Source organism: Equus przewalskii, chromosome 25 (assembly GCF_037783145.1).
Source record: "Equus przewalskii isolate Varuska chromosome 25, EquPr2, whole genome shotgun sequence".
In the NCBI taxonomy this organism is placed as follows: Eukaryota; Metazoa; Chordata; class Mammalia; order Perissodactyla; family Equidae; genus Equus; species Equus przewalskii.
Genome location: NC_091855.1, coordinates 33,864,854 through 33,982,775, shown reverse-complemented (window position 1 = coordinate 33,982,775; position 117,922 = coordinate 33,864,854). Strand labels below are relative to the sequence as shown.

At 48.5% G+C, this 117,922-nt stretch overlaps 2 protein-coding genes across 7 annotated transcripts; one reads left to right on the top strand and one right to left on the bottom strand.

Annotated features, from left to right (window-relative positions):
* The first annotated feature begins 1,732 nt into the window (after positions 1–1,732).
* GPR68 (G protein-coupled receptor 68) lies at positions 1,733–30,198 on the top strand. Of its 6 annotated transcripts, none has more exons than XM_008507431.2 (2): positions 1,733–1,869; positions 26,814–30,198. In XM_008507431.2, the coding sequence occupies exon 2, from the start codon at positions 26,944–26,946 to the stop codon at positions 28,027–28,029; it is 1,086 nt and encodes a 361-aa protein (XP_008505653.1). In that variant the 5' UTR covers positions 1,733–1,869; positions 26,814–26,943; the 3' UTR covers positions 28,030–30,198. The 6 variants fall into 6 exon arrangements, with proteins under 6 accessions (XP_008505653.1, XP_070450527.1, XP_008505650.1 ...); XM_070594426.1 differs by lacking the exon at positions 1,733–1,869 and adding an exon at positions 4,421–4,536; XM_008507428.2 differs by lacking the exon at positions 1,733–1,869 and adding an exon at positions 10,305–11,052.
* A 294-nt stretch (positions 30,199–30,492) lies between these two features.
* Positions 30,493–116,981, bottom strand: DGLUCY (D-glutamate cyclase). Its single transcript, XM_070594427.1, is given in 18 exon segments — positions 30,493–33,028; positions 35,283–35,553; positions 41,629–41,780; positions 56,771–56,890; positions 59,614–59,724; positions 59,727–59,761; positions 62,299–62,398; positions 67,541–67,801; positions 72,289–72,305; positions 72,842–72,971; positions 72,974–73,021; positions 74,747–74,869; positions 76,018–76,168; positions 78,594–78,818; positions 80,454–80,524; positions 80,527–80,580; positions 84,438–84,555; positions 116,772–116,981. Coding segments are annotated over 16 exon segments (1,767 nt in total). The 5' UTR covers positions 84,457–84,555; positions 116,772–116,981; the 3' UTR covers positions 30,493–33,028; positions 35,283–35,403.
* Between the last annotated feature and the right edge of the window lie 941 nt (positions 116,982–117,922).

Here is a 117,922-nt window from a genome sequence, read left to right as displayed (position 1 = left end):
CGTGAAAGGAGCTGATGATGGATGTCAGAACGTCACTCGTTCGTTGATGATGTGAGTGGCTGCTCAGTCAGGTGGTAGTTTCTGAATGCTGGACAAATTTCCTCAATTTCTTGTGCTGTTTGCATTGTAATGTTTACAGACACAGCACTTTTTTTTTATATAATTTAATTTTTTTTATTAAGGTTATAAAAGTTAACATCCTTGTGAAATTACAGTTGTACATTATTATTAGTCATGTTGTAGGTACACCACTTCACCCCTAGTGCCCTCCCCCCACACCCCTTTCCCCTGGCAACCACCGATCAGTTCTCTTTGTCCATACGTTCACTGCCACCTATGAGTGGAGTCATGCCGAGTTCGTCTTTCTCTGTCTGGCTTATTTCACTCAACATAATACTCTCAAGGTCCATCCATGTTGTTGTGAATGGGACAACTTTGTCCTTTTTTATGGCTGAGTAGTATTCCATCGTATAAATATACCACAACTTCTTTATCCAATCATCAGTTCAGACACAGCACTTTTTTTAAAAAAAAATTGAGATATAGTTTACATAATATTCACCTGAGACACATTTAAGTTTAATCTGCACCATTAACATTTTCTACATCACTTTCTTAATTAAGTCTGGAGACACTAGATGCTGAAGAAAAATCAAGCCCAGGTTGGTAAGGTTTGCCAGTTTCTGTGGTGTAAATACCCTGGTCGATTTCAGGCCGCCAGCGTGGTGTCACTAACCCCAGAGGTGGGAAGAGAGATGCAGTTGCACCCTATTATATAACATCACTGCCACACAGATACAATAGGTGTAAATAAACCTCAAGGGCAAAGGTAACTAAAATAATTAGAAAGAGGCAAGTTTTGAGTATTTATCACCTTTGTTTTTAATATAAATTATTCACAGGTTTACGTAAACTAATTTTTAATGATGGCTGTGTTTAACGACTAGCTTGCAAAACTCCTAGAAATTCACCCATCTGCTCTCACAAGCCAGTGCCCGCTGGCACCAGCACACCAGTGGGAGCACCACCTTTTAGGGATGGGCTGAAAAGGAAGAGAGAACAATTGAGAAGAAGTGGCCAAAGAAGAAGGAAGAACCGGTGCAGAGAAGAGCTTTATAGAGCTGAGGTCCCAGCCGATGTTGGTATATGTAGACCCAGGGTTCTTCCCACACAGGCCACTTGGGCTGTGTCCTCTCTCTCCTTGCATCCTCCCTCCTTGCCCTTCTCCAGGGGCTAGAACAGAAAGAGTGGCCCTGGGGGGGCTGACAGACCAAAGGGAGGGCCCGAGGAAACCCCATCACCTTTCCATGTGTAGGGTGGGGCAGTGGTCTCCTATGGGCAGAGTGGACAACGTGAAGTCAGGCGGGGGTGGGGGTGGGGGTGGGGAGGCGGCCGGCTCCTGGCAGGCCTGGCAAGTGCCTGGGGAGGGGTGGGGGTCCTGGCAGGGATCAGAAATCTCCGCCTCTTCCCAAGCTCTGGCTTTTGGGCCCAGCCCACTGAGGTGAATTCACCGAATCACACGCGCACGCAGTCTGAGAACTAGCAGACGCAAAACCAGCCACCTGCTCCTCATCTCCCTTCCCCCAAAAACGGTGGGGAGGAAACCTCTGGGCCCCTCCGTGTCCCCACGGCAGAGCCATGGCCCGACCGGGCCGTCTGGAAGCCGCACCTCCCCAGGGCCCTGGGGCGGCTCTGCGGCCCGCGCCCGGGAGCCTCCGCCCCCTCCCCCCTCCCCGCGGCGCAGGGCCCGCACCGCGCCCGCCCGGGCCCCGCCGCCGCCGCGCGCCTCCCTCCCCCCGCGGGCGGCCGGGCTCAGCCGGAGGGGGCGCCGAGCCGCGGCCCGGCTTCCTGCGCCCGGACCTGAGAGAGGTGAGTGCGCCCGGGACAGCGGGCAGGCGGCGCTGGGATGACAGCGGCCGGGGACCGGACCGAGGGGACCACCGACCTTCGGCAAGGCCGGCTCCCCGGCATCTCCTGGGGCGGAAAATTCAAAATCCAGTCTCCCGATAAAGGCCTTTGAGGGGAGCGGAGGAGGAGGAGGTCTGGGAAGTAGCTCCCTGGCATTCCGTGGTCCAGATTGATCGTGCTTTGGGGGCCCAGGGACCTACTACCCAGAGGGTGTGTCAGCAGGGTGGCGTTTGAAAGCACAGAAGGCCAGAGGGAACTGCCCTGCCCAGGGTCCCTGGGGTGGGGCAGATGTCAAAAGTCCAACACCGTCCCGGTGCCCTGAGGACCTGCCCTGACCCTGCATAACCGCAGCTGCGGCCCAGGGAAGAACACGGGGGAGGCGTCCAAGGACCAGTCCCCGGCTGCACGCTTTCCTGGGAGGGGCGGGGCAAACCAGTAGCTACTGGATGCCCGCTGGTGCCTGGTGCTTCGCAGGCGCCATTCCTTCAACTGTCTCAGCTGATCCCTGCATCCATTCCCGGTCATTCGTTCAGCAAATGGGCCCTCTGCTGGGCTGTAGCGGGAGGTGGAGGGAGCAGGTCCCTGCCGGTGTAACTCTAGTTGGGAGACAGACTCCAATTTGAGGAGTAACTGGTGGGAGGGCCTCCTTGCTCCTCCTTCCTGCTCCAAAAGATCAGAATCTAACTAAGGGGGCACCTGCCCATACCAATAACCCCTGGACTAAGGAGAACTCCCTATGCCCCCATCATTAATACTCAAAGGGCCCCTTCTGTATCCACAGCACCATACACATGGGTCCCTGGGAGGGTTGATTCCCACAATACCTCCTAGACCCCTTGTGGGTTTTGCTTTAGAAGTCACCTCTTCCAGGAAGGCTACCTGGACTGCCCTCCTCTTGCTCAGGTGCTTTTGTGCTTTGCGCTCCCATGGTGTGGCCCCTCCCTGCCCACCATCCTCCAATCATAGCTGTCAGAGTATTGTCAATGCTGTGTTAATCCTAGTGTCGCTTCTAAAGCAGAGTTTCAAAAACTCAGCCATTCAAATTCCACTTTATTAGATGCATTATGGTTTTATGCATTGTGGTTTGTTGTGGGAATTTTTAAAAATATTTTACTTTGGAAAATGGATTATTGCAGAACCTCTATTCAGGGAATAGAAACGTCTCTTGCTGTCACTATTTTCAGATCTCCCCTGTGCTCCTCAGCATCTTCCTGGGCAAAGTCCATCACTTTTTTTGTCACTTGGGTACAAACCACAATACCTGAGAATCACCCCTAGGGCCCTTGATTGAGGATAAAGAGGATCTAAGAACCCACATTCTAAAGAGAGGACCAGGGCCCAGGGCCCCTCCTTCCTCTCCACTCCTCCAGGGCCTGGCTCCCTCAGTGCACTGGGGGCAGGAAGGAAAGAGACAAGGAGCCATGTCTCATTATGCAGCCACCACTATTGGGGTCCTCTCTCTGTTGATCATCTTTTCTCTCTGGCCAGGCTGCACTGGCCCTGATGCTCCCTGTTTGGCTCCTCAGGGCCACAATGCAAAGACTTCCCCAGAGGTCCCCGGAGCCTCCCTGCTGTCCAGATCCCTGACCTGGGAGCCTTGGCCCCAGCACTGTCTCCTCCTCACCCCCTCGGCTCCTGTGCCCACCGGTCAGCCCTCCTGGGAGCTCAGCTCATTTCCCCCTTATCCATTAGCCACACGAACCTGCATGACAAATGGAGGGCGTGCGGGCCACTCACTGTCCCCTCGCTGTCTCCTTCCTCTCTCCAGGTTTCTTTGCTTCCTGTCCCAAAAAGGCACAGATTAGCGTGTCCCCTGCCTAAGCAGACGTCCACCCAGTGATGGGCCCCTGGGCTCCTCTCCTTGCAGCGGCCCCACCCCCAGCTCGGTGAGAATTCTCGTGGAGCATCCTATAGCCTCTCAGCAGCTTGCCCAAATCCCGCTCCGCCCTCCCCAGGACTGAGCATGCGTGATGGGGCTGGGGAGTAGAAAGTGAAGTCCCGAAGGAGTGGTCAGGCCCATCACTGAGGGCACTTAAGGCCTCTCTGTCCTTAGCTGGACCCCAGCGGTCAGCTCCCCAGCGAGAGGAAGAGCCCCCTCCTCACTTGTGACTCTATTACACTTCAATACACTTATTTTTAAATGGAAATTGTGTTCCACTCCCAGAAGTGGAAAATCAGTATCCTGCCACAAGAGGCAGGGGATTAAACAAATAAAAACAAAGATAACCAAGCAGTGTTATTAAATTTTCATTAGTACCTGTTGCCTGCAGAACACGCCTGCAGCTGGCTCTCTAGGTCACAAAGGGAGATTAGTGAGAATTAAAGTGGTGCTCGAGACATACTGGCACCCAACGGAGACTTTCTCCTTAGTGTAAGAAGATGGATTACGAAAGAAATGGACAGGGAATAACAAAATAGGTGGCTAGATTCCTACCAGTCCGCACCTGCTGAGTGCAGGGTACCACACAGAGCCCCAAGTGATACAGAACAACCTTCCTCTCATCCTCAACAGAGGGGTCACTTCCTCCAGGAAGCCCATCCTGATGTGCCCCCTGAGCAAGCTGTACTTCTCCTGCTGTAACACTTGTCCTGTTTTATGGTGGAGGCATAGTGGCTTCACTCCAGAGGGTAAGTCCCATAAGAACAAGCAGCAGCTTACCTCCCACACTTCCCTATCCAGGTGCCCCCCACAGGGCCTAGAGCGCCAGTGGTGAATGAATAATGAAGGAATAACTCGGCTGACCTCTTTGACTTTGATCCCGCTGGGCCCCTTCCAGCAATGCCTTTCCTCCCCCTCCTCCTCCCTGTCCAGACCCCACACCCTCCAGCCTTCAAGGCCCTGCTGAGGGTCCAGCTTCCCCAGGAGGCCTTTTTCAACCGACTGAGCCCAGCCCGAGCTCTGCTGCCCTGAATATTCCATCCCTGGCAGGGCCCGTACCCAGGGACACGCCATTCCCCGATCTGGTGTGTCTCCCACACCCCCACAGGGTAAGCAGTATGGGCCGCAGCACAGGCGCTCAGGAACCTCTGCGGAGTCCCTCGCCGAGGGTCCTCCTTCAAGGATGCAGCTCGTTGGGTCTCGGCAGCTGTATGAGTTCCCCAGGGCTGCTGTAACAAATTGCCACAAACCTGGAGGCTTAAAACAACACAGATTTATTCTCTTACAACCCTGGAGTCAGAAATGGGTCTCAAGGTGTCGGCATGACCGAGTTCCCTTATGGAGGTGCTAGGACAGAGCCAAGTTCATTGCTTTTTTCAGCTTCCAGAGGCTGCCTGCATGTCTCGGCTCATGGCCAACTCCCATCTTCAAAGCCAACAATGGCACGTCCAGTGTTTGCCACTCCGCATCACTCTGATACTCTTCCTCTTCTCCCTGTGATTACGCTGGGCCGTCGTGGATAATCCAGGGTATTCTCCCATCTCAAGATCCTTAACTAAGTCACAGCTGCACATGCACGTCTTGCACACAAGGCGACACGTTCTGGGGATTAGGATGTGGGCATCTTTGGGAGGGGGCATTATTCTGGTTACCACATTGCTGCCCCTGGTAGTCAGAGGGCACTGGGGCTGGTGGGTAATAATTAACAATAGCTGACATTTACTGAGCACTTACTCTGGGCCAGGAGCCATTCCGAGCACATTACACAACTCTCTGAGGCGGGTGCCATTGTTCTCATCCTCGCTTCACAGATGGGGCACAGAGAGGTTAAATAGCTCGGTGGGTGGCAGAGCAAGGATTTGAACCCAGGCAGTCTGGCTCCAGGGCGCACCCCCCTAACCTCAGGCTACACTGCCTCTCTAGCACCATTAGCACCCCCAAGACACCAGCTGACAGCCCGGGAGCGAGCCAGGCAAGTTGTGAAGCCCAACACAGAGGGGGACTTTTCACCAGGATTTTCTTGGTGAGGGCCTGGTGGGGGTTATAAATTCTTTGCCAGGCCTCTCCCAGTTCAGCCCGTTCTCATCATCCCACGACCCACACCCCATTAGCGGCACCTACGCTTCTCCAGGGGCGCTGCAGGGAGCATCCAATGATTCTCTTTAGGGGTTCCCTGCAGGTAAGTCTGGAAGAGGTCCTGGGTGCTGAGTACCACTCACATTCACCTCTGTCCTCCGCCAGCATCCAGACACCAAAGTTAGATGAGACCCGGAGAAGGCAAATCTTATACAACAAATCAAAGAAGGTAAACCACGTTTCCCCAGCTCACCACCACAAAGAAGCCTGCACGCCTGAGCCAGAGGGGACACACATGCCTTCCATATGTGCTGGATGCCCCAGCAGTCACTGAGCACTCTCCAGGGGCAGGTGTGGCTCTAAGAGTTTTCTACTTATTAATTCATTCAATATGCACACCAACGCTATGAGGTACTGTTATTATCCCTATTTCACAGATGAGGAAACTGAGGCACAGAGAGGTCGTGTAACTTCCCAAGGTCACACAGCCAGTGTGAACAGCTGAGATTCGATCCATTCTCCATAAACAAGGTAGAGGCTGGTCAAGGCTGGCTGAACAGCCCCAGCCTAGGCCACTCTACTTCACTCAGCAAAGCCCCCTTTTGTGCCTTCCCAGTATAACATGCTCTCTTTGCACCTGCTAGGCTGGACTCCTGGTTTCTATGTCAACCAGATTTCTTGAGAGCGCCTTTGTATTTGATTCTTACATGAATCTTCATTATTAACCCCATTTTAAAGAAGCAGAAACTGAGGCTCAGGGAGGCTGCATAACTTGCCAGAGCTCTCACAACCAGAAAGCAATAGAATTGGGATTTGAACCCAGATGTTCAGATGCTACCCCTACTCCCATCTGCCTCATCCTGAGCAAGCCCAGCCTGAAGGCCTCCTCTAGGAGTCTACAGTCCAGCCAGGGATGTGACATGGGTTCCCCAGCTCTCCAGATGTGTGTGCTCATGCTTCACCTGGACTTCAGCTCACTCTCCACCAGACTCAGAATTTCCTGCCTTCTGGCATCCTCATTAGTCACACTCTGTCTGAGAGCCCACGGATTATCTGAGTGGGAGCGGAAACAACACTGGTGTTAATCAGGTCAGTCGTCTGATTAATCAGCTCAAGCCCAAGCCTGCTGGAGTGTGGTTGATGCCAGAAAAGATAATGCTCAGAAAAACCAGCTTCTTGCTACTTGAAGCTGCCTTGGGAGGTCCTGGACTCCGCAATGGCGAGTATTTCTCCAAAGGAAAGTTGTCCACCTGAATGAGTGGCTAGGAAGCTCACGGTGATGGGAAGCACAGGGCAGGGGACTCTGCAAGGGGAGGCCTGGGGCCGAGCAGGGACACAAGATGAGCTGGCGCTGGAGTCGAGTGAGGAAGTAGGGACTCATTCTGCTGTTTGGGGGATAAAAAGAGATTTCCTCTGAGGCTGACCAGCTGTGCTAATTGGAAAAATGAACTGGAAAAAGGGTAATTTTTTAAAGTAGATAATCTGTGTGCATTCTAAAATATGTGCACGTTCTCCCTGGAGAGTGAGTTTGCAGTGAAGACACATCTGGTAAACTGCTTCTGTGTCATCAGGGTCTTGGCAGGACACAGAGGTGCACTCACGCAGGGTCGCTGAGGGGACTTTAACACAGGCACAGTTTTTAAAGATGTGGAAAGGGTTCAGGGAACCAACGCAGGCGGTGCGGCACCCTGGGACAAGCATCTCTGGGGAGCTGTTACCATCCCCAGGCCTGGAGGAAGAAGGAGAGACAGCAATGCCTGCAGGAGAGAGACTCCGATGGGAGCTGACGACTTCAGTAAAGGGAGGCAGCCAACCTGGAGCGAGCCTGGCAGGGGGATAAATACTGCACCGCTCCCCGCCCCCGACCCCACTCTCCTGCCATCCTCTGATCCCAGTTAGTGCTTCCCAGTGGCCAAACCAAACAGAAGCCAGAGTCAAGGGAGCCCGGCAATACAATCCATAGAGTAGGATGGAGAAGATTCTGGCCTGGTGCCTCCTCTTTCATCCATTCCATTGGTTGTCATTTCTGAGCCCCTGCAGGGGGCCCCCATGGGCCTGACACCAGGACAATGCAAATACCAAGAACAGCCACCCACGGGAGACTGGAAAAGAAGAAATGGACGTAAACGTCACTTGCACTGAGTATGGAGAATTTCTGTTTCTGACCACAGCTCTGGAGCCCTGCCCACTGTGGGAGATGATTTCTGTGGGCAAGAAAGATGGTTATTAGTGCAGTGTCTCAAATGAGCATTCTAGGAGGATGGGCCCTAATTTACCATTCTTGAGGTCCAGGAAGATTCTGGAAAACAATGCATGCTTCATTTTAACTGAGTGAGCTGTTTGTTGTTTCTAATGCCAATGCCAGGTTTTGTTTACAAACAAGTTCTGCGGCCCCTGCCGAGGACTGGACATCTTGACACCGAGAAACACAGCCAAGTCTAGCCAAAAGGCGACTTTGCAGGGAGAGTGACGAATCTGTTTGCTTCTCCAAATATGGCATTTTTCTTAGGGAGAGCCTGGCCAACCCTGCATTCCACCGGCCAATTCTAGATCTCTAAGTAACTGGTACAGGTGCCATGCTGTCTGTCTCTGAAAAGTAGATGTGAATCAAAACGCAGCTTGTTTTACTTGAAGGGTGTTTAGACTGTGAATGGTTCTAGATCTGTTTGGACATCTGTAAACAGAGACCGTGAGCCAGAAAAGGAGAGGCAGGGAGACAGGGCCACCCTGTACTGCCACACTGCCCCAACTCCAGAGGCCACCATCTGATAGGTTACAATCTGTACACCCGCCACCCACCCCCACCCCCCACCCCCAGTTGTGCAATGAGGTGGCCCTGGCAGGATTCACTTTGTAATAAACTTTCTGCATGGCATGTACCCCTGAGAGTCAGAATCCCAGATCTAGCAACTGACGGTGGGCTTTGATACACCCCACTTTTTTCCTGGGGGCACAGGATGAGGCAGAACATAATCGCTGCAAGAAGCAGCTTCGCAGTCAGGACTCCGGTCAAGTCCTGGCTCAGACCCTCAGCACTGAGTGGCCATAGGCAAGTCACTGAACCTCAGTTCCCTGATCTGTGAAAGGGAGAGAATAAAACTACTTCTTGGGGTGAAAAGAGATCATTCCTAAACACTCAGGACACAGTAAACATTCAAAAGATAAGAACCCTATATGAGGGTACCTGGAGTGGGCAATAAAAGTAATAACAGCCAACATCTACGGAACCCATGTAATCATCTCAGCCCCTTTAGAAGCCACGTCGCCACTTCACACACGAGGAACCCGGCACAGAGACATTAAGGGACTTGGCCAAGGTCACCCCACTAGTAGGTAGCAGAGCTGGGATTCAGACTCAGGCATTCTGGCTTTCGAAGCAAAACTCTTAACAACCACTTCCAGTTTGGCAATTTTTAAACAGCATATGTGCATTTTGATGGCATGAATAGTTCATCCAGAAAACTCCATTTGTGAAGAGTTTGCAAGAAGGGGGGATTTCAAAGTGAGGACCAGCAGAAGGGGCTGATCCAGCCTCAAGAAGAGCCTGCTGGGAGGTTGCTGGGCATGTGCCCAGCGGGAACAGTGAAATTCCCTGCCCCCTCCGCCTCCCTGCCTCCCCTGCCAGGGTATCTTCCGCCCCTTGCCCACGTCCATTTCTCACCTTGGGGCCAAGGCACTAAGCGTGGAGCTTTGAGCCGCCCAGAGGAGCCAGCAGAAGGTGAGCTGATGTCTCTCCTCCCCTCCCCCGCCTGCACTCCGCTGCCCTTAACCCGCAACTGTGTGTCCTGATGGCCCACCGCACAAGCTTCTGCAGACCCCTGCGGCGACAGTCCCAGACTCTCCCTCACGAACAGGGATGGGGCACCCCCCTCTGAGCCAGGCACTGGGCTGGGAAGGAGGACCCTGCGGAGAGACAGCTGTGGGCCAAGGACCCCAGTGGGCAGTGCAAAGAATGCTGGGAAGGGCTCCAAGGGCAGGTGGAAGGGGCTCAGCACAAATTGCCTGGGCAACCAAGAAGGCTCCACAGGGGAGGTGCCTTTCAGGTCTTAAAACTTGGACAGGAGTTCAAGAGATGGGTGCACAGGAGGTCTTTTGAGTGGAGAGGGACATAGGAGTTAAGGTATGCAGATGTGAGAGAGCAGAAGGTGCTGAGAGTACAGCTAAGGGCAGCTTGGGAGAGGATGCAGGTGGCGATGAGGGCTCTGGACTCACCTGCCTGGGTTTGAATCTCAGTGTCTCTGCTTATTACCTGTGTGACCTTGGGCAAGCTACCTGAGCTCTCTGTGCCTCATTCCACCATGTGTAAAATGGGGATAATAATAGTATCCACCTCACAGAGCGGTACAGCTCAAACGAGTTCGTGCATTTACAGTGCTTAGAACGGTGTCTGGCACGCAGGAAGTGCTCAAAAACTGAGCTGTGACTACTGTTACTGCTGTTCTCTGTGGGGCAGAGGGCCCTAAGGCCTCCTTGAATTCTCAACAAAAGCAGCGGCAGGTCCTCTGTGGTGTCCCTGGCCACCACTGCCGCAGGCACACTCAGGCCCTGGGAAGGACAGAGCAGGGATCCAGGAGGAAGCGAACCCAAGTGGGGACCCCTGGGCTGAGCTGCTTGCGCCGGGGTTAGGGGAGGTGGAGCGAGGCCCTGAGCAACAACAGGACACTGCATTTACTGAGTAGACTGATGGGCTGGCGCTGGGGACACCGAGGGGAACAGAACAGAGAGGTCACTTCATGGACCCTCCTCATAGCTTCTCACCTAGGGGTTCTGGATGTGGCTGGAGAAGGACCCTGGTCTGAGCCCACGCAGGCAGCTCCAGAGCCCGTCCGGGGACAGGCTGGTAGTGGGGGCCGGGAGCGCTGTACCTCCAGGACAGGTCTGCGCGACCGCGGCTCTTCCTGGCAGGCGCCTAGCCGGTGGCCTGTGGTCAGAGTGAAGGCAGGGTGTGGACGGGCAGGGCTGGGTGTGCCCGACGGGGGAGCGGGGGTGATGAGGGGAATCGGAGCATAACGTGGCCCCGTGGTCCCAGAAAGAGGAAGGCCTGGCCGGGACACGGACTCGCCGGCGTGCCCAGGCCACCTCCGCCAGCAACCCAAGGACGCAGTGCCCACCCGCTTGCTATGCACCGGCCGTAGGATGGGGCGCAGGCAAGGCGCGGGGTGACGGCGGTCCCGCCCCTGGCCGCGCAGGTACGTGTCCCTCTCTCCCCTGCCCGGGGCCAGCCCTGCTCCCCGCCACAGTCGTGGGGTCCCGCTCGCGCCAGGTCCGGGAAACGGCGTGCGCTCAGCAGCGGGGTCCGGGGCACCGGAGTCTAGCCCGGCGCCTTCCCCGGCGCGGCCACGCGGGTGCGGGTGCTGGTGCGGGTGCGGACGGCGACGAGGCCCGCCCGCTGTCTGCCCCCAGCGCCGGCGCGTCCCGGGCCCTCCCCCGGGGGAGGTGTCTCCGCCCGTCCCCCCGCGGCCGCCGCCCGCCTTAGCAGCCCCCTCGGCTGGCTCCGCGGCCACCTCGTAATTACTTCCAAACCAAAGGAAGGCAGCTAACCCTTCCTGTCCCAGAGCTCGGCGGCACAGGTGCCCCAGAGATGCCGCGTGGGCCAGGCTTTCCTTGACCGGCCCCACATCGGCGAAGGGCGGCTCGTTGTCGGGCACCGGGCGGATCACCGAGACCCGACCATGCCCCTCTGCCACCGAGGGAGGGCAAAACTGGCCTGGGATTGGCCGAAGAAGCTCCAGGTGGGGTCGCTGGTCGGCAGGGCCCCCTGCCTGGCAATCAAGTGGGCCCAGGTAATCGCCCGGCTGGGGATCAGTGATGCGGCGCCGAAGGGCAGGGTAAGGCTCTTGGGGATTTAGCGGTGGGCAGAGGAGAAGGCGCTGACTTGGAGCCAGAGGCTGTGTGGCTTTGGGCAGGTCACTTGCTGTGGCTGGGCCTTTGTAAGGCGGAGATAAGTACTAGCCACCGCCACCACACAGAGGGATTGCGAAGACAAAACAGATGTGAGAATGGTTTGAAACTATACACATCTGAGATGATATGGATATGTTTTCCTTCAACCCCTTCCTCCCCCCAGGTAGGCTTCCAAAGAAAGGAAGGCAGGAAAAGAATTCCTGAGCTTAGCAGAGGAAGCAGGGCTGGAGCAATGTGGATGCTTTAGACTATATAGACTAGAGTATCTGCCCCTGAGAGCCGGGTTCCTGGACCAGGTGGCCTGGGTCCACCTCTCAGCCTTTCCACCTATTAGCGCTATTACCTAGGGCAGATCACCTGTCCTCTTTTTAAGCCTCAGTGTCACTTTCTGTGAAATGGGCATGATAGTAAAACCTACTTCCTAGGGTGGTTATGAGATCAGGCAGGGAGACATCTTGTCTTGAAAATGTTGTAGCGCCCCCTAAACGTTAGCTCTGAGTATTCTTGCTGTTACTATTATGTTACACCCTTCTGGGTCCAGTGCACACTGTAGGGGGAGAAGACTCATCCAACAGGAAACAAAGAGTGGAAAAGAGATTTCGTGCTTTAGCTGGCTGGTCTCAAACAAGATGCCTTACCTCTCTGAGCCTTAGTATCTTATAGGACAAATGGAGGTTATTATATCCACCTCACAAAGTTGTTATAAAAATTAAAGTCAAATAACCAGATGCGTGAATCCAGTACATGTTAAGCCCTTAAATGATTTTGGAGAAAAACAATTCTTATGTTCTAGTTATCGATTGCTGCATAACAAACTGCTTCAAAAGATAGTGCCTTAACATAACGGTGCTCGTCTGTTTTGCTCGTGAGTCTGTGGTTTGGGCAGGGCTTGGTGGGGATGGCTTCTCTCTGCTCCTTGCAGCATCAGCTGAGATGGCCCAGCTGGGGCTGGAGGATCTTCTTCCAAGGTCACACCCTTGTGGGGCGTGCCAGTGGATCCTGGCTGTCAGCTGGGAGCTCAGCTGGGGCTGTCGACCGGGATCTTGGTTCCTCCCAACGTGAGCCTCTCTTTGAGGCTCCTTGGGCTTCCTCACAGCATGGCACCTAGGTTTCAAGGGCACCTATCCCAAGGGACAGGGAGTGGGAGCTGCTGATCTCTTTGGGCCTGGGCTCTGAAACTGGCACAGTGTGGCTTCCGCTTTATTTTTTGGTGAAGTAGTCAGAGAGCCCACCTAGACTCCAGCGGAGGGGCCTTAGACCCCATCTCTCAGTGAGAGGGTCTCAACTGCCAGCCATCTTGAACCTACCACAACTTGAAAGTCTTCTCTTTTGCTTTTTTTTCCCCCTCTGGGTGCCATGGTGACGAATTAATTCATCTTTGCAAAGGATGTAGGGTTTCTCCCAGGAGAACACCAGCAGAGATACGAATACTCAAGACGGGGGTCTCTCACAGAGCCTGTTTTGGGTCAGGATCATTTTCTCTGGGCCTGATTCGGGGCTGAGGGAGCAGGCATCATCCTACATGGTGGCTTCTCTAGCATCTGTTTCCCTGGGACCTCTGAGGCTTCAGTCTCCAGCTCTGCCAACCCCGTGTCTTTAAAACAAGAGGGAGAAGCCAGGGAGAGAGTAATTTGGATCCAGAAAGCTAGATTTTAGCAGGTGGCCTGGGCTGGGTGTAATGAGCATTGTTGTGGCTCTCAATTCTCTGGAGAAGTCTGTTTTTCAAGACGGCTGCTGCCTGGGTGTTTGGAGTGACTGTTGTCATACATTATTAAGTTATTAATTGATGGGTTGGAGCACTCTGGGGGGGAGGGAGAAGCAGGCGGCTCGTGGGGGAGGCAGGCCTGGGGGTCACCATGGCAACCTAAGGCATGTGGTTGGTGCTCCGAGCAGGAAGGATGCCCCGGGCAGGTCAGACCTTCTCAGACAGACAACAGACTTTCCAAAGAGAAACTAAAGCCTCTCTCTCAGCAGCAGGCTGCTGCTGTAATGCATCTTCACACATGGCCACCCAACTGTGCCTTCGGAGCCAAAACCAACCCACTTCCTGTTGCCTCATCCTGTATCCTGACTGTCTCCCCCAGTTCATTAGCTCCTAACTTCAATTTCAGCCACACTTGGCCTTCTAGGCGGGCTGCAGAAAGAAATGGAGTTTAGATTCATTTATTCCTTGAAACATTCAACACATTTTTGTTGTGGAATTATTTTGGACCAAACCACCGTTTTCCCTGGCAGAGAACAGAACAGACTCAGCTCCTTACTGTTTAGAGGGGGAGAGGGGCATTACTAAGTAATAATACTCCTCCCTCCCTTCACATCTCAGCTGTCTTCAGCCCACCCTGTCCACCCTCCGTTCTCAAGGTGTCGCTCAAAGTCCACCCGGACCGCTATCACAACTCACCCTCACCACACATCGCCCATGGCTCTCTTGATGGGTCCATAAGGCTCTGGTTTCATTGCTCTCTCTTATCTCTCCTTGTCACATTTTGTCCCAGGTTCAGGGTGGGGGGCAACGTCCAGATATTTATCTCCTTCCTTTCTCCCTCCCCTCCCATATCAACTTCTCTCTCTCCCTCCTTGCTTCCCTCCCTCCCTCCCTCTCTCTTTTCTCCCTCTCTTTCTTTCAGTTCTCAAATATTTACCAAGTGCCAAGCCCTTGGGCAGCATTGTACTAATCACTGTGGGGCTGCAAAAGAGAGAAAGTGGGCCTGGGCTCACAGGCCTGGGAGCTTGTTAGAAGTGCAGAAACTCGGGCCCCACCCCAGACCTAGTGAACCAGAACCTGCTCTTAAACAAGATTCCTGGGCAATTCGTGTGCATGCTGACATTTGAGAGGTCCTGCTCCACAGGGTTTTAAATAGTACAACATGGTGGCATGGTAGGCAGCATAATGGCCCCCCAAAAGATGTCCAGTTCCTAGTCCCTGAAACCTGTGAATACGTTACCTTACATGACAAAGGGAAATTAAGGTAGCAGGTGGATTTAAGATGTCAATCAGCTGACCTTAAAATAGGGAGATTGTCCTGGATTATCTGGGTGGGCCCAGTGGGATCAAGGCTCCTTGAGAGTGGAAGAGGGAGGCAAGAGGGTTAGAGAAGGAGATGTGACGATGGGAGCAGAGGTCAGAGAGATGCAATGTGAGCCGGACTCAATCCGCCACTGCTGGTTTTGAAGATGAGGAAGGGGCCATGGCCACAAGCCAAGGAATGCCAGAAGCCTCTAGAAACTGGAAAAGGCAAGGAAACAGATTTTCCCCAAGACCCTCTCGAGGGAATGCAGCCCTGCCAGCACTTTGATTTTAGCCCAGCGAGACCCACGTCAGACTTTTGACTACCAGGCTGTAAGATAAGAAATTTGTATTGTCTTAAGCCACTAAGTTCGTGGTACTTCGTTCCAGCAGCCACAGGAGACTCATACAGTGGTCAAGAGCCCTGTCTTTGGATTCCAGTGCCTCTACTGTTTCCCAGCTCTGTGACCCTGGGCAGGTTGCTGGCACTAAGTCGCAGTTGCCTTGCCTGTAAGACAGGGATAACGCTGCCTCCCAGGGCTGATGTGAGGGTTGAAACAGAAAACATTTAGAAGGTGCTCAGCAGGGTACCTGGGACAAAGCCTGTGCTCCAGAATGGCGCTGACTGTTCTTCCTGATCCTCAGCTGCTCCCGCCTCTTCTCTGACCCCACCAGCGCTGTGATGCCGGGCACGTGAGAGGTTCTCCACTGCTCATCCTCTTGTCCTTGGAGCCATCCTTAGTTCACACCTGGCCTCTTTTGAACCTGCAACAATGCTGCACCTTGCATGGGCTCCTCTGATGTAAGCGTGTGCTGAAATGGAAGGCTACTGCCTGGGGAAGGCCAAGGCCAGCCTTCAAGACACAAGTCAGTGAAGGTCCCTACAGTCAAACAGCAGTGGCTCATAACAGGTGCTTCTTGTGCTTGTCAGAGCCCTTGGGGAGCCTCCAAGGCCTTTACCCCGACGGGCCCCAAATCAGTAGAGTAGCCATGGGGAATAAGGTGGTGCACCATAGCGAACATCTTAGCAAGTTGGCCTGCCCGTCCTTCACCCTCTCTAGGGTGCGTCAGATGATGGGGCAGGACCTTTGAGCGTGAGGCACTGTGCCACCACCACCACCATCCTCAACACTGCACCCTTGCCAACACTTACCAAGAACCTACTAAGTGCCAGCACTTGCTGGACCTCATCTCCTTTGACTCTCACAGAGGCCACTGGTCATCCAGGTTTGTGATTTCTCAGGGTCACATAGCCAGACAGTGGCAGCACGGGGACTTACCCTCAGTGGTCTAGCCCAGAGCCTCCGCTCTTAACCTCCATCCTGTAGCCACAGGGTTGCTGCCGTGTGCTGGAGGCCTTGCACGGTGCCACCAGTTCAGGGCAGACTCCAAAGCCCTCCCTATGATGACTCTCAGGCTTCCTGGATCTCTGGGAGGCAAGTGGGTGCCCGAGGGCCTTAGGGCCTGGGGCCCTGTTGCCCTCAAAATGGCCTCTAGAGCAGCTCACAAAAGTCCACCAGCCCTTCAGAGCCCATGTTCCTGGAGCAGATGTTTATACCAGGGGCACAAGAGGGATGTCCGGGGCTCACTCCAACCTTCTGGGACTGCCATCCCAGGGGGTCTACAGTGCTTCATGACCGCTGTCACTGGGGGCTTAAAGAGAGAATGCGAAAATTAATTCAGGTGGCAGGCCTGGCCCGGTTGAGGTCCTTTTGTCTTTCCAGGATGGAAGTTAGCCGTGGAGGCGGGTCTGAGCAGCCCCTGTCGGGTCACCTCACCCCACGGGCCCAGGCGTTCTCACCCTTCACTAAATGCCCCGCTCTGCTCAGCAGCAGCCCCAAGATGCTGCCACTTTGGGCTTAGGGACAGAAGTCTGAATGGGGGGAGTCAGGCCAGGGCTTCTCTTGAGGCTGTTATTACTACCAACTCACTACTTTTACTGAGTTGTGAGTTTACTTGGTGAGATTTGGGGGAGTCGAGGTTATGGGTTGTCTAGGACCCTCAGGCTACTGCTTGATGCTTGGTGTCTCCACGGTTTCTAGTCCTTCCTTCCTGTTTTAGGTTAAAGACAAAAACCCTAGCACGAACGTGGAAGACACCATGGGCGCTTTTTTCTCCTACTGAGTGGGCATCTCACAGAGGGCATGGGCTCAGCTGATTTGAATAAAACTGAAGCAAGCTTCATCCTCTGTCTACAGTGCTAAAGGCCCAGTGGGGAGGGGATGGCGGTCCCGGCGAGAGGAAGGCTCCCCATGCCAGGTGAGGTATGGTGCATACTGCTGGCAGGGGGAGCTGGGCAGCTCGGGGGTGCTGGGGGGAGGAGGGGGCACAGTGCCATGAGTGGTTCCTGCAGGTATAGACAGTGACGGTATAGATGGGCTGTCTGTGTGTGTCCTGTTGGGCTGGGCTGCCCTATGGAGAGAGCCAGAGGTGCTGTCTTTGGCCGGTGTGTCATGGGGGTAGCCAGGTCTTCACCACTAAGGTGGTGAGTAAGTCAGTCCTGCTCTCCTAACCCACCTGTCCTTTCATATGACATCAGGGAAAGACAACCACACTTCTGTGACTCAGAAACAGCATCTGTGTCTACACGCTCACCACTGTGCTATGACAAGGCGCAGGCTTTTGCAGCAACTGATATAGGGGACCACTGAAGAGGGCCTGTGTGTGGTAGCATTTGCTTGGAGGGCCCAGGCCCCACAGAGGGGGATTTTTCCTGGGACCCCTACCCATACAGTCCTTGGACAAGACTATAGTAGTTTGCTGTCTGGAGAAGACGAGTCCCACAGATCACCTAACAGAGCAGGGAGAATGCACATCCTCAGTGACTGCCACTCATGGTGGATGTTGGCTCCCTGGCTCCAGCAACATAACCCACGAGCAGCTTCCAAGGAGACTCCCCTGGAAGGAGGAGGTCATGCCAAAATAGCATGGCGCCGGAAGTCGGCAGCAGGGTCAAGAATCACAGCTCTTGCTCAGCTGCAAGGCCCGGGTCTAGGGCCTTTGTGTCTCTGGGCCTGAGCTTCCCCATCTGTAAAATGAAGAGGCTGGGCTGGTGACCTCGGGGTTCCCTTCAGCCCTGCTGTGCTGAGGGAGGTCAGCACACGCTCCTGAGAGCCAGAAGACCCCGTGAGGCCAAAGCCCTGTGCCTGCTCCACGCTGTGTAGAAACACTGCTGCTTGCCTTATCCATGGCCCAGAACCTTACTGTGTTGCCCTCTCTCTGTTCATCTGCAGAACAGGATCCAACCTGCCTCCACCCCATCAGGGCTTCTCCACCCGGCTGCCCGTTGCACCTGTCCAGAGAGCTTTTAAAAACATTGGTGCTGGCATCTCACTCCCAGAAAGTATGATTTAATTTGTCTAGAGTGGGGTCTGGACATTGGTATTATGTTTCATAAGCTCCCCAGATATTTTCTAAGGTATGTTGCAAAACACCAACCCAGATAGTGGTTTCTAGCGGCTGACAGGTGACAGCCTCGGGGAAGGAGCGTAACAGTCAGCTTCCCCCTGTCCTTGCCTGTTGTCTCATTGTTCTTGCCTGTGTCCACGGTATATTCTAGTTACCTGAGCGTCGGCCTGTCTGAGTGGCTCAAGCGAGGACCCCCGGGCCAGGGTTCCTATGTCTCCTCTCCTGGTGTCCTGTAGGTGTTCAAAGGTGGTTTGATGGGTGGAATTAGCACACCCTGTTCCTCCTGCATCCCCCTGAATCCCTGAGGCCCCCCACCCCTAGTTCAGGCTTTAACATTCCCATCAAGGTTGCTTCCTGCGTCTGGCGTGTGTAGAAAGCAGACCGAGGATGCGTGGAGGGAGCAGTCCCTCATCCTTTGGCTGGCCAGTGTTTCTCAGCAACCGGCAGCCTGACACCAGATCGGAGTTCACATGATTCTGCCTCAGCTCAGGAATGGGCAGCCTCCAGCTGGGATTTTCTAGACTGAGCTGGGAGGCGTGGTCTGTGGGAAATCACCAGAGGGGGAGCACGGGTCCTGGCTGCAGGGTTGTCTGCATGGGGTGTCTGCCAGGCCAGGCAAGGTGGTCCAGTCTCCTCCCCCAGGCCTCTGCGGAGCTGCTGGAGGAAGTGGGCAGTTTGAGGTTTGAGGGTAGAGCTCAGCCAGGCAGAGTCAGAGAGGACCGGGATTCCCCTTCGTGCCGCTCCCTTACGGCTCCTCACCTGGCTGCAGAGACTGTCGCCTTCTTAGGGTCCGGAGGCTGAGCAGGAGGGGGTCAGTCCAGCTGTTTCCAAACTGAGGATTGTACCCATTAGTGGGTCAGGAGATCAATTTAATAGCTCATGACCTGCATTTAGAAAAACAAAATAGAATGGAAATGGTCAGAATGCATCGCAAGCGTTAGGGTGAGTATCGCTCTGGGGAAGTCAGTTTCTGTGTGTGCATGCACATGTGTGTATAATGTCTGTGTGAAATACATCGTGTATTTCGTGCTGTGGTTTGAGATCAAAAGAATATAAAGGCAGTGAGTTGGTACCTTGACACCTGGGTTCTGGATTCAGATCCACCCAGCTTAGTGTGTGAACTTGAGCAACTGGGTTCGCCTCTCTGGGTTCAGGCTGTGAAAAGGGTTAGCAGTGCCAGCCCCCCCTGACTCACAGCGACTTCGTGAGCCCCGATGAGACTGAACTTCGCAGCAGTTATGGGGGCTTCAGAAATGAGATTCTGTCCCGTTGTTGTTGCTGGAGGGAGGCTATCTGGGGGAAGATGGGGACTAAGGAAAAGCACAGCCTGATTCTCCTCCCGCCCCAGAGGGAGATATCAAACAGCTTGTGAAACTTTCAGGAAATGAAACAGCCCGGTTTCAAGCGTGTGGAGGTTTGACCCGCTAAAGGGAAGGGGAGCTAGGCTGGCTGGAGCCTCCCACTCTGTGGGCTCGGGCTCTGCGAGCAGGGCCGTGGGCAGGCACCGTGAGTAACTGTCTGTGTGCGTGCCGAGTGCACCACACGGGAGACGGGGACTGATTAGATCACTGTTTATACGCCAGCCGGCCGGCCAAGTTCCGGCATCAGGCACCTCCACCTCCTGCCTGGGAACATGCAGGAGGCTCTCCATGGGCGTCAAAGGGACGCTTCCTTCCCTTCAGGGCAGAATTTCTCTTGGTCGTTAAAGTCCTCAGAGACCTCTACGCTCATGATCATCTGTCTAAAGATTTGCTTTTAGGTGTTGGGTTGCTTCGTGGGTACTCTCTCTGTTTCTTAGCTGGGTGATCAAGTGTTGGAGGTACATGCAGCAGCTCCTTGTGTGGATTCTTCACCCCAAGCCTCTCCGCCTTGGGGAACCATGGGCTGGGCGCATAGTGGGTTTTCCTCAGTGGGTGTTGAGGAGATGGTTGACCTGGCAGAGCGTCTTCCAGGTGCAGGGGCTGGCCTGAGACTAAGCCTGGTGGCCCTTGTGGTGGCATCTGTGAGGACTGGAGCCTGGAGAAGCATGGAGGTGGAGGGTGGTGGCTCAGTGACAGTCGTGACAAACAGGAGAACAAGGTATAAAGGAAAGCGTGGGCCAGTCTGAGTTCACAACCTGACCTATCACACTGTAACTGTGGAGTCTTAAGCAGGTTGGTTCGTCTCTTTAAACCTCAGTTTTTTCATCCTTAAAATGGGCACTGATGAGGGTGGGGTTCGAAGAGAGAATGAATGTACTGGAATGTGCCTGGCCTGCACTGAGAGGGCTCTCAACGGGTGTGACTTGGTTCTTCCATCCCATTTATGTTTTTCCACTTACAAAACACTTTTGTCTCCACTATGTCCTTTGGTTTTTGAGAAGCAAGCTGTCCGTGGAGACCAGGGGGAGAAGGGACACCCTTGACGAGGTACAGTTTCCAGCTGAGGGTGCCTGTCCTCAGGGACTGGTAGAAGGGAGGGCTGGCTGTAATAAGGCCCGGGTGAAAAAAGCAGGACTCTCTGACCAGCTCAGGCAGCTTGAGCAGATGCCAGGCTCCTGGAGTGATTTCTCCTCCTCACTTTTCTGTTTCTATTAATGATATCTCCACTGTCCTAGCATCCAACCTCAAACCCCCCCCACCACCTACCTATCCGTCAACCCATTCATCCATCTATCTACCCATTAAAGCATCCATCTATCCATCTATCCCGCACCCATCAAGCTATTCACACATCCACCCACCCACCCATCTACCCACCCACCCATTCATCCATCTAGCCACCCATTCACTCCTCCATCTATCCATCTACCCCCTCATCCATCCATTGACTCATCCATCTACACCTCCATCTGTCCACCCATTTACCCATCCACGCACCCACCCGCCTCTCCACCCATCCATCCATATAACAAATAATTTTTGAGAGCTTATAAGGACCAAGCATGGAGGAACATCTCAGATTTGTCCCTGACTGTTCCCCACTCCCTTCTAAATAGTTGTCAGTTTCTACAGCTTCATGTTGGCCATGCCTGCTCACACCCAGACCCAGTCATGCCAAGCTACTTTCAGTTCCGCAAAGGTGCTCATTTTCTCTCTCTCACATTTGACCTGATTTACACGTTGTTTCCACAGGAAAAAACTCCCATCTGCTCAGGCAGCCCTTCCCCCTTCTCCTGGTCTTTGCATAACTTGCTGCTGGGGAAGACTTTTCTGGCTGGGTTAGGTCAACTTCTATGAACTCCCTTAAAATTTTATGCTCTCCTTAGGAGCTGGTTTCACTTATCTTCTCCCCTCTCCCATGAGACTAAAAGCAACTTGAGTTACTCTAGGGGCCAGTGTCTAGTGCAGTGCCTTCCATTTAATAGATACTCAATAAGTATTTGTTGTGTGAATGAATAAGTGAATGAGTGGATGGATGGCTGGTTGGATGGACAGACGGATGAATGGAGAACCATTGAAGGGTTTGAAGCAGGAGTTTGAGAGTGGTAAGATGGAGGCAGGACATCTGATTGGAGGCCATTGCATTCTGGGGAGGAAATCTTGACCAAGCCAATCTAGGGCACTGGTGAGAGAGCTGAAGAGGAGGTGATGGATGTGGGAAATATTTAGGAGTTAAAAATAGTAGAACTGGGTAATTAACTGGGTGCTCTGAATGAAGATGAGGAAGGGAGCTGAAGGCTAGCCATTCAACGTGAGTGACTGGGCAGGTCGAGATGCCCCTTCCAAGAACAGACTGGTGGAGAAAATGATGGAAGCAGGGTGAGCCTCACTGAGCATGTCCTGTGAGGTGGCAGGAAGCTGGTTATGTCAACCTTCCACCTGGTGGGAGGTCTGGGAATCGCCAGACTACAGAGGAGATGCCGTGTCACAGTTTGTGCGGAGTAAAAAGAATGAACCAACACTAAATGTGAGTGTGAGGGATGCCCACAGCACCCACTGTACACTGCCTCGAGTCGTGATTTGTGCATGTGACGTTCCTGTCTTGCAAGATGGGAGGCTCCCTGAGGTTGGGAGCCATTTCTTCTTCATCGCTAAGGCCCCCATGTCCAGCCTTGTGCTGTGAACAGAGTAGACGCTCCACAAATACTTGTCAAATGAAATCCAGAGGTCCTGGACTGTTGGGCAAGCCAGTCCATCTCTCTGGGCCTCAGTTTCCTCGTCCCTAAAATAGGTAAAATAACAGGGCTGTTGTGACGGTCGGACGAAAGGGCAGATGTGAAGTGCTCTGTAAACTATAAAAGATTTTGTAAATACAAAGTGTAAGTACTCTCCCAGATTCAGTCACTATTTCTTGAGAGGCTGAATCAGGCTGTTGATCTCCCAAGGGATCCTGGTTCTGCCCACAGGTTCATCTGGGTCTCAAGTTCCCCTTCCAGCCACCTCTGTTCTCCAGCCCGGGAACTCATGTAGGATACTTGACAGACCTTCTAACCTTTGATTGCCTTGCTACTCAAAGCGGGGTCTGTGGCAGCACCAGAATCACCAGGGAGCTTGTTGCAAATTCTTGAGCCCCACCTTAGACTCACTGAGTCAGAAATTCTGGAGGTGGGGCTCAGTAATGTTTTCACAGATCCTTCAGGTGACTCAGATGCACTTAAGTTTGAGAACCACTGCGCTAGAATACCAAAACCCTCTTTTTGTTCCAAAGTGAACGTAGGAGATGCTTAAATCTAAACATTGTCAATGTTTCTTCTTTGCCCTGCAGGCTTGAATATTTCCAGCTTTGGTTGCCAGAATTTGCTTATTGTTGGCCTAGGAAAGAGGAAGCTACAAGCCGTAGCCCCAGCCCACCCCACACATGCATACACTCACCACTAGTAAACAACGGGCTTCAGGCCAGGTGACTCTCATTGAATTCCTAAGACCTGACAGGACGTGTTCTCATTATGTCTTCATTTGCCCTGTTTTCTTGGCTCCTGGGGGCCTGTGCTTATGAATGAATTTTATCTTCCTGCGGGTGGATTTTATCTGAACTTCGGAGAGGTAAATTCAGAGACACAGAGGGTCTGGGTGGGTGCCCCTAGGCACCGTTCAGGGACCTCCGTTGCTGTGGACTTCACGTGTAAGCCAGGTGGACCCTTTGGCCCCACAGGTGTGGCCTTGGGATTCAAGGACAGGGCAGCTGGGGAGAGGAGGGAGAGTGGGGTCAAACTCTGACTTACTGGGCTGTGGGCAAAGCTTTGGGGTCTCAGGCCTCAACTTCTCCTTCTCCCTTCCTCTCACTGTCAAAACATAAGCGAAAACAAAAAACCGAAAACACAAAAAGCAAAAAACTAGAAAACTTGTGTTATGCTGGTGGGAATGCAAAATGGTACAGCCGCTGTGGAAAACAATGGTGGTTCCTCAAAAAATTAAAAATAGAACTACCATATGATCCAGCAATTCCACTTCTGGGTATACACTCAGAGAATTGAAAGCAGGGAGTCAAACAGATATCTGTATACCCATGTTCATAGCAGCATTATTCACAATAGCTGAAAGGCAGAAAAACCCAAATGTCCATCAACAAATAAATGGATTAACAAAATGTGGTCTCTGCATACGATGGGATATTATCCAGCCTTAAAAGGAAGAAAATCCCGTCACATGCTGTAACATGGATGACCCTTGAGGACATTTCGCTAAGTGAAAAAGCCAGTCACAAAAGGACAACTACTATAGGATTCCACCTACATCAGGTGCCTACAACAGTCAAATTCATAGCGACGGAAAGTAGAGTGGTGGTTGCCAGGGGCTGGGGAGGGGGCAGAATGGGGAGTTAGTGTTTAATGGGGACAGAGTTTTTCAGTTTGGGGAGATGAAAAGTTCTGGAGATGGATGCTGGTAATGGCTGCACAACCATGTGAATGTAGTTTGTGCCACTGAACTGTACACTTGAACATGATGAAAATGGTGAATTTTACCTTATATATATTTAACCACAATTATAAACAACTAGAAGAAGCACCCCTCCCCCACCACCATCACTGAAGTTCCAGGCCTGTGTGCTGGAGAGGACAGGGAGGTGAGCCCAACTGGGGAGTCCTCATCTTCCGGGACTGAGAGATTGGGGGTGAGTCCCAGGTGGGGACTGGATGTGGCAGCGAGGTGGAGCATGGAGCAAGGAGACTTGGCTTCTCATGCCAGTGTTTCCTTCCTCAGGCTGGCTTTGGGCAAGTCACTTTCCCTTTGGAACCTCTGCTTCCTCACCTGTAGGATGGGGAGGGGGCACTCGCTCCTTCATTCTAGGAGTATTCATGAATGCCTGTGATGGGCACACACTGTTCAAGGCCTCTGCCCTCTTCAAATTTACATTCTCATGGAGGAGACAGATCATCAACAAGCAGACAAGTAAATAAGCAAGAAAAACCTCTCCGATGCTGATGGGAGCTCTGCAGAGCAATCAGAGAAGATGATGTGATGACAACTGGGGTGGGGACTGCTTTAAGTGGAGTGGTCAGGGAAGGCCTTGCAAGGAGGTGATGTTTAAGCTGAGATCTGGCAGCAAAGGAGCGGGCCCTGTGATGGGAGTTGGGGGGGGGGGTGGCAGGCTGATGGAGGAGGGGTGCAGACGGCAGCACTCTAGGAGATGCAGGCCCTGATGCAAAGGCCTGAGGCAGGAGCAAGGCTGGGTGACTGGGGCACAGAAACTGGCCAGTGTGGCTGGAGTGCAGTGGTGGCCAGCAAGGTGTGGGGAGCTGGGGCCAGATCCTGTTGGGCCTTGTAGGTCTCGAAAGGAGTTTGGGTTTCACCGTAGGTGTGATAAGAACTGTCTCAGTGGGTTTTAAGCAAGGAAGAGGAGGATCTGGCTTGCATTGTAGAAAGATTGCTGTGGCTGCCATGTGGGTAATGGCCAGGGGCAGGAGTGGGAGAGCTGAGGTGGGGAGGCTTGGCTACGGAGAGAGCCACAGAGAGTCTAGGTGGCGGGGAGTTGGGGGGGGTGGCTTTGGACCAGGCCCATTGCTTGCCCATTTTAGTGGCATTTATGAAAGCTATAGGCCCCTTCCCCAGAAGAAATGCACATACCTGTATATTTACAAGATTGAGCATGTGAATTCAGGGGAGCCCCTCAGGGTTATCCTCCATGAACCCCAGGATTGGAACTGCTGGGCTGGGTATCTCTGAGCCCCTTACCAGCAAGCTGTGCCAGCTTCCAGGCTGAGACCTGGCTCCCATGGCCACAGGCCAGGCAGGAGCCACAACAGAGCCGACAGGAGGGAGGCTGTGGAGGGAGGGCCCTGGTCAGCAGGTGATGAGACGTCGGTGGATGCTGGACTCTGAGGGGTTTCCCTTCTGGCCTGTGAGTCCCAGCTTGACGATGGTGAAGAGAGAGCAGAGCCAGGGTTATCTGCTGCTACTGCAAACCAGCTTAATCCAGACCCCACTCATTCAAAATTTGCAACCGTACAGACCACACATCCTCAAGGAGGGGTGAAAACTGGTCCTTGGGTGGGGTGGGAAAAATCACAGCTATTACAGTGATCTGTCATCTCAGGGGGCCACAGTACATAAACAGATATGCAGTAGACCTGGGGTATTAAAGTTTCATGGAGGGTGGTGTGGTTAGGAAAAAAATGTCTAAAAGGGCTACTTGGAAGGATGATTATAAAAAAAAAAAAGGTTAAAAAGATCCTGATTTAGACACAGAGAGAGAGATTTTCCATCTGAGCCAGAAATGTGAAATCAATAGAGTAGCTCAGGCCTTTATATATTAATTTGTGAAGTAGGCTTACGACAAAAACTTTTATTCTCTTACTCAAACATATTTGTATACATAGCATTTCCTTTGATAAATTCTTAACAGTGTGGACTTTTCACTAATTCGAGTAAGATTACCAGGCTTTACTCTACCTTTGTGCCTCTGGAAAAACAACGCTGTGCACTTTGACATCCATCATTTTACGTGGCCCTGATACTGACCCCAGGGGCAGGCGTTTTTATCCCCATTTTACGGATGAGGAAACTGAGGCTCAGGAAGGGTAAATGACTTGCTCAGCTCGTAAGTGGCTGACCTTGACCTGGTGCTCACGTGTCAGTCCCTGGTCCTGTGCTGTCCCCACGCTGGGTCCCCAAGCTCCACGGAGGAGAAGGGAGGTGGTACCTGCTGATGAGCACCCAGACTCCAGGCAGTGCCCTGCGGGAAGCCCCGCCTTTGTTTCTTGCCAGAGCACAGTGGGACATGGACAAGGTTGGGCCTCTTCCATGCTGTCTGGAGAGGCCTCCAGGAGAGGCTGTGGCCTCAGTGTTACCGACCTCATATTTTCCCATGAGCAAGTAGGAAAAATGTGAATGATGCTTATTGCTGCAGAAGAAAATTCTGGGGCCCTCATTGTTGCATGTGGGTTGGAATTCATCTTTACCTCGAGCTTCCCTTGGAGAGCTGGGCTCGGGATGGGCACATGCTCACAAAAGCTCCTGGGCTTGCTTGCTGCACTGAGGGACCAGGAGAGTAACAAGCAACAGGAAGCCTAGGAAGGTGGATGGGGAGACATAAGCTACATTTCTGTGTCTTGGTGTGTGACCCATTCGGATATACCAGTTGAGTTGGAGTTGGTTGGCTGGATCCTCCTCTAAATTAAATGAGGCACTTAGAGCAGTGCCTGACACATGGTAGGTGGTGTATCAATGTTGGCTCCTATTATTCTAAGCCTTTCCTGCCTTTGGCTTTCAGGGGCTTACCCACCGCCAGTGAGGCCCAATGTTTGATCCAGCTTGAACCACATCCCATAAACAAGATGGCGGTAGAGAGATTGGCCTGTTCTCTGAGCCCATGAGTGGTGAGGCCCCCTTCAGGCCCAAAGATGGGGAACATCACCGCAGACAACTCCTCGCTGAGCTGTACCATCGACCACACCATCCACCAGACGCTGGCCCCAGTGGTCTATGTCACAGTGCTGGTAGTGGGCTTCCCGGCCAACTGCTTGTCCCTCTACTTCGGCTACCTGCAGATCAAGGCCCGGAACGAGCTGGGCGTGTACCTGTGCAACCTGACAGTGGCCGACCTCTTCTACATCTGCTCACTCCCCTTCTGGCTGCAGTACGTGTTGCAGCACGACCACTGGTCGCACGGAGACCTGTCCTGCCAGGTGTGTGGCATCCTCCTCTACGAGAACATCTACATCAGCGTGGGCTTCCTCTGCTGCATCTCTATCGACCGCTACCTGGCCGTGGCCCATCCCTTCCGCTTCCACCAATTCCGCACCCTGAAGGCGGCCGTGAGCGTCAGCGTGGTCATCTGGGTCAAGGAGCTGCTAACCAGCGTCTACTTCCTCATGCACAAGGAGGTCGTGGAGGACGAGAACCAGCACCGCGTCTGCTTTGAGCACTACCCCCTGGAGGCATGGCAACGCAGCATCAACTACTACCGCTTCCTGGTGGGCTTCCTCTTCCCCATCTGCCTGCTGCTGGCCTCCTATCAGGGCATCCTGCGGGCCGTGCGCCGGAGCCACGGCACCCAGAAGAGCCGCAAGGACCAGATCCAGCGGCTGGTGCTCAGCACCGTGGTCATCTTCCTGGCCTGCTTCCTGCCTTACCATGTGCTGCTGCTCGTGCGAAGCCTCTGGGAGTCCAGCTGCGAGTTTGCCACGGGCATCTTCAATGCCTATCACTTCTCGCTGCTCCTCACGAGCTTCAACTGCGTTGCCGACCCCGTGCTGTACTGCTTCGTCAGCGAGACCACCCACCGGGACCTGGCCCGCCTCCGAGGAGCCTGCCTGGCCTTCCTCACCTGCTCCAGGACCAGCCGGGCCAGGGAGGCCTACCCGCTGGGCGCCCCCGAGGCCTCTGGGAAAAGTGAGGAGCCGGAGCTGTTGATGAAGCTCCACTCGGCCTTCCAGACCCCTAACTCATCTGGAGTGGGAGGGTCCCCCACAGGTGGGCTGGCCTAGCTCGGGTCAGGTGTGGGGCGAAGTGAGGCCTGAGCTTGCTTGTCGGCCGCTGCCCACTTTGCCAAGTGCAGCACCTCTTTCTGCTGGAGGGGACGATGGGCCTGGGTCACTGGGCCTGGACCTGTGCTGCAGCAAGACCTCTCCGGTTCCAGGCAGCCTGCTCTAGTTGCTGAGCTCGATGGGGCTTTTGAGTGTGGGGGTAAGCCCCCAGCTCATGGGTATCATCTCCTGCCAGCTGGGCTGCTGGTGGGAGGAACACAGTGAACTGTCATCTCCAGGAGGTTTTCAGAGGGAAGCTGGGGTGGGGGGTGAAGAGTGCGAGAACATGGAGAAAGGGGGCTTGGGAGATGAGGGTGGGTGCCTGAGTGTGCACCTGCCAGGGCTTTCCAGTGCCGTTGTTGTCACAGATGACCCCCGTCCAAACGCACTGGTGTTATCTGAGGAGGTGACACATGAAACTGTATGTCATGGATAACACTTGAGTCCCACCCCACAAAAGGGTGGGAAGGAAGATGAGTGGGGCCAGGAGGTTGGATGGGGAGAAGGAAGGTGGAGAGGCATTTGGGGCACTGGGAGTGCAGGGAATGGGGACAGTGGGAGGAGTGACAGGCAGAGAGACCCCAACTCCAGCCCCGTCACAATTTCACAGAGAGAGTTGAGCAGATTCCCCAAGCCCCAAGGCTGATGGAGAACAAATCCCAAGGCTCCCTGGGCCTCCCTGGGGTGATGTCTGTGTTTCTTTAAAAAGTCAGTACTGACGCTCAGGTGTCGGGACAGAGGCCTAAAGCCAGGCTGTCTACCGAGTTCTCTACACACAATTCCTCCTAATTCATTTTCTGTTTCCATCTGCCCAGAAGCACCAGATCCAGAAGCCTGGGAGTGTGTAAGTGTGTGTATATGTATGTGTTCACGGTTAAAATGCTAGGGTCTCCATGAAAGCTGTGTGCCAAGACATGGAGGCTAGGGTCATGTGACTGCTGGCAGTGTTACCCCCCAGCCCCTGCCTCTGTCCCCAGCCTCACACACTGTGGAGTGTTTAGCAGCCTCAGAGAAGAGCATGACATTCTCCCCAAGTTCTTAGATACAACAAAACAAACAAAACAGAGACGTGCTCTCTGCCATCTCTCAGCACAAAGGCCTGGGGTTTAGCTCCACTATGGTTTACATAGGCCCTGTGCCAAGGAGAGGAGGTGGCCCTTGGCTCACCTTGCCTCCTCTGTCCTCCCAGCACTGCTCCTTTGCCAGATGTCCCACCTGTCCCACCTGGAGAGTGATAGTGGGCCTGTGGGCCATGTGCCGGCCAGGGTACTGACTGCCATCTTTTTTTCTGTCCTGGAACGCTGGGTACAGGGCTCATCTCTCCTGTAGCTTTGTGCCTGACGATGTTGAGCCCCAGCCTAGTGAATATACCAAGGACCAGAAGAGCTTCTTGCTGCTCTAGGGACCTTCCCACCTTTATAGAAATGCTAGCCCTTCAGATTTCCTGACTTGCCTCAAAAGCCTGGGATTCAAGCTCCTTACAGCCAAGGAGCAAGGTGGACTCAAGCCTGGGAAGGTAGAAGCTGACATCAGTAGAATATTTCAGGAATCTGCTAAAGGGAGAGCCAGGGAGAATCTCCTCCTCAATCTCTCTTCCCTTCCCTTCCCCCATCTCCAAGAAGTAGATATACCCTGAGTCTCTTAACCCTCCCATCAGGGGTGCCCAGAAGCAGATAGCCCAGGCTGGATGTACCACAGGGAAGTGTGGTTACTGGGGCCCCAGGGCCACACTTGGCCCTTACGGTGGGCCTCCCATAACTTGGGGAAGTTCTCTTCCCATTCCTGGAGGAGGACGTGACCAGGTCTGAAGGTGGCAGAAATGGCTACACAGCCAAGAAGAGTCCCCCCCCCACCCCCACCCCCAGTGCCAGCCCCTGATCTTACTGGGGCAACGGCACTGGTTGAGCCCTCCAGGCTTCGTCATTCCACAGCACTTTCCCCTCTTTTGACCTTCAACATGGCCATTCCCACTGGGATGGACTAGGATGAGCTGAAGGCATTTCCATTTACTATCAAGAGTTGTATTTTTGTATTGTCCTCTCTTTTATGCCAAGTATGCGAATTTTGGACTGTGCAATGGAATTGTGTAGCAAACTTGAGTCTGCAAATAAAGCAAAGTAACCAGCCACAGCTGGAGTGTGCTGCCATCCTTATGGGGGTGAGGGGTCTTCGAACACCAGGGTGATCTAGAGGGCCCTTGAAACACCCAAAAGAATCAGGAAAGTCCAGGGATTGACCTTCTCAGAGAAAACTCAAACAGAGCAATTAGGGGATTTGCCCTTGATCACCCAACAATGGCCAAGAAGGATCAAGCCCTTGTAGAGGAATCCCCTCCTCATCGCCAAACTATAGGGGAGGAAGACACTTCCTCTATCCTCTAGGTCCTTCTGGCTGGTCTAAGAGTTAAACTGACATGAGACAGACTAACAGGAGAAAATCAAACAAAGCTTTATAACATGTATACATGGGAGAGACCCAGGGAAACTGAGTAACTGGCCAGAATGGCCAAGGTTGCCATCTTAAATACCATCTTCAGACAAAGGTAAAGGAGGATGTTGGGGGTGGGGGGCATCAGTTCTGGGAGATTACTAGAAAAGGACAGTAAACAAGAATAAGTCTATTATGCAGATTTAAGTCCTTGTCTTCTGCATTGATAAGAGTTTCTAGAGATAAAGTCACCCCCCTCTTCCTGGTACAGAGAGGGAGATGTCGTTACAAATGGAGATTTCCCTTACAAATGTAAATGTCTCTTACAAAGGGTAACTTCTACTTGGTATTCAGAGTTTCTCCCATGTCTGTAGCTTTTAAAAAAATAACCAGCCCAAAATAATCCTCATGCCAAAGAGACATCTTGAGGTGGTGAATTCTGCTCCCCGACTCCCTCAAGTGAAGCGGGGGTCTTCTCTCCCTCCTCTTGAGATTCATACAGTGTCTTCAGCTCTTCAGCATGTTGTTGCAAATCTACTCTGGGACTTAACTTGCCCACCTCCCTTTTGAGGACAGAGCCCAGGCCTGTGGTTTGGAGAATATCACTCCCTCTGTCCTTGGACACATGACCCCTTCTACCTGCCGAGTAGCTGCTTCCCACAGCAAGGGAGGGCTTGATCAGACCATACCATCCCCTTCTCACTAGAGATTGCCAAAGCAGAAAGGCCCGTTGCACTCATCTCTCCGGGGCTGTCCGCATTGCTTGGGTTTTGTTTGGGGAGGCCCACATTTGTTGACCAGACTTTTTAGGCTGCAGCATCTTCTCAATAGTGGTAGAGTCCCTGTTTATCACCAAGGATTAACTGCGTCATATTAAAATGTAAATTTGGCTTTGGTCACTTAATCCCTTTCTGGGTCAGATTCCTGGAGTTCTGGAGTGTTCCGGAAGAGTCAATCCTTCTTCTAAACAGACTAAGTGAGGATATTATTGAGACTTAAGACTCCTTTCTCTCCTGAGAAAGGTCCATCTGGTTTGGACTAAAGGTGGCAGAAGCCATTAGATTCCTTTCTTATTCACCACTGTTGCTTAGCAAGATGACGGCTCATCTTCCTGTTTACACACACTGGTCTGTGGGTTAGCTAGACAAGAGTGGGAGAAATTTTCAGCACAGAATACTTCCCCATCTGCTGCTTTCCTCTGGCTGGTACAACCAAGAGAGAGCCAGAATCTGGCGCTCTTGGTTCAATGCTTTTCTGAAAAACTTGCTCCTCACAACTGGTGATCCTGCAGCCTCCAGGAATTCATCTGGCAAGATGATGGTCTTTGATGGCAATCACCCTGGGGTCACAGTGGTGCCCAGTGCTCTGAGGAAATGGTGGGATTTCAATTCCATTTGCTTTAATTCAACTCTCAAAAGGACACTGCTGGATTAGACATTTGCTATCAGTGCTGGAATGTACGGTCGAGGTCATGATATCCAATTCCCTCTCCATGACTAATCCCGTGTATGTCCTTTCAAAATGATGGTCCAGTTTCTCTACAAATACCACTAATAACACAAATTTTCTACTACCCAAGACAAGTCATTCCAAGGTCGGGCAGAAAATCTTCACTCTTAATGAGCCAAAGTGGAACCACTTTTCCCACTGGCCTTACTTCTGGCCTCTGGAGCCACATGGCTCTTCAGGTACTGATATTTGAAGACAACTCTCATATCCTACTTCTCAGTGTTAAACCTCCCAAGCTTGTACTAGACAAGGCTGGATTATTCTGCAGGAACAAATATACCCCCAAATCACAGTGCCTTAAAACAGTAAAAGTTTATCTCCTGTTCATGCAACATCCAATGAGTGGCTGCTTTCTGGCAAGTCTTTTCCCAGGTGATAGCAGTGATTCAGGATCCTCCCATCAAGAGGTTCCATATCTTGGAGTCTTCCCCTTCCATTCACACAGGTAGGGGAAGCAGCACAAAGAGAATCTCACGGGAGGTTTATGGCCAAGTCTGGAAGTGGTTGATATCCCTGCTACTCACACTCCATTGGCTAGGTTCTGGTCACACGGCCCCAACCTAACTGCAAAGAAGGCTGGGGAATGTAGTTTTCCTATGTATGCAGGAAGAGGAAGCAGAATTGGTGAACATCTGGCCAGTCTCTGAGAGACAGCTCTTCAAGCCACCTCCACTTGGGTTTTAAGCACTCATCTTCCTGTACCTCTTATGAACAAAACCCACTTTTTCAAATGTGATGCTTGGATCTGAAGCGAGACTAAGTCTTCTGACTTGCAGCAAGGAGAAAGGAACCGTTTACTTCACTGTACTCCTACTGATGCATTAGCTTTTCTGGCAAGCATATCACATTGCAAACATATATTGAGTTTATGTGAATTGCTATTAAGCTGCATCTTCTCCATCCTGTCTGGAGCAGAAGTCTTTTGAACCTGAGAGTTAGACTTCATTGTGGAGCCAGTGGAACCCACGTGGAATGGGCAGAATGCAGTGGGTTGGATGAAGGTGAGGCTGGTGGTCAGCAGGGCCTGTGCAATGAGAGGCAGGAAATGATCTCAGAGGAATGCCTTGCTCAGCTGAGCCATGAGTGGCACTTGGCCAGAGGACAGCCAGGGAGTTAAGGAGCCCTGACCCCCTTAGCTGTCTCGCTTACCTTCAAGTCCCACCTGCAGGGTCTGTGGGGCATATGGACCTCCATGTGCCCAAGGTCTCCAGCCTGACCCAGAATACCCACAGAGCATCCTAGGTACTGTTCACCAGGATCCCCGCCAACCCAACATTCCTGGAAATGCCCAGGGATGCTCACATGCCCCATGAATCCATCATGGTGGACATCCCAGCCCATCTCCCACCCTGGGCCACCCCACCATTCCCTGTAGGTCACCTCTTGTCCCTTGTAACCCACTTCTCCAGGTTGCAATATGTCCACCCTAGACGTGGACACAGGCCCTTCCCCAAAGCACAGCCAAGACTAGGATGAACTTGAGCAAAACTTTACTAAAGGCCTCAGCAGGACTCATATTGTGGAACAGAAAAGCATTAAAACCGGATCCTGGAACTCAGGCTGGACTCTGCTAAGGGGTCTTCTCCCCGCCCGGCCTTGCCCCTTGGCTTCTGCTGCAAGGCCACGGGTCTGCTCTCCCTGCAGGGGGGCCTTTGGATGTCTCACCCCTGAGCAGGACCCCTACTCTCAGCCTTCTCTGGGCCCCATCTGAGTCTCAGCCTCTTTCTCCAACAACTTAATCATCTCCCCATAAACTTCTGCCCACAGCGACAATAACCTCTACGTGGTCATGCCTCAAACTTCCCCACGCCGGGACAGAATTCTGCTGTTACTATTGCAAAACCAAAGGCCCATTAGTGTCTTCCCCCAAAATATGAGTCAGAAGAGTGCTGGCAGCTTTACCGGAGTGATGTTTTCTTTCTTTTAGCCATCAAGATTTCAAAGACGCCAGAGGCTCCCATTACATGGAGCTCTGCAGTCTCCAATCGGGGCAAACACTGTAATTGGAGGAGACCGGGCCAGTGAGGCTGTGAACTGAGGCACTTCAGTGAGCTGTGAGCCCATGACAATGGGCACGTCAGGCCTGACGCCACAGGAGCAGCAGCACAGACCTACAGGTGGGGACTCCGAGCCAGAATGACAAAGGGAGGTCCGGACAGCCCCCACCCCAGCTCCTTCTGGCCAGAGGATTCACCACGCCCCTGTGCAGGGAAAATTGGAAGTTAACCCCACGTCACTTTACTGTATACCTTGGCTTCACTGGTGAGTGTATGATTTAGGGGTAATTTCTACAGTATGTTTTCTACGCTCCACAACTAATGCCCTATAAAGAATCAGACTAGACATGTTTAAGGAAATAAAACTAAGCAGGCCCAATAAAACATTTGGGGCCCTAGCTGAGAAGCAGGACTGTCCCCCCCCCCGACCCCCGGATGAGCCAGCGCTCACTCAGCCGTGAACTAGCACAAGATGTTGCACTGGTTCAACACGGGAGTGTAACGGGATGTGGCTGGTGACCCCGCTTCTGATTTTGTCGGGAAATGTGCAGTGGGAGGTTGCGAAGGAGATAAGGACAAATGACGAGAGTTGTCCAGGAGGACTCTGAGTGATCTCAGCCCTGGAAAGTCCTGACCTACCCCCAGGCTACAGGAGTGTGTCCACCCTCCAATGCAGGGAGAGCAAAGAGGCTGGCTCTGGGCCCCAGGGGAGCAGATGCGGAGGAGGTGGGAGAAGTGTCAGGCTCTGAGATGGGGGCTCAGGAAGTGTGGGGGAAAAGGGAGATGAGGGAGAGAAGGGAGGTGATGGCCACAAATGTAAGGCTCGAGGGATCTTCTGCCTAAGTAAACAAAATGCTGTTTGAAAAAGAGAGCATTTCAAAGGTATAAACATTTTGGTGGTGGCGGTGGTGAGTAAACCTTTAGTCAAGCCCCAGCCTTCGTAAATGTACACTATACGTTTGTACATTTCACTATTTCTTAATTAGCCTAGGGGATTATTCACGGCCCTGGTAAATCCCACTCTTGCGTCTGCCCTGCAGTTCTTTTTCACTGGTGTCCCCCTAAATGACTGGTCAGAGACTCTCAGAGCAGACCACGTGGGTGGCCTGAAGAAGTCAGGGTGAAGGAGGGTTGAAATCCATGCCTCTAGCTCTTTAAAAGCAAAAACGGGGAACCCCGGAGAAATGTTTTCCTTGGTCCACATTGCCTGCAGACTCCCCATCCCCGCCCCCAGGAAGTGGGCCCACAGCATCCCAGGCGAGGGTACAGTAGCTTGCTCACCCAGGGCCAGTGTTTATTTGCAAGGCTATTGTGGAAAGAAGCTGGGGGCCCCCAGGGAACTCCTCCCTAGATCCAGGCATGGCCATCTGGTATGCACTCCACACGCCTGTAACACACATGGTCACACGTGGACCATGGTGACGTCCACCAGCTTCTGGATCATCTGGGCGCGGGTGCCATGGAAGGGCAGCCCATCCACCTCCATGCCCACCATCCCCGAGACTCCGCTCTGGACTTTGTGCCACACCAGGATGCCCAAGACTCTTTCTTCCTGGAAAAAAAATGGAGCAGAGATAGAAGTGGTAGAGGGGAAGGAAAAAGAAAGAAATATATGTATTTATAAGTTGAGAAAGAGTGTTTGACTTGACATGCTCTCTTTTTAAAAAAATAAAATTTTGGTTAAAAATACTAATGCCACTGGAAGACTCATAATGAAAAACAACACTGTCCTACGTCATGCCTCATTGGCCCCCACACCCGCTCCCCAGAAGCAGCCACTTTGAACAGTGTAAGCTGTTTCTTCTAGTAACTAAATAATACGCTTTTTATGGAAACCTATATATTTTTTTTAACAAATGCTGAAGAGTCGCTCCCCTGCGGGTGCAGCGTGAGCTACTTCCTGCCAACATAGCCCCTGCCCATCCCTGGGTTATCTGCCAGTGGCCTTTGAGTGTGGAAGGCCACACTTGGGGAGGAGGGCCCCCGTTCCTCCTGAGACCCCACTGTTAGCCTCCTGGGGGGCCATGAGCCAAGTCCTGCTGCAGTTGCCTTCTAGAAAATGTGGATGTGGCAGCATCTGGAAGGGGCAGAGCCATGGAGAAAATGCAGCCCCTTCCTGAAGGTGCAGCCAGGGGCCCAGCAAGCAGAGTGGTTTGGGATCAGACAGATCTGACCTGGGTCTTTCCTGGAAGGTGTTTTAACCTCTCTATGCCTCAGTGTCCTCATCTGTATAATGGGGAGGTTGATGACAATAATAGTAATAATAACGCCTTCTTAGAGGGAAGTTGTGAGGATTAAATGAGATAATGCAAATAAAGCACCTAGCATGGTCCTTGGCACACAGTAGGTACTCATGAAATGAGGTGGATCATTATTGGCAGGGCTGGGGCTTGTGGCCTTTAGCTCAGAGATTTCTCCCTTTGTCTTATTTGCTGATTTACAAAAAGAAAGTGATTTGATTCCTGTCCTCTTCTCTCTCTCCAAAATTAAGGTCCCAAAGAACCGCTGTCTAAGCCAGCAATGTGTCTGTCCCTGTTCTTCTGAGGACAGCAGTCAAGCACATCCGCCCCCTCCTCCTCCTCCTGCACAAAGGAGGGGGCCGAAGGGAGGGGACAGAGGAATCTAGAACAGGAAGATGAGGACACATATGAGAAGGGCTCTCACATCCTGCTCGGGAATTTGCTCATTCATTTGATCATGCGTCGGGGTTTTATTGAGCACCTGCTGTGTACCAGGCCCTGAACCAGGGACACAGCGGTGAATGGGACACCATCTCTGCCCCCGGGGCGGTCTCAGTCTAGATGAGTGATCAGGAAGGCAGAGACCATGGGGATCACAGCACAGGGCAGGGGCACCCACCCTGTTTACTGGAGTGGATCAAGGAGGACTTTCTGGAGGAGAGGCAACTAGGACCACAGGTGACAAAAGAGCAGGAATGGGTCAAGTGAGGGCCGTGAGGAGCATTCACCAAAAACTTTTCAACACAAGGGAGAAAGTGTTGGCAAATGTCATCCGGGAGCTGTGTCTACTCTCAGCTGGCCTGATCCTGCATTTCGGTTCTGCCCTGGGGGCCAAGGTGGAGGGAGGCCCGAGAGCGTTTCCAGGGGAGCTCTTTGTCCCACAGCCCCCTCCCAGGGGCTGCCCAGCCCAGAACGGCATTTCCCGCCCTTTGTTCAGGCTTCGTTCTCCCATTTCTCTTCTCCATTGGGTCATATCCTCTCTTTATGGGGGAATGCTTCTGGGACCATGAGGCCACTTCCTCCTACCACATTGCCTGCCCCCACCATTCGCATCCTTCTGGGTCCCAGGGACGGCAGCCGGCCTCGAAGAGCCACAGGGACCACCCAGGTCAACAGTGACTGCCTGCAAATTTTCAGGAATCACTGAATGGCCACACCATCCTCAAGGAGGCCCCACTAAGTGGAGGCGGTCGCAGTGGCAGTGTGGGAGGAGAATTGACCCGGGAGTGGCTGGAGCAGAGCACCTGGAGGCTGTTACAGCAGTCCAGGCTGAGACAGCGGGGCAGGTAAGGAAGGACAGAGGACCCAGGTGAGGCAGAGTAGACAGGGCTTGGGGCCTAGTTCCTTGTGGATGGGGAAAGAGGCCCCAGGGTGACTTCTGGGCATAGAGAGTGAGTGTATGAGGGGGCACTGGGGATTCACCCTGGGGACACAGTGGGCTGCTGCTCCTGTTTAGGTGATGCTGTTCTAAGTAGTGCAGAAAGGGGCCTCCTGGGAAGTTGGAACTGTTCTGAATTGTGGTCTTGGTGGTAGCTGCATGGGTGTACACATCTGTAAAAATTCATGCACTGTACGCTTAAGGTTTATGTACTTTCTGTCAGTTATACTTGAATTTTTAAAAAGTTATAAAGAAAAGTGGAGTGGGATGAAAGAGCTGAAAGAGAATGGGAGCCCATGACGCTGCCAGAGGCCATGTTCCTGCCTCTCTGGACCATCTACCATCCATGATCCATTCATCCATCAGTCTCTTCATCCATCCATCCTTGGTCCCTCCTGTAAGGAGTTGTCAATTGACTCTTGGCCCCTGACAGGGTCTGGGGAATGTTCTCCAGCCACTTGCTCTACCCTCAAGTTAAACCCGAGGGCAGAGCCAAGGGCCAGGGTGGGCAGGGTGTGCCCTGGATGGTGATGGCCACTTTCCCTGGGCTCCTCAGCATGGTGCCCACTCCTGCTACAGTCACGCTCAGACCCCTAAGAACTGTCCCTGAATATGGGAGGCCCTACGTACAAGCAGCTCACAGAGCAGAGATGAGGGCATTCCTCCACCCCTAACCAATCAAACGTCACCACCAGCTCAGGCCACAGCTCTGCCTAATATCTCTTAATGACTCAGGGACCCTCACAGAGTGACCTGCAGAACTGTAATATGACGATTCTGGTCACTCCCCTGCACGCCACACTGCTTCACGTCCCTGCACTTTTGCTTATGTGGGTCCTGCTGCCTGGAAGGCCCTTCCCACCCTTCCTTACCTGGCTACTTATATCCTACTCACCCCACAAGACCTGGCTCAGTGCCACCTCCTCCAGGCAGCCTTCCTTGAACTTTCTGAATGAGCCAAGTGCCCGTTCTCCGTGTCCCCACAGTGGCTTGCTGTGCACACTTCCATCCTAGCTCCTGAAATCACCCTTCATGTGTTGTCTCTCCTCTGGGTCCCGAGTTCCCTACCTAGGGCCAGGGTAGACCCTCACTGTCTCCCAGAGCAAGGCAGGGGCTCCACAAACAGGGCTTTGTACTTTTGCTTTAAACATGTTTCCTTGTATTTTCTTTATAAGGGTGGAGCATTATTAATACATTTATGAAGGACTGGGTGGAAATGCGAAAGGAGAATTTTCCGTGCAGGGAGGGTAAGCGCTGGGCTGTTGACTTGTTTGACTGGGTTTATTCTTTTGTGTCTGTGTGAATCAGGAATCATGTGCGAGGCTGCCCCCTGAGTGTTTTTTTCCAGTTCAGAACCAGGAAGCACAAAGAAAGCACAGAAGGCCCTCTGGGCAGCCACTTCCCCTGAAAATGTCACTGCAGCTGCCGGAGCCCCCCATCCCCTTCACACGGCACCCTGGCATTACCGGGAAACTTCAGAGCCTTGTTGGGAAGAGCCCAGACCCAGATCTCAGCTCTGCCTCTCAGCTGGGTGGTCCGCCCTTTTGGAGCCTCAGCTCTCTCATCTGTAAAATGGGGATAACACCATCAATCCAGGGAGGTGTCGGAGAGCAACGGGGTACGCGGCAGGAGGGAGCGAGAAACGAGGAGACGGGCAGAAGAAAAAGGGACCGGACAAGGTGCACAACAATGTGAAAGCAAGACGGCAGAGGCAGAGAGGCAGCAAGGGGCTCTGGATGCAGATGCTGCTGAGAAGTGAGGGCTCCGGGGCCTGAGGTGCTGACTGGCTGGGGGACTTGTAATGACCACCACCCCATCTCAGCTGCTGTCTCCAGGCTCAGTGCTCAGGAACCTTCCTGCCTCTCCAGTTGCCTTCCCATCTCCCCAGCCCAATCCTCTTCCATGCTTCTGGAAAGCAGCCCTCTCATCCAGGGTCTCAAAACATGGTCCCTGCAGCTGCAGCAAGGTTACCTGGGAACTTGCTAGTGATGCAAATTCTCAGGCCCAGCTCAGCCCTACTGAATCAGGAGCCCTGGGGGTGGGCCCGCACTCTGTGGTTTAAGATGCCCATGAGGCGATTCTGATGCCTCTAAACTTGGAGAACTGCTGCTCTGATAAAGCACTGCTTTCATTCCTTCATTCAACAAGGATTTACCGAGCACTGTGTCTCCTTTGCTGGTTGCTGGGAAAGCACATAGAAAAGACCTGGTTCCTCATTTCCAGGAGCTTTTTTTTTTTTTTAACATTTAGCAATCTATGCCTTTGGGAGACAAGCCTGGGAGAGTGAAGCCTTAAGTTGCATGAGACTGGTTTGGGTTGGCTGGGAGTGGCCTTGGGGTCCGCAGTGCAGCCTGACCTAGCCTGGGGAACCCCTCCCCACACCCTGACGGGCCTGTGTCAGAGAGCTCCCATTGCAGGGCGGGGCAGCTCTGAAGAGAGCAAGCTGTTCCTCACCTTTAACCAGAATCTGCTCCTCTCCCTCTGCCTTGTGTCCCCCTCCCCCAGTTCGAGTGTGTGAGGCCTCAAGCCCCAGAGTCTTCTCTCCTCCGGGCCAAACACCCCAGCTCCCTCCACTGTTTCTCCTGGCTTTTCCAGCCCTCCCACCTCCTGTCTGCCCTCAGGTGAAGGTGAAGCCCAGGTGAAGCCATCAGCTCACAGGTGAAGTCACTTCTGACCCAGGATTTAGACGTCAAGTCAAGGCTTTGGCCCCAATTTCCCATGATCCAAATTACTCTGGAAAATTCCCCCAGAAGGTGCCTCATTCGAGGCTGACGCGCCACCGGCTTCTCCCCGCGGTGGGCGGCGCCCAGCTCCGCGAGGAGCATCAGAGCCGGAGGAGGGTTCGAATCTGGAATCGGAGCCCGTGGGCGGGGCCCGCTCCAGGCAGGAGAGCCGCGGGCACCGAGGCGGAGGAAGGAGCGGCCGGTCCCGCCGCGCATCTCGCTGCTCAGGCGGCAGGCCTAGGGGCAGGATCGCTGGCACCGTGCACAGGGCTGGCCTTCTCCTGCGTTTTCCCCGCACGTATACGTGAGTTCACATAAGTCAGACGTGGCTGTGTGCTGCGATGCCCTCCTCTCCACCGGTCTATCGTGTCGCCCCCGGAACTGCGCACAGCCCTTCGGCGAGATGGCTGAGCAGTCAGAGGAGCTCCAATTACCCTGCTCAACGAACACCCTCGGTGGCTCCCTACTACTTCTCAGGTAGAACCCTCCAGGAGGGAGTCAGGGTTTTCTTGGCTCCAGCTAACACCATCTCCCTCTGCCCAGGGGTTCTTAATGGCCCCAGACTACATGGAGAATCCGACGAAAGCACAGACCTTGCCCAGAAAAATCCACGCATGAAACAATTTTGCAAACTGCTTCCTGGGCTCATGGACGCCCTCCTTGTTGATCCTGGGGTCAGAAGCCCTCCTGCCCTCCTATCGCACCCCTGCCTACTGCCTTGCACCTCCACAGCAGTCTCCCCAAACCGGCACTAAGCTTGCCCTCCCTCCTGCCCAGAATGCCTCCCCTTCTACTGGGTTTATTCCTTCCAGCCTCCAGCCGCCAGGATCTTCCTCCTACGTTAGTCCTCCACACCTTCACACTGGCTAATTGCCCCACGCAGGGTCTTAGTGCCCTGGCTGGGTTGCACACTCCTTAGAGGGAGATGAGGACACCCACAGCTACATGTATGAGGTGCCTACCCTGGGTCAGGTATTCAGTTCTTCCAACAACAATGCTGATGGCTCCCATTTTACAAGGAAAATGAAGCTCAGAGGGGCTAAGCAACTTGCCTAAAGTCAAACTAGAAGGAAAATGGTCATTTATATCAGGTCTTCCATAATGATTTAGGATCACTCGATCCAGTCCAGCAGTTGCCACTGGATGACCTTTGCCCCCAGGCAGGCTCTGCCTCTGTGTTGATGGGCAGTGGTGCTGGCCCTTGGCTTATGGCTGCGAACACCATCCCCACCCCTCAGCCAAGGAAAGAGCTGCTTCCGTGGGAATGGCCTGCGGGAGTACCTTACCTTAGTGACAGGTGGGAGGGCCTAAGTCCAATTCTGCTCCCCAGGTGTTCTGGAGGGCCCAACTGCCTTCCTCAGGTAACATCCGTGGACTTCACATGAGTTCAGGATGTACAGTGTGCAGGCCAAGGCACAGCCTCCCCAATTAGAAACACCTAGAACAAAAGATTCCATCATATAGAATTGCAAGGGTCACGGGGTCCATCACCCTGCCTCTAAGCAGCGGAACTCATCTCAGAGAATGGTCCCAAGCCCAGTGGCACCAGTGGTACCTGGGAACTTGTTAGAAACACAAAATCTTGGGCCCCAGCCCAGGCCTACTTAATCAGCAGGGGAATGGGGCAGCAAACTGAGTTTTGATAAACCCTCCAGGTGACTGCGATTCAAGGTAAAGTTTGAGAACATCGCTCTAAACCATCTGGGTTATGTTATGTTAATGACCACTAGAGAAAAAGATTCAGGCTAGCGTAACCCTAGGAAGCCATTCCAGAACTCTCGACATTAAGAAACTGTCCCTCATGGCCGACCTGAATCCTTCGTGCTGCGTGGAAACCTGTCCTCAGAGGAGCTAGGTGACAGCTGCTTCATGCTGTGTTGCATCCCCTCTTCATGGGCTCGAAGACCACTCCTAAGTCAGCCTGGGACTTCCCCAAGGCCCCCCAGTACATAGTTGTAGATTCTAGTGGTGAGTGCCTCTGGCTGTGCTGTGTGGGACGCCGCCTCAGCGTGGCCTGATGAGCGGTGCCAAGTCTCCGCCCAGCATCTGCACTGGAGAAACCCTGGGCCGCCGAAGCGTGCAAACTTAACCACTCTGCCCCGGGGCCAGCCCCTCCCCTTCCTTTTCTATCAGCCAGCCCCAAAGGCTTGTTCCCCACTTTGGGGACTACCTCACTGGCTTTTCTCGGAAACCGGCTTGAGTTCTCCATGCAGCTGAGGAAGGATTGATTAAGGACCTGCTAAGCTCTAGGTGCCAGAGCTAAAAAGCAAGGGGAGCTCCCAACCACGAGAGAGAGGGACTGTGCACACAGCCAACCAGAGCGCGGGGCAATCCGTGAGATGTCCGCAGAGCACCGTGGGAGCCCTGAGAGGGGGCATCCATTCTGACTGGTTTAGGAAAGAGTCACAGGAAAGGGGTCATTTCATACGGGCCTTGTAGACTGGATGGAATTCGCCAGAGGAAGGGTAGAGGAGTGGGGGGCGCTTCAGGTAGAAAAAAACCCAAGCACTCCATGAGGACACAGGCATGTGGCGTGAAAATACAAGGTGTATATCAAAATATGGTGGATGAGGACCATGCGATAACAATAGTATTGTATTTCACTGATTCTAAGATGCAGTTTTTATATTTACATTTCTGAAATTGAGATGCCTCTTACAATCAATAGTATCTTACAGTTATAATTGGCAATCTTTTCCTTTCTTAATGGTACATAAAATAATGGCAATTCTTGTCATCAATGGCATAGTCAATGGAATAGAATAACTTGCTTTGAGTGAATAGGTACAAAGCGTGGCACTGTTCTAATGCCTTACATGGATTAGCTCCTGGAATACTTACAACAAGTTTGTGAGGTATAGGTATTATTATTATCTTCATTTGCAGCACTGGGCAACAGACACACAGGGGTTAAGTAACCTGCCTAAGGTCACACAGCTGGTAAGTGTTCATGGATAGGAAGATGTGAACTCAGGCGGCTACCTCCAGAGGCCATACTCTTTTTTTTTTTTTAATTGTGGTAAAAAAAAACACATAACATAGAATTTACCATCTTAACCATTTTTAAGTGTGGAGTTCAGCAGTGTTAAGTATATCCACATGGTTGTGGAACTCCAGCACCCATACTCAGCCTCCATGCAAATATAGAAAATAAAAACATATGGGAGTTAATATTAAAGGGAAAGAGAAGAATTTAAAATGCAGGTTGACCAGGGCGAAATTAGATAAAATGGGTATGTGTTAAGTATAAGAATTAAAAGCTGACACGCAAAACTAAAAATGCCAATTGTGTTATGGAGCGATGACGGCGTTTTTGCCTCCTTCCATCTCCCTTCGCTACCCACCTTTTCAGAATGTCTACAGTATTGTTGTCACATCATCCTTTCAATTAAAAAAATTAAACCCAGGGCTGGCCTGGTGGTGTAATGGTTAAGTTCGCACACTCTGCTTCAGCAGCCCAGGGTTCATGGGTTTGGATCCCGGGCGCAGACCTACACACGGCTCATCAAGCCATGCTGTGGTGGCATCCCACATACAAAATAAAGGGAGACTGGCACAGATGTTAGCTCAGGGACAATCTTCCTCACCAAAAACAAAAAAAACAAAAAAACCCGTTAAACCCATGCTGTATTTGAGCAATGACAGTGGCCGTGCATGGCTGGATCATGGGGTACCTAGTGGGGATCAGGGAGATGAGGCCTAGAGGGGCCCCAAGACCAGAGACTTGAGCCCACATGTGGGGGCCCTGTTCTGGGAAGCCCTGTGAGATGTGAGTCCCACTGCAAACTTTGATCTCTATGCTGACTTGGGTTGCAGGCACCAAACAGGACAGGACAGCACACTGTTAGGGCCAGGGCGCCATTGCTTGTGGACCTTGTGGTGGGCTCTTTGCTCTTCTCACTCCAGTCATACCTGCCTGATTGTAGCTGGGCCCCACAAGTTGCTGAGCAGCCCAGGGCTGCCGCCATCCCTGGTGTCAAGAGCCAAGGATGGAGACGGGCCGGGCTGCTGTGCCTCCTAATTTACTCTCCTGGGACATCCCCCTGCCTGTCAATTGCCCCCTCTTGACCTCCCAGCCTGGAATAAGAGTAGCAATCTGCTGTGACCGTCCAGCCCAGGGCCAGCCAGGACTACTTTACAAAGGGTTTCTCTAATCCTTACAGAGACCCACTTCATGGGTGAGGACAGCGAGGCTTGGAAATGGAGCTGCCATCAGCCTGACTGATTCCAGAGCCCTAGATCTTTCTTGTCTACACTGAGCTGAAGGAACAGACAAAGTTCTCTGTGTTCAGGTCCTGTTAGCTCCCAATCCTGTCTGGAGGGGTCCCTTTTCATCTTTCTCAGCCTCAAACCCACAGATTTTCATCTGAAGCTCTCATTACAAGTCACCCACACTCCCCACTGCCAACTGGGCTCACCTCCTCTCCTTGGGGGCTGCTAAAACCACCACCTCAGTGATGCAGTTGGCCAAGCCCTTGGGATTTGATTAATTATACGGAGAACCTACATTCTGGGTGGCAGATAAACTTGAGGAAATCTGAGGTCTTCCAAAGAGATTCCCAGAGGCTCCCTTCCCACTCAGATCCAAGATCCCAGGATAAAGGAGACCTGCAGATAATGGGTCCTTCCACAGCGAGCAAACACGGGAGGCCTGAGGAGCAGGGTTTGTTCTTCCTCTTCTGGGTGTGCCAGCTGGAAAGCTAATCCAGGGCGGAGAACAGAGACATAGGATGCTGAACATCTTTTCATATGCTCATTTGCCATCTGCATTTCTTCTTTGATGAGGTGTCGGTTCAGGTCCTTTGCCCGTTTTTTAATTGCACTGTTGGTTTTCTTATTGTTAAATTTTAAGAGTATTCTTTGTATATTTTGGATAACAGTCCTTTATCAAATACGTCTTTTGTAGAGGTTTTCTTCCAGTCTACGGCTTGTCTTCTCATTCTCTTGACAATGTCTTTTGCAGAGCAGAAGTTTTTAATTTTAATGAAGTCCAGCTTATCAATTCTTTTGTTCATGGATTGTGCCTTTGGTGTTGTATCTGAAGAGGCATCACCATCCCAAAGTCTAGATTTTCTCCTATGTTATCCTCTAGGAGTTTTATAGTTTTGCATTTTCCATTTAGGTCTATGATCCATTTTGAGTTAATTTTCGTGGAGGGTGTAAGGTCTGTGTCTAGATTCATTTTTTGCACGTGGATGGCCAGTCGTTCTAGCACCATTTATTGAAGAGACTATCTTTGCTCCATTGTCAAAGATCATTCGATTATATTTATGTGGGTCTATTTCTGGACTGTCTATTCTGTTCAACTGATCTATTTGTCTATTCTTTTGCCAATACCACACTGTCTTGAATCCTGGAGCTTTATAATAAGCCTTCAAGTCGGGTGGTGTCAATCCTCGAAATTGGTTCTTCTCCTTCAATATTGTGTTTTGGCCTCTCCATATAAACTTTAGAACCAGTTTGTTGATATCTACAAAATAACTTGCTGGGACTTTGATTGGTATTGTCTTGAATCTATACATCATTGGGAAGAACTGACATCTTAACGATATTGAATCTTCCTATCCATGAACATGGAATATCTCTTTATTTATTTACTTTGATATCTTTCATCAGAGTTTAGTAGTTTCCATCGCATAAATCTTGTAGATATCTTGTTAATTGAAACTTAAGCATTTCATTTATCAAATTTATGGCATAGAGTTGTTCATAGTATTCTTTTATTATCCTTTTAATTTCCATGGGATCTATAGTGAAGTGCCCTCTTTCATGTCTGATAAAATAATTTGTGTCTTCTCTCTTTTTTCTTAGCCTAGCTAGAGGCTTATTGATTTTATTGATCTTTTCAAACAAACTAGCTTTTGGTTTTGTTGATTTTCTCTGTTTTCCTTTTTCAATTTCATCGATTTCTGCTCTAATTGTTATCATTTACTTTAATCTGCTTAGTTTGGATTTAATTTGCTCTTCTTTTCCTAGTTTCCTAAGGAAGAAGCTTAGATTATTGATTTTAGATCTTTCCTCTTTTCTAATATATGCCTTCAATGCTATAAATTTCCCTCTAGGCCCTGATTTTGCTACATCCCACAAATTTGATGTTCTATTTTTGTCTAGTTTAAAATATTTTTAGATTTCTCTTCAGATTTCTTCTTTGACCCATGTGTTATTTAGAGGTGTGGGGTTTAATCTCCAAGTATTTGGGAATTTTGCCACCTATTTTTCTGTTGTTGATTTCTGCTTTAATTCCCTTGTGGTCTGCAAGCAGACATGGTATGATTTCTATTCTTTTAAATTTGTTAAGGTGTTTGTTATGGTCCAGAATGTGGTCTATTTTGTTGACTGTTTCCTTGAGAAGAAGGTGTAATCTACTGTCGTTGGATGAAGTAGTCCATAGATGTCCATTATGTCCAGTTGATTGATGGTGTTGTTGAGTTAACTATGTCCTTACTGATTTTCTGCCTGCTGGATCTGTCCATTTCTGATAGAGGGTTGTTAAAGTCTCCAACTATGATAGTGGATTCATCTATTTTCACATTCTCTGAATTTTTGCCTCATGTGGTTTTGACTCTTTCATGTTAGGCACATATACATTAAGAATTGTTGTGTCTAGGGGCCAGCCCCATGGCTGAGTGGTTAAGGTTACATGCTCTGGTTCAGCAGCCCAGGGTTTCACTGGTTTGGATCCTGGGCACAGACCTAGCACCTCTCATCAAGCCATGCTGGGGCAGCGTCCCACATAGGAGAACTAGAAGGACCTACAATGAGAATACGCAACTATGTACTGGGGAGCTTTGGGGAGAAGAAGAAAAAAAAAGAGAGAGAGATTGGCAATAGATGTTAGCTCAGGTGCCAATCTGGAAAAAAAAAGAATTGTTGTGTTTTCTTGGACCCCTTTATCATCATGTAATGCCCCCTTAAACCCTGATAACATTCCTTGTTCTGAAGTCTGCTCTGTCTGAAATTAATATAGCCATTCCTGCTTTCCTTTGATTAGTATTAGTATGGTATATATTTCTCATCCTTTTACTGTTAATCTATATGTATCTTTATATTTAAAGTAGATTTCTTGTAGACAACACATTGTTGGGTCTTGTTTTTTGATCCACTCTCATAATCTCTGTCTTTTAATTGGGGTATTTAGACCATTGACATTTAAGGTGATAATTGATATGGTTGGATTAATATCTACCATATTTGTTACTGTTTTCTATTTGTTGTTTGTCCTTGTTCCTTTTTACTATTTTTGTCTTCCACTTTTCTTCTGCCTTTTGTGGTTTTAACTGTACTTTTTTGGGGGCCGGGGGTGAGGAAGATTGGCCCTGAGCTAACATCTGTTGCCAATCTTCCTCTTTTTGCTTGAGGAAGATTGTCATGGAGCTAACATCTGTGCCAATCTTCCTCTAGTTTGTATGTGGGACACCACCACAGCCTGGCTTGACGAGCAGTGTGTAGGTCTGCACCTGGGATTCGAACCTATGCACCCCGGGCAGCTGAAGTGGAGCATGTGAATTTAACCATTACACCACCAGGCCAGCCCCAACTGTACATTTTTTATGGTTCTATTTTCTCTCCTTTCTTAGCATATCAGTAATACTTGTTCTCTTAACTTTTTTTTTGGCAGTTGCCCTAGAGTTTGCAATATACATTTACACTGATTCCAAGTCCATTTTCAAATAACGCTACCACTTCACAGATAGTGCAAGCACCTTATAATAAAAAAATATTCCTCCTAATTCCTCCTGCCTATCCCTTGTATTATTGCTGGCATTAATTTCATTTATAATCATATATAAGCATGTATATATACATAAGCATACACAATTGAATACATTGTTGCTATTATTATTTTGAATAAACTGTTATATTAATTAATATATAAAAGTTTTTATTTTACTTTTACTTATTTATTCTCTGATGCTCTTCCTTTCTTTGTGTAGATCCGAGTTTCTGACCTATATTATTTTCCTTTTCTCTGAAGAATTTCTTTTAACATTTCTTGCAAGACAGAGCTACTGACAATAAATTCTCTCAATTTTTCTTTGTCTGAGGAAGTCTTTATTTATCTTTTACTTTTGAAGGATAATTTCACAGGGTACAGAATTCTAGGCTGGTGGTTTTTCTCCACCAATACTTTAAATATTTCACTCCACTCTCTTCTTGCTTGCATGGTTTCTGAGAAGTTGGATGTAATTCTTGTCTTTGCTCTTTTATTGGTAAGTGTTTTTTTCCCTCTGTCTTCTTTCAGGGTTTTTCTTTATTGTTGATTTTCTGAAGCTTGAATATATGTTGAGCTGTAGCTTTTTGGTATTTATCCTGCTTGGTGTTCCCTGAGCTTCCTGGATCTGTGGTTTGGTGTCTGACCGTAATCTGGGGGGAAAATTCTCTGTGATTATTGCTTAATTATTGCTTGCATTCCTTTCTCTCTTTCTTCTCCTTCTGGTATTCCCATTACATGTATGTCATACCTTTGTAATTGTCCACAGTTCTTGGATATTCTGTTCTTTTCAGTCTTTTTTCTCTGTTTTTCAGTTTTGCAAGTTTCTATTGTCATATCCTCAAGCTCAGTGATGGTTTCCTCAGCTGTGTCCAGTCTCCTAAGGAGCCCATCAAAGGCATTCTTTATTTCTCTTATGTATTTTTTATCTCTAACATTTCTTTTTGATTCTCTCCTAGAATTTCCATCTCTCTGCTTACATTATCCATCTACTGTTGCATGTTGTCTACTTTTTTTTTTATTAAGATTATGATAGATTACAACCTTGTGAGATTTCAGTTGTACATTATTGTTAGTCATGTTGTGGGTACACCACTTCCCACTTTGTGCCCACCCCCCACCCCCCCTTTTCCCTGGTAACCGCCGATCAGTTCTCCTTGTCTATATGTTAACTTCCACCTATGAGTGGAGTCATACAGAGTTCGTCTTTCTCTGTCTGGCTTATTTCGCTTAACATAATACCCTCTAGGTCCATACATGTTGATGCGAATGGAACAATTTTGTCCTTTTTTATGGCTGAGTAGTATTCCATTGTGTATATATACCATATCTTCTTTATCCAATCATCAGTTGCTGGGCATTTAGGTTGGTTCCACGTCTTGGCTATTGTAAATAATGCTGCAATGAACATAGGGGTGCAGGGGACTCTTGGGATTGCTGATTTCAGGTTCTTAGGATAGATACCCAGTAGTGGGATGGCTGGGTCATAAGGTATTTCTATTTTTAACTTTTTGAGAAATCTCCATACTGTTTACCATAGTAGCTGCACTAGTTTGCATTCCCACCAACAGTGTATGAGGGTTCCTTTTTCTCCACAACCTCTCCAATATTTGTCACTCTTGGTTTTGGATATTTTTGCCAATCTAACGGGTGTAAGGTGATATCTTAGTGTAGTTTTGATTTGCGTTTCCCTGATGATTAGCGATGATGAACATCTTTTCATGTGTCTATTGGCCATACTTATATCTTCTTTGGAGAAATGTCTGTTCATGTCCTCTGCCCATTTTTTGATCGGGTTGTTTGTTTTTTTGTTGTTAAGCTGTGTGAGTTCTTTATATATTATGGAGATTAACCCTTTGTCAGATAAGTGGCTTGTAAATATTTTTTCCCAATTACTGGGCTGTTTTTTTGTTTCAATCCTGTTTTCCCTTGCCTTGAAGAAGCTCTTTAGTCTGATGAAGTCCCATTTGTTTATTCTTTCTATTGTTTCCCTCAACTGAGGAGTTATAGTGTCAGAAAAGATTCTTTTGAAACTGATGTCAAAGAGTGTGCTGCCTATGTTCTCTTCTAGAAGACTTATTGTTTCAGGCCTAATCTTTAGGTCTTTGATCCATTTTGAGTTTATTTTGGTGTGTGGTGAAAAAGAATGGTCAATTTTCAATCTTTTGCACGTGGCTGTCCAGTTTTCCCAGCACCATTTGTTAAAGAGACTTTCTTTTCTCCAATATAGGCCCTCCGCTCCTTTGTCGAAGATTAGCTGTCCATAGATGTGTGGTTTTATTTCTGGGCTTTCAATTCTGTTCCATTGATCTGTGGACCTGTTTTTGTACCAGTACCATGCTGTTTTGATTACTGTAGCTTTGTAGTATGTTTTGAAGTCGGGGATTGTGATGCCTCCGGCTTTGTTTTTCTTACTCAGGATTGCTTTAGCAATTCGTGGTCTTTTGTTGCATCATATGAATTTTAGGATTCTTTGTTCAATTTCTGTAAAGAATGATCATGGGATTCTGATTGGGATAGCGTTGAATCTGTAGATTGCTTTAGGTAGTATGGACATTTTAACTATGTTTATTCTTCCAATCCATGTGCATGGAATGTCTTTCCATCTCTTTATGTCATCGTCAATTTCTTTCAAGAATGTCTTGTAGTTTTCATTGTATAGATCTTTCACTTCCTTGGTTAGATTTATCCCAAGATATTTTATTCTTTTCATTGCGATTGTGAATGGGATTGAGTTCTTGAGTTCTTTTTCTGTTAGTTCACTGTTAGTGTATAGAAATGCTACTGATTTATGTATGTTGATTTTATACCCTGCTACTTTGCTGTAGTTGTTGATTGTTTCTAATAGTTTTTCTATGGATTCTTTGGGGTTTTCTATATATAAGATCATGTCGTCTGCAAACAGCGAGAGTTTTACTTCTTCATTACCTATTTGGATTCCTTTTATTTCTTTTTCCTGCCGAATTGCTCTGGCCAACACCTCCAATACTATGTTGAATAGGAGTGGTGAAAGTGGGCACCCTTGTCTTGTTCCTGTTCTCAGAGGGATGGCTTTCAGTTTTTCTCCATTGAGTATGATGTTGGCTGTGGGTTTGTCATATATGGCCTTTATTATGTTGAGGTACTTTCCTTCTATACCCATTTTATTGAGGGTTTTTTTTTATCATAAATGGATGTTGGATCTTGTCGAATGCTTTCTCTGCATCTATTGAGATGATCATGTGGTTTTTGTTTCTCATTTTGTTAATGTAGTGTATCACGTTGATTGACTTGCAGATGTTGAACCATCCCTGTGTCCCTGGTATAAATCCCACTTGATCATGGAGTATAATCTTTTTGATGTATTGCTATATTCGGTTTGCCAGAATTTTGTTGAGGATTTTTGCATCTATGTTCATCAGTGATATCGGCCTGTAGTTCTCCTTCTTTGTGTTGTCCTTGTCAGGTTTGGGGATCAGAGTGATGTTGGCTGCATAGAATGTGTTAGGGAGTACTCCATCTTCCTCAATTTTCTGGAATAGTTTGAGAAGGATAGGTATTAAATCTTCTTTGAATGTTTGGTAGAATTCTCCAGAGAAGCCATCTGGTCCTGGACTCTTATTTTTGGGGTGGTTTTTGATTACTGTTTCTATTTCTTTACTTGTGATTGGCCTATTCAGATTCTCCATTTCTTCCTGATTCAGTTTGGGGAGGTTGTAGGAGTCCAGGAATTTGTCCATTTCTTCTAGGTTGTTCAATTTGTTGGCATATAGTTTTTCATAGTATTCTCTCATGATCCCTTGTATTTCATTGGTATCTGTTGATTTCTGTTGATTTCTCCTCTCTCGTTCCTAATTTTATTTATTTGATATTTCTCTCTTCTTTTCTTGGTGAGTCTGGCTAAGGGTTTGTCGATTTTGTTAATTTTTTCGAAGAACCAACTCTTTGTTTCGTTGATCCTTTCTACTGTCTTTTTTTGTTTCAATATCGTTTATTTCTGCTCTTATTTTTATTATTTCCCTCCTTCTACTGACTCTGGGCTTTGTTTGTTCCTCTTTTTCTAATTCTGTTAGGTGTTGTTTGAGGTTGCTTATGTGAGCTTTTTCTTGTTTAGTGAGGTGACCCTGTATTGCAATGAATTTCCCTCTTAGGACTGCTTTTGCTGCATCCCAAATGATTTGGTATGTCGTGTTCTCATTTTCATTTGTCTCCAAATAATATTTGATTTCTTCTTTAATTTCTTCAATAATCCATTGTTTGTTCAGAGGCGTGTTGTTTAGTCTCCACATTTTTGCACCTTTCTCTGCTTTATTCTTGTAGTTGATTTCTAGTTTCATAGCATTATGATCAGAAAAAATGCTTGATATTATTGCAACTCTCTTGTATTTATTGATGCTTGCTTTGTTTCCCAAAATATGGTCTATCCTTGAGAATGTTCCCTGTGCACTTGAGAAGAATGTGTAACCTGCTGTTTTTGGATGAAGTGTTCTATATATATCTATTAAGTCCATCTGGTCTAATTTTTCATTTAATTCTATAATTTCCTTGTTGATTTTCTGTCCGGATGTTCTGTCCATTGGTGTTAATGGTGTGTTGAGGTCCCCTACTATTATTGTATTGTTGTTGATGTCTTCTTTTAGTTCTGTTAAGAGTTGCTTTACAAATTTTGGTGCTCCTGTGTTGGGTGCGTATATATTCATAAGTGTTATGTCTTCTTGGTGGAGAGTCCCTTTTATCATTATATACTGTCCCTCTTTGTCTTTCTTTATCTGTTTTGCTTTGAAGTCTACTTTGTCTGATATTAGTATAGCGACACCTGCTTTCTTTTGTTCATTATTAGCTTGGAGTATTGTCCTCCATCCCTTCACTCTGAGTCTGTGTTTGTCTTTGGGGCTGAGGTGTGTTTCCTGGAGGCAGCATATTGTTGGGTCTTGTTCTTTGATCCATCCTGCCACTCTGTGTCTTTTGATTGGAGAGTTCAATCCATTTACATTTAGAGTGATTATTGAAATGTGGGGGCCTACTGCTGCCATTTTATATCTTGTTTTCCGGTTTTCTTCAATTTCCTTTGTTTCTCGTCCCATGGTTTAATCTGTTCTGATGTAGAGCTGCTACTCTCTGTTGTTGTCCTTCTACTTATCTCCTTTGCTCTTGGTTTTGTAGCCCCTTTCCTTTTTTTGATTTTTCAGGAATGAGGGTTTTCCTGAGCATTTCCTGAAGAGGAGGTTTTGTGGCAATGAACTCCCTTAATTTTTGTTTATCTGGGAAAGTTTTTATTTCTCCATCATATTTGAAGGATATTTTCGCTGGGTAGAGAATTCTCAGCTGTAGGTTTTTGTCCTTCAGATTTTTGAATATATCATTCCACTCTCTTCTAGCCTGTAAAGTTTCTGCTGAGAAATCTGCCGATAGCCTGATGGGGGTTCCTTTGTAGGTTAATTTCTTCTGCCTGGCTGCCCTTAGTATTTTCTCCTTGTCGTTGACTTTTGCTAGCTTCACTTCTATATGCTGTGGGGTTGGTCTTCGTGCATTGATAAAGTTTGGAGATCTATTGGCTTCTGTCACATGAAGTTCCATCTCTCTCCCCAGGTTTGGGAAGTTCTCAGCCATTATTTCTTTGAATAGGCTTTCTGACCCCTTCTCCCTCTCTTCTCCCTCTGGTATACCTATAATCCTTACATTGCATCTCCTAATTGCGTCTGATAATTCTTGGAGAGTTTCTTCATTTCTTTTTAGTCTTACTTCTCTCTCCTCCTCTGCCTGCAGCATTTCTATATTCCTATCTTCCAAATTGCTAATTCTTTCCTCCATATTATCAGCCCTACTGTTCAGTGCATCTAGATTTTTCTTAATCTCCTCTATTGTGTTCTTCATTTCCAGTATTTCTGTTTGGTTCTTCTTTATAGTATCAAACTCTTTTGTGACATAGCTCCTGAACTCGTTGAGTTGTCTATCTGAATTCTCTTTTAACTCATTGAGTTTTTTAATGATGGCTGTTTTGAAGTCATTGTCATTTAGGTTATATATTTCATTTTCTTTGGGATTGTTTTCTGTGTATTTGTTATTTTCCTTCTGTTCTGGAGATTTAATATATTTTTTCATATTGCTTGATGTTGTAGATTTGTGCCTCTGCATAGAGATAGAGTTTAGTTACTGCTTCCACTTGTTTCTACTGGTGTGGTGGGGGGACAGCTGTTTATACTTCTTCAACCAGGAACCCTATCAGCTGTTGCTAACTGGGCCTGGGCCCCTCCTCGTAGTCACAGTGGTCCTGTGGGTTCCCTCTTCAGCTGTGGGGGCCATCACAGGGGGTCTTCAGGCTGCTGGTGCCTACTGTTGCAGACCACCTAGACATGCTCCTTCCTTGGGGTCTGCAGCGGTGTTATGGGCTTTTCCAGCGGCCAGGGGCAGGATCACTTATATTTGCAGCTCTGTCACTGTCAGCGCCCACAAAATCTCACTTGTCCACTATGGGTCACAGCAGAGCTATTGGCATCTTCTGCAGTCTGTGGTTAGCTCACCTAGCTATGCTACTTTTGTCCCAGGGTCTTCCAGCCTTGTGGCTGCCGGATGGATGCTCTCTACTAGTGCTGTGCAGAGGCTTTCACTGAGGCTGCTGTGAGATTGTAGGGTTCCCCCCTGGGCTACAGAGCCAGGCCGCTGGAGCTCCACCCAGCCCCAGTCCTCTCCCCCAGGATCTCGGGGAGCCCCTTGCCCTGTCTGGGGGATAGCCAGAGACCTTGAGTTCAGTGGCAGCTGGCCGGCTGCTGCCCTGCCTGGTATTCTCCTTTCCAGGACCCTCCCGGTTTTGTGGATGCTGGGCAGGGCCTCTCCGCTAATGGCAGGTAGAGACTTTGCCTACTGCTGGGCCAGAACTCTGGAGTATCCCCCCCAGGCCACGGAGCTGGCCACTGGAGCTCCACCCAGCCCCAGTCCTCTCCCAGGAGATCTCCGTTAGCCCTGAGCCCCAAGCTACAATAGCCGCAGTCAGTGGGTCTGGCGGCGGCAGCTGGCAGGCCACCGCGCCGTTTGGGATTCTCTCTGGGACCCTCCCGGCATTGTAGATGCTGGGAAGGGCCTCTCCGCTAATGGCAGGCAGAGACTTTGTCTGCTGCCCAGGTGGAAGTCTGGAGCTTCCCCCCCGGGCCGCGGAGCCGGCTGCTGGAGCTCCACTCCGGTAGTCCCGAGCCCCGCCCGGCAGTCAGTGGGGCCGGCAGCAGCAGCTGACGGGCCGCCGCGCTGTTTGGGATTCTCTCCGGGACCCTCCCGATGTTGTGTATGCTAGGCGGGGCCTCCCCACTAATGGCAGGTAGAGGTTTTCCCCGCGGACTCAGGTGTGTAACTCTGGAGCTTCCCTCTGGGCTTAGGTGTAATTGCGGGGGGCTTAGGTAGGGCTCTGGTCACCTGTTTCCACCGTCGCTCCTCTGGTGTGCGCTCCCTCCTGCCCTAGGTGTGTGTCGATGTTCTGGGGGCATCCGCTGGAAGAAAGCCGCTTGCAGGTACTAGGCTGTTCGGGGTCGGGGTCGGAGAGTTTTCACCTATCTCCACCTCCTCCCGGAGGGAAGTCCGTCCACCTTCCGATGTATAGCAGCGTGGGTCTCTCAGGTGTCCTGAGATGCTATATGGATATCCTTTGTTAAGCAATGAATGTCCAATTAGTTGTAGATTCGAAGGGGGAGAGATGAAGAAGACTACTCACGCCGCCATCTTGGATCTTCCCTCCAGATGCATGTTGTCTACTTTTGGGCATTTCCCTTCTCCCAGGTAGGTTAGGCTCTGGTCTAACAGTTTCCTCTGAGAGCAGGTGTTGTTAAGAACAGAATGGTTCTTCTTCCCCTCCCCCTGCCTAAAGCATGAGGGGATTTTTCTCTGAAATTCACCATGTGGACCTGGTAGAGCTCCTGGAGGCAAAACTCAGAAAAGCTGGGGCAGGGAGGGGTGGGGGGCCCTATGACTGGGTCCCCTGGAGTTTTTCTCTCTCAGACTTGTCCAGCAATTCATCAATTACAGTTCAGGTTTTCCTGCCTGGGTTCAGGTTCCTGGAGAGGTTTCTGCTCATCATCAGGCTGGTTCTGATGGTGAAGTGGAAGCCAGTCTTTCTGAGGTAACTGTCAAAATTCCTGAAAGTTGTAGCAGTGTCAAGGGAGGAAGGGTGGGGCCTGGAAGGGCCTGGATGCTGAAAGGTCTGTCTTGATGGGGAAGGGAAGCTGTGGGGGGGGGGAGGGGTAGCCGGGGGCAGAGGTAAGTGAAGGGAGAGGTGGGAAGCATCCTGCATCCTCCAAACATTTGATAGATTGTTCTCTTCCTTTCCACCATGTAGCAGGCACAGATGAAAGCACAGGTGATCCCTCTTCAGAGAGGCCTTCCCTGACCACTGATCTAAAGTGGCCTGCCAGTCATTGTGTCTGGTCTACCTGTAGCTCTTGTCACTATTTAGCAGGATCTCGTGTACTTATTTGTTAGGGCTCATTGTCTGTCCCCTGACACTGGAATGGGAGCTCTGTGGAGCAGGGCCCTTGCTATTCTAACCCCAGTACCCAGAACAATGCCTGGCACACAGTAAATGTTTGTTGAATGACTGAATGAGAGACCAAAAGCTGAGAACTAGGTCCCCTTCTTGTCCTGGTGCCCTCTAGACTCCACTTACAGAGGAGACGAGTTTCTGGCTGGACAGGCTCCAAGCCAGTTCACTCCCCCTGGACAGCCAGGCCTCACTGGCCAGCCATCCAAGCACTCACCAGTGATGACAGCAAAATCAGCCTCCACGTCACAGGCAATGACGTCCCCATTTTGTATGTGCCTCTTCACGGCCTCCTTGACCTTGCCCATCCCAAGTTCATTGCCTCTGTCACCAACCCCTGGAGGGATTGGGGACAGAGTCAGTAAAGAAGATCAGGCAAAATGGGGGGTAGTTGTGGGGCTGGGCAGCCCCTTCACATGTGCCTCATTGCCTCAGGGAGGGGAAAGGGGTTGGCTCTGCATGTACTTTCAGACAACCAGAACACACTGTACTTCTCCTTCCAGTGTCCTAGAAACTCTTCTAATTAAAAATGAGTCAAAGTTCGGAACTCAACAGTGTGTGGCACGTCCTCTATTGGGTCACATTCTCCAGTCACAGATGGAGCACCCTCTATGCTGGTGTGCCAGGCCCACAGGAGATATGGGTATGGCGACACTCAGGACTCCTTCTCCTCTTGAGTGGCTCCTGCTCAGAGAGCAGTCACAAGGCCCTGAGCCCCATTCATGTGGCCAGACAGCATTCTACTGGCAGAAGGGAACTGTTACAGATTGTTGAAGTCAATTCTGTAATTGACTTTAAAGGCTGCTGTTTAAAGAATGTGAAATGTGTAAGTGTCAGTTAATTTTAATCTACACCAGAGGGGTGCTTGGTTAACATCTGAAGTAGCCTAATCAGGAATATACACCCCAGGGGTGGTTGGTTAGCATCTGAAAGAGACCACAGTCTAAAGGCCAATCTGATAATCAGCACTAGAGGCTTTATTAATTAGCATAATAAATGCTAGAATAAATATATTAGTATAAATAAATGTTGGAAATTACTTAATTCATTGGTGAGCCTGTACACTTTGAGGTGATGCTCTGGAACCCCATTGGCCCTGAGTCCAGGTATTTCTGGAGGATCCTGTAGACTAGAGGTCAGCTGAATCTGTCTCCAGAAGACGGTTGCAGCTGCCTCAAGATAACTTCACCCAAGGTGCTTGTCCAAGTGCCTCGAGGACAGACGGCCAGGCCTCCCGAGCCTAGAGAATGGTTGTCCAGGACTGTTTTTGTGTCTGTTTCTACAAAGGCTTGGAAGATGTGGAAGAATTCCACCCGAGGGAGCATTCATTGTGAGATGGCAGAGAGGGGAACTAGAGCTGACTCACCTCCAGCACCAGAGACCTGGACTCGGCCAAAGGAAGCGGACAATTGTGAATGACCAAATGCCTTAGGTCCACCACACCCTGAGGATTTTTCACAGAACAGTTTTCTAGGTCCGTTACAGCCCATTGAATAAAGGAAAATAATACCCCCACCTAGCACTGGTATTTCATCTATTTCGGTCTCTGCTCTTTAGCATTTTAGGAATTTCACCTTGTTCACTCCTCGGGTCAGTCCTGTCCGTGGCCTTGTTTTCCTCACCTTTCAGAGCTCAGAGAGTCTCTGAGAGGGGCCATCCCCGGGTAGTGAGTGGAAGGTGGGTGTGTGATTCTCAACTGAGGGCTGTGTCCGTGACAAAGCAGCTGCCTGTGGAACTGAGGAAGAGGGGTGTTGATGGAGGAGAGGAGAGGAGAGAAGGAACATTTCGGGGGTAGTCCTGTTGGGTAGGAGGCTGTGGGAAGTCACAGGAGGGGCTTGGGCTCCTGAGGGCAAGAGAATGATCCAGGGGTCCACAAAGGAGGCAGTCTGAAGGTGCAAATAGCCAGCTCTACTAACTTCCTCTGGGATCTTGGGGGCATCATTTGAGGGGATCTGCACAAATCGAGGGTCCACATGGCAGGGAAGAGTGCATGCTCCGCCAGCTCCCTCGGACCTTGATTGCCCCTTGGACTCAGAACTCCTCCCTTTTCCACCCTGGGAATGCCTCCCTCAGGCTCAGGTCCTCCGCCTGCGCAGACCCAGAGAGACAGGAAGCACAAGCCAGCTGGCTGTGGGCACCACACCCAAGCCTTCTTTCTGGGAAAGACCAGGGCGATTTGCAGAAATTTTCTCCTCGGCCGGAAGACTTTCATTGTCTCATCCAAACCTCAAAAGCCAAAGGAGACTAATGAGTCTGGGAAACACTCCGGCAGTGTTTGAATGGAGAAAACAAATAAACACAGAAGGACACACGCCTTAATTACTCCAGGGTCGGATACTTACCCCTAGGGAGGAATGTTGGTTCTCCTTGGGACTTACATCAAGCCTTTCAGAAATTCATAAAGGCAACAGGATTCCGTGAGCAGCATATCAGGTGGGGTCCTGGGAGTCTGGACTCTACTCCTAATTCTCCCAGCAACACTAATTAGCTGGGCAACCTCAAGAAACCTCCCTAGGCCTCATTCGTGGACACTATACCTGCCTTACCTACTCACAGGGTTTTATTGAGGCTTAAACAATACAATGGATGTGAAACCTCTTTGAAAACTATAAAGTTCTGTACAAACACAAATAGTCACATTATTATATTATTAGCAATCAAAAGATTGCACTGATCCTATATTGAAGATATTTTTTAAAGTTAATATGCTTCATAAGATGAAACATAGTACACATGGCACATTTGTCCTAGATGACCAAAATAATATGCCATGCCTCGATTTTATGACTGTTACTATTTTATTATTAGTTTCAATATTTTAGACTTGGGCTAATAGAATATGCTCGGTTAAATGTCATTCCCTTCCTTGCTTGTGGGGACATCAGATTTCTAAGTGACCGTGTCATTAGCGGCCATGCCAACTGTAATAAACAATGGCCATCTCTGGAGTGGAAAATGATGGTCCCCATATAACTCTTTCCTGTCCTTGTGTTCAACAGTCAATAAAAAGGGATTTAGCGCTGATATCTTCTTGGCGAACTCTCAATGCCCCTTGCTTACCAGTTGATGAGATTCCAGGAATCTTCCGAGCTGCCAGGAAAAGATCGTCAATGGGATTAACCAAGTGCTTGAAGTTCATCTTCCTCGCATTGTAGTGACTGCCGTCGGCGGCCTCCCTGTGCGCTCTATCACCACCAGATGGTCGAATCTGCCAGGAAGCAAGGGCAGAGGGTCCTCATGGAGAGCGTGGCTGCACTGGTGGTCACGCCTTTGTGTGTCTGTGTGAAGGACCCTTCATTCTTTCTTTGATTCCTTCATTCCTACAGAACTTGGCTGAACATCTGCCACGTGCCAGGGCCTGTGCTGGCGGCTAGTCCGTCAGATCATCTTAAGAAATAGTATCAGAATCTTTAGCAGTTTATTAGAGTCAGAGGCTGTGAGAGCAGGACCACTGAAGGTCAAGGTTGCATAGTGGATGCTGCTGGTGCCCTGCCCAGAGCCAGTGGGGTAGCCAGCATCCGGTGGTTTGAGTGTTGGCTGCTACTGACCCACTGCTGCCCTTTTCCAAGATCTTGTTCAGTTTACAGACACAAAACAGACCAAAAAGGAATTGAAATAGAAGATGAATGAGTCTAACACAAGATAAACTTCTTTAGACAGAAAGAGAGAAAGAAGGGGCACAGATGGCCTGGCGGTAAGAATGTGGCTGTGCAATCAGATCGTGCAGGTTCCAATGCCACTGGCCTTGGGCAAGTTGCTTACCCTCTCTAACCCTCATTTTCTGCATCTGTCAGATGACCTAACAACAGTACCCATTTCATACAGTGTCGAAAGGGTCAAATGAGAAAATGCACAAGAGGAGCTTAGCATAGAGCCCCACACCTCCTCAGTGCTCAGTAAGCGTTGGTGGTTGAGGTTTCTGTTATTATTAGGAGGAATATTATTTTCATAATCCGATTTAAGAACAGGAAAATTGTACTTTTATATCTCTCTAAATCCCCCCATGATGGAGTTCTTTAAAATCTTAACTCTGCTATGGAAAACCGTGTAGTGGTTACTCAAAAAATTTAATAGAATTACCATATGATCCAGTAACTCCGCTTCTGGGTGTATTCCCAAAGAAATTGAATGTGGGGTGTTGAAGAGATGTTTATACACCCATATTCCTAGCAGCATTATTCACCAGGGGCAAGAGGTGGAGCCACTCAAGTGTCTATCAACAGATGAACAAATAAGCAAAAGATGGTATATACGTACAACGGAATATTATTCAGCCTTAAAAAGCAAGCACATTCTGACATGTGTTACAACATGGATGCAGCTTGAGGATACTTTGCTAAGTGAAATAAGCCAGTCACAAAAGGGCAAATACTGTATGATTTCACTTATATGAGGTACTAGAATTGATGAATTCATAGAGATAGAAAGTAGAATGGTGGTTGCCAGGGGCTGGGCCTTGGGGAAGTGGGGAGTTAGTGTTTAATGGGTACAGAGTTTCCGTTTGGGAAGATGAAAACCTTCTGGAGACAGATGGTGATGATAGCTGAACAACAACGTGTATGTACTCAATGACACCGAACAGTACACTTAAAAATGGTTAAAATGGTAAATTCTATATTATGTATATTTTACCACAATAAAAAATATCTTAACTCTGCGTGCTTTCTCTGTACATGTTTTTTAAAAAGAAAATCTTCGTGCCTGTCCGTGTCCTTTGGTTGTGCTAGAATGTGGTGGCGTGATGTCTGCTTGGATGAGCAGGAGTTGGAATGTAATCCTGAGGTACAAGCCCCGTACAGGAAAAGGCACCCACTGAGAAGCAGAATCAACAGAAGCAAGAGCTTTGACCCTGAACTTCCTCCATCCTACATCAATGGTGATGAAAGGCAATTTGGTAGAAGAGCTCCAGTTGAGATCAATACATTCTCTGTTCTGGAAGGAGAGCACTGTTTCTGCACCTTTCCCGGGGAGAACTCAGTTACATACTTTGTGAAAGTGAATTGACTTTTTTTTGTAGGCCAGAAGGGTCCATTTAGCTATGGCTAGGAATTCCCTCCCGGGAAGCCTGCTCCCTGGGAAGAGTGAATGCATCTTCTCCAAAGACAGCAGAATCCTCTCTCCCCACAGTCAGATCTGGCTCACCTCCCTCCACTCAGCAGAGCAACACTGTGTTATCTGGCATCAGGGGTCCCACCTAAGAGAATGCTCCAGTTTCTCCCTGAGGGGCCAGGGTTTTGTTTGTATGCCAACCATTCAGGGAATACAGACATTTCTAATACGTGCCACACACATTCTTGCAGCTTTAAATAGCATATCAGATCCACAGTCGAACTTTCCCTTGGTGACGCAGGGTCCTCCTTAGGAACACCGGATTCTGCTGTGAGCTGCAAGACAGCTTCGCCCTCCAGGCCTATCAAAGCAGTGTTTTTAAATTCTAAGTGGACACTTGTTAGTGGGTTTGACAAACTGCTAGTTTTTGTTTTTTTATCATTTTCCTATTTTCTCCCTCTAGCAGGAAGACATGCCATCCCTCAGAGAACTGTTACTTAGAGAGACCCTCTGCAAAGCCCGCAGTACACCTTGAAACCCCCCGGCCTGGTTGGTTAGTCTGGCCCATCAGAACCCCTGGGCTCATGGTTTCGTTCTCTTTGGAGGGCTGAGGGGTGCGGAAACTTTGCTGTCAAAGCTAATAGCACGTGGACTTTTCCATCTTCACCCAATTAAACTGGGATAGGACACACATACCTAGGTGACCTGGGGTCCCCATCTTTGCATAGAAACGCCTAAGCAGCTCCTGCTGATCCACCTTGCTAAGTTAACATTGGGATCTGTGTCTTCAGAACACCTTGAAAATAAAGGCAAAGGGTGGACACATCAGCTCTCGTGCTGCATTTTGGGAATTCACGCTGGCTTTTCAAAAGCTTCTTTGGAAAGTCTCATTACCATCAGTGAATGACATCTGCCTGTAGAATACTTTGTTAGGTGGGCCAAGACCTCAACACAGAGGATGCTTAAGTTTATTTTAGTCCTGAGTAAACCCTAGGGTTGGTGGGGGCGTGGCGGTGGAATTGGGCTGGTGTCACCAATATTGTGGGCTGGAAGATATGCTGCACACAGATGCACACAATACCATGTGAACAGAGACCTATTCTGGCCCACTGCCATCGTGAGTGCTGGGGACACGTTTAGATGCCCACGGTGACAGTGAGCCAGCCCTCTGTTAAGCACGTGACATGCATGCTGTCATTTAATTTTCACAACAATTCTGCGTGATAAGAACCATTATTAGTTCCATTTTACAGAGGAAGAAAACTGAGGCTCAGAGACGCTAAATAACTTGGGCAAAGCCAAGTATGTAGGTCAGTGTCATGTCTCCAGTTCCCACCTCAGGTTCTTGTCTGCTCCCCACCCCCACCTCCCTGCCTGCCTTCAGGGAAATTCAAGAACAGCGGAGAAAAGGTCCCAGAGTCTGGGCTCTGAGTAGCTACTGGTATCGGAGTGATTTCCAAAGTGAATCTGACTCTTAAAAATGCAATATTAGCACACATCATTGTAGAATACGTGGAAAACACACAAATCCCAAAATAAAATAAAATTGATTTGGTTTTCCATTAATGAATCCACCTCGTGGCAGTTTAGGGTGGAATCCTTGCATATTCACTGGCCCAGGGTGAAGTCTTTTCCATGCAGAGCTTGAGACAGCTGACAGAGGTCCCAGGAGCGAGATCATGGACCCAACACTTATGGTCCCGTTGGTTCTGCAGGAGCTCCCGGACTTCTCTGTGGCCCAGGAGGGGTGCCAGTGGGAAGCCTGGGGGAGCTTTGGCCACCCCACTAATCTCCATCATCAGCCCTCACACCCGTCGCATAAAGTCACCCAAGGAAGCATCCTATCTATGTTAAATCCATGTGCTTGTATTATAAACGTGGCTTCAAGACGGCTGCGTCCCACTCTGCTTCACTGTTCCCAGCCCTTCAGGAGCTGTTGCAGCAAGCTGAGAGTGAGGAGCCAGAATCATTCTCAGAGATGTTAAGGTGCCCCACTGTGGCTCCCCTGACCTCCCTCCCCAGCCCCACCCCCTGTCTAAGAGGGAACAACAGTAGAGGGCAGTCGGCCCATCAAGGGATACTCACCGGGCACATTCTACATGTGACGTGACAAGCTGGGGAATGGAGGGTGGTCATGATAAGCTGAAAGACCCAGTCCCTCTCGCTGCTCTGAGGGGCAGCCTGGTGACCCAGCAAGAGGACTGGATGGAGCCAAACAACCCTGAGTGGGAATCGACAGTTCTAACTGCGTGACCTTGGGAAAGCCACGGGGACGATCTGAGCTTCAGTTTCCTCTTCTGAAAATGGGGTTAATCGTGCCCTCCCGCCCCAAGATAGCGGTGGCTCAGGGATGCGATGCGTGTCAAGCACCAAGCTGCGGCCTGCACACAGCAAGTGCTAAACGAGGGCTGGTGCTTTCTCATCTTCCTCAAATTGCATCAAGGATATAGGTTACTAGTAAGAAGGGGCACCAGGGAACCAAACAGGACAGAGACCATAATGTGTCCTCGAGTGGGGCACACAGAGAGAAAGAGCCTCCAGAAAGGAGGGGCGGGGGAAAATGGGACCCGAACCTGAGCTACCAAAAACCAGTTTATCAATTTGGTCAATTTATGCTCAAGACAAAGAAGAGATGACTGAGTTTTTTCTTCTTTAAACATTTCCTAGGCTTCCATTATAAAAATAACTGAAATAATTTTCACTAAAAGGCCAAATGGCTTTTCCTTTCTTCGTCCAAATGTAATGAAAGCTCTGCAAAATCCAGTGTAGCAACACCCCCCACCTCAGCCACCGTGTGGGCCAGCCTGAGTTCTGTGTTCAAGTCCAGCAGAAGCCTCTGAGCCAGGCCATCGGGTGAGCAGGAGGGCAGAACTTCTCCTGGGAAAGTGGGTGCCTAACAATATCCACCACACCGGTTGTCAGATGGAAATGACTGCCAGCCTGTTGGCACAGTTGGCTGTCCCTTCTCCTTGATGACAAAACAGTCCCTTGGTTCTCCTCCTCCCTTGCTGCCTCCTCCTTCTCCTCGACCTCTCAGTATGGAGCATCCCAGGGCACACCCAGGGTCCTTTTCTCTCTCCCTTTATTTCCTCGGTGATCTCATCCAGTGTCTTGACCTTCAATATGCCAGCAGCTCTCCCATTTATCTTTCTAGCCCAGACTGCTCTCCTGAACTTGACTCATAGATCTAAGTGCATGCATGACTTCTCTGCTTGTGTCCAAGAAGTATCTCACACTTAATAGGTTCAAACCTGCACTCGTTAAACATTTTTTAAATTGTAATTGCAGTAAATACACATAACATAAAATTTGCCACTTAACCACGTTTAAGTGTCCAGTTCTCTGGCATTAAGTACTTTCATATTCTTGTTTGACTGTCACTGCCATCTACCTCCAGAACTTTTCCTTCTTCCCAAATGGAAACTCCATACCCATTAAACACTAACTCCCCAATTCCACCCTCCCACCCCAGTCCCTGGCAACCACGATTCTACTTTTCGTCCCTATGACTTTACTTACTTTAGGTATCTCATATAAGTGGAGTCATACAGTATTTGTTCCTTTGAGGCTGGCTTATCTTACTTAGCATAATGTCCTCAAAGTTCATCCATGTTGTAGCATGTGTCAGAATCTCCTTCCTTTTTAAGGCTGAGTAATATTCCGTGTATGTATAGACCACATTTTATTCATCTGTTCATTTGTTCATGGACACTTGGATTCCTTCCACCTTCTGCCTATTGTGCATATGGCTGCTATGAACACAGGTGTGCACATATCTGTTTGCGTCACTGCTTTCAGTCCTTTTGGGTGTACACCCCGAAGTAGAATTGCTGAGTCATACGGTATTTTCTAGTTTTCATTTCCCGAGGAACTGCCATACTGCTCTCCACTGCAGCTGCGCCATTTTACATTCCCACCGACAGGGCTCAAGTCTCAAACCCGCTCCACCCATGGTCTTCCCCATTCCAGCAACTCCATCCTTTCAGTTACCCCGCCAAAACCTTAGAGCGATGCCGGATTCTTCTGCCTCACACCTGCATCCAGTCCACCTGGAAATCATGCCTTTACCTTCAAAATGTATATAGATCTGGCTACTTCTCACAACCTCCACCTGTACCATTCAACCATTTGGGGTCCCCTGAAACCACAGTCTGAGACAAAGCCTTGGGTGCAGGCGGTTTATTTGGAGATGATCCCAGGAGTCAGGTGGGAGGGAACAGGGAAAGTGAGGAGGAAAAGGAGGAAAAGCCAATAGGAGGGTATGTGCTTTTTAAGGTCTCTGCTCTAGGCAACAGGGTCTCAGTTCCACCAGGACCTGTAAGTCTCCAAAAGACAAGAGGCAGGGCATTAGCTCCCCTCCCCGACTGGTTGAGAGGGTCCCAGAGGCATGAGCCCCCAGACTTCTGGGCTGAGTGGTTTTATACAGCTTTGGAGAAACCCCACAGACCATCGGCTTGTGGTGGAGCCCAGTCAGGTCAGAGTGACTCAGAACTTCCACCCCCACTTCAGCTGAAATCACAAGGGGGCCAAAGGGACATGTCACAGGGCACCACCCACTCCCCGCCACCCTCATCTTCTGCCTGCAATAAGTTGGCCAGTTTCCTGTTTCCCCCCTTGTCCCTGTAGCTATCTGGGTGATCCTCCAGAACCTAAGCCAGAGCACGGCCCTCCCAGGGCTCCCATCTCACCAAGTACAAAAGCCCAGCTGCTCACAGTGTCCCTCAAGGCCCTTCCTGGTCTGGCCCCTGTGACCTCTCTGTCCTCCTGTCCAGCTTCTCTTCTCCTTGTCTTCTCCAGGCCAGTCAGCTGGCCGGTTGCCCTTTCTTAAACCTGCAGGGCCCCCACTCCACCCAGTGGCCTCTGCCCTGGCCATTGACCCAGCCTGGGACTCAGTTCCTTCAGCCAGCTCTGACCTCAATCCTTCATCAACTTTAAGTCTTGGCTCAAATGTCACCTTCTCCAGGAGGCCTTCCCTGACCATCTTGTTTAAAACAGCAGCCTGCCACCTAGCCCATCACTCCCCAATCCCTTACCCTTGTCCATTTTTTCCCATAGCATTACGCCTCCTAACATCCTATATACCTTACTCTTTTCCTATATTGTCTATTGTCTGTTACACTCCATTAGGACACTCGTTCCATGAGGGCAGGACAGTGGACAGTTCTGCTGTTGTTCACTGATGGATTTCAAGAGCCTAAAACAGTGCCCAGCACACACTAGGTGCTCAACACACATTTGTTGCATGGAATTGATTCAGTCTGCACAGCACAGCCTTTTTGAAACTTTCAACGTAAGGGGTGCTTTAGGATATGCCTTACTGGGTTCAAGTACTTTTCAGATGCTGAAAGGAAAAGATACTGCTCTGAGGGACACAGAGATAGGTCGTGGGAAGCAGGTTAGATTGACCAGGGTTCCAGCTCATGCCTGAACAACACCTGCAGAAAGGAGGAGAGGTAAGGAGCAGTTGTTTACACTCCAGGAACCCAGGTAGCCTGGGGCATCCCTGCCCGCCTGGCCAGGTGGGACACTGCTGTCTGAGCCTTTCGACCACTCTATACTCAACTATCCCACCCCCAACTCTAGGGGTCCAGGGCTGCCTTGGGTTGTGGGGAGTCCTCCTCAGGTCACTCTTGCCTCTCATAGGGAGGGCAGCAGGTGCTCATGTGGGATCATGGGCTCTGGAGCCTAGTGAACCTGGGTTCAAATTCCAGCTCACCATCCCCACCTGGGTAAATACCTGGACCCCTCGGAGCCTCAGTCTCTTCATCTATAAAATGGGGATAATGCTGCTTACACCAGAGTTGTTCTGAGCTCTGAGGAAAAAGCCGCATGTCAATGCCTGGGTGCCCAGCGTAAGTTCCACAAACGCTGATTCCCTCCATCCTCTGCCCACAAAGGCCCATTTGGGGAAGTGGGCCGCCCTCATGTCACTGCTCACCTTGCTCAACAGCCTCTTCCACAAGCTCCCCGTACAAACTCAAGGCTCTCTGGTCAGCTATCGTGGAGACCACCTTCTCCAAGGCTTGCAGGAAGGCAGCCAGAGCGATGGCTCCGGGCAGGCCGTCTGTCTCTTCCGGAGGCTCATGGTTGAAATGCGTGGGGAACCCAGTGGTGATGAGCACCAAGCAGGCATGGGACAGTGACAGAGAGGCCCTCAGCAGCTCATCTTTGCAAAGCAGGTGCCCGATCCCCCAGTTGCCTGAAATTACATAAAAATAAAATCAAATCACCAAATAATGGAATTGTGTTTCTGGTAGAAACTTAGGCAAACAGTAGCTTGGTTTTTTTGTTTGTTTGTTTCAGAAGTAGATTTGAAGGATATGCCAGAGACTGCTAACTGTTCACCAGAATATCCTCTTTCCCCATGCCCAGGAATGAAGGGTAGCTGATTTATGGCTGAGCAGCCTCTCTTTCAGTTATCTGTGGCCACAAGACTCAGCTCTCTCTAGGCAGCATTCGTAGAGCGGGTGAAAGGGAATGGGAGTGGAAGTGATGTGTGCCACCCTGGCACTGGCTGCACACCTCCTGCTCACTCCTCCAAGCTCTTGCCTTCCTGTGGGCTGGGATGCTGACAGCTAGCGCCCCCTGGAGGTCTCATGATTGATGGCAGAGCTGCTGGGTCCCTGAGTGACTGGATGGAGCAGATTCCCAGTCCTGCTGAACTAGAACATTTACCCTGGAAGACCCACCCTGGACCATTGGGTGAGGGAGGCATACATTCTATTGTATTTGAGCAAAGTGTCTTGGGGCTTATTTGTTATAGCAGTTTAGCAAACCCAAATACAAGGGACACAGAAGGAGGGAGGGAAACACTACTGTGTTGGTTGGGGCTTCTGCCAAAGAAGACTCTAAGACAAGGGCTTGTGTGCAGGTATTTCAGTGGAAGGTGAGCCCAGGAAACAAGTCAGAAGACGGAAGGAGTGGGATAGCAAAGGGAAGGAAGCCACTGATGGGTATGTGAGTGAGCCAGTTAATTCCTAAGGCACTGGGGCTCGAGCGGGCTGGAGATCCTCTAAGAAGAGGTGTGGTGCACACCTCAGGACTGTCCTGCCACAGGACAGGGAGCCTGGGCATTTATGCACCGGCTCCCACCACCTCCTGGGGGACCATTGCCCATCAGGGAGCTGACTCCTCGGCACTCCTGGGCTGCGCCTGCTCTGGTGAGAAGCAGAGAGACCCGAGCCTCAGTGGGAAGCTATTGTGCTCGTCACATTGTGTCTTCGTCCATATTCAGGTCGCCTCAGACCATATCTGTGCCACATGAAGGCAGGAAGTGACTCAGAAGTTCCACCCCAGCTGTGGCTGAAATGGAAGGTGGGCCTAAGGGACATGAGGGGATGTCGGCTTCCATTTGAGGTGCCTGGGGAATGTGAATGAACAAAGGGTTTGGATCCCTGTTATGGGGGAACAGTTCCACATTTGGAATCTGGAAACTTACATCCAAGCCCAGGTGCTGGCACGCTGTAGCTGTGTGACCTTGGCCTCATCCCTTGATTGCTCTGAACCTCAGTTTTCCCACATGGAGAGTGATGGAGAGTAGGGGTGGTCCAGGTGGAGGCAGACTGTGGGGAAATGGCCCCTTACATAACTGCCAGTGGGCGTGGAAACTGGAATATTTATCTGGAGGGTGATTTGTCCCTTAGAGTTGAACATTCCACTGGAACCAATATTTCACTTCTAGGAATTTATCGTAATAAAGTCATCCTGGGTATGTACACAAATGGAGTCACAAGGATGTTCATTGCAGCATTGTTTATAGCATCAAATAATAACATGTTAATAAAATAGTGGATCATTTGTAAAATGGAATTCCATGCAAACATTAAAAAGGATGTTGCAGAAGACTTTAATGACATAAAAAGATGTTCACAATGTATTAAAAAGTGAAAGAAGAAAGTCCTAAAATAGTCTCACAGCATGATTCCCATATATATATATACATACATTCCTATAGGTATACAGGTCTTATGGGGTCAAGACTGAAGAAAAAGACATTAAGGGCAAACATTAATTGTTAATACTGGTTAATTGTGATAGCATTCTGGTGATTTTTATTGCCTCTTTACTTTCATATATTTTCTGATGCTTCTACAATGAACATGAGTTACTGTTGATAAAAGGGGAGAAAAATAGCGGGCTGGCCCGGTGGCACAGCGGTTAAGTTCGCACGTTCCGCTTCGGCTGCCTGGGGTTCACCGGTTCAGATCCCAGGTGCAGACATGGCACCGCTTGGCAAGCCATGCTGTGGCAGACGTCCCATGTATAAAGCAGAGGAAGATGGGCACAGATGTTAGCTCAGTGCCAGTCTTCCTCAGCAAAAAGTGGAGGATTGGCGGCAGATGTTAGCTCAGGGCTAATCTTCCTCAAAAAAAAAAGGGGGAGAAAAATAACATTTTCAAAGAAAAAAAATTTGTAATGTAACCTATGTCACAGGATGTGGTCGGCACTAAAAGAGAGAGGAGGGGAGAGAGAACTTTGTCAACTTTAAAGCAGTGAATTATTAGTGCAAACATCATTATTATAAACCTTGTATTCCTTCATATTCTCCAGGCACCTCAAATGCAGGCCAACGTTCTGTTAAAAATGACTGAATATGGGCCTGGCCCTGCGGCAAAGTGGTTAAAGTGCTGCTTTAGCAGCCCAGATTCATGGGTTTGGATACTGGGCACAGACCTACTCCACTCACCAGCCATGCTGTGGAGGTATCATACATACAAAAAAAATAGAGGAAGATTGGCACAGATGTTAGCTCAATGCTAATCTTCTTCAAGCAAAAAAAAAAGAGGAGGATTGGCAGTGGATGTTAGCTCAGAGCAAATCTTCCTCAGCAAAAAAAAAAAAAAAAAAAAAGACTGAGTGGCTCTATTAAGCCCAGTGAGCAATGCTCAGCACATTGCCATTAATCTTATATCTGCTTATTTAATATAGGAATCAAAAGCCTTTGTTGTTCTTGCGGATTAAGATGTTCCTTAATAGACCATACTGGCATATCTAGACAGTCATAAATCTCCCTTTTGCCTGAGCCTCTTGCTTCAAGCCTTGACACGTGGTTTGCACAGCACTGAAGAAGGGTGCTGTGGACGACCTCCCAGGTCATTTTAATTAAGCAATGGGTGCACCATGTCTGCAGTAAATTTATGTCCCAGTTACTTTTTTGTCTGAGCTAAAGGCAGAGTTAATAATTCACCTTCCCTCATGACCCTTGTGCTGACTGGGAGAGCCGTCGGCCTGGGCAAGAATGTTTGTGAGAGAGAAAGTATTGCAGAAATTTTAAAAAATATCCACCAAGGAGATCGGCTATATAAGAGACTCCGTGTATACGCAGCCATGAGCCTTCGCCTTTCTATACGCATGTGCTAAAGGGTATACGTGTGGTGGGCAAATATCCCAAATTTACTGTGTGTCTGTATGTAAAGGAAACCATATTAGCTGCCGAATGAATGAAAAACCTCACAGACAAACAAGCAAAAAGCTATGCCCTGTGACTTCCAGGAAATTTTGTTACTGCAGACCCCCCTGTAACTAGGGGGCAACCTTGGCTCCCAGGCCCAGGGAAGGGACCAGATATTTTTAAGGCTGGTCTGTGCTGTCACATTCTGGGCCACTGGGTTAGCCAACACAGAAGGGCCCCCAGGTTGTCTGCTCGATGGCCCTCCAGGTGCTGTTCTCTACACCAGCGTCGCCATGATCGGCTCTGTCTGGGTCCTGGGAGTCTGGCTCAGGGGCTCAACCTCCCCAGGCTGGCCTCACCCCTCTGCTCTCCACAGGAGCCCCACCACCATCAATCCAGGTACCTGCTTGGCCAAATAGGTGTCAGGTGGGCCAGCAGGAAGGCCATACACGCCTTCTCCAGACATTCAACGTGCAAAGAACATGCAGGTCTAGAATCACAGCCCATGAGAACGTGCAGGAGAGGGGATGGGGTACAGTGAGCGTGGAGAGGCTGAAGCACTCTGCCCGGGGGAGACCGTGACGTACCCTTCAGACAGATTCCAACTTAGCCAACACTTACTCATTGTGGGCCTTGGGGTCAGTGGGTGTGGGACCAAGTTCTGCCCTGACCACCTCCTAGGGATGTGGACTTGGGCAAGTTTCTTAACCTTACATGCCTCAGTTTCCTCATCTGTTAAAGTAATAATTAATATTACTATTAATATTGTTAATAATAGTTGCTTCGTAGGGTCATTGGGAGAATTTAATAAGATGAAACATGTAAACGGTTTTAGCACATGCCTGGCCTAGAGTAAAAATCAGTAGATGATAGCTATTCTTCTCATTACTTATCACAGCTCTGAGAGGGAGGTACAATTGTCATTACTCCCTGTCACACTGATGAAGAAACTGAGGCAGGGAGTGGCTGTGAAGTTTACACCTTAATTCTCTCCTGAGCGTTTGTCAGCAAATAGATTTGAATTTTCCGTGCACAATGGGGCCCTCTGCTGGCCACCAGGGGTTAGAAATTCGGCTCTTCAATGAAGATGCAGCTGGCAGTTCCAAGCCCCTCGAGCAGCTTTCAGCAAACCTCCTCCCAGTGGGAACCAGCAGACCCCTAGTGGGTCCCACCAGCCCTGCACCACATCTAGAAAGCTAGCAGCTTGCGAACCACAGGAGGGCTGTCCTCTGAGGTGCAATATACATGCTGGCTGCAAACTGTTGTGAGGCTGTCACTGCAGGGTCCTGCCCCACCAGGATCCCCCAAGGACCTCCCCAAGGAGTAGCAAAATAGCCCCCTCATCCCTACCCCTGCTGCCTGGTACAAAAAAATCTATTCTACACCCAACCCCAGGGCAATGGCACGACAGAGGAAGATTAGGGGCACTATTAAATACACGGATGATTTTGTCTTAATGGTGGCAGTTGACTCCCTAGGAAACACTCTCCTTTTTTTTCTTACCTACCCATCCCCAATTCAGTTCTGGTGTCAATGTGCTCAGCTAGTAAGCTCACCTCTCAAACTCTCTAAAATGTTTAGTGTTAAAAATTTTGAGGAAAAAATAAAAACATAAGAAAAAAAAAGTCATCCATAATGCCACCACCCAGAGACCATCACCATCGGTATTTTGGTGCATTTACTTCTCGTCTTTTTGGGACTCATATACAGCATAAACTATTTTAAAAATCATACTGTAGATACCATTTGTATGCTGCTTTTTTACTAAACATTATCTCAGTGATGAATTTCTCCAGGTCATTAAGGTGTGAATGCTTTGTTTCTTACCTGAGTCTGTGGCAATTTTACTCTCTAGTTTCTCTGATCTTCTGAACGGCTGAAGCTGATGCAATGCTGTAGTGCAGAGGATCTTGGGAAATATGATGGACGTCTGGAATTCCCTCGGGGGTAGGACAACTGGCTGGAGTCTCCGTATCTTCATGTCAGTCATAACTGTGCAACCTGGTGCACTGGTGAAAGCAGGGGGGTCTCTAAAACACACACCAGGAGGGGCTGAGCCCAGCCTCTTCATCAAACCCAGTCCACTCTCATCTAGTCAATTGTCAATGGGCAAGATGGCGCCGTGCGTCAACTCTGCTAATAGCACTCTGTACACCACTTGTTGGCACCAGGTCAGAACAAGCTGGCTTATGGCTAAGTCAAGTTCCATTTAAACAGGGGCCATGGAACGTGACTGTACTCTAATCCCACTCAGCTGTATGCTCCCAGCAAAGAGGGACCAATGCCTCTTCATCTCAGAATCCCACAGAGCGCCTTGCACATAAAAGACGCTCGATAAATGTAGACGTGAATTGAGTAAATAACAACGTCTTGGAATTCACAGAAAACAGTAATATTTCTCAGATCTAATGGAAAGCCAAAGCCAGCCAATACTTCAGAAGGAAAGCCTACTGATAGAGGCATAAAGCATTCTAAACTAACTTTTAAATGTGATGTGTAAGGGCAAGACGTAAGGATTTTGAGGAATGCAATCATTGTTTTTCTGGGTTTTGGACAGAACCTAAAATCGGTCACTCTAAAGCCGGGTACACATCAGAACAGTCGGCTCAGAATGTGACGCAGCGTATTGCACCATCAGTTGTGAGGTGTGCAGCAATTAATCTATTGCTAATAGAAGTTTAAGTGTTGAAGTTTGAGCACAATTTCTGCAAATTAGAAAGATTCGAGGTCATCTCTGACCAATGATGTCATTAGTTCTCATTTACAATCAAAATTGCCATCACAAGCCAGAACTAAGGCACTGGAGTCTGCTGGGACGCTTATGGCAGGGACACCTCTTCAGCAGGGCATTCCCTGTGGCCGGTGGCAGGAAAGGGTTGAGACCACCGTGCGGAAGAGTATTCACCACACGTGTGTGGATGTGTGTATACACATGTGTGCACACACATTCAGAAATGACAAGCTCCCTGAGAACTGCATCTTGTCTCATGCAGCATTTTATTCCCAAGATCTGGGCCCATGCCTGGCACATAGTAGGTGCCCAATACATTTATGTTAAATAAATGAATGAACAGAATCCCATGGATCTTGGCGTTGATGCCTTGAGATAATCTCTGTATCATCAGGCCATTCTGATAGCTAAACTTCCATAAATGCTTTAAAAGCAAATTAAAAGTAACACTAAGTTCTATGATTTGTAGTACAAGGGTAGCTGACCTGGCTAGAATTTTCCAGTGTCTACCGCAATGGGCCGCAATAATTATTTTTAATGTTTCTGTCACATCCCTTCTTTCCTGTGAGCTAACTAAGATGCCCTCGTGTGTCTCTTCATTGTAATATCACCCTGGGCCTCTCAAAAAATGAACTGACCGTATTGCTTGCAAAAACCGTGTGAAACGGTTTAATTGTGTTGCTTGTTTTCATCTTTGCTTTCAAAGCCTGCTAACCTCCAAAATGTCTCAAAGGGTCAAGCTAAATATTAGTCTTTCTGTTAGAATGGGCTGTGAGGCTTCTGAAGGCAGAAATATATTTAATCAAAATGTATTTGAGTTGAGAGACAAGCTGTCTCGGTAGGGCGACCTAGCCCAGGGATGAAAAGAAGGAAGGCAGAGAGATCTTCGCTGTGGGCCGTAGGCCTACGTTCTATGACTTTATTCCTTAAATCACTGCCTTGTAAGCCTATGCTTTCAAGAGCTAGAGCCCCATCAGGGTCCGTCCTAGTCAGATTAATTGCCCCCTTAAGTCCCCACATACTGTAGCTGCCGACAGCTTCGAGACTGGACAGCTGAGAAGGCCAGAACACTGGGACATCGCTTGGCCGACACACCACAGGATCCCCATAGTCAGGTTTGAAAAGATCTTTGATGCCCAACAGTTCTGCAAATGGAAAAAGAAAATGAATTCCGTCGAATCCTGCTCTGGCAGTTACCATCAAAATAGAACATGTGGAATAGATTATCATTCTTTCTCCAAGAGGACGTGCAGTCATAGGATTGCTGTAAGTGGTACTGGAGAAGGAGAAAAGGAATCGGGACTGTAACAGCTCAGGATGCGATAATTTCCAGTCCATTTTGAGCGGTACAGTTTCAGAACACAGAATCTCAACCCCCCGGTGTGATCGCTGGAGCAGTTTTGTCTGCATTTAGCCCATCACCTTCATTGCTAACAAAGCGAGAATTTGTGAGAGTATCTTGGTAGAGACTGAGTCACATAACACACACGCATAAACCTTAAACTCTGTTGCTTGACCACCAACAGTGTCCCTACCCTTGGGCAGCCATCAAAGTGTCCACAAGGGTAGCAAAGATGAATGTGGTGGGTCCAACCCATGTCCACTAACGATAGAACAATCCAGCAGACACTTTGCTTTCACTGGTCTTGGGATCATCTTTCTATGAGGAAGGTGGTAAGAGCTGGTTGCATTTTTACAGAATGCTAGGCTTTGTCTGATTTTGTTTGTTACACAGCTGAGCAAGTTCAGTTACACTGAACTCTGACTCTCACCCGAGGCCCGATCTCAAGCTCTCATCAGCCCTCTGACAGCCTCTAAGAGGCCTGGGCAGCTTCCACCCTTGGATCTGCACACTCACTCTCAGACTGAGTTAATGCCCTGGGGATCAATGGATTTCAGTTCAAATTAACATTTGGAAAGAAGCCATCCCCTGCCCAAATACGCCACTGAACAGTAGCCTAGATTAGAAGTTGCTCTGAGCTCAGATCTTGGGACAAATAGCTCTGCTGCCATCTTCTACCGCCCGCTTCCCCCATCCTAGGTTCACCTGAAGTTTGCAGGAGCAAATGCGTGAGGCTGGCTATTCTGCCAAGACAGCACCTTTAAACCTGAGGGGCATCTGTAAACCCAGCCCTAATCCTACTGCGGGAGTCTGAGCCTTGTGCAGGACCCCCGGGACCTCCAGGTAAGATGAGGACAAGCTGTGGGAGCTCAGGAACATGGCCACTTCCTGTCTCCTTGAGCAGAAGTCCAAGCACAGCTGTCAGAATCATGAATGAGAGTGGACGCTGACCCAGGTCGCCGATATGAATGGGTTGTCCCTGCTTGCTCCCGATGGAGCAACTGGCCTGCACCAGCCTTTCCAGCTTGTCCTTGGGAATGGGCCTCATCGTGACCACCAGAGGGCAGCAAAAGCCAGCAATGGCAGCACAAGCGACTGTTGTCTGCCAAGAAATCAAGTAAAAAATGCTAAAAGAAAAAAAAAACAAAATAGAAGCCCTGAGTACCAGGAGTTCAAGGCAGTGAACGAAGCAGGCAGGAGGTCCAAGGAGCTATTAGAGAAATATAGCCTCTACTTTTATGCAACACAGAGATGAGGAAGTTTGCTTGTAATTATTGATCTAAAACTTAACTTTATACGTGCCCTGGACCCCCGCCCTGTCAAAGTAACGTTTTTAATTGCATAAAAGCAAATGCATAGGATTACAAAAGAAACCAATTATATTGCCCATGCAGTGATCAAATTATGAAAATATATGACACAGCCATATGTGTGCTTCATTAACAGCTTAAGGAACAATATGGCACATCTACCGTGGTCATTTTGAAGCACTGATCAACAAATGAGACATTTTTGAGATTTAAGGAAGAAGTGCAATGTGACGCAAAAGCGTCTGTGATTTCTTTGGGCAGCCACAAAGTCACAGGATCTGCAGATATGATTATAGTTCGTTGCCTACATTGAAGGAAACGCTCAATTTTAGTTTGAGGCTGTGAAAATGAAAATGTAATTTTTCCCCACCCAATTTTATGGACCTTCTGAATTTTCTCCATGGACCTCAAGGGACCCCCGGACCACAGGTAAAGAATCTCTGAGAGAACCAGAGGCAGAGGAATCCAAGAGAGTGGGAACCTTGCAGGAGGCCCTGGGGCCTCCTCTGCCTCAGGAGTCCACACAGGGGCTGGAGGCCTGTGCCTGGACCCCACTGAGCCAGCCTCTGCCCTCCCACCTCAATAGAAGTTGCCAGGATGACCTGCGTGACTTTCACTGGTGATGTTGTTTTTGTCCCCTGAGTGGTTTCTGGGTCTCTGCAGTGGGGCTTATGAAAGATTTAGGCCATGGCCAGGACCATAATCCACTGGGATAGTCTTGGCGGGCGCCTGAAGGGCTTGCTGTTAGCACCCTGGCAGCAGCAGGATGAAACCTGGGTGTGCCTGCCAGTTCCGTGTTGGGAGGTGGCACCTGCCAGGGATGCTCACAGGAGGCAGGCAGCGCTCCCTGATGCTGAGATGCCTCCTTCTGGGGGCACTTCATCCTCTCAAGACCACCAACTGAATCCAAGATGGCTGTCTGGCCCTTTGTCCCAGGAGCCAACGGGTGGAGGCGTCAATATTGAACTGAAAGCTCTCTGGGAACCACTGAGGGCAGCAAGGTGTGGTGGGAAAACCATAGCTCTGCTGAGCAGGGCAGTGATGAGCGCCTCTGTGCAACGCATCCTTTAATTGTCATGCCTCTACTATTGACATTTTGTAGCAGGGAGCCAGGAGTCCTGGGTTCCCGTCTGGCTTTGGGATTTGCGCGAGTCCGTTTCTCTCTCTAGGCCTGTTTCCTCATCTAAAAATGAAGGCTGCACATGTTGAGCTGTGAGGCCCTCCTGCTCCAGATGGTGGTGTGTTCTGGGGCCAGACCCTGCCCTGGGCCCCAGACAGCGGCTGTGGTCCTGCCTCCACCCTTCCCGACCTGCAGGAAGACCGCTCAGGGCCATATTCTACACATGAAAAGCAGCACACACCGTAGGCAGCCTTGTTTCTCATCAGAGGCAGCTCAGACCTCTCTGGCAGGAGCCCAAACCAGGCAAGTATTAATAAATGTCCCGGAGCCCAAGATGAAATCTCCAATCTGAGTCCTCCATACAGGAACCTGGAGGGGGCCGTTGGTGCTGGCTGCCATCCACCCGCAGATGAACTTCTCAGACTTCACACAAATGTGCCAGGAGGGGTCAGTGGGATGAGGGAATCTGGTTCTCTCCCCGTGACAAGCAGTGGCTGGAATAAAACCTCAGAGATACAGCAGGAGGCAGCCCCTGACAGTGGGCATGTCCCAGCAGAGGTGACCATGCTAGGTCGTGACCACCAGCGGCCACCTCCGGCCAAGAAAACGACCTAGCTTTCCTGACAGAGACAGGACCCAGCAGCTAATGGCCTGGCCAAGCCTCTGCCACAAATCCCTGGGCGTTTGTCCAGCCAGGCATATTCTCCTTGATGCCAGGAAGTTCAAGCCAGAGAGGATTTTTAAAAATCTCACTGAGATGCCCTAAGTTAAAGGAGCCAGACGAATTTCAAACAGGCTTGGTTTACACAACTGCAGTGATCTGTCTAAAAGGGCTTGACTCCACTCTCAAGGCCACACTGGGTCCTCACAGCAGTCCCAGAGGTGGGCAAGAGAGAGGCCGGCAGTCCCATTTTCCAGATGAAGAAACAAGCTCAGAGAGGTTATCCACTTGTCCTGGGTTGAACAGCTAGAAAGTGGCTGAGCTGGGGCCAGAGCTTAGGTCTCCCGCCTCCTATGCCACTTTTCTCCCCATCACAGGAAAACACGAGGCGATCCACATTTTCAAGTCATTCTGCCCTTGTGGATTTTGTGCCTACCTTGGATGCACCTGCGTGGCCGTGGCCTGCTCGTTCTCTTCCACAGACCCCCACCTTCTCCAAGGCCCCTTCCAGGGAGAAGCTGCAGCCCAGGAGGAAGGCCACCATGTCCTCCAGCTGCTCCGAGGACTCCTCCAGTGAGGTCAGGCTGGCCAGGCAGACACCAAACTCGTACTTCCGGAACTGGGGACAGCCACAGGCCCCCAGATTCAATGTGGCCCCTGACTGTGCATTTTTTAAAAGGGGCTGGGGAGAGAGAAGTGGATCTCTAGGGCTGAAATCGGAGGCTGTGGTGCCAAGGTAGGGGACACAGTTGTGAGCAGGGGGCCTTGCTGGCATCCTTAAAGTCTTACCTGACTGGAAACTATTAAACCAGCATGTCCATAAGGTGGCCCCCGCCCCAACCCCATTATATTTCTTGTAACCTGAACCCAAAACCAGTCCAACCAGCAAGAATAAAACACTGATGCCCTGTCTGCCATCAAAGCGGGGCCTGCAGACCAAGCGGACAGAGGACACGTGTCTCAAGGACGCTCTCAGTGCTGGCAGTGGGCAAGGCCTTTCTCTTTCCTTAGAGAAACTCTTCTGTGGGGCTGAAAAACTTTGGTTACAAGCCTATTCTTCATTCACTCCAAAATCGTCTTGCTGAGCCACTCCTCCGTGCCAGCACAGGCCAGGTGATGGGGCCAGAGTGATGGAGAAGACACCAGACCAGCCCTTATGAAGCTCAAAATCCTACTTTGGCAGGTGAGACTGCATTGAAAATAGATAGTTGCAGTATAGAGCAGTGAGGGTTAACGGTCCAGATAGAGGAGGGACAAAGGGAAGGGAGAAATCCATTCTTTCCCACAAAGGGGGAGGTGCTGGAGCTGGGTTCTGAGGGATGAATAGGAGTTCACCAGTTGGACAAGGAGGAAAGTACATCCTAGGCAGAGGGAGCAGTATGTGAACAACATGGAGGCATCAAGCACTGTGGCCCATTGGGTGATCTCCTCTAGGAGTCCCTGAGTTGGCAGCAGGAGGTGCGAGGAAGAAACATCAAAGAGCTGACCTGGGCCCAGGTAGGGTCTCTGAAGGAACTTCCCACCCCTGGAGTCCACACACCATAACAGCAGAACGTTCCTGGGGAGCTTTCTCTCTGGGGAGCGGTGGATGACTGGAGTGTCAGGGTTTGAGGGGAGACTCCGAGCTGGGGCCAGGTCACTACAAGTCTTAAGGTACAGTTGCTAAGATGCAAGCCACGGGAAGGTACGGAAGAATTGTAAACAGGAGAGTCACGTGATCAGATGTAGCCTTAGTAAAAGTCATTGCGGTGGGAGAGAGTGGGGCAAGGAGAGCGGTTAAGATGTCCTAAGAGTCTAGACGAGAGAGCCTGCGAGCCTGAGCTGGGATCGGGGAGAAATGTGGCTCGCTGGGGAGCTATTTGGGACGCAGAATCAGTAGGGCCGTTTATGTGATACGTTATATTGTAAAAGTCTGGGAAAACACACGCCACGGTGCTAATGAGGTCTGTCTCTGAGTGCTCTCGATGCAGTGTTTCTATTTCTTCTTCATCCTGTGCAGACAGGTTTCTGGCTTGGGTGCCAGTGGCATTTCTCCAGGGCTGGATTTTCTTGGTGATCCCGATGATTCTATCTGGCACAGGGACAAAGGGACAGGGACAGGAGTAGGAATGGTGGGGAGGACAGCTTGTTTCTGAGCAACAGTCATGAGGCTCTGTGCCAGGACATTCCACATCCCTGAGGCCGCACACAGAGGTCCCTGGTGACAGATGCACCTGGCTGCAGCACCTGGCCACTCCCAAGCTTTAATGCCAGTAATCTGAGCATTTTACCTGGTGTCTGGGACAGTAGCCAGGACAGGCAATGTCCATCTGCCTGGCTCACTTCAGCCCAGCAGGTGCAGCGGGCCACTGTTGGCCTGGCAGAAGTTTCAAAGGCTGGAGGGAGGGACTGGTGCAGGACCACCACGCTGGCTGCTCGGAGCCCTGGATTTGACAAGAGGGGGACAGAAGCACGGTGAGTTGCTTCTTGATAGAGACTTTTTAACTTTTTTTTGTGTGTGAGGAAAATTGGCCCTGGGCTAACATCTGTGCCAACCTTCCCCTCTTTCGTATGTGGGATGCTGCCACAGCATGGCTTGATGAGCAGTGTGTAGGTCCACACCCAGAATCCGAACCGGCAAACCCCAGGCCACTGAAGCAGAGTGTATGAACTTAACCACTATGCCACCAGGCCAGCCCCTTAATTTATTTAATTTTTATTGCAGCCAAACATACACACAGAAAATGCATGTGAGTGTGCAGTTTGATGAATTTTCACGAAATGAATACACCCATGTAACTGCCATCCAGGTCAAGAAACAGGACATTATTAGCATCCCAGAAAACTCTGCTATGCCCCTTCCAGTCATCACTACCTCCCAGGGGTACCATACCCCAACTTCTAACACCACAGATTGCTATTGGCTGTTCCTGGACTTCACCAGACGGAATCATACAGCATGTGCATGTGTGTCTCGCTGCTCCATACCCTCTCCGATACTTGGTATTGCCTGCCTTTTGCATTCTAGCCATTGGGCAGGTGTGCAGTGGCATCGCACTGTGGCTGTAGTTTGCATTGCCCCGATGACGAATGTGGTCAAGTGCCTTTTCATTTGTTTTATTGGCCATTTGGGTATCCTTTTGGGGAAAGAGACTGTTCCTGCCTTTCGTCTGGGCAGATTCTTGACTGAGCAGACTCACGGAATCCTTGACTCTCCCTCCAAAGAGACAGTCTTAACGGAGCTGTAGAGGAAGAACTTCATTTGCATGCCATGACCTCCTCTGGGGACAAGCAGCCCTCCTCTGGAATGGAATGTCCTTTAGCTTTGGAGGCAAACAAACCTGACCAGCTATGTGACCCTGGGCAGTGGTTTTCCCATGGATGAGATGGCATCAACCACCCTGACCTCAAATGGAACTCCGTGAGTTCATTCCTGGGTGTAAGTTACCTAGCACATAGGTGTTCAAGAAGTAGGGGCTGGAGTTACATCCGTTCGGTGGAATCTTGTATAGACACTTAAAATTATGGTACAGAAGAAATAGTTAATGATATTAAAAGATGTTTGTGACATCTGGTTAAAGGAATGATACGAGGTAACAAAATGGTATGTTTGGCGTATTCTCCTTTTTATAAAGTCTATGAAAGAAAGAACTAGAAGGAAATACATCTACATGTTAAGCTTGGTTATCTCCAGTGACAAGACTGTGAGTGATTTTAATTTTCTTCTTTGTGCTTTTCTCAATATTCTAAAATTTATGCAATAAATACCTATCATTCTTCAACTGGAGAAAAAGCCAACAAGAAAAGTTATGTTTCAAAAAAAAAAAAAAAGGGTTATTTCCTTTAAAAAGACCATCCCAAAGAAACACATAATGATGCTCTTTTGGAGAAATAACCTTGGGGACAATTCTCCTAAAAGCCAGATTTACTCTATCAACATGTGGACACTTCTGCAGTAATATTGTCAGCTAATATTTTCTGCGTACGTATTATAATTCATGTATGTAATCATCTGTATTTCATCCATGAGGGGAAGAAGGCTCAGAGAGATGAAGTGACTTTCTCAGAGTTACACAGCTGGTGCGTGGCAGAGCCAGGATTCAAACCTGAGACAGGTGGCCCCTGCGTCCCTCTCAGGTCACCACTGGGCTGCAGGCACCAGGCCTCCCTAGGCTGGGGCTACCACCACCTCGGGCACCTTCCTCCTCGGGGATGGTGAGTGAAGCACGTGCAAACATCTGCAGGGAAAAGGGTAGGACTGGCTCCTGCTCTAACTGCCTGGAACTCATTATCTCAAACCCCATAGCGCCTGCCAATGCTGCAAACAGGCTTTCAAAATGAGGACAAACTGGAGAGTCCAGCTGCCGAAAGCCCGAGGAAGCCGCCTGCGCGTCTCAAGCAAGCCCAGCACACTCCCAAAATAATCCCGAGCGAAGAGGAAGGGGACTCAGCTCGCCCAGAGGCCTCGTGTTCCCTCGCCGCCCCTTTCTTACCTCCAAGGCCTGTTGCGAGAGCAGGTTGGATTTTTAATACTGTAAATCAGGGAGGTATTATGCGCACAAAGCTGCTTTGTTTCCTTTTTAATTAAATGTACTTCAGAGGGCACTGTGTTTTGGTTTTGTGCATCTCCACTGCTGGTCATAGAAAGCCCCCACATTGTCCCCATTAGTGACAGGACAGGGAGCAGAGGGCTCCCTGGTGTCTTTGCGGAGGGGACGGTGGGCGCACGAGGGGGAGGGCACTTTACGGTCTGAACAATCTGTGTGCGCTCTGGGTCTCTTGGGCTCTATCTAAAGTCATCACACTTTCTCTTCATGCAGAAAAATGAAGGGAGTCCTCTGAGTACTTTCACCCAAAAAGCAACGTTTCTTTTTTTTTTTTTTTTTAACTTAATGACAAGAGGGAAAAAAGCCATTTAAAGATCTTAATCTGATTTAAAGGCCTGGAAGCCATAGTCCAAGCTGGAGTTCTGTGGAATAAGCTGCTTTCCTCGGGGAGCGGTCCATGACAGCGGCTAACACGGCCTGACACGGTATCCACGTTAGCTCAGTTACTCCTCCCGACAGACAGCTCCGCAGGGAAGATTCTGGTCCTAGTTTCTGTTTACACATGAGGCTTAGAGAGGTCACACAGTTTACCCACAGCTCCAGCCAGTAAGGAGCCAGGCTGGGACTCACACCCAGGCTGTCTGACGCCACTCTGCTCTCTCGACTCCCTAAGGTTCGAGCAAGCGGTGGTCAACCTGGGGTTAAGCTGATGTTTGCTGGTACATCATGTGTCCGAAGGGTTCTGGAAGACTATTACCTTGGTGGGCTCTCTATAAAGAATGCCTCCCAGTATCCACGCCCCTGAGCTTCCCCTTCCCCATTGACTCTGGCCTGGGCTGTGTGACTTGCTTTGGCCAATGGGACATTAGGAGGAGTGATGCAAGCAGAGGCTCAGCATGTGCTTAGGCAATAGGGCTTGTCCTCTCGGAATACTCTCTCTTGGAATCTCGGCTGTTCCAGCCATCCCAGTGGATGTTCCAGATGTGAGGAAGAAGTTACCTTGGATGGTCCGGCCCCAGCAGACACCATGTGCAGCAGAAGAACCACCCTGCTAAGCCCAGCCTCACTGCAGAATTATGAGAATTGCAATTTAAGCCACTAAGTGTAGGGGTGCTTGGTCATGCAACAGCAGATAACTCTCTTGGGCAGAAATAGCAACAAAGGCCAGACATGTCAATAAACAATGAAAATTGTCCCGCTCCGCCACTTTAAACCATGCTGCTGGTTGTCCCTTTGGTGATTCCACCATAACCAAAAAAAGGCTTCCTTATTGTGAAATTTTGCTGGGATTTGGGTCAGGAACAACTTTGATATCTGTTTTCTCTTTCAGGACCTTTTAGAGCCTTGGGTGTCACTCCTGGGAGACAGTGGGGAGATGGGTGCCACCCAGAGCAGAAGATCAGTCCAAGGTAGGGACACTTGGTCTGAAACAAAACTGGATTAACATGCAGCGTAATCTGGGGACACTTGAGGGAAAACCTTTCCATCATCTGAGGCCATTGGCAGTTCTCCCTATGGAGCTGTAGCGACCAAGCAAAACTGGGTGGTGCGGCATGGGTCTGATGAGTTCTCACACCTGAGTCTGCTCCAAAGTGCCAGTGCCTTCTGGGAAGTTAAGCAGTGACCAGAGCTAACATCATTCTGCTCTTACGTTCTGTCTCCCATGCAGAAGCTAGAAGTCTCAGGGATTCCTGGGTCCTACATAGCTGGTATTTCCAGGTTTTGTTTTTTTTTTAGCATCTAGCGCCACTCACCTCCAGCCATACTGGACATGCTTGTGGTTTCTTTTGTAGCATCAGACTCCTCACAGTGGAGGGCAGGCAGGACTTCAGGTGGAAGGTCCTCATGCTATCCTTGAATGCCACAGAGAATCTGAGTGAGGGGATGAAGCAGAACGAATGAGAACGCACAGGTCCCCTGCAGGTGCAGATTCAGCATCAGATACCAGCTCCCATCCTCAGGGCTGCTCCCGGCCCTGCCCTGGGGTGGACGTTGTTTGGAGCAAGTTCTCCCCCTACCCCCACCCTCTTCAGGTCTCAGTTCCTAATGAGAAATTACTAACACTTGCAGATCTCTGCTTATGCCCTTCCCCTGACCTGGAATGTCCTCAGTACTGGTTCAGAATCTCCCGCCTCTGTGGAGCCGTCAACAGGGCCTCCCTGCCCCCAGGGCACTCTTTGAGCCGCTGATTTTGGCTGGAGTCACAGTTGGCCTGACGTTCTACTTGACTCTGAACCTTGCTGTCTCCCCTGCATCCAAGGAGACCCCCAGGTGCCTAGAGGGCAAGGCCACATCTTAGGGCTCTTCCACAGGCCCCAGAGCGCTTACCACGGCCTAAGCACAGAGGACACACCAAAAATACCGACACCGAATGAGCAAATGAATGAACGCCACGTGCAACCACCAGTGAAATAACAGGCCAGACTTCCTAGCCACACGTGACCTCTGTTATTTATGTGCAGGTCCCTGCAAGGTGGAGGTTTTATGTTTTCTTCTCCATATCCCCCCTCCCACTGCCATGACTCTAGGCACCGTGCCTCATACAGATTTTTGGTGAATGAACAAATATTGTAGATTTTAAAATAGAGAGATGGTCTCAAAGCTCCAGGAAATTATGCTCAGAAAGGAATCCTATAAGTGGACTTCTTTACTCTAGAAAAAGAGGTTTCAATGTGGCAGCAAAATCTAGGGCTAGATGGCCACGTTGTGTTGGTCTCCAAGGAGCAGCCCCCCTCTCCTTCATCTAAATATACCACGTGCCTTGCCTAATGCCTGGCACAAAAGTGGGAGTTCAGTAAGTGTTTGTTGAATGACTGGCTGACTGCAGAATGGATGAAAGCAGGATTCAAGGGCAGTGTCCATAATGAAAGTTCCAGACAAGCCTGATTTTCCACAACTCTTTCTGTCTAAGGAGAAGAACCCAATGGGATTCCAAGCCACCAATGTATGTTTTCAACTCTAATCTAGATAGAAACCCATGTAAACCTCAAGGCCATTTTAACGAAGCATTTGAGATTGTATAAAATTTCTAAAAACCAAAATGTAAAATATATTGCCCTGGAAGGGTTAGAGAAGTATTTTAAACCGACAGTGAGTTCTTTAGTAGCTGCAGGAACAGAGTGCCCCAAGGACACAGAGGAGAGCACAGTATATCCCACTGGGCTGGGCCAGGGTGCTGGGAGGGTCAGGTAAGGTTGGATTCTGTACCCCATTTGAAGATGCTGAGGCTTAGCGCAGCTGCTTTGGCAGGTCAAGCCTGTGCTTGCCTGCTGGACTGAGAAAGCCCACCTGGGACTGGCAGGTCTGACCTCTTAGCCGAGCTGCCAAGGCACCAGCTAAGCTCCTGGATGTCTGTGGTTCCCCACAGTCACTGAGGAGGGCTTAGCACCTCAGGCAGGCAGTCAGCAGAGGTTGAATCTGAGAGAACTATTCCATAACCATGTGGGTTCAGTAGCTAGACCCCTCTCATAATCATCTTAATTTCATATCTGGAGGAGAGAGAGGAGTTTACCCCAAACCCACTAAAAAGAGAGACCCCACAGGCACCTGCTAGTCCTCGCCCCCTGTTATGACTCCATAAGGCAGCAGATGCAAGCTGGGTGCTGTTTTGCAAATAAGCTGCAGCCAGAAGACCAAAATCTGAGGGTGATTACTCTTCCTTTCCTTTATTTATTTATTGTTTTAGTATAAATGTAAGTGGATCTAGGTCATTCCTATGTTGTTTTCCTAGCCTGGAGACAAATAAGTGTAGCAAAAATCCTGGGAAATGCATGCTGGAAGTATGCCAGGCACCTGACTATCACCCGCCATGTCTGCTGGGAGGGAAAGAAAGCTGAGATCCCCTACCTTAGAGTCATCCCCTTGAAGACAGGGGCCAAACAGAGCAGGAAGTACATGCTCATTGGCTCCTGCAAAGAAATGCCCTCAATACACCAACCAGAGAAGGTCCAGTCATATGACAAATGTTAGTAACTACAACCACATGGCACATGTGCCAGGCACTGTGTTAAGCCCTTTACCCTCATTGATTTGCAACCATTGGCCTCACCACTGCCCCACAAAGAAGATGTTGTTAATCCCATTAGAGACAAGGAAACTGGGGCTCAGGGAGGTCAAAGAAGTTACCTAAAGTCCCATACCTAGTATGTGGCAGAGCCCAAATCCAAAGCAAGTCTAAGTTCATACTTGCTTGATCAATATCTACCTATCTATATCTATGTATCTATCCAACCATCCATCCATCCATCCATCCATCCATCCATCCATCCATCATTCATCTTGTAGTGTTAATAGGATTCACATCCTCAGTATGCCTTAGGAACAGCAGGGACCTTCTCCCTTTCTCCCACAAAGTGCTTCTGGGGCCAGAGTCTCTTGAGTACATGTTTCTTTGGAGAGTGAACACTGAACTTCTCAGGCTTCTCAGGGCCTCTGGTGAACTCACTGCTGAGTGGTCCAGGTGTCCAGTTGCCCAGCAAGGTCTTACTCTAGAAGTGAGGCAAGATGGGATCCAATCAGAGAGCCTTGGTCGGACTCCAAGAAGCCACCTTTTTGCTGCGAGGCCTCTTTTCTTTTTAGAGAATCACAAACTATCAAACTCACAAATATCATTCCTTAGTATCGAATATACCAGAGACACCCATAGATAATCAATTCCTTAGCAGGATCAGACACACCCAAAACTCCAGTGTAAAAATATCTCATCTATGCCTGGCACAGATGACTGAGATTCCACCATTAGAAAGTCATTCCTCTGCTTTTCCAGTGGTAGGAATGTATCTTCCAGATGTGCTCAAACAGTGGGCAGAATAATGCAGGCACATGGCAGCACTGTTTTAATAGAAACAACCTAATAGAGGTTGATTAAATACATGGAGGACTGGTAAAACAAAGGAGTAACTAAACGATGGTACATCCATACCACACAATGAGATACCAAGTAACCATTAAAAAGAATGAGGCTACTCTATACGCCTCATATGAAAAAATCTCCCAAAATAACAAGGCAAGGTGGAGAATTCTACGGTGAATAACACACGCACAGAATAGATCGGTTTAAACTCATGTAGACCATCTCTGGAAGGATGGAGAAGAGTTTGGTATCAGTGGTGCCTGCAGAGAAGGAAATTGGGTAGATGGGGATCTGAGCAGGAGCAGTGGCAGCCACACTATATTTATATGAAAGGCACCCTGTGGAGTTGTACCACAGGGTGGCCCTGATGGAAGAGGGACTTTCTGCTGTTTATCCTTTCTGCAACTTTGAATAGTACAACATGCAACTAGTGTCAAATTTAAAAAATGGAATTTAATTTAAATATGTATAAGGAAAGTAGAATCAGGTCCTTTTTAAAGATATAAGACATTACAAATAAAATAAGTCATTCTTTATACTTCTGAGGATTTGGGTCATTCACAAGTTTTTTCATTCATTTGTGAAATGTTTATTCAATACCAACCACGTGGGACACCCTGAGTATACAGAGGGGAGTAAAACAGAACTTATCCCCATTTAAAAGGCGTGTGCACCTGGGAGTGTGAACACCATGGTGATAGCAATCACAGCTCGCTTAGGGACTGCCTGCTAGGTGCCTGGTGTCCAGGCACAATCCATCATCCATCCATTCATTCAACAGGCATCGTGGTACAAAGCACAGATTCAGGGGAGGACCGTCTGGATTCTCACCCTGCCTCTACCCTTAGGAGGGGATCATTAACCTCTTGTTGCCCATTTTCTCATCTGTAAACAGGACTATAACCGTATGTGCTTCCCAAGTTGTAGTAAGGATTAGATTAGCTAACACACGTGAGGTTCTTAGCACAGTTCCTGGCCGAGTCCACAGTTAGCGCGATGGAAGCGTTGCCTGTGGTTACTACTCTTTGCCTAGCCCAGCGTGCTGCATATACTGTGGGGAATAAGACAGCCGCCGCCCACGCTCACAGGGGCTTTACCATCCCCAGAGACAGACGTTAAACATATAATTACCATTGTGTCCATCTACCCGGGAGAGAAAATAGGTAACAAAGATAACACCACGTGCTGAGCGTTCCTAGACCCCATGGACTGCGGGTGGGGGAGGATAAGGGGCTGAGTCTACAAGGAAGCCTAGGGGCCAGATTAGCAGATAGGTGGGGAGCGGGGTGCTCAAGGCCAGGGACAGTGTGAGCAAAGGCAAGGAGGCCCGTGGATCAAATCAGCTTCGTGTGCTGCTAGGATATAGAATGCAAGGGAGGAGGCAGTGGGACCAGAGCTGGGAGGGTAAGCAGAGGCTAGCTCATGAAGGAATTTGGGTTTATCCAGAGAGCGATGGGAAATCATGAAGGTTTTCAGTGGTACAATGGTGGTAAGACTTGTACCACTCTACCAGAAGGCAAGCGGTAAGACTTGCCTTTTATAAAGATGGCTCTGGCTGCAGGTGGGGGCAGGCAAAGGGGGAGGTTGGCAGATGAGAGGGGACGCCAGGCCAGAGAAAGGAGCATCCAGAAAGTCTTCCTCTGAGAAAAGAACCTTGCAGGAGAGGCTACCTTAACCCTTCATGTGCCTGCTGGACCAGCCAGTGCTTAGCATACTTTGGGGGAGCAGCCAAGGTTGCTCCCATGAAGTGGAGACAAGGGATAACACACATACACACGCACACACATACACACAAGAGAGAGAAAGTTTTATTTCCCTTCAGTTCTGCTAAGGCAGGACTTTTGCTCTGTTTTATTCCTTGCTGTATCTCCAGCACTGGGAGTGCAACCGTGCAATAGTGCCTGACTCATAGAAAGCACCTAATAAATGTCTACTGTCGGTGGGGTGGGCAGAGCAAATGGCATGCACAAAGGTACCTGAGATGAGGCAGCTAGGGAGCCAGGAGAGAAGGAAGCCATGTGGCTCAGAAGCCGAGGGCAGCAAGTGTTTCCAGGAGGAATTTGTGGTCATGGAGGTCAAGGAGGATAAAGCCTAAAGAGCATCTATCACATTTTGTAACTCATGCTCGCTCTTTCTCTCTTCATCTTGGTAAGATGGCTCTATCAGCCAACAAGCGCGAGAAGCACCCTGTACATACACAGGATCGTATTTAGGACTTGACCTTGAGGGGTACAAAAAATAAGAGAAGATACAGTTCATTTCCTTGACATTTATAGCCTGGCCAGGAAGATCACATTATTCACAAGCATAAGCAATTCACAGCATTACAAAACTCCATTTCCGGTTTCTATAGCTGTCCCCTGGATCACTTCCTACAACTTGACAATAGAAGAACAGAATAAGTAGGTGTACAGACTTTGTCTTCACTCATTAATTTTTGTGGTGGGAGTTGCTCAACATTTGCCAAGAGAGTTGCTGGTGGCAACCTAAATACAACCACAAATTTGCAAAATAGATGTTGCCGTAAGGAAGAAGGCACCCTAACTGTATAAATATTTCATAAAAACATTTTCAGTACAATAATAGAGACAAAAGATCAGGGGAATGCTGACAGTCATGATCAGTATTGTTTATTTAACAGGTCAGATACAGGTGCTCCGGATACACAAAGGGTTGTTAACAAAGCAAGTATTTTCAACCAAAGCCAATGGCAGTCCCTTCTACTTCTCTTTCCTAAACAATTTGGTCCTAAATCCATGAGTTGGAGCAGAGCGAGGTAGGAGTTCATGATGGCAGACGGAGGGAGGGAGGCGATGGCGGCCCAAGCAGGGAGTCAGAGCACAAGTGACGAGGAGGACATTCCCAGGGAGGGTGGCCCAGCCTGTGGTGCCACAGGTTGATCAGGGTGAGGAGGGATTCTTCAGAGGGTCAGGGAATGGCAGCCTGGCATGTGGCATCAGAGAGTATGGAGCGTATCTGTGTATGTGTGTGTGGTACGGTGCGTGCGTGTGTGCGTGCATACTCAGGGAATCATACATTCCTTAGCTCTGCCTGGGAGCAAAAACATTTCAATAGGAATGAACATATCTAGGGCCCAGATCTTGGATTCTAAATACCATTTTCCATTAAAATGAATCAAGACCCCTTGGAAAAGTGATTAATTCCACAACTGGGGCAAGGAAGACAGAAGGTGAGCCTGGAACATCTTGTCATGCCAGAAATGTGAGGATGTGTTCAAAGGGGCATATAGAAAGGACGCAGACTGAAGGGGCTCTCGCTGGTCAAATTGGGGACAATGTGAGTTTTAAAACAAATGATGGGAATGGAGTACAACTCACTAAGCTAATGTAGGGATCCACAAGTCCATACAGATATAAAAAATTAAAGTTGATGAGAAATGGCATATTTACGTAGTTTCAAAGTCACTCCCCATAAAATATCTATTAATTACAAAGAGGAAAAGACTAACTTTATAGTGGAGAAACCTGGTAGATATCACGTTAATCATGTGATCAAAGTGAACATTATTAGCATAGACAAAATCAAAACCCTTTGATAGGGTGCAAGGAGAAGAATACAGCGTCACTGCTGTGATCTTCCTGCTGGGGATGCATAACCTGGATCTGATCACGAAGACACACAAGACAAACCTTCATCGAGGGACATTCTACGTCTGTGATCTTCAAAAGTGTCAAGGTCGTGAAAGTCAAGGAAAGACTGAGGACCTCTTCTTCGAGATTGGAGGACACGGGACGGACGTAACTAAACACAAGAGTGGTTGTGAATTGGATCCTTTTGTGATAAAAAACAAACACTATTGCAATAACTGGCAAAACTGGAATGGAGTCTGAGGATTCGATGGTAGTAAGGAATCTGCATTAGTTTCCTGGTTTTGCTGGTCGTGTTGGGGTTAGGAAAGTCTCTTTCGATGTAGGAGAAACGCAGGAAAGTACTCGAAGGTGATGGAGTATCAGGACAACTCATTCTCAGAATTCAAGAAAAAAAGAGCGTTTTTTGGGTACTGCCCTTGCAATTTTTCTGTCACTTTGTGATTGCTTCAAAATTTAAAAATGATAAGAAATAAACTATAGAAAAATTAAATTGTAGATAAAATGTGGTATATACATACAATGGAATATTATTCAGCCTTTAAAAGGAAGGAAATTCTGTCACATGCTACAACATGGAGGAACCTTGAGGACATTAAGCAAAGTGAAATAAGCCAGACACAAAAGGACAAATACTATATGATTCCACTTACATGACGTACCTGAAATACTCAAGTTCATAGAGACGGAAAGTAGAATGGTGGTTGCCAAGGGCTGGGGACAGAGGGGAATGGGGAGTTCGTGTTTAATGTGGACAGATCTTAAGTTTGGGACGATGAAAAAGTTCTAGAGATGGATGGTAGGGATGGTTGCCCAACAATGTGGGTATACTCAATGCCATTGAACTGTACGCCTAAAATTCAAGCTTTTGAGTTTTAATTTTTAATTTTAAGATGGTAAATCTTATGTTATATATATTTTACCACAACAAAAAAATTAAAATAAAAATTAAAAAAAAAGTAAACTGTGATTGTTAAGGTACGTTCACATTAAATGTTTAGTTTCAAATTGTTGGTGTGAAAAGTGACACCAGGGTGAGTGTGTCTTGAATTAAATATCAAATATTCTCTAACTCGGGGTGCCTGTTCCAACTCCATGGAAAGGAGCTTATCTTGGGAAAGGAGGGTTTTTGTGCGTATGCTGCACATGGCCAAACATTAACTTTATGACTCTGAAAATTTGGGAAAAACCCTTTCTGCCAAACCTGACTGTGATGTCCATTCTTAGAGAATTACAGAGTATTTGAAAGCCTTGTTCTTCAAAGCAAATCTGCTTTTAGTTACTTAGCCAAATAAAGCAATCCAACCAAGTGGCAAGACTCCAGGGTATGACATCGCTATGGGTGAGAAAGGCAAATCCTCGTGTTTCATAGTTTGCATGGCCTGGAGAACTGGCGCCTGCATGTTAGCTTCTTTAGTACAGAGTGTCAGCAATCCTGTGTCAGACCAAGTGCCTGTAACCACCAAACACGACACACAGAATCCTGATGTAGGTTAAGGGTGTGATGCTCCTAACAGCAAATGCCGAGTCACCTGGTTCCATGGGTGAGTCCTGGGATAAACCAGGCAGCTGCTTTAATGTCTAGCTACCCTTTCACTGCACAGCTCAACCACCAGCATGACCTACAAGCCTACCGCAAGGTCACTGTGCGCACCACTCCCTGGTTGCACGAGCTGGAGCTCCATGCCCTTCCACCGCTAGAAAGGGCTTGCCTGGTGGTAATGACCTGCCGCTCCGCCTGCATACATAGAAGATACGCTGAACTAAACAGCAAAGGGCCTGGACTCTTTGGGCCTTGGTCTCTTTGTATCAAATGCCAGACATGCCAGGACAGACATTTCTTTAGCGCCTTTTCCCGTTCTACGATTTTCATAATCCGTAACTAATTAGGCAATAATTTATGAGTTGTTGGTAGTATCAGTGATTAAAGTTAAAAAAAATTCCTTTGTTGTATTTGTGTGTTTTTTTAGTTGAGAGTAAAATTAACTTCAGTCGGTCAGTGCTTAGAATGAGTGGTCTCAGAACCAGACATTAGTCCAGAACTATGCTTGCCCTGCCACGAAGGAAGCACGCCATCCGACAGCATAAATGTACGGAAACATATATAACAGAGCCCTATTCAGAAGCAGATACTATGGGACAGATATAACAACACGTGCCCTTTAATCCTCTTATGCCAGGCCTAATATAAGACAGGATTAAAGGGTGTATGTGTTGTTTCAGAAAACATACAATTCATCTAAATCCAAATAAAAATGAGCTAAGCTTGGAGCAGGATCACTTACACACGTCAATCAACAGCTATGCAGGGATGGTGATGTCAATGCCATGGGATGGCTTGAGCAGCTTTTTCAAAGGGTCTTTCACTCCATTAAAGTTGAGGCTGGGCCTGAGTCTGTACTGCCCGAGGTTTCACAGACTGAAAACCTCAATCTCAGAGGGGATTCTGGCCTTCCTACTCTGCTCTCTGGTTGAGATCCTCCGAGATTTCATTTTATGATACTCCTGACCGCCAAATGTACAGGACGCAGTCTATGCCCCACAAGCTCTTCATTACCCATTGCATAAAATCAGCGACTATTCCACATCTAGGCAGAATGGGGTCAGCGTGCTCCCAACCGTGGGGACAGGAACACTGGCAGCATTAGTTTAGAGGCCACTAAGGTGTTAGTTTAGTTGGCCGAGATGATCGCTGTGCTGGGAAAAGGTCCTTAAGTGAGTTCCCTGGGAGGACTCAGAAAGAAGGCTGCCACGGGTGCCCTGGGAGGGAGACCCTCAAGGACCTTGGACAATCACAGTGAGAAAGTTAGGAGCCTCAAGGGGCCACCCTACAGTGGCGCCTTGTCCCCTGGCCATGCAGTTGACATGTCTGGGGGCCAGGCCCTTCGGGGGTCCTGCCACGTGCAGCAGCCAGAACACAGCAGAAGCCCGGGCTCTCCCTAGTGCCCGGTGCATTTCCATGGGAACAGCTCGGCAGCTGCACTGGGCGGTGTGCTCCATCTATTTCTATGGCACCTATCACCATGGCACCTACTTGCTCTGAAAAACACAGGCTAAAAACAGAACATGAAGAGAAAAGGGGCAAACCACTTCCCCGCAGTCACCTTCTCCGGCAGCTGTGGTTATACCTATGACTGCTCACGTGCACCTTTTCCAATCCCAGTTTCCACATTTTTGTTGTAGGTGGCCTTAAAAAATAAAAGGCTTACTATCAGCATCAGCATTATCTTGCCGGTGATGCGGCCTGGGGCTCCAGGAAGTCTGCAGTCTACTTGCTTTAGATATAAAATCCCCAGGGCAGAGGGAGTCCACACAGGAAGTCCCTGTTCAGGGTCCCCTACAAGGTGTTTGGGGAAGGGGAAGAAGTGGGGAGTACAGGAGAGGGATGGTGACATCAGTGCATGCAGATGACCCAAGAGAGGACCTATGTTTATTCCAATAAAGTGGACCACAAACTGTCCTGGAGACACATGGGACATTCTCTTCAGGGACAGATCCAGAGGCCAAATAGCTTCCCTGAAGGTTTTCCCCAAGTTAAAGGTCACCCCTCACAGCAGAGCACTTAATCCAGTCTCTGGAGTCAGACAGAACTTGAGTTCGAATTCCGACTCAGTCACTGGCCAGCCATGTGAGATCAGTGGGCAACCTCTCCAAAGTTAATGTACTCATCTGTAAAATGGGGATGAGAAGACACACCCCACAGGGACAACCCACTTGCTGTGACCTCAGCGTTCCTTGATTTGCCCGTCTATAAAATTGGGAGAATAATCGCACCTGCTTCAAAGGAGCTTTGTGACAGTTGAGGAGATAATATATGCGAAGCTCGGTGCAGGGCTCTCATAGCTGCTGGAGAGGAGGGTGTGAGGAGGAGAGGGCAGCCATGATGGCCAGGGCAAGGATGCTCAGCCTGCCCAGGTTCTCCCGGGCCTGACGTCCTGCCCTCGGTTCCAGTGGGGCAGCTACAAACAGGGTCCCCATTCATGAGTAGCCCCCTGCCTCCAGACTCCCAAATTCATCAGTGTTCTTGGGCACAAGGCACAACAAATGTAGCTGAGGACAAACTAATGCTCTGAAGCAGATGCCACCATGCAGAAGGGTCATCAGCCCTGGTACTTGCTTTGACACACAGGACAATGGAATTCTTAGGAACTGGAGAAAATCCCAATGTGGTTCCCTACTTGTGGGCTTTGGAGTCAAGCAGCCCCACGACTCAACTCTCCCCTCTGCCCATCTCTTAGCTGAGTGAGTCTAGACAAGCCACTTAACTTCCCCTTCCTTCTGCATCTCTGAAATGGGGGGATGCCTCCCTGATTCAGAGGGAGATTGGGAGCATTAAAGGAGAAAATGTAGGAAAGGCCTCTAGCCCAGAGTCAGCTCATAGCGGGCTCTCAGTAATTCTGGACTCCCTTCTCCTCTAGTCTCCACACTGAACATTTTAAGGTGGAGTAAATATTTAATGAATAAAGGATTAGCCTTTATAATACAAGGAAACAGGCTTGTTTCCTGAACTTTCTGGTGGTGCTGGTAAATGCTAGAGTAAAACTCTCAGGCTCACACAGGGCCCCAGGCGCCCCCTGACCCCAGTGCCCCCACTGCCCTCTCAAATGCCTTTTCTCACAACACCCTTTTGAGAATGCTCTGCCAAACAAGACTGTGGGCTCAGTTTCATACACAGCTTACTAGTTCTTTTCATTTAAAAAAACAATTTCCCTGCTGCGAGCGTTGTGGCTGTCGCCCTGCCAAATCCTACCCTACCACGAGCGCCCAGTTTCCATTTGGGGATTCATGTGCTTCCACAGAACTGGACTCTACTCCAAGGCACTGGGGACCGAACATGTGACCTAAGCTAAGCCAATCACATAATCCCATCCCCTGTGTACAGGGATTGGTTCATGTGGCCTAGGTTTGTCAATCAGAATGACTCTCATGAATCTTCCTGAGAATGGGGGACAGAAGATCGCAGGGGCTATAGAGGGGAGGCCTGGACTGCTCCAGCCGTTCGACCATCATAAGCAAAGCCAGCGGGCAAAGCTGTCACATGAAGGGCACCAGATAAAGCCCCATCAAGATCTGTAGCTGGAGCCATGACGGCATTATGAACATCTAGCTCCAGCTGCTCTCAGACTTGCTCAGCTTCTGACTTTCTTGGGTCTATGGGTCAATAAATTCTATTTATGCTTAAACCAATTTGAGTTGGATTTTCTGTAACACGAGGATAAATGCCCCTGGAGCATTAATTCCTCTCTATACTTTCAGAGACTTCATCACATTCAGAACTCAATTCCAAAGTTGGGTTTTGAAGGAAGTCCACCGAATTCTGTTTACTCCTTTACCCTCAGCCCCTTTGCACTGTTGATTAAGAACTGCCCACATATGCAATCCTAACAATAAAATCCTTTGAGATCTGTAGTGTCTCCATTTTTCTGATCACAACACTGAGGCCCAAAAAGATGTGAAATCATTTTCTCCAACACTACACACTTCATGGTTGATTAGCTCAGGATAGAAATGAAGACCCTGTGTGATATGTAGGTTATTAATGTTTTAATCTTTTTCTAAATATTAGACTATTTCAATTCCCCAGATGGATTATAAATTTCTTGAGTCCAAAGCTATTTTTTCTTCCTGTTTTGACCATCCACTGTAGTTACTGGAGACGTGTTTGTTACCATATGGTCAACGGAACCCCCTGCAGCCAGGAACCCGCAGCTCAGGGGCCTGACAATGCCCGGAGGTCTGCTGGGTACTTTAAAACAGTCAGGCACCAGGTTAAGTGGTTGACATATGTAATCTCATTTTTAAAAAATGGTTCATTGTATTTACATTATTCTTGGACCAAAGGGCAAGTGGCCTTTCGCCAAGGTCTGTGAGTGGAACCTGTTTGGACTGGAAGTAGAAGATCTATTCCAAGAAACGAACTCAGAGGGCAATGGTTCCTCCCAGTGGCACAGGGCTGCGTGGAAATGGCAAGGACTCTAGGGTTGATGCCTGGCTGTACTTATTATCTGGGTGGTTACTTTGCATATTTATGGCTCAGTTTTCTTATTTGTCAAATGAAGATGTAATCCCAACACGTCTCTGGGTTGTTGGAAGATTAAATCCTATCAGTTAAACACCCAGCACAATGCCTGGCATAGTTCAGCTGTGTCCCCACTATTCTTCTCCTTTGCTGGGCACTAACCAGTGGCTGGCCCTCCCAGACATGTGTTCCCTCCCTGCCCCCGCCCCTGCTCCGTGGATGATGGCCAACTCCACCCAGGAGCCAAAGAGAGATATAGAAGTTCAAGAAAACACTGGCTACCAGGTGGAGAGAAGTTTCCATTCCACTCTTTGCCAAACATAGATTTGCCTCCGAAACCCAGAGCGGGCCAGGGCATGGTTGTGGAACAGGCTGCTTTGTTTTTGTTGCAAATTCATTGTGTTTAGATTATAACTAAGCCTTTTTCCTTTTGTCTCTGCCCAGCAAGCCGTGAACAGTTCCAGATCTGACAGCCTGAGCACTGGGCCTGACTTAGTAAAGAAAGGACAGGGGATTTGCCCTGTGGCTCAGTGTGCATTTTCAATTAAGATGTGAAATTGTTCCTCAGAATAGCCAGCCTCCCCTTGGATTTTGAGTGTTATCCCATAACCAGTGTACACTTGCCCAGGGTTCTTTGTCAGCCACAGGGAATGTTATCCCTCTGTAGGTAAATTTGAGCGGCTCTTCTCTGGGGCTTAGGTGGGGTTCGGTTTAGAAATCCTGAGGGACAGGAAGAGATAAGATGCCTTTTCATTTTATCATGTCTTCTAATCTCTTCTTGCACCCAAAGAAGGCGAGTAGGCCCAGCATTTTGTTCCACCCCAGGACGGGGCTTCTGGTGCTGAATAGTTATATCCTTCTGCTGGAAGCAGCTCAGTTTCTATTTACAGGAGGCAGTGTTCTCAAAGTGTAGATCTCCAGGACACCTGCATCAGAATCCTGGAGTGCTTGTTAAAAATGCAAATTTCTGGCTCCATACTATTCCCACTGAATTAGACTTTTTAGAAAAGATTGAGAACTTTGGGTAGCAGTTCAGAACATGGGTCTTAGAGTCAGATCAATATGAACTTACTCCAAGCTCCAGCCCTACTGCCTACTAAGCTGTGGACCTTGGGCACGCTATTTAACTTCTCTGGGTCTCAAATTCATCACCTGTACAAAGGGAATACTGCACAGACAAGGGATATGGAGCTCATCTGTTTGTTATAAGGAGGAAATGAAATAATACATGTTTGGCAATGCTTGGCATCTGGTAAGCATTCACTACATGAAGACTCTTCTTTTTACATAATACCTGTACTCAGAACATCTTAGGACCCAACAAGAAATAATAACTTGGCCATCACAACCAGTGTTAAGATCCCTGCTAGTACTTTCCACTGGCATAGATTTTGACAAGTCTACAGACCAGCAACCAGACCTGAAGGTATCATGAGCTACAAGAACTCCACCAGGACTCACAGCTGATTCTCAACAACGGGCCAGCCAGGAGAGGGCAGCAAGAGAGAGCCAGAGTCTAATTCTACAGCTATTTGAATCACAATGCCTAGGTGTTAGGGACAATTATTTGGTGTGGTCCAGACTGGTACTAATTTTAAAAGACACTAAATCTGGTGGGTAGAGGTGGGGCAACATGGATTACATGCTAGGTGGGTGTACATCAGCATAGTGGGTGGTGGCTTTCTCTCTGACTCTCGACTATCAAAGATTATGGGAAATCACATGAGCATCATTATATTGTAGGAAACAATAAAACTTCATTGAGATGTAGATATTAGGAGATAGTCTAAGCCAGAGGTCGGTAAATTTTTTTGTATAGGCAATGAGCTATGAATGGGTTTCATATTTTTAAAGAGTTGTTACAGAGAAAGAGCAGAAGGAGGAAGAGGGGAAATACTAACAGTGTGATAGTTAATTTTATGTGTCAGCTTGACCGGGCCACAAGGTGCCCAGATATTTTGTTAAACGTTATTTCTGGGTGTGTCTGTGAGGGTGTTTCCAGATGAGATTAGCATTTGAATGGGTAGATTGCGTGAAGTAGATCATTCTCCCCAAAGTGGGTGGGCAGCATCCAACCCATTAGAGGCCTGAATAGAGCAAAAAGGCAAAGGGAGGGAGTCTGTTCTCTACGCGATTGTTTGAGCTGGGACACTGGTCTCCCCCTGCCCTCAGACCAGGACTTACACCCTTGGTGCTTCTGGTTCTCAGGCCTTCACTCTTGGACTGGAACTAGACTACTGGCTTTCCTGGGTCTCCAGCTTGTAGATAGCAAATTGTGGGACTTCTCAGTCTCCATAATCCCATGAGCCAATTCCATACACACACACACACACACACACACATATGTATATGTATGTATGTATGTATGTATATATCTCCTATTGGTTCCGTTTCTTTGGAGAACCATGACTAACACAAACAAAGATGTGTGTGTCCCACAAAGCCTAAAATATTTACTATCTGGTCCTTTACATAAAAGTGTATTGAGTCCTCATCAAGGCTACTCTGGAGCTGACTGTTCAGCACGTGGTCCCTAAAGTCAAGATAATTCAAATTCAGGCCCCATCAAAACACAAATTGTCATATGCCACTGATGTATTGCCAAGTCAGCAAAAGCCACAGACCCACTATTCTTTAGGCAGGAAAAAAAGTTTACATGGATCAAAGAAAACTCTCAGGACCAAAAGAAGAAAAGGACAAAACGAGACGGGAAAGTCACAGGCCAATCTAACTCATGAACACAGACGCAAAAATCCTAAATAGAATATTAGCAAACTAAATCCAGCAATGTATAAAAAAGGTTAATCTATCATAACCAAGTTGGGATTATGCCAAGAATCTAAGGTTGGTTTAATATTAGAAAAGAGGTTAATATAATTCATCATATTATCAGATTAAAGGCAAAAAATTGCCATCTTAATAAGTTCAGAAAAAACAGCATTTAATATCTATTAATAATACAAAATCTCTTAATTAATTTGAACTAGAACTTATAAAGAATAACTAGCAAGAAAAGAAAAAAGAACAAAAAACCTACACCATACTTAACGGTGAAATGTTGAAAGCATTCCCTTTAAGATCTGGAACAAGGTCTAAGAAGTCCCATAATCACCACATCTACCAGCCGGTGCAGTAGAACAAGAAAATGAAAGCAAATAGAAATGTGTAAGGATTGGAAGGGAAGGAAAAAAGCTTGCCATTCTTATGATTATCTGCATGGAAAACCCAACGTTATCTACAAATAAATTATTAAAATTGGTGAGAGAGTTCAGGAAGCTTTCTGGATACAAAATCAATACGTAAATGTCAACTGCAGTTCTACTCACAGCACGTGTTAGAAAATGTTATTTAAAAAGATATCATCTATAATAGCACGAGCAAATATCAAATACCCAGGAGTAAATCTAACGAAACACGTGAAAGCCCTTTATGGAGAAAATGGTAAAACTATACCGAGAGACGTTCAAGAAGACCTAAATGAATGAAGAGACAGCATGTTCATGACACGAAGGCTCGATATTGTGAATATATCAGTTCTCTTCAAATTGATGTATATATTCCACGCAATTCCAATCAAAATCCTAACAAGATTTTTTGAAAGGAACTCAACAAGCTGATTCCAAAATTTATTTGGAAGAGCAAAGGGTCAATAAATGCCAAGTCATTTTTTTTTTTTTTTTGAGGAAGATTAGCCCTGAGCTAGCTGCTGCCAATGCTCCTCTTTTTGCTGAGGAAGACGGGCCCTGAGCTAACATCCGTGCCCATCTTCCTCTACTTTATATGTGGGACGCCTACCACAGCATGGCTTGCCAAGCGGTGCCATGTCCGCACCCGGGATCTGAACCGGCGAACCCCAGGCTGCCAAAAAGTGGAACATGTGAACTTAACCGCTGTGCCACTGGGCCAGCCCCACCCAAGTCATTTTTAAAGAAGAACAATAGACAAGCATGTGTGGTGGGGAGCACTTCCTCTATCAGATATCACGACTTATTATAAAACCACAGTAATTAAGATTGAGTGAAAGAACTCCCATAACTCAACAGCAAAAACACCAGACAATCCAATTAAAAAACGGGCGAAGGACTTAAATAGACATTTCTCCAAAGAATATGTACAAATGGCCAATCGGCATATGAAAAGATGCTCAACATCACTAATCATTACAGAAATACAAATCAAAATCACAATAAGATACCACTTCACACCCATTAGTATGGCTATTATTTAAAAAAAACAAAATAGAAAATAACAAGTGTTGACAAGGATGCAAAGAAATCGCCATTGTTGCGCATTGCTGGTGGGAATGTAAAATGGTGTAGACTTTGTGAAACAGTATAATGGTTCCTCAAAATCATTAAACATTGAATCACAATTCTACTTCTGGGTAAGCAAGGACTCAAAGAGATACTTGTACACCCATGTTCATAGCAGCATTATTCACAATAGCCAAAAGGTGGAAGCAATACAAATGTGTATTGATAGATGAATGAATAAACAAAATGTGGTATACACATATAAAGGAATATTATTTAGCTTTAAACAGGAATGAAATTCTGACATGCTGCAACATGGATGATCCTTGAAGACAGTATGCTAAGTGAAATAAGCCAGACACAAAAGGACTAATATCGTATGACTCCACTTTTATGAGGTTCTTGGAATAGCCAAATTCATAAAGACAAAGGTAGAATGGTGGTTTCCAGGGGCTAGGAGGATGGGGGAATGTAGAGTTATTGTTTAATGGGGGCAGAGTTTCAGTTTGGGGTGCCGCAAAAATTCTAGAGATGGATGGTGGTGGTGGTTGTACATTAAGCGAATGTACTTACTGCCACTGAACTGCACACTTCAAAATGGCTAAGGTGGTAAGTTTTACGTAATGTATATTCTACCACAATTTTTTTTTTTTAAAGATTTTATTTTTTCCTTTTTCTCCCCAAAGCCCCCCGGTACATAGTTGTGTATTCTTCGTTGTGGGTTCCTCTAGTTGTGGCATGTGGGACGCTGCCCCAGCGTGGTCTGATGAGCAGTGCCATGTCCGCGCCCAGGATTCGAACTGACAAAACACTGGGCTGCCTGCAGCGGAGCGCGCGAACTTAACCACTCGGCCACGGGGCCAGCCCCTATTCTACCACAATTTTAAGATTTTATTTTTTTTTCCTTTTTCTCCCCAAAGCCCCCTGGTACATAGTTGTATATTCTTAGTTGTGGGTCCTTCTAGTTGTGGCATGTGGGATGCCGCCTCAGCGTGGTTTGATGAGCAGTGCCACGTCCACGCCCAGGATTCAAACTGACGAAACACTGGGCTGCCTGCAGCAGAGCGCGCGAACTTAACCACTCGGCCACGGGGCCAGCCCCAATTCTACCACAATTTTAAAAAAAGCTTGAGTGATATTAAAACAGGGATAAACAAACATACCAGTAGAGCAGTTCAGATTAGCACTACTCGAAGTGTCATCTGTACACTGGTTGCCATCTTTGAACTGTTTGTCACGGGCCCATGATCAGCACAGACATGAACAGTAGTCATTCAGAAACTTTGATAGCAACCCGACAGAGTAAGTTTCTGTTTGTTGAATCAAATAACAAAAAATTGGGGCCCTTATTTTGTATATTTTTTCATTTCATTTTTCTAGTAATGAATTTTTATTACATTTACAAAAATATCGAGCTGCAGTGGATTATGGGAAAAACTGGAGTTCAACACAAAAAGCTTGAGCGCTCAGAGAAGACAAACCAACTGCTCATACACGGAAACTTGATTTCTCAGAGAGGACATTGCAGATAAGTGGGGAAAAAAGTAAAATTGGAAGCTGAACATCTAAAGCAGTCACAAAAAATCAAACCCAGGTAGATTAAATACTTAAATATGAGAGACAAAATAAGGAATTTTTAGAAGATAATAGAAAAAGAATATCTTTATGACCTTAAGTTGGGAAAGGTTTCTTAGACAAGAAGAATTTGGCATGAAAATTAAGAGCTTCTGTTCAAGCCACCATAAATAAAATGCAAAGGCAATCTCAAACTGCAAGTAGATATCTGAACATATAAAGCTGACATAGGCTTATAATCCAGAATATATGAAGAGCTCTTATGAATCAACAAAAAAATACCAATAGCCCATTAGAAAATAGGGGAAAAGACATAAATAGGCATTTCACAGTAGAGAAAAAGTAGATGGTCCATAAACACAAAAAGATTCCCCACTTCAATAGCAATCAAATATATGCAAATTATAACCACAATGAGAACAGTCCCCACTGACAGGATGGACAAAAATTAAAGTTGACAAGAAAGAGATCAACCAAAACACCATCACTGACTGCTAGTGGAAGTAAAGATTGTTATATCCACTTTGGGACAAAACAACATTATCTAGTAGAATTGAAGACACGAGAACCTTTAAACCTAGCAATTCCACTCACAGGTATATACTCTAAAGGGTAGAATAGATCAATGCAATGTGGGGTAATCATATCGTGGAATATTACACAGCAGTGAAAATGAACTATAGCTACCTGTATTAACACAAACGAATCTCAACAACATAATACTGAATAAAAGAAGTCACAGAAGAACATATATCGTAGTCTTAAATACGGCATTAAAAATATGCTTCTGTGCTCTACAAAATCAAACAATATACTGCTTAGAGATTTAAGTGTGTTTGTGTGTTTGTGTGTGTGTGTGTGTGTGTGTGTGTAGTAAAACCATAAAGAAAAGCACAGGATGATGAACACAGAATTCTGTACAGTTTTCCTCTGATAGAGAGAAGAGTACGTGATGGGAGGAGTACACACGGGCTTCTAACAAGCCGACACTGTTCTATTTCTTAACTTGGGTGGTGGGGATGCAAGTGTTTGTTTTAATATTCTTTAAGCTGATGGGGCTGGCCCCGTGGCCGAGTGGTTAAGTTCGCGCGCTCCGCTGCAGGCCGCCCAGTGTTTCCTTGGTTCGTATCCTGGGCGCGGACATGGCACTGCTCATCAAACCACGCTGAGGCAGCGTCCCACATGCCACAACTAGAAGGACCCACAACGAAGAATATACAACTATGTACCGGGGGCTTTGGGGAGAAAAAGGAAAAAAATAATAAAATCTTTAAAAAAAAAAAAATATTCTTTAAGCTGAACATGTGACTTGTATGTACGCATGATATATTTCACAACTTTGGAAAAATTAAAAGAAAGGATACAGAGCCTCTCAGAGATGGCTAAGATGGGGAAAAGCCCCTGAGGGTGCAGGCAAAGGCTAGACAGGCTGTCTTTCTCTTGACCAACAGGAAAATGCAAATCAAGAACATGCTCAGAGGCCCAGCCTTTATTTTTGTCTCCCCAGCATTTTTTTCCTTTCAGAAACTGCCTTTCCCCAAGCCAGAGAGGCTGTAGTTCATACGTACGGCACTACCTGTCACATCAAGGGTGGGCATGTGACTCAGGCCAGCTAATCAGGGTATTTCTACTTGTCTGGCCTCAGTGGTTAACACAGGGATGAGCAGAGGTCTGAAGCCACTCCAGGCAGAGCCATTTCTCCTTCCGTTGGAGGAATCAAGAAAGAGGGGGGATTGATGCATGTAAATGTATGTTAAGCCTAGAGCGCCATGAAAACTAGCCTGAAAATGAAGCCAGCACAGACGAGGGTTGGGGACTCACAGGGGGGCAGAGAGAGGGGGGTAAGAGACACACAAAGTCCTTGCCCTGTCATTTGAGTGTCTGGACCCAGGCATTCCTGATTCCTATTATGTAGGCAGTTGCAGATCCAGTTGCAATCAAAAGTGTCCTAAGGAGCATAGAATTTTGCACCAGGAGCAGGGTTTTGCAAGTGACAGACCCTAATATGTGGAACTGGCTGTGTTGGGGCAGGGAGCAGGGCAGTGTGGAGTGCCCCATCCCTGACCAGGAAGTGAGCAATATCTGTTAAGTGGAGCAAAGTCGCTAAATTCTCTCCTGTTGAATCTGCAGAGTCAAATCACGTGCTCAATGAAGATGGAAATTTAGGAGACTCGTTAAAAAAAAAAAAAAAGCCAGTTTACTGGGTTCACTGGCCACTTCTTCAGCCTTTAGTAAGGTTCTACCAGAAAAGACACACTGGTGTCTCAGCTGGCCAGCCTTTCTGAAAGCAGGGAGAAGGGAAAACGAAGCCAAGAGATCCTCTTTCTGCCTGTGGCCAGTAATTCAACTGAGTAGAGAGCCAGAAAATCATCTTTCAGGATTGCAGAAGTCAAATCCCTGCCCCAGGCTAATGTTGGTGCAAGCACAGGCCTGGAGAAGGAAAACACAGTGGAAACCAGGAGAAGGACCCCGGACAGGGCTTCTTCCCCTGCTCTCCAGCAGCTCCTGCCTGACTGAAGTAGCCATTATCCCCACTGGAGACAGCCAAACACTGAAAAGGGCCTGAGGACAGTGGCCAGATTCGCCTTGCCTCTTTCCTGCCACCCGCTCCCCCCAACTGTGTCCAGGGCAGAGGCCAAATGGCCGAAGTCCAAATGAAGGCTGAGGAGGCCAGAGCACAAAGACAGCTGTTGGGAGACAGACATGGTGAGGACAGGGTCCAGATTCCGGAGCATGACTTGACTGGGTTCCAGCTCTGGTTGTCAGCTCACGGAGTTATCAGAAAACTAACCGCCCAGCAACTGTCTAAAAGTTTCAGAGAGTCATACTGCCAGAGACACTGCAGGCTAGCAAACCACAGCACGCGATTTCTCAACTGCTGGGGCTGGCCCCAGACCTCTGTGCTATGTCCTCACATGGTGACCTGCTAGGGTATACAGTTTCCAGAAGGGATATTCTCTCTGATGCCACTCGTGGAGGGGAGACAAGGGAGAGTCTTCTAGAGAGTGGAACCTCAGGCACTGCTGGCTGATGGAGGAACTCATGTCTTCCAGGAGAGATGTGCTGGCTTCTTGCCAAACCTCTTATGGAGAATGTTGGATGAGTGATGGCAGGTGCTGTTTACTCCTTCTCCTTTTTACTAAATGCAAGTGGTTTTTGTTCCAAGGATCTTATTCTTTTCTCCACCATTAAATGCTGGTGGTGTTTAAATTGACCATTTAGCTGTTGGTTGACAAATTATTCAGAGCAACATCCAGTCTTGACCAAGAAGAATGCACATCCACCAGCTTTGCTTATACACGAGAAGCTTGTTCCGTGTTGGGGTGGTGCATTTCTGAAATTGTTTGTATGGGAAAAGAGCATGGGTGGATGCCAAGGAGTCAAGGGGTGCAATGTAGTGGCTATTTTTTTCTTTCTGTCTTACAAGGGGCTGAATTATGGGCCCCCAAAAAGATATGTCCAAGTCCTAACTTCTGGCACCTGTGAATGTGACCTTACTTGGAAAAGGGACCTTACTTGGAAAAGGGTCTTTGCAGATGAATTAAGCAAAGGATCTCGAGATGAGATCATTATGGATGAATCAAGTGGGCCCTGAATCCAATGACAAGTGTCCTTATAAGAGAAAAAGACAGAGACAAAACAGAGAAAGGGTGGTCGTTTGGAGATAGAGACAGAGATTGGACTGATACAGCTATGAGCCAAGGAACACAAGGATTGCCTGGGGCCAGAAAAGCCGGAAGAGGTAAGGAAGGATTATTCCCTGGAGTCTTCAGAGGGAGTGTGGCCCTGCTGACACCTTGATTTAGAACTTCTGCCCTCCAGAGAGAATAAATGTCTGTTGTTTTTAGCCACCAAGTGTGTTATTTGTTGTGGCGACCTTAAGAAACTAATGCATGCCTAGATGTTTTTAAGACTATACCTCTCCTGGTGTGGCCGTCAATCACTATCTCAGACTTCGGCGATCAATCAAAATACTCCAACCTCGTGATCACACTGTTTGATCTGGGGATGGCAATGGGCTGAATGTTTATGTGTCCCCAAAATTTATCTATTGAAATCATAACCCCCAGTGTGACGGTATTAGGAGATGGGACCTCTGGGAGGTAATTAGATCATGAGAGTAGAGCCTTCATGAATGGGATTAGCCCCCTTATAAAAGAGACCCCAGGGAGCTTCCTTGCCCCTCCTGCCACATGAGGATATAGTGAGAAGATGGCCAGTTATGAACCAGGAAGAAGGTCCTCACTAGACACCAAATCTGCCAGTGCCTTGATCTTGAACTTTCCAGCCTCCAGAATTGTAAGAAATAAATGTTTGTTGTTTAAGCCACCCCGTCTGTGGTATCTTTGTTTTAGCAGCCCAAATGGACTAAGACAGTCACATGACCCAAACAAGGCAATCAGAGTTATCCTCTGAATTTGTATAGCTGTTGGGAGAGAAGTATTTCTTGCCCTGAAATTGCTAGATGCAAGGACAATGTAAGCATAGGCCACCAGTAGCCATTTCTGTTACCCCACAGAGACAGCTGGCCTGAGAAGGAAGCCGAGAGAAGTAAGTGGAGCCAAGTGGTATAAAGGGAGAGATGAGTTTTGATGAAGCCATCAACAACCCCACTAACAACCATACCTAAACATAGAGCTCCCTCTGGACTTTTCAGTCAGTAAATTCATCGTTTTTGCATAAGTCATGTATTGAGCTTGTCACTTGCAAATCTCTTAGGTCCTGATCTGCACATTCCATCAGGTATCCAATCCATGCAGAGTCCAGACTTAGGGGAGCAGCAGAAGTAGAGGTCCTACTTGGTGACAGGGACAGGCTCCTGACAGGTCTGGCCTGGCTCTCATGTTCTGTGCCACTGGACCAGCCTGGGTCCACACAGCTGGACAGGCAGCCAGTTACCTTAGTTGACATGCTGAGTTGATTACCCAAGACCAGAGACAGAATCTCAGCCATTCCAGAGAGCAGATTGGGAGCAAGTAAATTTCAAGTATGGCAAGTAAAATTGCATCATAACAAACAATAAAGGCTTCTGTAAAGCATGAAAATTTTCTTCGGTTCAACCATAGAATCAGAGTGAGTTACAACCAATCCCTATGACACTTTCCCTGGCCCGTGCAGCATCGCCTTCCACCAACACTTTCTCCAAGCCTCCTCAAGCTCCCGGTTGAGGAAAGCCATGCTGTTCATAGAAAGTCTAACCTACCAAGAATCAACAAGCAGCTGCCCCCACAGAGGCCCTGTTACCTACATCAAGCCTTAAGTCTTGCTGAACTGTCAACCTCCAGGGCCAAATGCAATAAATATAATGAATGCAGAAACCCCAGGGAAAAGAGGATCCCAGGGCAAATGCAAAAGTACGATGAATGCAGAAAGCCCAGAGAGAAGAGGAAGCAGCAGGAAGGAAGGGCACGTGGTGCTTCCTTTTGCTTAGCTCCTCGGGAGTGAATTAGGAAGGAATAGCTGTTTCACTCTCAGTTGGCTGGGTGTGCAGTTTCTAAACGTCTGGTTATTAAAGCCAAATGATGGTTCTATTAAAAAATCAGATACACCCTCAAGAGTTGTTACAATGGACTTTAACTTAATGCATCGGGCTTTGTGAATGAGAGTTCAAAGTTTCTGAAAAAATCATCCATTCCTTTCCCATTTATAGAGCACCTCTGTATGCCAGCCACGTGCTTAATCACAGGAGCTGCTAAGGGGGAAAGAGGCGAGTGAAATTGTGATAACAGGACCAGGCAGTTATGGCCTGGGAGGTGTTGCCTGAGCTGAGTTTTGACAGACAACTGGCAATCAGCCCTAGAAGGAAGGTGGGAGGAGGCACTGCAGTGAAGGCATGTCCTGAGGCCTGAACCCACAGCACCCCGAGTGCTGGGCACATCCGGAGTAAAGACGGAGAGGGGCTAGACAGGTAGACGAGGACTGGATCAGGAAGGCTCATGTGATTAACTGAAGGAGTGACAACTTTACCGGAGAGCTCTGGGAGCACTGACGAGCAGGAAGATGCCCTGTGCAGACAGCATTAAAGGGATGATCCTGGCAGGACTCCAGCGGAGGACAGACGTGGAGAAGGAGGTCCCCCAAGGGCCCTTTGTCGTAGCTGTGTAAGAAGCAATGAAGGCTTTCCCTAATGGTAGGGGAATGAGAGGAAGGCGGGATTCAGGAATTGAAAGAGGTAGACTCACCAGGACATGATAACTGATTGAACGCAAAAGATGCAATGAGAAGGAGGAATCCAAGATAATTACTGTATTTCCTTTTTCTGGCATGAGCAATTGGAATAATGGTGACATTCCTGAGAAGAAGGGATACAAGAAGAAGGGCAAGTCTTGGAAGGGGCTGATGAGCAGTTTGGATTTAGAATGCTAAATAGGAGGAGCCTGTGGAACAGCCACGAGCAGAGGTCCATGAGCAGCTGAACATTCAGGACCAGATGTCAGGAGGCAGATCTGCATGGAGGAGGGAGATCTGGGAGCTGGCAGCTTATGCGTGGTTGAGGACATCAAGGGAGAGGACAGAGGCCAAGAAGAGCAGTGAGTGGGACACAGAGACCCAGGGGACATTCAGGGAGTGAGTGGAACAGGAGGTCTCTGCGAAACAGATGGAAAAGAATGTCCAGCTAAGTTGGGTAAAAACCTAGAGAGCAGATCCACCTGGAGAGAGAAGCTCAGGGTGCAGAGGTGTGCAATGGTACCAACGCTCCAGAAAGATGGAGTCTGATCAGGGAAGAAAAGCATCAACTGAATATGGAGGATGGCTGCCTTTGATGACTTTAGTCTAGGCATTTGATCATGGGAACATAAAGCAGACTGCCATGGGTGATGGAGGACTGAACGGGCAGGGAAGCAGTGTAGACAGCCAGTGTAGATGATTCTTTCAAGAAGCCTGGCTGTGAAAGGAGAGAGAAAGGGAAACTTAGGAGAGAAATTAGACAGAAATATGGGATTAAGAACAGGGAACTTTTCAGACTGGAGAGACTGAACAAGTTTAGGTACTGATGGGAAATAGTGGTAGGGAAGAGACTAAAGATGCAAGCAAGAGAGGACAATGACTGGAGGAGGGGTCCAGGGGAGATGGGAAGGCATCTAGAGCACAAGGGGAAGGTCAGCCATGAACACACCTCTTCCCTGGCACGGGAGGGAGGGATGGAGAAGAAGACTAGGAGATACGCTGAGTGGTTGCCAGGAAGGACCTTGAAAGTGTTTCTTGAGGGTTCAATTTTGTTCCATTTTATCAATGGACAGGATGGATTCTCTGTGAATGACAATGAAATGGAGGTTTAAAAAAGGTTTGAGAAAAGAGGTACAGTCTGGAGGAGATGACAATGGCAAAGGGACAGGGAAGTATATAGATAGGTGTATCTGGAAGGCTTTCCAGGCAGCTTTGGGGACCTAGGATGGTAAAGACCCAGACAGACCTGGTGGACCAATTCCTCCAGCAGCAGTCAGAACCCCAGAAGGAGCAGAGCAGAAATGTTCCAGAAGTCGGGTTCAGCTGGGTGGGTTCACACAGAAGAATAAGTGGACAAGAGTGGTTAGAGAGAGGCTCAGGTTAGAGGAGAAATCGGCCACCATACTCAAACAAAGTCAACCTCTGAGTTAACAATAGCCACTAGTTCAGGTGTTTAGCAGAGGGGTCAAGGTCACTGCTGTGCATAGACTAGATTCCCACTTCAACAAAGAAAGTGACTGGAGGCAGATGAGTTAATAATGGAAACAGGAGGATTTTTAGAATCAGACAGACAGACATGGGTTCAAAATTGTCCTTACTATTTCCCTCTCTGAGCTCAACATTTTTGTCTATAAAATATGAAAAATACCTGCTTTTCAGACCTTGCAAGGATTAAATGAGATGATTAATGTAAAGTCCTCCTGCTAGGTTGTAAACTCCATCAGGGGCCTTTCTTGTTATTTAGTTCTCTTACTTCTGCCTCTACTAGGTTCCTGACACACAGTAGGTCCTCAATGAATTCAGATTTCCTTCTTCATGCGTGCGGCAATATTCATCAAAGCACCTTCTCTGGCCCTGGCACAAGCTCCTCTGAGACAAATGGTGTTCCGTTCCCTGACTCGTCCAACCTCAGTAACTCGCAATAATGAGAATGGAACATTGATCCACACTTCCTTTCACTGACCAGGATGTTACTTAACTTAGCGATTTCAGGAAAGTATCCATCGTGGAGGTTGAAACTCTAAAACCACAGATTCAGGACCATGTGGCTGCCCATCCATCCACCAGACGAGTGGCTTGGCTTCTTTACCACAGCCCTGTGGGCACATACCTAATCCCTAGGGAGTTGGGGACAAGGCTCCCTCCTTAACACAAGCAAGGACAGACTCAAGGGGAACGGAAGGAACACAGGTACCCTTCCTTAATCAGCTACTCGAGACCCAAGATCATCCCAGGGACCCAAGGGATTGTGACTCTCTAGAGACAAGGGAGTTTGGACTTTAAATTGCATGTGGAGGAAGATATCAGAAGATCCAGAAGAAAAGAAACAAAACACAGAGCCCAAACCCACTCTTGCTAGGAGGTTTGGGCATGAAGGGAACAGGCTCTCAACCCAGTGGATAGGCTGACCCGCCTGCAGGAGATAATCACACTGCCACCAGAAGTGTTTGTGAAACGTGGAGCCAAGAGCCAGCCCTGGTTTTTGCTAAAGAAGAAATCCAAGGGCAAAGCAGGCATCCAGTAGACAAAAAACAGAGCACAGTTGGGCTGAGAAACTGGCAGCCTGAGAGAACATTAATGACTTCAAATTCAGGTCCAAAGCACATGTCTGTGGCAATGTGGCACAGAGACCACAAAATGGTCCCAATTTCCACTCTCCTTTTCTTCCTTTCAGTGAGAACTCCTAAGTTTTAGTTGGGCATGTTTAGTTGGCCCAGCTAGAGACTACATTTCCCAAACTCACCTGCAGCTAAGTGTGCCCAAGGTCTGGCCAATGAGGTATGAGTGAAAGGACATGGACAACTTCTGAATTACGTCATTTAGAAGAGGGCTGTTTACCCTCCACTTCCTTTCCTCCTCTTCCTGCAGGCAAGAAGATGGGGGTGATGGTGAGCCAGCTTTAACTATGCAGAAGGGGTCTCCCTAGGGGATGGGGAGCAAATGATGGGAGGATGCTGGGCTCCTGAATGGCCCTGTGGAGTAGAATGGCTCATGTTTACGGTCCTGGACTGAGACTCTACCTCTCAGCTATTAGGTGAAAGAGAAATACACTTCTATCCTTTTTGAGCAAATGCATTTTGGGGTCTTTTTCTAACAACTTAGCCTGTACCCTAACTAATACAGAGTGTTTCCCAAAGCTACAGATAATAATTTCAGTACTGGTAGTAATATTTGTTGAAATCTTACTGTGTGCCAGGCATTGTTCTAAATACTTTACATGTATTATTTCATTTAATCCACACAATACTTCCTAGATGAGGGCTGTGATCCCCGTTTTACAGAAAAGGAGGCACAGGGAAATACAGTATTTGTCTAAAGACTCATAGCTATTTTGGTTTTTTTAGTCAGAAAATTATTAGAAATAATCAACAACTACAGCAAAGTTGCAGGGTACAAAATCAGTTTTAAGAAATCAGTTGCATTTCTATAGGCTAACAATGAACTAGCAGAAAGAGAAATCAAAAACACAATCCCATTTACAATCACAACAAAAAGAATAAAGCATCTATGAAGAAACTTAACCAAAGAAGTGAAATACCTGTACACTGAAAACCATAAGATGTTACTGAAAGAAATTAAAGAAGACATAAAGAAATGGAAAGATATTCCATGCTCATGGGTCAGAAGAATAAACATAGTTAAGATGTCCATACAACCTAAAGCAATCTAAAGATTCAGTGCAATCCCAATCAGAATCCCAATGACATTCTTCACAGAAAAAGAACAAAGAATCCTAAAATTTGTATGGAACAACAAACGACCCCAAATAGCCAAAGTAATCCTGAGAAAAAACAACAAAGCTGGAGGCATCATAATCCCTGACTTCAATGATACTATAAAGCTATAGTAATCAAAACAGCATGGTACTGCCACGAAAACAGAGACACAGATCAATGGAACAGAACTGAAAGCCCAGAAATAAACCCACACAACTATGGACAGCTAATCTTCAACAAAGGAGCCAAGAACATACAATGGAGAAAGGAAACTCTCTTCAATAAATGGTGTTGGGAAAACTGGACAGCCACACGCAAAAGAATAAAAGTAGACCAGTATCTTGCACCATACACAAAAATTAACTCAAAATGGATTAAAGACTTGAATGTAAGACCTGAAACCATAAAACTCCTAGAAGAAAATATAGGCAGTACACTCTTTGACATAGGTCTTAGCAATATCTTTGCAAATACCATGTTTACTCGGGAAAGGGAAGCAAAAGAAAAAGTTAACAACTGGGATTATATCAGACTAAAAAGCTTCCGCAAAGTGAAGGAAATCATGAACAAAATGAAAAGACAACCCACCAACTCGGAGAAAATATTTACAAATTATTTATCTGACAAGGGGTTGATCTCCAAAATATATAAAGACCTCATACAACTCAACAACAAAAAAAAAACGGATCAAAAAGTGGGCAGAGGATATGAACAGACATTTTTCCAAAGAAGATATACAGATGGGCAACAGACACATGAAACGATGTTCAACATAACTAATTATTAGGGAAATGCAAATCAAAACTACAATGAGATATCACCTTACATGGCTCAGAATGCTATAATTACCAAGACAAATAACAATTGTTGGAGAGGATGTGGAGAAAAGGGAACCCTCATACACTGCTGGTGGGAAAGCAAACTGGTGGTGCCAACTATGGAAAACAGTATGGAGATTTCTCAAAAAATTAAAAATAGAAATACTGTATGATACAGCTATTCCACTACTGGGTATCTATCTAAAGAACTTGAAATCAACGATCCAAGAGATTTATGCACCTCTATGTTCATCACAGCATTATTCACAATAGCCAAGACGCAGAAGCAACCCAAGTGCCCTTCTACGGATGAATGGATAAGAAGATGTTGTCTATATATACAATAGAATACTACTCAGCTATAAAAAAAGACAAAATCATCCCATTTGCAACAACATGGAGGGAACTTGAGGGTATGATGTTAAGCGAAATAAGCCAGACAGAGAAACACAAATACTGCATGATTTTACTCATATGTGGAAGACAACAAATACATGCTTAAAGAGAACAGATTAGTGGTTACCAGAGGGGAAGGGGAAGGAGGTTGGGGGGTGTGTGAAAGGGGTAAAGGGGCACATATATATGGTGATGGTCAAAAATTAGACTACTGGGGGTGAGCATGATGAAGTATATTCAGAAATTGATAAGTAATAACGTACATCTGAAACTACACAATATTATAAACCATTATGATCTCAATGAAATTACTTGGGGGAAAAAACCCATTGGCCCTGAGCTAACACCTGTTGCCAATCTTCCTCTTTTTTTTCTTCTTCTTCTCCCCAAAGCCCCCCAGTACATAGTTGCATATTCTAGTTGTGAGAGCCTCTGGTTGTGTCATGTGGGACGCCGCCTCAGCATGGCTTGATGAGTGGTGCCATGTCCACACCCAGGATTCAAACTGATGAAACCCTGGGCCACTGAAGCAGAGCACGCAAACTTAACCACTTGGCCACGGGGCCAGCGCCTAAAGACTCATAGGTGTTAAGTCACCTAACCAGCAGCCAAACAAGTACCCTGGGTGGAGATCACACCTTTAAGCACTATGCTATTCAAAGCAAAACTTCCTATAATTCCATGCAGTCAAAAAGACATAGGTTAGTTTTCCAGAGAGCTGTGCCCAAATGTTAACTTTTCTTCAAAATTACTGCAGGAGCAAGGCAAGTCGTTTAGCTTCTCTCCCAGTTGGTTTTCTCCAAGAGAGCGCAGGAGGGAGACCCAAGCTACTGACCTCACAGAAAGGCTGGAAAGAGAAAATGAATTCATGTTTGTTTAAGAAATGATTTGAAACCTATAAAGTGTGACATAAATGAATATTGCCTTAAGGTAGGCTAGGAAATCCTTAAAACCAAAATAACAAAATGCACTCAAATCTTTTTAATGCAAATACCATCCAGCAATTTGGCAGACTCCCTGGAAAGGCTGTAAAATCTAGACGAGAGGTACATTTGGTTTTGTGCATCTGTCATCCTCAACTGAAAAAGGGAGCGATTAATTGAAATTCATTGAAAGAGAGCATACCTGTGTGCCTGGTGTGCATGTGCATGTGCACACACACACACACAGAGGCTCGCAATACAAGGAAATCATTATTATCAAGAGCAGGGGTAGCAGCAATCTGCAATGCCTCTGGGAACCAGGCAGGTACAGAAGTAGGGATGTGGGGCGGAGAACGCAAAATGCGTATAGTGTGAGCAAGCGGGACTTTGGTGAACAGGCAGCTCCAGCTTCAGCTGCCTTGCTGTGATGTGAGCCTGGTGTTCAGTCCTTTTAGAGCCACATATGAAACTTCCTCATTTTCCAAGGATGTTCACATTTATAAATAACACATGCCAGGAGGCACCAGTTGGTCTCCTGGGACCTAGCCCTGTAGCCAGCAGTCACAACTGACTCTTGAGGTGCTTCAGCATAACTCTGTGCAAGCCATGGCGCAGCTTTCTCTCAGTTAACCTCACCCTGCGCTGCCCAGCCTCACCCCGTGCCTTCCTCTTTCTTCTTCCTCACCTCAACTCCACCCCTTGGATGAAGCCAGCTTTCTCTTTGCTTTCTACTCTCAGACCTCCCCTTCTCTTCCTTTCAGCTTGTACCCAGTTATCCTGAAGACACAAAGCGCCTTCCCTCCTCTGCCTGCCAATCAATGCCAATGTTCTTTCTGCCACCTTCATCTCAGCCTGCTGCCTGCCCCCAGCACTTGAGGATTTTTGCATGCCTTCTCGTGCAGGGGGGTGGGTTACAGTGGGTTATCAGCTGTTGGCTATCAACTGGCTGTCATGAAGGAAGGGGACGGGAAGGCACCCACAATGCTAGAGAGGAGACGCCCCCAAGTCACAAGGCTTTGTCTTTAGCGTCTGGTGGCATAAAGGTCAAAAGTACGCCACTGCAGTCGTCTGTGCCATGTTGATCCTGGCCCCCCAGTGGAGACTGAGACAAGTGGACTCATGGCCTGGAGATAGCCTGGAGAGGATTTACAGAGCTCTGCCTCCCACCAAGGTGGAGGAGATGGCTGCTGCCTCACCTCCACATTTCCGTCCTCAAAGGTCCCTGCCTGTGTCCTGTGGGTGCTCAGGAAACTGCAGCTGGCCAGCTGCCCCTGTGTCTGCCGCAGCCTGGAGTCCCGTCACCCCCACAGCCACCCCCAATTTTGGCTATTAGCTTCATCGCCTCATCCGCAGCAAGCCTGTGGCCCAAAGGCTGACAGATACCTCTGACAGGTTTCACTTTCACTTTCTTTGCTTTCACAGGACCTTGGGGGGTCCCAGGGCAATGACATGGACCAAAGGGCCCACACAGTGGGGAGGACAGAGAGAGAAACAGTACCCACACCTGAGAGGTTGTCATTCATCAGGTGCTGTTTGTCACGCACGAGCTGAGACACGACTTTTCACTGAGAGAAACAGACATCCCTCCCCCATGCTCGGGAGAATTTCAGGGAATTTTCTACCCTGCTAATTGGCTTCGCCCTGCCAGTCCGTGGGCAGGCTGGCTGCAGACCCTTGGCTCCTCAGGTTGGGTGGGGTGTGCAGATGTCGCCTGGTGCAGAGGAGGGGGCTGTGCTGCGTCCCATGCCCTCCTGACTTACTGTTTGTTTGGGACGTCTGGACTAGGGCTACAAACAGTTCCTCTCTTTGTTTCCACCGCCTTGCAGAATGTGCGCTTCCCCCAAAAAGGCACAAAGGTCCCTTTTCTTCATCTCGCCTGAGCCACTGAGGCGGTTCTGCAGGGCTCGGGTCTACAAGCCCAGGCCAGCCCCAGTGCTGACTGTCGCAGCCTTGCTCTGCAGCCTGTGCTCACGCGGCCTGTACCACGGCTGGCTGGCGGGTGGTCCCCCACCCCGCAGGGCAGGCAGCCAGCCCCAGTTCTTAAAGGCGCAGAGCCCCTGGTGGCTGGGTGGACTCTGAAAGCCTGTGTCTCGTCCTTCCTGCAGGGGTTTGCCTGCCACCCCCCTGGGAACAGGGATGCACAATGTAAGGGCTTAGCTGACATCACCTGGAGAACTTTGAAAAATTCTGATGCCTGGGTCACAGCCCCGGAAATTCTGATGCAATTCATCCAGGAGTGCAGCCAAGGATTTTCAAAACTGCCCAGGAGATTCTAATGTGCAGCCAGTCTTGGGAATCACCATCAGTGCTTCTCAAACTTCAATGTGCTCAGAAATCACTTGGGGATCATGTTAAAATGCAGATTCTGATCCAAAAAGTCTAGGGTGAGGGGTGAGCCCAGTGGTGCAGCAGTTAAGTTTACATGTTCTGCTTCAGCGGCCCGGGGTTCGCCAGTTCGGATCCTGGGTGTGCGGACCTACGCACCGCTTGCCAAGCCATGCTGTGGCAGGCATCCCACATAGAAAGCAGAGGAAGATGGGTATGGATGTTAGCCCATCTTCCTCAGCAAAAAGAGGAGGATTGGCAGCAGATGTTAGCTCAGGGCTAATCTTCCTCAAAAAAAAAAATAAAATTTTAAAAAAAGGTCTAGGGTGAGGTTCTGCATTTCTAACAAGCTCCTGAGAGATGTGGTTGCTTCTGGTCCATGGACCACGCAGAACAGCAGAGGTGATGGTGGGATCTGCACCCTGCCACCCACTTGGAGGCCTTGGTAAGTTTCTCTCTAAGCCTCAGTTTCCTTGTCACTGATCTTGGTTGGCTTTGTGAGGACTGACTGAGATCAGCAGACAGCACCACAGTGGCACCTGGCACTCAGAAAGTACTCAGCAGATGCTGGCTCTTAGGATTTTCA

Excerpts from the sequence above, each read along its gene's own strand:
- GPR68 (XM_008507431.2), top strand. The coding sequence starts at position 26,944 with ATGGGGAACATCACCGCAGACAACTCCTCGCTGAGCTGTACCATCGAC.